General features: G+C 41.0%; 5 protein-coding genes across 9 annotated transcripts in view; 2 read left to right on the top strand and 3 right to left on the bottom strand.

The window, feature by feature from the left end:
- Positions 1–18,715, top strand: part of mapk1 (mitogen-activated protein kinase 1) — a 59,405-nt gene extending 40,690 nt beyond the window's left edge. The window contains exons 6-8 of one of the 2 annotated variants that reach the window (XM_062050617.1): positions 4,877–4,986; positions 5,052–5,183; positions 18,476–18,715. In XM_062050617.1, coding sequence (XP_061906601.1) covers positions 4,877–4,986; positions 5,052–5,168 — 227 coding nt within the window. In that variant the 3' untranslated portion in view covers positions 5,169–5,183; positions 18,476–18,715. The remainder of the gene's footprint in view (positions 1–4,876; positions 4,987–5,051; positions 5,184–18,475) is intronic. The other variant, XM_062050618.1, reaches the window with a different exon arrangement.
- A 3,539-nt stretch (positions 18,716–22,254) lies between these two features.
- Positions 22,255–39,356, top strand: ypel1 (yippee-like 1). The gene is made up of 5 exons (XM_062049492.1): positions 22,255–22,451; positions 28,513–28,764; positions 30,269–30,312; positions 30,695–30,803; positions 38,890–39,356. The coding sequence occupies exons 2-5, from the start codon at positions 28,648–28,650 to the stop codon at positions 38,977–38,979; spliced, it is 360 nt and encodes a 119-aa protein (XP_061905476.1). The 5' UTR covers positions 22,255–22,451; positions 28,513–28,647; the 3' UTR covers positions 38,980–39,356.
- Positions 39,357–57,895: 18,539 nt separating this feature from the next.
- On the bottom strand, positions 57,896–110,600 carry ppil2 (peptidylprolyl isomerase (cyclophilin)-like 2). The gene is made up of 20 exons (XM_062050616.1): positions 110,429–110,600; positions 110,149–110,198; positions 106,707–106,752; positions 103,258–103,320; positions 102,863–102,914; positions 102,744–102,795; positions 101,354–101,445; positions 101,081–101,170; positions 100,944–101,019; positions 100,725–100,885; positions 83,954–84,025; positions 78,776–78,886; positions 69,324–69,413; positions 69,168–69,201; positions 68,082–68,199; positions 65,175–65,231; positions 61,647–61,719; positions 61,256–61,318; positions 59,181–59,311; positions 57,896–58,025 (listed from the first exon to the last, which is right to left on the bottom strand). Exons 1-20 carry the CDS (start codon positions 110,458–110,460, stop codon positions 57,941–57,943), a joined length of 1,548 nt encoding a protein of 515 aa, XP_061906600.1. The 5' UTR covers positions 110,461–110,600; the 3' UTR covers positions 57,896–57,940.
- Positions 110,601–111,668: 1,068 nt separating this feature from the next.
- On the bottom strand, positions 111,669–115,062 carry LOC133651529 (uncharacterized). Of its 4 annotated transcripts, none has more exons than XR_009826429.1 (3): positions 114,455–115,062; positions 113,364–113,522; positions 111,669–113,186 (listed from the first exon to the last, which is right to left on the bottom strand). XR_009826429.1 is itself a non-coding variant. In XM_062049489.1 (3 exons), exons 1-3 carry the CDS (start codon positions 114,739–114,741, stop codon positions 112,947–112,949), a joined length of 606 nt encoding a protein of 201 aa, XP_061905473.1. In that variant the 5' UTR covers positions 114,742–115,062; the 3' UTR covers positions 111,669–112,946. The 4 variants fall into 4 exon arrangements, 2 of the variants coding, with proteins under 2 accessions (XP_061905473.1, XP_061905474.1); XR_009826430.1 differs by having other exon boundaries at positions 113,364–113,519; XM_062049489.1 differs by having other exon boundaries at positions 113,444–113,522.
- Positions 115,063–136,770: 21,708 nt separating this feature from the next.
- LOC133652170 (guanine nucleotide-binding protein subunit alpha-13-like) overlaps positions 136,771–144,179 on the bottom strand; it is a 20,142-nt gene continuing 12,733 nt past the window's right edge. The window contains exons 3-5 of the mRNA XM_062050612.1: positions 141,976–142,026; positions 140,574–140,774; positions 136,771–138,005 (exon numbers count right to left, since the gene is read on the bottom strand). Of these exons, the coding sequence (XP_061906596.1) occupies positions 137,634–138,005; positions 140,574–140,774; positions 141,976–142,026 (624 nt within the window). The 3' untranslated portion in view covers positions 136,771–137,633. The remainder of the gene's footprint in view (positions 138,006–140,573; positions 140,775–141,975; positions 142,027–144,179) is intronic.

Here is a 144,179-nt window from a genome sequence, read left to right as displayed (position 1 = left end):
ACTTTATTTTCCCTTCTTTTTTGGCTGCCTGATTTTTGAGGCATACTGCTGTCTCCTCCGCTTTGCCCGCTGTGGCGCTGTCTGTCTGTGACAAATCGTTGGTGCTCTACCTGCAGCTGATCCAGTCGGACTGAACCATTTTACGTAAATAGAGGGGGGGGAAGGGAGGGCCCTGCAGGTGTTGATGCTTCCAAAACAAATAAAGGTATTGTTACCAGGACATGGAAAATAAAACATGTGTGATTATATGTTAGTTAATAACTTAGTGTCATTATTTTTTCTGTATTATAATTTCATCATCATTAGGGGCCTCTCTGGGCCCCCCTCCATCATGGGCCCCTAGAATCCGTCTCCTTTACCCCCCCTTTTCGGCGCCCCTGCAAGTGAACATGAGTTTTACAGTACTCCAGCATTAGTGGCTGCAATGAGCCTGTTTTGCACTGCACAGCTTTTCAAATCAGGGTTGCAGGCTTGACACTGCCACTGTTAAAACCTCATTGAGTTCGGGGCTGAGCTGGCTTGACGCGAGTGCTTCCCGGTGAATGACACAGTGTGTCCAATGCGCATTTGGCGCAACCCTCTTTATTAGAGCCTGCAGCCCGTTTCTTTACCCTGCCATGGTCTGTGCGCCACCAGAGCAAAAGCCCACACAGTTTTCCCATTTAAGGTTGTGTTCTTTGAGGAAACTGTCCATTATCTCGAACAGCTCATCAGCAGTGGCTCTATTTTTTATGTATTTGCAAAACAGCAAATCCTCGCACAGTGACTCGCCATTCACAGAGCTTCCGCTTAGCCCCGCCCCCATTAGTTACTGTTGCTATGTCTGTCAAACTTGCGCTCCTACCTAGAAATTTAAAGTCTACAGGAAAAATAAGTAATTTACATTTATTTATATAGCGGATTCCACAGACAGAATCACAAAGTGATTTACAGTGTGTATAGAAAATGAAAGCATAGTAAAAAAAAAAATCTAAGAATATAATTTAAAAAAAAAAAAAAAGTAAAGTGAAATTTCCTCCCGTTCCTCGCGCCCCACCTGTCATGTCTCTATTCCCCACCAGTGGGGCGCGCCCCACACTTTGAGAAACGCTGGTGTAAGTGAACACATACAGTGCACTGTAAGTGAAATAGGGCTGCAACTAACGATTAATTTGATAATCGATTAATCTGTCGATTATTACTTCGATTAATAATCGGATAAAAGAGACAAACTACATTTCTATCCTTTCCAGTATTTTATTGAAAAAAAACCAGCATACTGGCACCATGTTGTGGACATTGGGGATGCAGCATACACCAACAATAACACAGAAATGTAACTCATCAGAACTGAATCAGATATTGTACACGTTTCTGTTGTGAATAATAAAGGATTAATTTCAGGCTGCCTCTGAATAATAGCATGAAATATTCCAGCACCTTCATAACGTTTAGTTATACTAAAGCGTCACTCAAATCTAAATATATTTATATAGCTTTATCGGCCCGGCTACATTGATCCATTATGAAACCAACCTGAGATATTTCTGTCCGTTACGTTTATTTCGAAATTGGTAACCGTGCGTTTTCTCTCTCAAAACGGAGTCAAATGTGCCGGAGACACATTATCAGCCCCGCGTTGCAACAAAGGCATAACTTTAAAGTTACTCACAAAAAAGCTGAACTCATGAATGCTTGTTGCCACTATGGACTTAAAAAGTTACGTACTGTGAGTTCCTCCCTTCATCCATGGCTCCAACATTTTTCTTCTTCAGGTGCTCCTGAAGCAATGTTGTACTTCCGTGCCATTTTGCAGGAAACGGTCTTCTTTGAAGTCTTTAAAGTGAAGTGTTCCCACACTTTTGACGACTTAGGTCGTACACTTTTCTCCATTGAAGCAATAACCTCAAGATGTTTCTCCGCTAAACTATCGGTAGTGTTTTCCTGCGCCATTTTTCGAATTTTTCCAGCAAAGGAGACGCCGTCGTCACGTGAGCTGCACATGACACATCATTGGCTAGCTTACGCCACCTCATGAGACGTAGCCTCAGCGCCGCCCTGGCGCTGTTTTGTACTGTTTTTGTACTTATTTTGATTATTGTTTCTCAGCTGTTTGTAAATGTTGCAGTTTATAAATAAAGGTTTATAAAACAAAAAAATAAAATAAAAAAATAACAAAAAAACAAAAAAAAAGCCTCCGCGCATGCGCATAGCATAGTTCCAACGAATCGATGACTAAATTAATCGCCAACTATTTTGGTAATCGATTTAAATCGATTTAATCGATTAGTTGTTGCAGCCCTAAAGTGAACACATACAGTGATACATACAGTGCACTGTAAGTGAATACATACAGTGATACATACAGTGCACTGTAAGTGGACACATAATGTACAGTGCACTGTAAGTGAACACATACAGTGATACATACAGTGAGCTGTAAGTGAATACATACAGTGATACATACAGTGCACTGTAAGTGAACACATAATGTACAGTGCACTGTAAGTGAACACATACAGTGATACATACAGTGAGCTGTAAGTGAACACATAAAGTGCACTGTAAGTGAACACATACAGTGCACTGTTAGTGAACACATACAGTGATACATATAGTGCCCTGTAAGTGAACAGGCACATACAGTTGATAGACAGTTGCAATAGCCAATCAGATCACTCGTTGTTGTCAGTAAGGCCTTCTAGATGGCCTAAGGCAGATATATAGTGATGTTATGAGCCAGGTAAAATAAGAACTCCATTACCCAGCATGCCACAGTAGTGCAGAGCATGTGCAGTAGCCACGTTTAGGTTGTTTATGTAGACATGCCGGCAGCGGGATGTTTTTGATGAGCAGGCTGTGGAGTAAACTTGAAGAAGTCAGCCAACACGCCTGGTCTGCATCTTTTATGGTAAGACAAGACAACACATATATTTGCAAGGCCATTGTCAAGAAGGATATTTAAAGAGAAATTACATCTTGTCAGAACATGTCGGCCAACCCCGGAAGCTAGCTCAGCTGTCCATGAAATGTGAGTTCAGATATTTTATTTCTTTATTTTTTCATATTTAAAATGTTTTTTGCAATTTTAATTTTGACAGTACCACGTAAGATATGTTTTAATTGCTGATGCAGGTTTAATGATTTTTAAATGCACCAGAAAATAACCTGTTTTGTACAATGGCCAGTAGTGCGTAAATGTGTTCCTCTATAGTATTTCTCCAGCAACATCTTGATGCTATTTTGAGAGGTCATCTTTGAAGTGGGACATTACTGAAGGCCTAGGTGGGAAACTTACAGCCCACCACTGCTGGCCTCTCACACCACTGGGAGCAGTAGGAAGAAACCAGCAGCTCACAGGGAGAGACTTTGTGATTGACAGCTGTCAACACCAATCATTGAAATGTTTTTAAAGGGGCAGTAAAACATTGAGTTAGATTTGCTGCAGTGTGTGAGATACTACATTGTTTTTACGCTGCGTTCACGGACCACCCAACAGAGTAGGATGCCACAACACAGCCGGTGAAGCATAAGAAAGACAAAAGAAAATAACAGTGTGTATTTATTTGAGGTACTTAGAATATTACACAATACACAATGTTAATATCGCTAATAATCACTTCTTAAGAGGCCAGCTGCTCTCTGGAAGTTTGTCATGGCGCCCTCTAGTGGACGCTCTGCTTGTGTACATCAAATACAAAGCCTTTGTTTACACATGACATCACACATATTGACAACAATGATGAAAGAGAGAGTTCATGTCAATATTTACACTAAAGACATGGAGTCAAAGTCATGGTCTGCAGAATGTAGCAGTTTGAAGTACATCTTTGTATGAACACTATATGTGTCATAATGTGTATATATGGATGTATTTGACAGGGACAGTACAATAAACATAAGTAAGCCATGTCAAAGTACAAACCCCAAAAGCAGTGAAGTTGTCACGTTGTGTAAATGATAAATAAAAACATAAATACGGTAAATAAAAACAATGATTTGCAAATACTTTTCAACTTATATTCCATTGAATAGACTGCAAAGACCAAAAACAATTTGAAATGTGGACTCATCAGACCACAGAACACTTTTCCACTTTGCATCAGTCCATCTTAGATGAGCTCGGGCCCAGCGAAGCGTTTCTGGGTGTTGTTGATAAATGACTTTAGCTTTGCCTAGTAGAGTTTTAACTTACAGATGTAGCGACCAACTGTAGTTACTGACAGTGGTTTTCTGAAGTGTTCCTGAGCCCATGTGGCGATATCCTTTACACACTGATGTGTTTTTGATGCAGTACCGCCTGAGGGATCCAAGGTACGTAATATCATGGCTTACGTGCAGTGATTTCTCCAGATTCTCTGAACCTTTTGATGATATTACGGAGCGTAGATGGTGAAATCCCTAAATTCCTTGCAATAGCTGCTTGAGAAATGTTGTTCTTAAACAATTTGCTCAGGCATTTGTTCACAAAGTGGTGACCCTCGCCCCGTCCTTGTTTGTGAAGGAGTGAGCATTTCATGGAAGCTGCTTGTATACCCAATCATGGCACCCACCTGTTCCCAATTAGCCTGTTCACCTGTGGGATGTTCCAAATAAGTCTTTGATGAGCATTCCTCAACTTTCTCACTCTTTTTGCCACTTGTGCCAGCTTTTTTGAAACATGTTGCAGGCATCAAATTCCAAATGAGCTAATATTTGCAAAAAAATAAAGTTTCTCAGTGTGAACATGAAATATCTTGTCTTTGCAGTCTACTCAATTGAATATAATTTGAAAACATATTGCAAATCATTGTATTCTTTTTTTATTTACCATTTATACAACGTGACAACTTCATTGCTTTTGGCTTTTGTATATTTGATATATAGTATGTTCAGTAATATTTCTGATGTTTGGCAGCTTTGGACCTACTGGACAAGATGTTGACCTTTAACCCGCACAAGAGAATCGAGGTGGAGGAGGCCCTGGCGCACCCTTACCTGGAGCAGTACTACGACCCCACTGACGAGGTGAGCACCTGGGCCAAGTGCGGCTCAGCCGGCCAACAAATAAGAGCGTGTGTTGTGTTTTGCAGCCCGTCGCTGAGGCGCCCTTCAAGTTCGACATGGAGCTGGACGACCTGCCCAAAGAGACCCTGAAGGAGCTCATCTTTGAAGAGACTGCACGCTTCCAGCAACGCTTCCCGTCCTAATGTCTGGCATAGGTGGTACGTCAAGCCCCACCCCCTCATGTCACAGCCACTCCTTGTGTTCAACAAGTCACGTTAGCATAGCATAGCTAACATTCACTTTTTATTTGGACTTTCTTAAAGCGGAACTGCACTCTTTTTCATTCACAATCCTTATGTAAGACAAGAACACTAAAGTATTCTAAGTGGTGAATAAATGTTAGCAAGAGTCAGCTAACAATGGAGCTAATGAGATTCGCTCTATTCCGCCTATAAAGTGCTCTAAAACATCCAAAAACCTCTATCAAGGTTTCATATACACGCTGTAATATATATGTAATGTAGTAACATTCATAATAACATATAATATATACATGATGTAAGTATATACAGTATGTCATGTAGTAACATTCATAACAACATGTAATATGTACATGATGTTAGTATATGTCATGTAGTAACATTCATAATAACGTAATATATACATGATGTAAGTATATATGTCATGTAGTAACATTCATAATAACATGTAATATATACATCATGTAATATATATGTAATGTAGTAACATTCATAATAACATGTAATATATACATGATGTAAGTATATATGTCATGTATTAACATTCATAATAACATGTAATATATACATGATGTAAGTATATATGTAATGTAGTAACATTCATAATAACATGTAATATATACATGATGTAATATATGTAATGTAGTAACATTCATAATAACATGTAATATATACATGATGTAAGTATATATGTCATGTAGTAACATTCATAATAACATGTAATATATACATGATGTAAGTATATATGTCATGTAGTAACATTCATAATAACATGTAATATATACACTACCAGTCAAAAGTTTGGGATCACATTGAAATGTCCTTATTTTTGAAGGAAAAGCACTGTACTTTTCAATGAAGATAACTTTAAACTAGTCTTAACTTTAAAGAAATACACTCTATACATTGCTAATGTGGTAAATGACTATTCTAGCTGCAAATGTCTGGTTTTTGGTGCAATATTTACATAGGTGTATAGAGGCCCATTTCCAGCAACTGTCACTCCAGTGTTCTAATGGTACAATGTTTGCTCATTAGCTCAGAAGGCTAATTGATGATTAGAAAACCCTTGTGCAATCATGTTCACACATCTGAAAACAGTTGAGCTTGTTACAGAAGCTACAAAACTGACCTTCCTCTGAGCAGATTGAGTTTCTGGAGCATCACATTTGTGGGGTCAATTAAACGCTCAAAATGGCCAGAAAAAGAGAACTTTCATCTGAAACTCCACAGTCTATTCTTGGTCTTAGAAATGAAGGCTATTCCACAAAATTGTTTGGGTGAGCCCAAACTAGTGTACATGATGTAAGTATATATGTAATGTAGTAATATTCATAATAACATGTAATATATACATGATGTAATTTGGACTTTCTTAAAGGGGAACTGCACTCTTTTTCATTCACAATCTGTATGTAAGACAAGAACACTACAGCATTCTAAATGATGAATAAATGTTAGCAAGACTCAGCTAACAATGGAGCTAATGAGAGTCGCTCTATTCTGCCTATAAAGTGCTCTAAAACATCCAAAAACCTCTATCAAGGTTTCATATACATGCTGTGATATATATGTGATGTAGTAACATTCATAATAACATGTAATATATACATGATGTAGGTATATATGCCATGTAACATTCATAATAACATTTAATATATACATGATGTAAGTATATATGTAATGTAGTAACATCCATAATAACATGTAATATATACATGATGTAAGTATGTAATGTAGTAACATTCATAACATGTAATATATACATGATGTAAGTATATATGTCATGTAGTAACATCCAGGAGTGAGTATGAAGGAGTGATGGTGAATGTGAAGGAGTGAGTGTGAAGCAGTGATGGCGAGTGTGAAGGAGTGATGGCGAGAGTGAAGGAGTGAGTGTGAAGGAGTGATGGCGAGTGTGAAGGAGTGAGTGTGAAGGAGTAATGGTGAGTGTGAAGGAGTGAGTGTGAAGGAGGGATGGCGAGTTTGAAGGGTTGATGGTGAGTGTGAAGGAGTGAGTGTGAAGGAGTGATAATGAGTGAAGGAGTGATGGTGAGTGTGAAGGAGTGATGGTGACTGTGAATGAGTGATTGTGAAGGAGTGATGGGGATTGTGAAAGAGTGAGTGTGAAGGAGTGATGGTGAGTGTGAAGGAGTGATGGCGAGTGTGAATGAGTGAGTGTGAAGGAGTGATGGTGAGTGTGAAAGAGTGAGTGTGAAGGAGTGATGGCGAGTGTAAAGGAGTGAGTGTGAAAGAGTGATGGTGAGTGTGAAAGAGTGATGGCGAGTGTGAAATAGTGAGGGTGAGTGTGAAGGAGTGATGTGAGCGTGAAGGAGTGAGAGTGAAGTTAGTGATGGTGAGTGTGAAGGAGTGAGTGTGAAGGAGTGATGGTGAGTGTGAAGGAGTGATGGTGACTGTGAATGAGTGATTGGGAAGGAGTGATGGTGAGTGTGAAGGAGTGAGTGTGAAGGAGAGATGGCGAGTGTGAAGGAGTGAGTCTGAAGTAGTGATGTCACGTGTGAAGGAGTGATGGTGAGTGTGAAGGAGTGAGTGTGAAAGAGTGATGGTGAGTGTGAAAGAGTGATGGCGAGTGTGAAATAGTGATGGTGAGTGTGAAGGAGTGATGGTGAGCGTGAAGGAGTGAGTGTGAAAGAGTGATGGTGAGTGTGAAGGAGTGATGGTGTGTGAAGGAGTGATGGCGAGTGTAAGGAGTGAGTGTGAAAGAGTGATGGTGAGTGTGAAGGAGTGATGGGGAGTGTGAAAGTGTGATGGGGAGTGTGAAGGAGTGATGGTGAGTGTGAAGGAGTGATGGTGAGTGTGGAGGAGTGATGGTGAGTGTGAAGGAGTGATGGTGAGTGTGGAGGAGTGATGGGGCGTGTGAAAGTGTGATGGGGAGTGTGAAAGTGTGATGGGGAGTGTGAAAGTGTGATGGTGAGTGTGAAGGAGTGATGGTGAGTGTGAAGGAGTGATGGTGAGTGTGGAGGAGTGATGGCGAGTGTGGAAGAGTGATGGCGAGTGTGAAGGACTGATGGTGAGTGTGAAAGAGTGCTGGTGAGTGTGAAGCAGTGATGGTGAGTGTGAAGGAGTGATGTGAGTGTGAAGGAGTGCTGGTGAGTGTGAAGGAGTGATGGTGAGGAGTGAATAAAGAGGAATAAAGAACAAGTATAAAGTGTAACATGTTGCTAACTTCTTCCTGCAGATGATTCTGTGGACTTTGCCTCCACGTTGCTGGCTCCGCCCCCTTGCCACGTTGCCACACTGTTGCTGTTAAGTTGTGGTGGTTGTTTCTCTCTCGTCACGCCCACTTTGTTAGACTGTCCTATTGTCTCTGTGGGCCGGGGTCCATCGCCAACATTGTTGTTCTTGTTGTCTTGTTGTGTGGCGCTCTTTCTGCTGGAAGACCAGCACACAAGTGTCCGCCATCTTGGAGCGTCACCTGCTCACTTCCTGTCAGCCATGACCACGTCCAGGAAGGTGAAGATTTCCCAGAAGGCAGCTGGGGTCCTTCAACGCTGCTTTTGTTTGACTTGAGTTAGTCTGGGAGAGGGCGGGGCTTACCTCAGTGGGTGGAGCCAATTTCCTGTCCTACTTAAACTGAGCCAACAGCTAACGGGCTAGCTTGCATTTTAACCATTGAGTGGGCGTGGTCAACTTTACCTTTTTGTCCTCAACAGTCGATTATTGATGAGATCAATTATCACACTGATGAGGTCTTTAGCTTAACACAAGCAATGTTGTTAGCACTTGTACAGAAGACCCTGCATTAAACCATCTGTGATGTCTTAATGTTGCAGTCAAGACACCAGCCAGCAGAGGGTGTTGTCTTAATGTTGCAGTCTCGACACCAGCCAGCAGAGGGTGATGTCTTAATGTTGCAGTCATGACACCAGCCAGCAGAAGGGGATGTCTTAATGTTGCAGTCATGACACCAGCCAGCAGAGGGTGATGTCTTAATGTTGCAGTCATGACACCAGCAAGCAGAGGGTGATGTTCCTGACAAGACAACCTGTACATTACTTGGTTTTAATTGTATAAATATGCAACATGAAGGTGGTAGATATTTAGTTGATGTGGTGTTGAAGGCAACATGAAGGTGGTAGATATTTAGTTGATGTGGTGTTGAAGGCAACATGAACGTGGTAGATATTTAGTTGATGTGATGTTGAAGGCAGCATGAAGATGGTAGATATTTAGTTGCTGTGATTTTTGAAGGCAACATGAAGGTTGTAGAAATGTAGTTGATTTTGAAGGCAACATGAAGGTGGTAGAAATTTAGTTGATGTGATGTTGAAGGCAACGTGAATATGGTAGATAATTAGTTGATGTGATGTTAGAAGCAACATGAAGGTGGTAGATATTTAGTTGATCTGATGTTGAAGGCAGCATGAAGGTAGTAGATATTTAGTTGTGATGTTGAAGGCAACATGAAAGTGGTAGCTATTTAGTTGATGTCATGTTGAAGGCAACATGAAGATGGTAGATATTTAGTTGATGTGGTGTTGAAGGCAACGTGAAGATGGTAGATATTTAGTTGATGTGATGTTGAAGGCAACGTGAAGATGGTATATATTTAGTTGATGTGATGTTGAAGGGAACATGAAGGTGGTAGATATTTAGTTGATGTGATGTTGAAGGCACTATGAAGGTGGTAGATATTTAGTTGATGTGGTGTTGAAGGCAACATGAAGGTGGTAGATATTTAGTTGATGTGGTGTTGAAGGCAACATGAAGATGGTAGTTATTTACTTGATGTGGTGTTGAAGGCAACATGAAAGTGGTAGAAATGTAGTTGATGTGAGGTTGAAGGCAACATAAAGGTGTTATATATTTAGTTGATGTGGCATTGAAGGCAACATGAAGGTGACAGATATTTAGTTGATGTGGTGTTGAAGGAAACATGAAGGTGGTAGATATTTAGTTGGTGGGGTCTTGAAGGCAACATGAAGATGGTAGATATTTAGTTGATGTTGTGTTGAAGGCAACATGAAGGTAGTAGATATTTAGTTGATGTGATGTTGAAAGGAACATGGTGGTAGATATTTAGTTGATGTGATGTTGAAGGCACCATGAAGGTGTTAGATATTTAGTTGATGTGATGTTGAAGGCACCATGAAGGTGGTAGATGTTTAGTTGATGTGCTGTTGAAGGCAATATGAAGGTGGTAGATATTTGGTTAATAAATGATAAATTGGTTATACTTGTATAGCGCTTTTCTACCTTCAAGGTACTCAAAGCGCTTTGACAGTATTACCACATTCACCCATTCACACACACATTCACACACTGATGGAGGGAGCTGCCATGCAAGGCGCTAACCAGCAGCCATCAGAGGCAAAGGGTGAAGTGTCTTGCCCAAGGACACAACGGACGTGACTAGGAAGGTAGAAGGTGGGGATTGAACCCCAGTAACCAGCAACACTCCGATTGCTGGCACAGCCACTCTACCAACTTCGCCACACCGTTGATGTGGTGTTGAAAGCAACATGAAGGTGATAGACATTTAGTTGATGTGGTGTTGAAGGCAACATGAAGATGGTAGTTATTTAATTGATGTGGTGTTGAAGGCAACATGAAAGTGGTAGATATTTAGTTGATGTGGTGTTGAAGGCAACATAAAGGTGTTAGATATTTAGTTGATGTGGCATTGAAGGCAACATGAAGGTGGTAGATATTTAGTTGATGTGGTGTTTAAGGAAACCTGATGGTAGTAGATGTTTAGTTGATGTGATGTTGAAGGGAATGTGATGGTGGTAGATATTTAGTTGATGTGGTGTTGAAGGCAACATGAAGGTGGTATATATTTAGTTGATGAGATGTTGAAGGCAACCTGAAGGTGGTAGATATTTAGTTGATGTGGTCTTGAAGGCAACATGAAGATGGTAGATATTTAGTTGATGTGGTGTTGAAGGCAACATGAAGGTAGTAGATATTTAGTTGATGTGATGTTGAAAGGAAAATGGTGGTAGATATTTAGTTGATGTGATGTTGAAGGCAACATGGTGGTAGATATTTAGTTGATGTGGTGTTGAAGGCAACATGAAGGTGGTAGATGTTTAGTTGATGTGAGGTTGAAGGCAACATGAAGGTGGTAGATATTTATTTGATGTGATGTTGAAGGCACCATGAAGGTGGTAGATATTTAGTTGATGTGACGTTGAAGGCAACATGAAGATTGTAAATATTTAGTTGATGTGATGTTGAAGGCAATGTGATGTGGTAGATGTTTAGTTGATGTGATGTTGAAGGCAATATGAAGGTGGTAGATATTTGGTTGATGTGGTGTTGAAAGCAACATGAAGGTGGTAGACATTTAGTTGATGTGGTGTTGAAGGCAACATGAAGATGGTAGTTATTTAGTTGATGTGGTGTTGAAGGCAACATGAAAGTGGTAGATGTTTAGTTGATGTGGTGTTGAAGGCAACATGAAGGTGGTAGATGTTTAGTTGATGTGAGGTTGAAGGCAACATGAAGGTGGTAGATATTTATTTGATGTGATGTTGAAGGCACCATGAAGGTGGTAGATATTTAGCTGATGTGGTGTTGAAGGAAACACGAAGGTAGTAGATATTTAGTTGATGTGATGTTGAACCCATGACCTGAGGTCATGAGGGCTCTAAAACAACTTAAACCTAGAAAGCCAGCTGGCTCAGATAAGTTGGAGCTGCTCTTCTTAAAGTTGGCAGCTGAAATTATAGCTGGACCACTGACTCACATTTTTAACCTTACTCTAATTTCAAATGAAATCCCCTTGTATTGGAAATATGCCCTTGTAATCCCCCTATTAAAAGGAGGTGACCCTAGTAATCTGAATAATTACAGACCGATCTCTAAACTCTCTGTTCTGGCAAAAGTGCTTGAATCCCTTATCAGTGAACAGATGAAAGACTTTTTGGACACCAACTTCATTCTGTCACCATTTCAGTCAAGTTTTCGCAAAAATCACAGTACTTTTACTGCTGCTATGAAGTTTATAAATGATGTAACTGAAGCTCTTGACAAGAAGCAGTGCTGTCTGTCCCTCTTTATTGACTTTTCAAAGGCATTTGATACTGTTGATCATGTAATTTTAATCAAACGTCTTTCAGCTATTGGTTTTTCTCAGCCAGCAGTTGGATGGTTTGCAAATTACCTCACAAGTAGAACTCAGGCTGTTCAAATAGAGGGTTCCTCCTCGGACGTACTGCAAGTGAAAAAGGGTGTCCCTCAAGGTTCTGTGTTGGGGCCCTTATTATTCACTATTTACATACATAATCTTGGAGAGAATATTCCGAACTCAAGTTTCCATTTCTATACTGATGATACTGTCATATACTGCACAGCACCCACTCCTGCTGAGGCCTTTAAATATTTACAACATGCATTTGACAGTGAAGGTGGTAGATATTTAGTTGATGTGATGTTGAAGGCAACAGGGAGGTGGTAGATATTTAGTTGATGTGATGTTGAAGGCAACGTGAAGGTGGTAGATATTTAGTTGATGTGATGTTGAAGGAAACATGAAGGTGGTAGATATTTAGTTGATGTGGTGTTGAAGGCAACATGAAGGTAGTAGATATTTAGTTGATGGGATGTTGAAGGCAACATGAAGATGGTAGGTATTTAGTTGATGTGATGTTGAAGGGAACATGAAGCTGTTATATATTTAGTTGATGTGGTGTTGAAGGCAACATGAAGGTGGTAGATATTTAGTTGATGTGATGTTGAAGGCAACATGAAGCTGGTAGATATTTAGTTGATATGGTGTTGAAGGCAACATGAAGGTGGTAGATATTTAGTTGGTGATGTTGAAGGCAACATGAAGATGGTAGATATTTAGTTAATGTGGTGTTGAAGGCAACATGAAGGTGGTAGATATTTAGTTAATGGGATGTTGAAGGCAACGTGAAGATGGTAGATATTTAGTTGATGTGGTGTTGAAGGCAACATGAAGGTGGTAGATATTTAGTTGATGTGATGTTGAAGGCAACAAGAAGGTGGTAGATATTTAGTTGATGTGATGTTGAAGGCAACATGAAGGTGGTAGATATTTAGTTGATGTGATGTTGAAGGCAACATGGAGGTGGTAGATATTTAGTTGATGTGGTGTTGAAGGCAACATGAAGGTGGTAGATATTTAGTTGATGTGATGTTGAAGGAAACATGAAGCTGGTAGATATTTAGTTGATGTGGTGTTGAAGGCAACATGAAGGTGGTATATATTTAGTTGATGTGATGTTAAAGGAAATATGAAGGTGGTAGATATTTAGTTGATGTGGTGTTGAAGGCAACATGAAGGTGGTAGATATTTAGTTGTGGTGTTGAAGGCAACACGAAGGTGGTAGATATTTAGTTGATGTGATGTTGAAAGCAACCTGAAGGTGGTAGATATTTAGTATATGTGATGTTGAAGGTAACATGAAGGTGGTAGTTATTTAGTTGATGTTATGTTGAAGGCAACATGAAGGTGGTAGATATTTATTTGATTTGGTGTTAAAGTTAAAGTACCAATGATTGTCACACACACACTAGGTGTGGTGAAATTTGTCCTCTGCATTTGACCCATCCCCTTGTTCACCCCCTGGGAGGTGAGGGGAGCAGTGGGCAGCAGCGGTAAGGAAACATGAAGGTGGTAGATATTTAGTTGATGTGATGTTGAAGGCAACATGAAGGTGGTAGATATTTAGTTGATGTGATGTTGTAAGCAACGTGTAGGTGGTAGATATTTAGTTGATGTGATGTTGAAGGTAACTTGAAGGTGGTAGATATTTATCCGGAAGGCGGCGGGATGGTAGCGTGTGCTGCGTGTGTTTGTGCCTCCTCTGACATTAAGTTGTTGTGATGGCAGTAGGGCCGTGTACTCGTGAACACAATAAGGGTGTGGTAGGGTGGCAGGGGGCCAGGAGTGATAGAAGGTTAGGGTGGTAGGATGGTTAGGTGATAAGCTGGTAGGTGTGGTAGGGAGTTAGGGTGGTAAGATAGTAGGGGGTTAGCAGTGGTATGGTGGTAGGGGGTTAGGGTGGTAGAATGGTAGGGGATTAGGGTGGCAGGATGGTATGGTGGTAGGGGGTTAGGGTGGTAGGGGTGGTATGGTGGTAGGATTGCAGGGTAGTAGGGGGATAGGGTGGTAAGAAGGTAGGGTGGCAGGGTTGTAGGGGGTTAGGGTGGTAGAGAGTTAAGGTGTAGCAGGGTGGTTGGATGGTAGGGTGGTAGGGGGTTAGGGTGGTATGGTGGCAGGGTGATAGGGGGTTAATGTGGTAGGATGGTAGGGTGGTAGGGGGTTAAGGTGGCGGGGTGGAAGGGGGTTAAGGTGGTAAGATGGTAGGGTGGAAGGGGGTTAAGGTGGTAGGATGGTAGGGGGTTAAGGTGGTAGGGGGTTAAAGTGGTAGGGTGGTAGGGGATTAAGGTGGAGGGTGGTAGGGGGTTAGGGTGGTATGGGGTTAAGGTGGTAGGATAGAAGGATGAAAGGGTGGTAGGGGGTTAAGGCGGAAGGGGGTTAAGGTGGTAGGATGGTAGGATAGGGTGGTAGGGGGTTAAGGTGGTAGGATGGTAGGGGGTTAAGGTGGTAGGGTGTTAAGGTGGTAGGATGGAAGGGTGGTAGGGGGTTAGGGTGGAAGGGTTGTAGGGGTTTAGGGTGGTAGGATGGAAGGAGGTTCGGGTGGAAGGGTTTTAAGGTGGAAGGGTGGTAGGGGGTTAAGGTGGTAGGATGGTAGGGGGTTGTTTGGAAGGGTGGTAGGGGGTTAAGGTGGTAGGATGGTAGAAGGGTTAGGGTGGTAGGATGGAAGGATGGTAGGGGGTTAAGGTGGTAGGATGGAAGGGTGGTAGAGGGTTAGGGTGGGAGGAGGGAAGGGGGTTAAGGTGGTAGGATGGTAGGGGGTTAAAGGCCTACTGAAATGAAATTGTTTTATTTAAACGGGGATAGCAGATCCATTCTATGCGTCATACTTGATCATTTCGCGATATTGCTATATTTTTGCTGAAAGGATTTAGTATAGAACGACGACGATAAAGTTCGCAACTTTTGGTCGCTGATTAAAAAAAGCCTTGCCTATACCGGAAGTAGCGTGACGTCACAGGAGGAAGGATTCCTCACAATTCCCCGTTGTTTACAATGGAACGAGAGAGATTCGGACCGAGAAAGCGACGATTACCCCTTTAATTTGAGCGAGGATGAAAGATTCGTGGATGAGGAACGTTAGAGTGAAGGACTAGAGAGGCAGTGCAGGGTGTATCTTTTTTCACTCTGACCGTAACTTAGGTAAGTACAAGGTCTCATTGGATTCCACACACTCTCCTTTTTCTATTGTGGATCACGGATTTGTATTTTAAACCACCTCGGATACTATATCCTCTTAAAAATGAGAGTCGAGAACGCGAAATGGACATTCACAGTGACTTTTATCTCCACGACAATACATCGTTGACGCACTTTAGCTACGGAGCTAACGTGATAGCATCGGGCTCAAATGCAGATAAAAACAAAATTTAAAAAAACCCTGACTGGAAGGATAGACAGAAGATCAACAATACTATTAAACCATGAACATGTAAATACACGGTTAATAATTTCCAGCTTGGCGAAGCTTAACAATTGAAGCTAACTTAGCTACGGAGCTAACGTGATAGCATCAGGCTCAAATGCAGATAGAAACAAAATTTTAAAAAAAGGTGGTAGGATGGAAGGGGGGTTAAGGTGGTAGGATGGTAGGGGGTTAAGGTGGTAGTGTGGTAGGGGGTTAAGGTGGCAGGGTGGTAGGGGTTTAGGGTAGTAGGATGGAAGTGTGGAAGGGGGATAGGGTGGTCGGGGGTTAAGGTGGTAGGATGGTAGGGGGTTAAGGTGGTAGGGTGTTAAGGTGGTAAGATGGAAGAGTGGTAGGGGGTTAGGGTGGAAGGGTTGTAGGGGTTTAGGGTGGTAGGATGGAAGGAGGTTCGGGTGGAGGGGTGTTAAGGTGGAAGGGTGGTAGGGGGTTAAGGTGGTAGGATGATAGGGGTTTAAGGTGGTAGGATGGTAGGGGGTTGTGTGGAAGGGTGGTAGGGTGGTAGGGGGTCAAGGTGGTAGGATGATAGAAGGGTTAAGGTGGTAGGGTGGTAGGGGGTTAAGGTGGTAGGATGGAAGGGTGGTAGAAGGTTAGGGTGGGAGGAGGGAAGGGGGTTAAGGTGGTAGGATGGTAGGGGGTTAAGGTGGTAGGGGTGTAGGGTGGTAGGGGGTTAAGGTGGTAGGATGGTAGGGGGTTAAGGTGTTAGGGTGTTAAGGTGGTAGGATGGAAGGGTGGTAGGGGGTTAGGGTGGTAGGATGAAAGGGGGTTCGGGTGGAAGGGTGTTAAGGTGGTAGGGGGTTAAGGTGGTAGGATGGTAGGGGGTTAAGGTGGAAGGGTGGTAGGGGGTTAAAGTGGTAGGATGGTAAGGGGTTAAGGTGGCAGGGTGGTAGGATGGAAGGGTGGTAGGGGGTTAGGGTGGTAGGATGGTAGGGGGTTAAGATGGTAGGATGGAAGGGTGGTAGAGGGTCAGGGTGGGAGGGTGGTGGGGGTTAAGGTGGTAGGATGGAAGTGGGTTAAAGACCTACTGAAATGATTTTTATTTATTTAAACGAGGATAGCAGATCCATTATATGTGTCATACTTGATCATTTCGCGATATTGCCATATTTTTGCTGAAAGGATTTAGTAGAGAACATAGACGATAAAGTTGCAACTTTTGCTCGCTGATAAAAAAAGCCTTGCCTGTACCGGAAGTAGCGTGACGTCATCGAAGGAAGGACTTCTCACAATTCCCCATTGTTTACAATGGAGCGAGAGAGATTCGGACCGAGAAAGCGACGATTACCCCATTAATTTGAGCGAGGATGAAAGATTTGTGGATGAGGACGTTAGAGTGAAAGACTAGAATGCAGTGCAAGACATATCTTTTTTCGCTCTGACCGTAACTTAGGTACAAGCTGGCTCATTGGATTCCACACTTTCTCCTTTTTCTATTGTGGATCACGGATTTGTATTTTAAACCACCTCGGATACTATATCCTCTTGAAAATGAGAGTCGAGAACGCGAAATGGACATTCACAGTGACTTTTATCTCCACGACAATACATCGGCGAAACACTTTAGCTACGAGCTAACGTGATAGCATCGTGCTTAACTGCATATAGAAACAAAATAAATAAATCCCTGACTGGAAGGATAGAAAGAAAATCAACAATACTATTAAACCATGGACAGGTAACTACACGGTTAATGCTTTCCAGGCTGGTGAAGGTTAACAATGCTGTTGCTAACGACGCCATTGAAGCTAACTTAGCAACCGGACCTCACAGAGCTATGCTAAAAACATTAGCTCTCCACCTACGCCAGCCAGCCCTCATCTGCTCATCAACACCCGTGCTCACCTGCGTTCCAGCGATCGACGGTGCGACGAAGGACTTTACCCGATCACAGATGCGGTTGGCGGCCCGGAGACGGAGGAAGTTAAGGTGAGTTCGGCAGCTAGCGCGTCTGCTATCCATCTCTCAGTCCTCCTGGTTGTTGCTGTAGTCCGCCGCTAATACACCGATCCCACGTACAACTTTCTTATTTGCAGTCTCCATTGTTCATTAAACAAATTGCAAAAGATTCACCAACACAGATGTCCAGAATACTGTGGAATTTTGAGATGAAAACAGAGTTTTTTGTATAGGATTCAATGGGTCCGTATACTTCCGTACCAACCCTTGACGTCACGAGCATACGTCAGCATAAAAAAACGTTTTCAACCGGAAGTGTGGCTGGAAATTTAAAATTGCACTTTATAAGTTAACCCGGCCGTATTGGCATGTGGTGCAATGTTAAGATTTCATCATTGATATATAAACTATCAGACTGCGTGGCCGGTAGTAGTGGGTTTCAGTAGGCCTTTAAGGTGGTAGGATGGTAGGGGGTTAAGGTGGTAGTGTGGAAGGGTGGTAGGGGGTTAAGGTGGCAGAGTGGTAGGGGGTTAGGGTGGTAGTGTGGAAGGGTGGTAGGGGGTTAAGGTGGCAGAGTGGTAGGGGGTTAAGGTGGTAGTGTGGAAGGGTGGTAGGGGGTTAATGTGGCAGAGTGGTAGGGGGTTAAGGTGGTAGTGTGGAAGGGTGGTAGGGGGTTAAGGTGGCAGAGTGGTAGGGGGTTAGGGTAGTAGGATGGAAGTGTGGTAGGGTGGAAGGGGGTTAGGGTGGAGTGGTAGGATGGTAGGGGGTGTGGCTGTGTAGATTTGTGTTTATTGAAGAAAATGTGAAATTCCAACTTTGTATTTTCCTTTTTGCTTATAGTGAGGATCTTGTGTGGCTGCCATGTTGTTGTCTTTGTGTGGACCTCAGTGCTCAACTTCCTGCCAGCAGAAGAAGAACAGGAAGTGGTGTTTGAAAGATTGTTGCAACTTTTGTGAAGAATTGGACTCTTATTGTGGAAGACTTTTCAAACATGCAAAATAAGTGGAAGACAAATCTTCTAATCAAGTGTACTTTGTCAATAAAAATGTTTTTCCCCAAAATCTGAGTCCAGTCAACAGGAACTTGTTCTTCTGCGCTGCTCCTACAAAACCTAATTTCTTTAAATTAAAAGCTCCAACACTAAACTAACTTTTGCTATTGTTCTCCTCGTGTTACCAGCAGAGGGCGCCATGTCCCATTAAATCCATTTTGAAATAGAAATATCTGACACTCATTTGATCAGTGTTGAAATGACCTCTTTTTAGGCAACTATCCTTTATTTTGAAGCAGAAGTAACGATGAATGACATGTTAATATATTGTATTGATAGTAATTAATACTTAATGTTCATGAAAAGATTATTAATATATTGTATTGATAGTAATTAATACTTCATGTTCATGAATAAATGATTAATATGTTGTATTGATAGTAATGAATACTTATTGTTCATTAATAGATTATTACTTGATAGTAATGATGTACATGAATAACCTCTATCAGTGATTAAAACGATGACGTCTGAGTTGTTTACCTGTGAGCCACCACGCATGCGCACTGGTCATCACTGACGTTTGGCACGTGTGTAGTCTCGGTCGCGCGCACAGTCAAAAACAAGATCCTCGCGGGCGCGCGGCCCTCTGTCTGATTGGCTGTCGCTGCCTAGCCCCGCCCCACGACGGGGCCTATTGGATGGACTAAAATTGGACTTGTCGCTGATTGGTCGCTATTTGTAGCAGCAGTTCAGTAGCTAGGCTCGTGCTGCCTTCAAGCTCACCGAGAAAAGCTCGGCGATCTTCCATTTGACCGCAAAGGAGCCCACTGGCGGGTCTTTTCTCACACAAAGTGAACACAAGACGACACTTTCACGCCAACTTCAGGCAAACAAATGTGCCGCAAACATCTGCAAGCTAGTCTGTTGGCCAATTAGCAGCGTTTGTTCAAAAGTGAGCCGGGTGCGTTTTCATGTCGTGATTCGCATCAGTGTCAAGTGTTTGTAGACAACAGGTCACGTGATCTTCAACCAGGAAGTCTGTGCGTCAGTGTGCGAGTGCACATTTCCCACGACACGCAAAGGCAGCAGCACTAAGAAGAAAAGCTGCTTTAGTTTGCAGCAGCACAACACCAATTATTGATCATTAATTATTGATCAACAACATGTTCCTCGCACCGATTATTTATCAACAACAAGTTCCTAGCACCGATTATTGATAATTAATTATTGATCAACAACATGTTGCTCGCACCGATTATTGATCATTATTTATTGATCAACAACATGTTCCTCGCACTGATTATTGATCATTAATTATTGATCAACATGTTCCTCGCACCGATTATTGATCAACAACAAGTTCCTCGCACCGATTATTGATCAACAACAACTTCCTCGCACCGATTATTGATCATTAATTATTGATCAACAACATGTTCCTCGCACCGATTATTGATCAACAACATGTTCCTCGCACCGATTATTGATCAACAACATGTTCCTCGCACTGATTATTGATCATTAATTATTGATCATAGCGGACAGAGAGGCACTCTTAATTGTCCCGCCTGACGAGGGCCTCATGCTCTGAGCGAACGTTCCCGAGGATCCACGCGGCTTAATTTCCTGCACTCTAACGCGGCGTGACGGCGTGACTGTCCCCTCCGGAGACTTTTTCATGGGCCTCCGCTCCACAGAGAGAAGCCGCTGGTGCCTTCATGGGCGCTGATCCCGCCTGTAGACACGTGTTGTTGGGGTGAGTGACCTGCCGCTGGTCCCTGAACGTCTCACCGCCACACTTGAAACACTTGAAACAATTCTTCATTACAACAAATTAAACATTTCTTCTTTTCAACACTTGAAACATTTCTTGTTTTGAACTTTATCAGGAAAGTCCCTTTGAGATTAGGAATCTCTTCTCATTTTTAGTCGTGTTTTTATCACATTTAGTTATCACATCTAGTCATGTTTTTATCACATTTTGTTGTTTTTATCACCTGTAGTCATGTTTTTATCCTATCGAGTCGTGTTTTTATCACATTTAGTTGTGTTTTCATCACATCTAGTCGTGTTTTTAATCACATTTAGTTGTGTTTTCATCACATCTAGTCGTGTTTTTATCACATTTAGTTGTGTTTCTATCACATTTAGTTGTTTTTATCACATTTAGTGGTGTTCTTATCATTGTTAGTGGTGTTTTTTAAATCACATTTAGTTGTTTTGATCACATCTGTAGTGTTTTATCACATGCATTTGTCTTTTATCACATTTAGTTGTTTTTATCACATCTAGTTGTGCTTTTATCACATGTAGTTGTTTTTATCACATTTAGTTGTGTTTGTATCACATTTAGTTGTTTTTATCACATTTAGTTGTGTTTCTATCACATTTAGTTGTTTTTATCACATCTAGTTGTGTTTTTATCGCATCTAGTAGTGTTTTATCACATTTAGTTGTTTTTATCACATCTAGTTGTGTTTTTATGACATCTAGTCGTGTTTGTATCACATTTAGTTATGTTTTATCACATTTAGTTGCGTTTTATTGAAATCTAGTCGTGTTTTTATCACATTTAGTTGTGTATTTTTTTCTTAGCTGGCTGGGTGAGTTAGTAGTTGATGTAGTGCAACATGACGTCACTGAAAGGACGTTTTCTAAATAATTGAAGATATTCGCGAGCTCTGCGGTGATGCGTTCAGGTGCCCTCGTCACACGATTGCTGCTGTTGTTTTCATTGAGGCTGCCATTGCGTTACTGACGTCATCGCGGTGAGAGAAGCTGTTTTGTCTAAATCGAATCAGTCGAACCGAGTCCGAACATCTTCGTCCCGTTGAGACTCTGACGATTATTGATGGTGTTCTAAAATGAGCTCATCTTCCTCTTTTAGCTTCCGTGTGTGCGTGCGTGTTGTGACTTTATGGCGGCTTGATTAAAAGGATCAATGTGGACAATGAAAAGCTTCAGTGAGGAAGGAAATCAAACACGACTGTATTTATTTACACATCCGGGGACTTGGCCGCTCTTGCTCGGCTAGTCTGGTGCGTTCAGGTCACATGGGAAATTATTATATTGTTAACTCAAGCGGGGGAAATATCAAACAATTTTTGCAAGTTAATTTTTAACGACTCTTTATTTGTGCAATTAAACACTCTGTAAAAGTTTTGACTGCGCATTTGGTCTGTTGATGGCACCGCGAGTTGATGACGTCATGTTCCTGTTGACGTGTGCGTATTATTATCGTGGGGTTTTGTTTTATCACTTCGGAATTGTTGACGTGGCTTTTCGTCCTACAAGTCGTGAGTTATGTTACTGTTCATATTAACTTGACGTGCATGAAGTCAAATATGTCTTTGTTCAGTGTGGGGTCATCAGGAAGTGATTGTTTTCAATCACTTCTAATGTTGACATGTGCAGCACAAAGGGCTTACAAGTGAAGTTAAAGGCACAAAAACAAGCCGCATCGACCGACGTGACACTTTATAGTCGTCCATGCACATCAAATCTCCCACAACTCGCCTTTTCCAGACACAAAAACAACAACCGCTCGCTCTTCCCAGCTTTCACGCGGGACATAAACGCAGCATCGTTCTGATTGGCCGACACGGCTGTCAATCACTCCCCCGCGTGTGACGTTTCCGTGCCAAAGCAGGCGGGCCAGTGCGAGACACAAAAGACACAACAAAAGCTCGCGTGGGGGAGAAAATGCCAGCCGACCGCGGCCAAACGCTTCGCCACCGACACGTGGAGCAGGGCCGGACTCGAACCTGCTGACGTGACTGTCGAGAAGAAAAGCTCGTCGTCCTTTAATCGCGAGACGTTCAGGTGCGTGAGAACACTTTAGTGTTGTTGTTGTGAGGCCTTCACGGCCAGCTCGGACGAAACAATAACATAACAACAACACGCGTGCATCTCACACGCACACACACACACGCACACACACAACGTCGACAAGCTGTGCCAGCTGCAACTTTGACGAAAACACACATTTTCATGTTCAAAGTCTTGCTTTGGGCCGTGAAGGCAACACGCAGCCTTTGTCTGCACTTCCTGTTGCTTCACGCGCACACGCGCGCGCCTTCTTTGTTGTCTCCTCACCTGTGCGATTGTCACTTGTCTCTCTTCCAAAACACTTATTTTGTTTTTAACTAGAAACTGACAAACGGTACAAAGTGTTATTTTGTTGTTAATTAGAATAAGACAAATGATACAAAGTGTTATTTTGTTTTTAATTAGAAACAGAAAAACAATTTATTTGTATAATAACACTTTATTATACAAAGTGTTATTGTGTTGTTAATTAGAATAAGACAAATGATACAATGTGTTATTTTGTTCTTAATTAGAAACAGACAAACAGTACAAAGTGTTATTTTGTTGTTAATTAGAATAAGACAAACAGTACAAAGTGTTATTTTGTTGTTAATTAGAAACAGACAAACGATACAAAGTGTTATTTTGTTGTTATTAAAATAAGACAAACAATACAAAGTGTTATTTTGTTGTTTATAAAAATCAGACAAACGATACAAAGTGTTATTTTGTTGTTAATTAAAATCAGAAAAACAATACAAAGTGTTAAGTTTGTTGATAATTAAAATAAGAAACAACATAAAGTGTTATTTCGTTGTTAATTGTTTTGCTAATTAAAATAGCACAAACTGTACAATGTGTTTTCGTTGAGACGCTAACGCTAGCAAGCACACTGCTACCTTTTGTTTGTTCCATGCGTTCATATTTATTATTATCCATGTGTTCATATTTATTATTATTATCCATATGTTCATATTTATTATCATTATCCATGCGTTCATATTTATTATTATTATTATCCATTTGTTCATATTTATTATTATTATCCATGTGTTCATATTTATTATTATCCATGCGTTCATATTTATTATTAGTATTATTATCTATATGTTCATATTATTATTATTTTTATTCATGCGTTCATATTTATTATTATTATTATCCATGCGTTCATATGTATTATTATCCATGCGTTCATATTTATTATTATTATTATCCATGCATTAATATTTATTATTATCCATGCATTCATATTTACTATTATTATTATCCATGCGTTCATATTTATTATTATTATTATTATTATCCATGTGTTCATATTATTATTATTCCTGCGTTCATATTTATTATTATTATCCATGCGTTCATATTTATTATTATCAATGCATTCATATTTATTATTATTATTATCCAGGTGTTCATATTATTACTATTATTCATGCGTTCATATTCATTATTATTCATGCGTTCATATTTATTATTATTATTCATGCGTTCATATGTATTATTATTGTTCATGCGTTCATATTTATAATTATTATTCATGTGTTCATATTTGTTATTATCCATGCGTTCATATTAATTATTGTTATCCATGCCTTCATAGTTATTATTATTATTATTCTTGCGTTCATATTTAGTATTATTACCCATGCATTCATATTTATTATTATTATTATCCATGTGTTCATATTTACTATTATCCATGCGTTCATATTTATTATTATTATCCATGCGTTCATATTTATTATTATTATCCATGTGTTCATATTATTATTATTCATGCGTTCATATTTATTATCATCATGCGTTGTTTTTTATTATTATTATTATCCATGCGTTCATATTTATTATTATCCGTGTGTTCATATTAATTATTATTATTATCATCCATGCGTTCATATTTACTATTCATGCGTTCATATTTATTATTATTCATGCATTCATATTTATTAATATTGTTCATGCATTCATATTTATTATTATTATTGATGTGTTCATATTTATTATTATCCATTCGTTCATATTTATTATTATCCATTCGTTCATATTTATTATTATTATCCATGCGTTCATATTTAGTATTATTATTATCCACGCGTTCATATCTATTATTCACACGTTCATATTTATTATTATTGTTCATGCAATTATATTTATTATTATTATTATCCATGCGTTCATATTTATTATTATTATTCATGCGTTCATATTTATTATTATTGTTCATGTGTTAATATTTATTATTATTATTATTAATGTGTTCATATTTATTATTATCCATGCTTTCATAATTATGTATATTGTTATCCAAGCGTTCATATTTATTACTACTATTATTATCTATGCGTTTATATTTAATATTATTATTCATTTGTTCATATTTAATATTATTATCCATGCGTTCATTTTTAATATTATTACTGTTATCCATGCATTCATATTTATTATTATTATTATTGATGCGTTCATATTTATTATTATTAATCATGCATTCATATGTATTATTATTATTATTATCCATGCGTTCATATGTATTATTATTATTATTATTATTCATGCGCTCATATTTATTATTATTATCCATGCATTCATATTTATTATTATTATCCACATGTTCATATTTATTATTATTACAGAGAACAATAACAGAAATGAAAAACAATAACGTATTTATTATTAACCAACTTATTCTGTCTCTAAGAGGGAACTGCACTTTTAAAAATCTTGTCTATCATTTACAATCCTTACGTAAGACAAAAACAATGTAAATAAATGTTAGCAAGAGTCAGCTAACAAAGGAGCGATTAAAACATCCAAACACCTCCTTTAAGGTTTCATATACACGCTGTAATATATATGTAATGTAACATTCATAATAACATGTAATATATACATGATGTTTGATTGATTGATTGAGACTTTTATTAGTAAGTTGCACAGTGAAGTACATATTCCGTACAATTGACCACTAAATGGTAACACCCGAATAAGTTTTTCAACTTGTTTAAGTCGATGATACAGATATATACTATCATATATACTATCATCATTATAGTAAATATGAACGCATGGATGATAATAATAATAATTAATATGAACACATGGATAATAATAAATATGAACGCATGTAAGTATACTGTATATGTCATGTAGTAACATTTATAATGACATGTAATATATACATGATGTAAGTATATATGTCATGTAGTAACATTCATAATATGTAATATATACATGATGTAAGTATATGTCATGTAGTAACATTCATAATAACATGTAATATATACATGATGTAATTATATATGTAATTAGTAACATTCATAATAACATGTAATATTTACATATTTGATATACACACTGTAAGTATATATGTAATGTAGTAACATTCATAATAACATGTAATATATACATGATGTAAGTATATATGTTATCTAGTAACATTTATAATAACATGAAATATATGATGTAAGTATAATTGTCATGTAGTAACATTCATAAAAACATGTAATATATACATGATGTAAGTATATGTCATGTAGTAACATTCATAAAAAACATGAAATATATACATGATGTAAGTATGTCATGTAGTAACATTCATAATAACATGTTATATATACATGATGTAAGTATATATGTAATGTAGTAACATTTATAACATGTAATATATACATGATGTAATATATATGTCATGTAGTAACATTCATAATAACATGTAATATATACATGATGTAAGTATATATGTAATGTAGTAACATTCATAATAACATGTAATATATACATGATGTAAGTATATATGTCATGTAGTAACATTCATAATAACATGTAATATATACATGATGTAAGTATATATGTAATTAGTAACATTCATAATATGTAATATATACATCATGTAAGTATATATGTCATGTAGTAACATTCATAATATGTAATATATACATCATGTAAGTATATATGTCATGTAGTAACATTCATAATATTCACATATTTATTATTAATGGAGAACAATAATATATATAAAAACAATAATAATATGTAATGTAGTAACATTTATAAAAGGTAACCATCCAGTCCCTGACATTTACCGCTTTGTAGTGATATCTCTTTTGCAGCAGTGACATGAGAGTGATGAGGATGACAAGTGATGAAGATGAGAAGTGATGAGGAAGTTGGATGAGAAGTGATGAGGATGACAAGTGATGAGGATGTTGGATGGCAAGTGATGAGGATGTTGGATGGCAAGTGATAATAGGCTCGAACTCGATAATTTCTTAACAAACATCATCCCTAATGACAAGTGATGAGAATGACAAGTGATGAGGATGAGAAGGGATGAGGATGTTGGATGAGAAGTGATGAGGATGTTGGACGAGAAGTGATGAGGATGAGAAGTGATGAGGATGTTGGATGACAAGTAATGAGGATGACAAGTGTTGAGAATAGATAGATAGTACTTCCTTCAGGAGAGTTCCCTCGAATGTTGGATGACAAGTGTTGAGGATAAGTGATAAGGATGACAAGTGATGAGGATGACACGTGATGAGGATGTTGGATGATAAGTGATGAGGATGTTGGATCTTAAGTGATGAGGATATTGGATCTTAAGTGATGAGGATGAGAAGTGATGAGGGTGTTGGATGACAAGTGATGAGGATGACAAGTGATGTTGGATGACAAGTGATGAGGATGAGAAGTGATAAGGATGAGAAGTGATGAGGATGTTGGATGAGAAGTGATGAGGATGAGAAGTTATGAGGATGTTGGATGAGAAGTGATGAGAATGTTGGATGACAAGTGATGAGGATGTTGGATGAGAAGTGAGGATGAGAAGTTATGAGGATGTTGGATGAGAAGTGATGAGAATGTTGGATGACAAGTGATGAGGATATTGGATGAGAAGTGATGAGGATGTTGGATGAAAAGTGATGAGAATGAGAAGTGATGTTGGATGAGAAGTGATGAGCATGAGAAGTAATGAGGATGACAAGGGATGTTGGATGACAAGGGATGTTTGATGAGAAGTGATGACAATGTTGGATGAGAAGTGATGAGGATGAGAAGTGATGACATTGTTGGATGAGAAGTGATGCAGATGTTGGATGAGAAGTGATGAGGATGAGAAGTGATGAGGATGACAACTGATGTTGGATGAGAAGTGATGAGGATGAGAAGTGATAAGGATGACAAGTGATGAGGATGTTGGATGACAAGTGATGAGGATGTTGGATCTTAAGTGATGAGGATGAGAAGTGATGAGGGTGTTGGATGACAAGTGATGAGGATGACAAGTGATGTTGGATGAGAAGTGATGAGGATGTTGGATGAGAAGTTATGAGGATGTTGGATGAGAAGTGATGATAATGTTGGATGACAAGTGATGAGGATGTTGGATGAGAAGTGATGAGGATGTTGGATGAAAAGTGATGAGGATGAGAAGTAATGAGGATGACAAGGGATGTTGGATGACAAGGGATGTTGGATGAGAAGTGATGACAATGTTGGATGAGAAGTGATGAGGATGAGAAGTGATGTTGGATGTGAAGTGATGAGGATGACAAGTGATGAGGATGACACGTGATGAGGATGTTGGATGACAAGTGATGAGGATGTTGGATCTTAAGTGATGAGGATGAGAAGTGATGAGGGTGTTGGATGACAAGTGATGAGGATGACAAGTGATGTTGGATGAGAAGTGATAAGGATGAGAAGTGATGAGGATGTTGGATGAGAAGTTATGAGGATGAGAAGTTATGAGGATTTTGGATGAGAAGTGATGAGAATGTTGGATGACAAGTGATGAGGATGTTGGATGAGAAGTGATGAGGATGTTGGATGAAAAGTGATGAGAATGAGAAGTGATGTTGGATGAGAAGTGATGATGATTAGAAGTGATGAGGATGAGAAGTGATGAGGATGTTGGATGAGAAGTGATGAGGATGACAAGGGATGTTGGATGAGAAGTGATGACAATGTTGGATGAGAAGTGACGACATTGTTGGATGAGAAGTGATGAGGATGTTGGATGAGAAGTGATGAGGATGACAAGTGATGTTGGATGTGTCCCCTGCAGGTGTGATTTCCCTGCGTGTCGTGGGTGTGGATCTGCCACACGAGACCCTCCACTACAACGACGGCTTTTGCGTGCATCTTCCAGTGTTTGCTGTGTCAGCAAGTCCCGCCCAGCCAGGAGCTCCGCCCCTCGGACATGGTGAAGATGACCAAGTCCAAGACCTTCCAGGCCTACCTGCCCAGCTGCCACCGCACCTACAGCTGCATCCACTGTCGCGCTCACCTGGCCAACCATGACGAGCTCATCTCCAAGGTGACACACACACACTTGTGCGCGAGCACACACACACACCCACACACACGCGCGCGCACACACACACACACACACACACGTACACACTCTGTTTCAAACATTGTATTTAAAAATGAAAGTAGGGAAATAAAGAAAATAGAAATAGTTCAGGGTCAAACAGGGTTTCCCCTACATTGCTAAGATACTTGTGGGGGCGTGGCCATCGTATGATTTGCATAATATGCTATAACTGTACTGGTGTTTACACTCGAGTTCTGTCCTATTCTGGTGTTACTATAGACCAGGGGTCTCCAACCTTTTTGAAACCAAGGGCTACTTCTTGGGTACTGATAAATGCGAAGGGCTACCAGTTTGATACACACTTAAATAAATTGCCAGAAATAGCCAACTTGCTCAATTTACCTTTAACTCTGTTATTATTAATAATTAATGATATTTATCTTTGTGGAAACACTGATCATCTAAATGATTTCTCACAATAAATATATATAGAAACAGATAAATATCAATATGCAACACTTTATTTTTATATTTTCTCTAAGTGGACATTTTTCAAATTGAACATTTTCAAATGATCACTTCTAAGACAGTCTTGTGAAATCACAATATCCCATTTTAACTAGCTAGCCACTAAAATGTTTTAACAATTCATGAATTACTTTGCACCATGTTTGTACAAATAATAACTCATGTAAAATACAAAAGTCAACTCTCAAATTTTTAAATAATTCATGTCACACTTTGAACTGGACACCAAATCTGTTATCTGTTTCTTTGTCAGTTAGTGAAGACCAAGTCTTCAAAATATTTTCTTGGATTTTCAAATTCTATTTGAGTTTTGTCTCTCTTAGAATTAAAAATGTCGAGCAAAGCGAGACCAGCTTGCTAGTAAATAAATACAATTTAAAAAATAGAGGCAGCTCACTGGTAAGTGCTGCTATTTGACCTATTTTTAGAACAGGCCAGCGGGCTACTCATCTGGTCCTTACGGGCTACCTGGTTCCCGCGGGCACCGCGTTGGTGACCCCTGCTATAGACTGTACTGGTGTTTACACTCAAGTTCTGTCCTTTTCTGGTGTTACTATAGACTGTACTGGTGTTTACACTTGACTTGTCCTTTTCTGTTGTTACTATAGACTGTACTGGTGTTAACACTTGACTTGTCCTTTACTGGTGTTACAATAGACTGTACTGGTGTTTAAACTCGAGTTCTGTCCTTTTCTGGTGTTACTATAGACTGTACTGGTGTTTACACTCGAGTTCTGTCCTTTTCTGGTGTTACTATAGACTGTACTGGTGTTAACACTTGACTTGTCCTTTTTTTGGTGTTACTATAGACTGTACTGGTGTTTAAACTCGACTTCTGTCCTTTTTTGGTGTTACTATAGACTGTACTGGTATAATGATAATAGTAATAATAATATTTCTATTAATAAACTTTCTTCCACCTGTGTTTATGACACACCTTCACCTGGTTAACATCCTTCACCTCTCTCTCTTTCAGTCTTTTCAAGGCAGCCAAGGCAGAGCTTACCTCTTTAATTCTGTGTAAGTAGGACACACACACACACACACACACACACACACACACACACACACACACACACACACACACACACACACACACACACACACACACACACACACACAGACACACACACTCATTAATCATTACAAACACTCATGGGCCACTTCATTAGGTACACAGCATTATGTTTCCTATTTACTCCTTTTATATAATAATATAAACCAAATGTACCTAACATAACCAGTTATTTACTCCATTAATAAACAATACCTAACATGATAACCAGTTATTTACTACATTTGTGATAACCAATGATTAAATAGTGTGATAATATGAGTGGATCTAACATGGATCCCTGTGGAACACCATGACTGATAGTGATCTGACCTGTGTGGCCTTCAGGGTGAATGTGGGCTGTGGGCCGGCGGAGGAGCGGGTTCTCCTCACGGGTTTACACGCCGTGGCCGACATCTACTGTGAAAACTGCAAAACCACGCTGGGCTGGAAATACGTGAGTACCTGAAGAAAATCTCTACAAATGTTGAGCAGTCAAGCTTCTCTTTTGAACAGTCTCTTATTGATATTCCACTGCTAATGTTTGCACACCTTTTGTAACCCACAACCATACCTACTCAGAGTGTCCGCCCTGAGCTCGGTAGGTTGTGAGTTCAAACCCCGGCAGAGTCATACCAAAGACTATAAAAATGGGACCCATTACCTCCCTGCTTAGCACTCAGCATCAAGGGTTGGAATTGGGGGTTAAATCACCAAAAATGATTCCCGGGCGCGGCACCGCTTCTGCCCACTGCTCCCCTCACCTCCCACGGGGTGATCAAGGGGATGGGTCAAATGCAGAGGACAAATTTCACCACACCTAGTGTGTGTGTGACAATCATTGGTACTTTAAATTTTAAATATTCATTATGTATAAATATTAGGGGTGTAACGGTACACAAACATTTCGGTTCGGTACGTACCTCGGTTTAGAGGTCACGGTTCGGTTCATTTTCGGTACAGTAAGAAAACAACAAAATATAAATTTTTTGGTTATTTATTTACCAAATTTGTAAACAATGGCTTTATCCTTTTAACATTGGGAACACTATAATAATTCTGCCCACGTTAATCAACATTAAACTGCCTCAAGTTGTTGCTCAGATTAAATACAATGACAAAACTTTTCTTCTACATATAAAAAGTGCAACATTAAACAGTTTCAAGTCAACTCATCATGCTTAATTTATTACAGCATTTGGGAAGCCTGTAGTTGATTTATTATGTAAATGTTATATTTTTATCAACATGCGATAGCAGGGACCCTGCCATTCAAAACTAAGCTGCTGCATTACTAATGATTAATGTAACTATAGCTGAAAAAAATGGTACAATAGCAATAGGAGAGACAATTCATCCCTGAACACCATGGAGTTCATGTAGGCTTGATGATGCAGTTACATTATTACATCAACTATCAGAGACAGAAACTCTTCATTTAACATAATGTCCTTTTTTGCTGCTTCAACACAGCTCAGTCAACACAGGAAAAAGGTAAAGTGAAATAACAGACAGACAGGGCTTTGCTGTCCATAACACACACACACCGCAAAATGAGCTAACGTTACGCTAAAAGCGAATTAGCCTTCACCTCAAGCCAGGACTGCGAGCGAGCTGAGCTGCCGTTTAGGTTTCTAGAAAGTCAACGGGCTCATAGTCATGTTACTAGTAGTTGACTGGGAGGTGTTTATTATAATTTGGGGAGAGTCCGCTGCCTGATGCTTACCTGCTAAACGCTAAGCACTGACTACATGCGCTCTGAATACGCACTGCTGATTGGTTACAAACAGAGCGGTAACAGCCAATCAGATGGTTGTGTGGGTGGGACAATGCTGGGTGCTGTGTAGAGTACTGACAGAGACAGAGGCAGAAGGAAGCGGAGACGGCTACTTAATATGTTCGTGTTGAAACTCGTTTGGTACACCACCGAACCGAAACCCCCGTACCGAAACGGTTCAATACAAATACACGTACCGTTATACCCCTAATAAATAGTCATGTAAGAACAATGATGCATAAATATTCATGTATAAATAGTTAGGTATGAATATTCATGTATACATAATTATGTATAACTATTCATGTATAAATAATTATGTATAAACATTCATGTGTAAATAATTATGTATAAATATATAAATAATTATGTATACATATTCATGTATTAATAATTGTGTGCATATTCATGTATAATTATGTTTAAATAATTATGCATACATATTCATGCATAACCAATTATGCATACATATTCATGTATAAATAATTATGTATAAATATTCGATTATAAAAATATGTATACATATTCATGTATAAATAACAAAGTATAAACATTCATTTATGAACAATTATGCATAAATATTCATGTATAATTATTCATGTATAAATAATTATGTATGCATATTCATGTATAAACAACTATGTATAAATATTCATGTATGGATAATTATGTATACATATTCATGTATAAATAATTATGTATGCATATTCATGTATAAACAATTATGTATCAATATTCATGTATGAATAATTATGTATACATATTCATGTATACATAATTATGTATAAATATGCACTCAAGATTTTGTGAGAAGAAATTAAATTAACAGTTCACCTCTGCCCAAAATTTAAACACACTTAACAAAAAAGGGTTAGGTTAGGGGTTAACTCTGAGCCCATTTTGTAAAGTTAAACATAAACAATGAATAATTTTGTCAAGTTAAACATGAACAATGAATCATTTTGTCAAGTTAAACATAAAAAATGAATAATTTTGTCAAGTTAAACATAAACAATGAATAATTTTGTCAAGTTAAACAAACAATGAATCATTTGGTCAAGTTAAACATAAACAATGAATCATTTTGTCAAGTTAAACAAACAATGAATCATTTTGTCAAGTAAACAAACAATGAATCATTTTGTCAAGTTAAACAATGAATCATTTTGTCAAGTTAAACATAAACAATGAATCATTTTGTCAAGTTAAACAAACAATGAGTCATTTTGTCAAGTTAAACAAACAATGAATCATTTTGTCAAGTAAAACATAAACAATGAATAATTTTGTCAAATTAAACAAACAATGAATCATTTTGTCAAGTTAAACATAAACAGTGAATCATTTTGTCAAGTTAAACATAAACAATGAATCATTTTGTCAAGTTAAACAAACAATGAATCATTCAGTCAAGTTAAACATAAACAATGAATCACTTTGTCAAGAAAACAAACAATCATTTTGTGAAGTTCAACATAAACAATGAATTTTGTCAAATGAAACAAACAATGAATCATTTTTGTCAAGTTAAACATAAACAATGAATCATTTTGTCAAGTTAAACATAAACAATTAATCACTTTGTCAAGTTAAACATAAACAATTAATCACTTTGTCAAGTTAAAAAACAATTAATAATGTTGTCAAGTTAAACATAAACAATGAATCATTGTGTTAAGTTAAACATAAACAATTAATCATTTTGTCAAATTAAACAAACAAAGAATCATTTTGTCAAGTTAAACAATGGATCATTTTGTCAAGTTAAACAAACAATGAATAATTTTGTCAAGTTAAACATGAACAATGAATCATTTTGTCAAGTTAAACATAAACAATGAATAATTTTGTGAAGTTAAACATAAACAATGAATAATTTTGTCAAGTTAAACATAAACAATGAATAATTTTGTCAAGTTAAACAAACAATGAATCATTTGGTCAAGTTAAACATAAACAATGAATCATTTTGTCAAGTTAAACAAACAATGAATCATTTTGTCAAGTAAACAAACAATGAATCATTTTGTCAAGTTAAACAATGAATCATTTTGTCAAGTTAAACATAAACAATGAATCATTTTGTCAAGTTAAACAAACAATGAGTCATTTTGTCAAGTTAAACAAACAATGAATCATTTTGTCAAGTAAAACATAAACAATGAATAATTTTGTCAAATTAAACAAACAATGAATCATTTTGTCAAGTTAAACATAAACAGTGAATCATTTTGTCAAGTTAAACATAAACAATGAATCATTTTGTCAAGTTAAACAAACAATGAATCATTCAGTCAAGTTAAACATAAACAATGAATCACTTTGTCAAGAAAACAAACAATCATTTTGTGAAGTTCAACATAAACAATGAATTTTGTCAAATTAAACAAACAATGAATCATTTTTGTCAAGTTAAACATAAACAATGAATCATTTTGTCAAGTTAAACATAAACAATTAATCACTTTGTCAAGTTAAATATAAACAATTAATCACTTTGTCAAGTTAAAAAAACAATTAATAATGTTGTCAAGTTAAACATAAACAATGAATCATTGTGTTAAGTTAAACATAAACAATTAATCATTTTGTCAAATTAAACAAACAAAGAATCATTTTGTCAAGTTAAACAATGAATCATTTTGTCAAGTTAAACAAACAATGAATCATTCAGTCAAGGTAAACATAAACAATGAATCATTTTGTCAAGTTAAACATAAACAATGAATCATTTTGTCAAGTTAAACATAAACAATGAATCATTTTGTCAAATTAAACAAACAAAGAATAATTTTGTCAAGTTAAACAAACAATGAATCATTCAGTCAAGTTAAACATAAACAATGAATCATTTTGTCAAGTTAAACATAAACAATGAATCATTTTGTCAAGTTAAACATAAACAATGAATCATTTTGTCAAGTTAAACATAAACAATGAATCATTTTGTCAAATTAAACAAACAAAGAATCATTTTGTCAAGTTAAACAAACAATGAATCATTCAGTCAAGTTAAACATAAACAATGAATCATTTTGTCAAGTTAAACATAAACAATGAATCATTTTGTCAAGTTAAACATAAACAATGAATCATTTTGTCAAGTTAAACATAAACAATGAATCATTTTGTCAAGTTAAACATAAACAATGAATAATTTTGTCAAGTTAAACAAACAATGAATCATTTGGTCAAGTTAAACATAAACAATGAATCATTTTGTCAAGTTAAACATAAACAATGAATCATTTTGTCAAGTTAAACATAAACAATGAATCATTTTGTCAAGTTAAACATAAACAATGAATCATTTTGTCAAGTTAAACATAAACAATTCATCATTTTGTCAAGTTAAACATAAACAATTAATCATTTTGTCAAGTTAAACAAACAATGAATCATTCAGTCAAGTTAAACAAACAATGAATCATTTTGTCAAGTTAAACATAAACAATGAATCATTTTGTCTAGTTAAACATAAACAATGAATCATTTTGTCAAATTAAACAAACAATGAATCATTTTGTCAAGTTAACCATAAACAATTAATAATTTTGTCAAGTTAAACAAACAATGAATCATGTTGTCAAGTTAAACATAAACAAATAATAATTTTGTCAAGTTAAACATAAACAATGAATCATTTTGTCAAGTTAAACATAAACAATGAATAATTTTGTCAAGTTATACAGAAATAATGAATCATTTTGTCAAGTTAAACAAACAATGAATCACTTTGTCAAGAAAACAAACAATTAATAATTTTGTCAAGTTAAACAATGAATCATTGTGTCAAGTTAAACATAAACAATTAATCATTTTGTCAAGTTAAAAAAACAATTAATCACTTTGTCAAGAAAACAAACAATTAATAATGTTGTCAAGTTAAACATAAACAATGAATCATTTTGTCAAATTAAACAAACAAAGAATCATTTTGTCAAGTTAAACAATGAATCATTTTGTCAAGTTAAACAAACAATGAATCATTCAGTCAAGTTAAACATAAACAATGAATCATTTTGTCAAGTTAAACATAAACAATGAATCATTTTGTCAAGTTAAACATAAACAATGAAGCATTCAGTCAAGTTAAACATAAACAATGAATCATTTTGTCAAGTTAAAAAAACAATTAATCACTTTGTCAAGAAAACAAACAATTAATAATGTTGTCAAGTTAAACATAAACAATGAATCATTTTGTCAAGTTAAACATAAACAATGAATCATTCAGTCAAGTCAAACATAAACAATTAATCATTTTGTCAAGTTAAACATAAACAATGAATCATTCAGTCAAGTTAAACATAAACAATGAATCATTTTGTCAAGTTAAACATAAACAATTAATCATTTTGTCAAGTTAAAAAAACAATTAATCACTTTGTCAAGAAAACAAACAATTAATAATGTTGTCAAGTTAAACATAAACAATGAATCATTGTGTCAAGTTAAACATAAACAATGAATCATTCAGTCAAGTTATACATAAACAATGAATCATTTTGTCAAGTTAAACATAAACAATTAATCATTTTGTCAAGTTAAAAAAACAATTAATCACTTTGTCAAGAAAACAAACAATTAATAATGTTGTCAAGTTAAACATAAACAATGAATCATTGTGTCAAGTTAAACATAAACAATGAATCATTTTGTCAAATTAAACAAACAAAGAATCATTTTGTCAAGTTAAACAATGAATCATTTTGTCAAGTTAAACAAACAATGAATCATTCAGTCAAGTTAAAAATAAACAATGAATCATTCAGTCAAGTTAAACATAAACAATTAATCATTTTGTCAAGTTCAACATAAACAATGAATAATTTTGTCAAGTTAAACATAAACAATGAATCATTTTGTCAAGTTAAACATAAACATTGAATCATTTTGTCAAGTTAAACATAAACAATGAATCATTTTGTCAAATTAAACAAACAATGAATCATTTTGTCAAGTTAAACATAAACAATGAATCATTTTGTCAAGTTCAATATAAACAATGAATCATTTTGTCAAGTTAAACATAAACAATGAATCATTTTGTCAAGTTAAACATAAACAATGAATCATTTTGTCAAGTTAAACATAAACAATGAATCATTTTGTCAAGTTAAACATAAACAATGAATCATTTTGTCAAGTTAAACATAAACAATGAATCATTTTGTCAAGTTAAACAAACAATGAATCATTTTGTCAAGTTAAACAATGAATCATTTTGTCAAGTTAACCATAAACAATTAATAATTTTGTCAAGTTAAACAAACAATGAATCATGTTGTCAAGTTAAACATAAACAATGAATCATTTTGTCAAGTTAAACATAAACAATGAATCATTTTGTCAAGTTAAACATAAACAATGAATCATTTTGTCAAGTTATACATAAATAATGAATCATTTTGTCAAGTTAAACATAAACAATGAATCATTTTGTCAAGTTAAACATAAACAATGAATAATTTTGTCAAGTTATACATAAATAATGAATCATTTTGTCAAGTTAAACAAACAATGAATCACTTTGTCAAGAAAACAAACAATTAATAATTTTGTCAAGTTAAACAATGAATCATTGTGTCAAGTCAAACATAAACAATGAATAATGTTGTCAAATTAAACAAACAATGAATCATTTTGTCAAGTTAAACATAAACAATGAATCATTTTTTCAAGTTAAACATAAACAATGAATAATTTTGTCAAGTTATACATAAATAATGAATCATTTTGTCAAGTTAAACAAACAATTAATAATTTTGTCAAGTTAAACAAACAATGAATCATTTTGTCAAGTTAAACAATGAATCATTTTGTCAAGTTAAACAAACAATGAATCATTTTGTCAAGTTAAACAAAAACAATGAATCATTGTGTCAAGTTAAACATAAAAAATGAATCATTTTGTCAAGTTAAACATAAACAATCATTTTGTCAAATTAAACAAACAATGGCCACCCGAATGCAGCTGAGATAGGCTCCAGCGACCCCGAAAGGGACAAGCGGTAGAAAATGGATGGATGGATGAATCAGTTTGTCAAATTCAACAAACAATGGCTGCATGAATGCAGCTGAGATAGGCTCCAGCACCACCCGCGACCCCGAAAGGGACAAGCGGGAGAAAATGGATGGATGGATAAATCATTTTGTCAAGTTAAACAATGAATAATTTTGTCAAGTTAAACATAAACAATGACTCATTTTGTCAAGTTAAACATAAACAATGAATCATTTTGTCAAGTTTAACATAAACAATGACTCATTTTGTCAAGTTTAACATAAACAATGAATCATTTTGTCATCAAGTTTTAAGGTCTTTTCTTTCAAACTGTTGCCTCTAAACGCGTGCTCATCAGTTGTTTGGCTGCTGCAGTCGCTGCTATTAACAACTTGGCAGCTTCCTTAAATCTTCACCTGAGTCCATTTTAAGATGGCCGATCAGATTTGAAGCTGCTCTTTTTGAAAGGTCTACTTCCGGCACGGTAGAGAAAGCCCACAGTGCTGCACACCACATATGATGACATCACAAATAAGCCACCGTTCTGCAGCAAAAAGCAAAAACTTAGATTATTGTTGCCGTGACAACCGTCCTATGTGTTCTAGGAGCACACCTTCGGGAGCATCCAGAAGTACAAGGACTTAGATTATTGTTGCTGTGACAACCGTCCTGTGTGTTCTAGGAGCACGCCTTTGAGAGCAGCCAGAAGTACAAGGACTTAGTTTATTGTTGCCGTGACAACCGTCCTATGTGTTCTAGGAGCACGCCTTCGAGAGCAGCCAGAAGTACAAGGAGGGCAAGTTCATCATCGAGCTGGCTCACATGATCAAAGACAACGGATGGGAGTGACCACGCCCCCTCAAGCCCCGCCCCTTCACATCACGCCCCCACAAACGGCACGAGTCGTCACGCCCTCCTCGGCGATGGAGCGTCTGGGTTTGACTCCGCCCCCTGGTCACCTGACCCCTCCCACTGGAGCGTGCCTAGAAGTGAGAGTGGCACCATGGCAACAAGGGGGAGGACCACGGCCTTCTGTGCCCGCCCCGCTAAACGGTTAGCATGGACTTCCTGTCGGCGTTTGTTTGTTTTTACATCTCCTAATGTGTCAATATTTTATTTTTATTTTGACTTTTCTCTGACACGTCAACATCCACATCTTGAATATGAAAATTATATATATATATACATATATATATACATATATATATACATATATATATACATATACACATATATATATATACATATATATATACATATGTATATGTATGTATACATATATATATATATATATATATATGTATATACACATATGTATATGTATGTATACATATATATATATACATATATATATATATATATATGTATATATACATATATATATACATATATATATATATATATACATATATATACATATACATATATATACATATATATATATACATATATATATACATATACACATATATATATATACATATACACATATATATATATATACATATATATATATACATATACACATATATATATATACATATATATACACATATATATATATATATACATATATATATATATATATACATATACACATATATATATATACATATATATACACATATATATATATATATATATATACATACATATATATATATATATATACATATATATATATATATATATACATACATGTGTATACACACACATATATATACACTTAAATATAAACGTGTATATATATGTTTGTGTTTGTATATATGTACGTATATATGTATATTCATGTATGTACTGTATATATATACACGTATATATATATATATATATATATGCACATATACGTATACATACATATGTATGTATGTACGTTTAGGGGATTTCCCCTGAAGAGCAGGGAAACCCGTGAAACAGGCTTGTAGGGATGAAATAGCCTCTGTGTTTTTTCCTGACCTAACGTATATATTCCGCTCTACCCCGGTATTGCGACGCCGAAAGGGACAAGCGGTAGAAAATGGATGGATATATATATACGTATATCTGTATATGTATATATACATATTTATATATGTATATTTATATATATGTATATATATATATATATATATACATATATATATATATTATATATATATATATAGTATATATATAGATATATATAAATATATATATATACAGTATATATATATATACACAGTATATATATGTATATGTATATATATATGTATACATATATATATATATATATTTATATATATATATACATATATATACGTATATATATACATATATATACGTATACATATATATACGTATACATATATATATATATATATATACATATATATATGTATACATATATATATATATATATACGTATACATATACTTATATATAAGTATATGTATATGTATACGTATATATATATATATATAGCAGTGTTGATGCGAGTGTGGCTGGTCCCATTTTGCAGCATCATGAGAGATAAAACTAGGATAGCAGATCCATAAAGTTATTATAAAGAGTTATTAATACGCACATAAATACCTGGAGTACACACACAGTATGTGTGAAATACGTGGAGTACACACACAGTATGTGTGAAGTACCTGGAGTACACACACAGTATGTGTGAAATACCTGGAGTACACACACAGTATGTGTGAAGTACCTGGAGTACACACACAGTATGTGTGAAGTACCTGGAGTACACACACAGTATGTGTGAAATGAGTACTAAGACATGAATTTGTGCCGACAAAAGACACACTTGACTCCCATTCAACACATTATGACGGGACTGTCTGTGAATGTCCTCCCACCAGTGGATGATGTCATAACTCATAAGGTTTGGAGGTCAAAGTTGACGCCCGCCTGTTGCACTTTATTATTATTAGCTGCTCACCTTTGTCCTCCCAAGCTGCACCAATCACGTGCCTCTTCAACAACCTCCTTGTTGTGCAGCGCATAACTCCGCCTCCTCCTTGAAACATAACTGTTGTGCAGCGCATAACTCCCCCCCATGAAACCCTGACTCCTCCCACTGTGTCTTGAGACCATGACTTCCTTTGGCGTGAAAAAGTGATCCTACTTGAAATCCAAACTCCTTTTTCTACGTCAACTTTGTCCTTTCCAGCTTTTCTACCTAGCGCCTTCTGTTACATTTCTACCTAGCTTCTGCACTTTTGTTCTCTGCGTGTTCACGTACAGGAAGTGAATGTTTGGCTTATGCCCCTCCCCCTGCTCTCTTCTTTGTTAGCGCAGCACGCTAGCTTGTTGGTTGAGCTGGAATCTCCCACTGCGTCGCAGGGGTGGGGCTTGGTAGGACCACGGTCTGTGTCTCCCCCCGCCAGCCACAGTGGAGGTCCTTGAGCTGTGGTTAGCACCGCTTGCCGCTCACTTGATTGTATTTCTGTCTGCTGGTTCTGACTGAAAGTTCATCTTTTAAAGCTGTTAATTTATTTTACAATCAGGCTCCTCCCCCTTTCTTAAGGGGACCTACTTTTTGTTCCCTCGTCAGCACGGACACAAGATGCGTTTGTTTTCTTCACCCTGGCGTCCCGTCACAGAAGTCACTTGACAGCACTTTGTCGTCATGGCAACAAAGAATCTTCTGTGACAAGTTGAGTGCATCTTGGTGGACTTCATGTGTCATGTGACCTTGTTTTCTTCTTCAGCTTTGTCTCAAAATCACGTCGCAAATAAAAGTCTAAGATCATCACTTTGCTGTCAAGATTATTCATTATTACCTCCTCCAAGTCATTATTACAACCTTATATACCTATTTATTAATACTACCTTAACATGTGACAACCAAACAATTCTACACTTATTTATTAATACCACCTTAACACTTGACCAAAAATCAATTACACGCCTTTTTAATAATACCACCTTAACATTTGACAACCAAACAATTACACACTTATTTAATATTACTACCTTAACATGTGACAACCAAACAATTATACACCTATTTAATAATACCACCTTAACATGTGACAATCAAACAATTATACACCTATTTAATAATACCACCTTAATATTTGACAACCAAACAATTGTACACCTATTTAATACCACCTTGACAGGTAACGACCAATTATACACTTATTTAATAATACCACCTTAACATGTGACAACCAAACAATTACACACCTATTTAATAATACCACCTTAACATTTGACAACCAAACAATTACACACCTATTTAATAATACCACCTTAACATGTGACAACCAAACAATTATACACCTATTTAATAATACCACCTTAACATTTGACAACCAAACAATTGTACACCTATTTAATACCACCTTGACAGGTAACGACCAATTATACACCTATTTAATAATACCACCTTAATATTTGACAACCAAACAATTACACACCTATTTAATAATACCACCTTAACATTTGACAACCAAACAATTATACACCTATTTAATAATACCACCTTAACATGTGACAACCAAACAATTATACACCTATTTAATAATACCACCTTAACATTTGACAACCAAACAATTGTACACCTATTGAATAATACCACCTTAACATTTGACAACCAAACAATTATACACTTATTTAATATTACTACCTTAACATGTAACGACCAAACAATTATACACCTATTTAAAAATAACACCTTAACATTTGACAACCAAACAATTATACACCTATTTAATAATACCACCTTAACATGTGACAACCAAACAATTATACACCTATTTAATATTACCACCTTAACATTTGACAACCAAACAATTTTACACCTATTTAATAATACCACCTTAACATGTAACGACCAATTATACACTTATTTAATAATACCACCTTAATATTTGACAACCAAACAATTACACACCTATTTAATACCACCTTAACATTTGACAACCAAACAATGACACACCTATTTAATAATACCACTTTAACATTTGACAACCAAACAATTATACAGTTATTTAATAATACCACCTTAACATTTGACAACCAAACAATTGTACACCTATTTAATAATACCACCTTAACATTTGACAGCCAAACAATTGTACACCTATCTAATAATACCACCTTAACATGTAACGACCAATTATACACTTATTTAATAATACCACCTTAACATTTGACAACCAAACAATTATACACTTATTTAATATTACTACCTTAACATGTGACAACCAAACAATTATACACCTATTTAAAAATAACACCTTAACATTTGACAACCAAACAATTATACACCTATTTAATAATACCACCTTAACATTTGACAACCAAACAATTATACACTTATTTAATATTACTACCTTAACATGTGACAACCAAACAATTATACACCTATTTAAAAATAACACCTTAACATGTGACAACCAAACAATTATACACCTATTTAATATTACCACCTTAACATTTGACACCTTAACATGTGACAACCAAACAATTATACACCTATTTAATATTACCACCTTAACATTTGACAACCTCCTCTCTGAGCTGCCACCTTACCGTGGTAGAGGAGTTTGCGTGTCCCAATGATCCTAGGAGCTATGTTGTCCGGGGGCTTTATGCCCCCTGGTAGGGTCTCCCAAGACAAACTGGTCCTAGGTGAGGGATCAGACAAAGAGCAGCTCGAAGACCTCAATGAAAAATAAAACCTATGGACCCAGATTTCCCTCGCCCGGACGCGGGTCACCGGGGCCCCCCTCTGGAGCCAGGCCCGGAGTTGGGGCACGATGGCGAGCGCCTGGTGGCCGGGCCTGTCCCCATGGGGCCCGGCCGGGCACAGCCCAAAGAGGCAACGTGGGTTCCCCCTCCAATGGGCTCACCACCCATAGCAGGGGTCATAGAGGTCGGGTGCGATGTGAGCTGGGCGGCAGCCGAAGGCAGGGCACTTGGCGGTCCGATCCTCGGCTACAGAAGCTAGCTCTTGGGACGTGGAACGTCACCTCGCTGGGGGGGAAGGAGCCTGAGCTAGTGCGCGAGGTGGAGAAGTTCCGACTAGACATAGTCGGACTCACTTCGACGCACAGCAAGGGCTCTGGAACCAGTTCTCTCGAGAGGGGCTGGACTCTCTTCTACTCTGGCGTTGCCGGCAGTGAGAGGCGACGGGCTGGGGTGGCAATTCTTGTTGCCCCCCCGGCTCGGAGCCTGCATGTTGGAGTACAACCCGGTGGACGAGAGGGTAGCTTCCCTCCGCCTTCGGGTGGGGGAACGGGTCCTGACTATGGTTTGCGCTTACGCGCCAAACCGCAGCTCAGAGTACCCACCCTTTTTGGATTCACTCGAGGGAGTACTTGAGAGTGCTCCCCCGGGTGATTCCCTCGTTCTACTGGGGGACTTCAACGCTCATGTTGGCAGCGACAGTGAAACCTGGAGAGGCGTGATTGGGAAGAATGGCTGCCCGGATCTGAACCCGAGCGGTGTTTTGTTATTGGACTTTTGTGCCCGTCACAGATTGTCCATAACAAACACCATGTTCAAACATAAGGGTGTCCATATGTGCACTTGGCACCAGGACACCCTAGGCCGCAGTTCCATGATCGACTTTGTAGTTGTGTCATCGGATTTGCAGCCTCATGTTTTGGACACTCGGGTGAAGAGGGGGCGGAGCTTTCTACCGATCACCACCTGGTGGTGAGTTGGCTGCGATGGTGGGGGAGGATGCCGGACAGACCTGGCAAGCCCAAACGCATTGTGAGGGTTTGCTGGGAACGTCTGGCAGAGTCTCCTGTCAGAGAGAGTTTCAATTCCCACCTCCGGAAGAACTTTGAACATGTCACGAGGGAGGTGCTGGACATTGAGTCCGAATGGACCATTAATGCGCACCTCTATTGTCGAGGCGGCTGATTGGAGCTGTGGCCGCAAGGTAGTTGGTGCCTGTCGTGGCGGTAATCCTAGAACCCGTTGGTGGACACCGGCGGTGAGGGATGCCGTCAAGCTGAAGAAGGAGTCCTATCGGGTTCTTTTGGCTCATAGGACTCCTGAGGCAGGGGACAGGTACCGACAGGCCAAGCGGTGTGCGGCTTCGGCGGTCGCGGAGGCAAAAACTCGGACATGGGAGGAGTTCGGGGAAGCCATGGAAAACGACTTCCGGACGGCTTCGAAGCGATTCTGGACCACCATCCGCCGCCTCAGGAAGGGGAAGCAGTGCACTATCAACACCGTGTATGGTGAGGATGGTGTTCTGCTGACCTCGACTGCGGATGTTGTGGATCGGTGGAGGGAATACTTCGAAGACCTCCTCAATCCCACCAACACGTCTTCCTATGAGGAAGTAGTGCCTGGGGAATCTGTGGTGGGCTCTCCTATTTCTGGGGCTGAGGTTGCTGAGGCAGTTAAAAAGCTCCTCGGTGGCAAGGCCCCGGGGGTGGATGAGATCCGCCCAGAGTTCCTTAAGGCTCTGGATGCTGTGGGGCTGTCTTGGTTGACAAGACTCTGCAGCATCGCGTGGACATCGGGGGCGGTACCTCTGGATTGGCAGACCGGGGTGGTGGTTCCTCTCTTTAAGAAGGGGAACCGGAGGGTGTGTTCTAACTATCGTGGGATCACACTCCTCAGCCTTCCCGGTAAGGTCTATTCAGGTGTGCTGGAGAGGAGGCTACGCTGGATAGTCGAACCTCGGATTCAGGAGGAACAGTGTGGTTTTCGTCCTGGTCGTGGAACTGTGGACCAGCTCTATACTCTCGGCAGGGTCCTTGAGGGTGCATGGGAGTTTGCCCAACCAGTCTACATGTGTTTTGTGGACTTGGAGAAGGCATTCGACCGTGTCCCTCGGGAAGTCCTGTGGGGAGTGCTCAGAGAGTATGGGGTATCGGACTGTCTGATTGTGGCGGTCCGCTCCCTGTATGATCAGTGCCAGAGTTTGGTCCGCATTGCCGGCAGTAAGTCGGACACGTTTCCAGTGAGAGTTGGACTCCGCCAAGGCTGCCCTTTGTCACCGATTCTGTTCATAACTTTTATGGACAGAATTTCTAGGCGCAGTCAAGGCGTTGAGGGGATCTGGTTTGGTGGCTGCAGGATTAGGTCTCTGCTTTTTGCAGATGATGTGGTCCTGATGGCTTCATCTGGCCAGGATCTTCAGCTCTCGCTGGATCAGTTCGCAGCTGAGTGTGAAGCGACTGGGATGAGAATCAGCACCTCCAAGTCCGAATCCATGGTTCTCGCCCGGAAAAGGGTGGAGTGCCATCTCCGGGTTGCGGAGGAGACCCTGCCCCAAGTGGAGGAGTTCAAGTACCTCGGAGTCTTGTTCACGAGTGAGGGAAGAGTGGATCGTGAGATCGACAGGCGGATCGGTGCGGCGTCTTCAGTAATGCGGACGCTGTATCGATCCGTTGTGGTGAAGAAGGAGCTGATTCGGAAGGCAAAGCTCCCAATTTACCGGTCGATCTACGTTCCCATCCTCACCTATGGTCATGAGCTTTGGGTTATGACCGAAAGGACAAGATCACGGGTACAAGCGGCCGAAATGAGTTTCCTCCGCCGGGTGGCGGGGCTCACCCTTAGAGATAGGGTGAGAAGCTCTGCCATCCAGGGGGAGCTCAAAGTAAAGCCGCTGCTCCTCCACATCGAGAGGAGCCAGATGAGGTGGTTCGGGCATCTGGTCAGGATGCCACCCGAACGCCTCCCTAGGGAGGTGTTTAGGGCACGTCCGACCGGTAGGAGGCCACGGGGAAGACCCAGGACACGTTGGGAAGACTATGTCTCCCGGCTGGCCTGGGAACGCCTCGGGATCCCCGAGAGGAGCTGGACGAAGTGGCTGGGGAGAGGGAAGTCTGGGCTTCCCTGCTTAAGCTGCTGCCCCCGCGACCCGACCTCGGATAAGCGGAAGAAGATGGATGGATGGATGGACATTTGACAACCAAACAATTTTACACCTATTTAATAATACCACCTTAACATGTAACGACCAATTATACACTTATTTAATAATACCACCTTAATATTTGACAACCAAACAATTACACACCTATTTAATAATACCACCTTAACATTTGACAACCAAAAAATGACACACCTATTTAATAATACCACTTTAACATTTGACAACCAAACAATTATACACTTATTTAATAATACCACCTTAACATGTGACAACCAAACAATTATACACCTATTTAATAATACCACCTTAACATGTGACAACCAAACAATTATACACCTATTTAATAATACCACCTTAACATTTGACAACCAAACAATTGTACACCTATCTAATAATACCACCTTAACATGTAACGACCAATTATACACTTATTTAATAATACCACCTTAACATTTGACAACCAAACAATTATACACTTATTTAATATTACTACCTTAACATGACAACCAAACAACTATACACCTATTTAAAAATAACACCTTAACATTTGACAACCAAACAATTATACACCAATTCAATAATACCACCTTAACATTTGACAACCAAACAATTATACACTTATTTAATATTACTACCTTAACATGGGACAACCAAACAATTATACACCTATTTAAAAATACCACCTTAACATTTGACAACCAAACAATTACACACCTATTTAATAATACCACCTTAACATTTGACAACCAAACAATTACACACCTATTTAATAATACCACCTTAACATGTGACAACCAAACAATTATACACCTATTTAATAATACCACCTTAACATGTGACAACCAAACAATTATACACCTATTTAATATTACCACCTTAACATTTGACAACCAAACAATTTTACACCTATTTAATAATACCACCTTAACATGTAACGACCAATTATACACTTATTTAATAATACCACCTTAATATTTGACAACCAAACAATTACACACCTATTTAATAATACCACATTAACATTTGACAACCAAACTATGACACACCTATTTAATAATACCACTTTAACATGTGACAACCAAACAATTATACACCTATTTAATAATACCACCTTAACATTTGACAACCAAACAATTACACACCTATTTAATAATACCACCTTAACATTTGACAACCAAACAATTACACACCTATTTAATAATACCACCTTAACATGTGACAACCAAACAGTTATACACCTATTTAATAATACCACCTTAATCTTAAGAAGAGGATGTACGCCGGCAGTTCTTGAAGCTGAATATGCGGAAGGCCCCCGGGCCGGATGGTGTCTCCCCCTCCACTCTCAGACACTGTGCGGACCAGCTGGCTCCTGTCTTCACCGACATTTTTAACACCTCTCTGGAGCTATGCCGCGTGCCGTCCTGCTTTAAGACCTCCACCATTGTCCCTGTACCCAAGAAAGCACGGATCACAGGACTAAATGACTACAGGCCGGTCGCGCTGACGTCTGTGGTCATGAAGTCCTTTGAGCGCTTGGTCCTGCCCCACCTCAAGGACATCACCGCCCCCCTCCTGGACCCACTGCAGTTCGCCTACAGAGCCAACAGGTCTGTGGATGATGCAGTGAACCTGGCCCTCCACTTCATCCTGGAGCATCTGGACTCCCCAGGAACCTACGCTAGGATCCTGTTTGTGGACTTCAGCTCTGCCTTCAACACCATCCTCCCTGGACTGCTACGAGACAAGCTCTACCAGCTCAGCGTGCCCGACTCCCTCTGCAGTTGGATTAATGACTTCCTGACAGACCGAAGACAGCACGTACGGCTGGGGAAGATTATCTCAGACAGTCGAACCTTAAACACTGGTACTCCTCAGGGCTGTGTACTCTCCCCCTGGCTCTTCTCCCTGTATACAAACTGCTGCACCTCCAGTCACCAATCCGCAAAACTGCTCAAGTTTGCGGATGACACCACCCTCATCGGGCTCATCTCGAATGGCGATGAGTCCGCCTACAGGAGAGAGGTGGACCGGCTGACGTCCTGGTGCAGCCTCAACAACCTGGAGCTGAACGCCCAGAAAACAGTGGAGATGATCATGGACTTCAGGAAAGTCACAGCCCCACCATCCCCCCTCACCCTGATTGACTCTCCCACCCCCGTCCCCATTGTGGACTCCTTCCGTTTCTTGGGCACCACCATCACCCAGGACCTCAAGTGGGAGCTGACCATCAGCTCCCTCATCAAGAAGGCCCAGCAGAGGATGTACTTCCTGCGGCAGCTGAGGAAACTTAAGGTGCCGACCGAGATGCTGGTGAAGTTTTACTCAGCCATGATAGAGTCCATCCTGACCTCCTCCATCACAGTGTGGTTCCCCGGCGCCACAGTCCAGGATAAGATTAGACTGCAGCGCATCGTACGTGCTGCTGAGAAGGTGATTGGCTGCAAGCTCCCATCCCTCCAGGACTTGTTCTCCTCCAGGACCAGGAGGCGTGTGGGTCGGATCACAGCTGACTCTTCTCACCCTGGAAACAAACTATTCTCCCCTCTCCCCTCAGGCAGGAGACTACGCTCCATCCAGACCCACACCTCCCGCCACCTGAACAGTTTTTTCCCCTCGGCCATCAGGCAAATGAACAATAACTCCTAACAGTAGCTCCTTGAATTCCTTGAATTCCTTCTAAGTCTATCTGATAGCTCAGTTACAGCTCTTTTTATTACCAAATATGTGTTATATGTGTTTTATGTCGCACGTTTGCACCAAGAAAAATTCCTAGTTTGTGAACCCGTTCTCAAACAATGGCAATAAAACTATTCTGATTCTGATTCTGAACATGTGACAACCAAACAATTATACACCTATTTAATAATACCACCTTAACATTTGACAACCAAACAATTATACACTTATTTAATATTACTACCTTAACATGTGACAACCAAACAATTATACACCTATTTAAAAATAACACCTTAACATTTGACAACCAAACAAATATACACCTATTTAATAATACCACCTTAACATGTGACAACCAAACAACTATACACTTATTTATTAATACCACCTTAACATTAAATCCTTTAAAATGTAATATCGGAAATGATCGGTATCGGTTTCAAAAAGTAAAATGTATGACTTTTAAAACGCTGCTGTACGGAGTGGTACACGGACATAGGGAGAAGTACAGAGCAGTTGTGTCTCCCAGTCATACTTGCCAACCCTCCCGATTTTCCCGGGAGACTCCCGAATTTCAGTGCCCCTCCCGAAATTCTCCAGAGGCAACCATTCTCCCGAATTTCTCCCGATTTCCACCCAGACAACAATATTGGGGACGTGCCTTAAAGGCACTGCCTTTGCATGCTGGCCCAATCACATAATATCTACAGCTTTTCACACACTCAAGTGAATGCAATGCATACTTGTTCAACAGCCATACAGATCATACTGAGGGTGTCCGTATAAACAACTTTAACACTGTTACAAATATGCGCCACACTGTGAACCCACACCAAACAAGAATGACAAACACATTTCGGGAGAACATCCGCACCATAACACAACATAAACACAACAGAACAAATACCCAGAACCCCTTGCAGCACTAACTCTTCCGGGACGCTATAATATACACCCCCCGCTACCCCCTACCCTCCCCCCAACTCAACCCCGCCCACCTTAACCTCCTCATGCTCTCTTAGGGAGAGCATGTCCCAAATTCCAAGCTGCTGTTTTGAGGCATGTTAAAAAAAATAATGCACTTTGTGACTTCAATGATAAATATGGCAGTGCCATGTTGGCACACTTGAGTTGTGTTATTTTGGAAAACCTTGTCTAATACATCCAGCGGGGCATCACAACAAAATTAGGCATAATAATGTGCTAATTCCACGACTGTACGGTAATTAAGAGTTGGACAATATCGGAATATCGGCAAAAAAGCCATTATCGGACATCTCTACAACTAAGTGTCCATTGAAGAGTCAAATAAAACTAAGTGAACATTGAAGTGTCATATACAACTAAGTGTACATTGAAGTGTCAAACACAACTAAGTCAGGGGTCGGCAACCCGCGGCTCCGGAACCGCGTGCGGCTCTTTGACCACTCTGATGCGGCTCAGCTGCATTCTTGCCGACCCTCCTGATCTACCCAGGAGACTTACTGATCTCAGTGCATCCCCTTGAAGTCTACCGGGGCAATTATTCTCAGATTTTCACCCTAACAAGTAACTTAAGGACGTGCCCTAATGGAACTGCATTTATTGACCTCTATAGCCTGTACAAGCAGCGTGCCAGCCCGGCCACTTGTTGTATGCGGCTTTTACTTGCACACGTAGGAGACAGCAAGGCATACTTGTTCAACAGCCACACAGCTTACACTGACGGTGCTGTGTAAGCAATAGAACGTTTTGTGTTGAAAAAGCTTATGCCAACAGTGCTTGACGTATGTAAAAATCAATATGCATATCTGCCTAAGCACAGTACTACAACTGCTCTAGTCAGGGCAATGCACACCTGGCTTACCGAAACCAATTCCAAACCAACGATGGTGAGAGTACTGTTGGCAGATATGTCGAGAGCTTTTGATGTAATTGACCATGGGATCCTGATGCAAAACATACTAGACCTAGGACTGTGCCCATATCTGACAGCCTGGCTACATAGTTACATCTCAGGAAGGACACAGAGTGGTGGCAAATGGAGCTCACAGCCCCTGGATTGAAGTTACATCTGGGGTGCCACAAGGGGGTGTTGTCTCCCCATATGTCTTCCTCCTTTACATGGCCACCTGGGATGCTGTTTTTGAGGACACCCTTGATGTCGAATATGCAGACGACATCGGGCTATCGAGAGCGATCCCCATATCCAACATCATGTCAGACACAACGATGTGCCAGGAGGCACAAAGGCTGGATGAATGGGCAGCAAATAAGAAAATGATACTCAACGGGAAAAAGTCGGTAGAACTCCGGATATGTTTTGCCCGAAATCCATCACAACCTCCTGCACTGATGTTGGGGGGACAAGAGGTCCCTGTCGTGGAAACAACAAAGTACCTGGGTTACCACCTCGATCAAAACCTGACTGGAGATGTGCACATGGAGAAGGCAATAAAAACCGCCTCCAAGCGGCTGCACTACCTCACAGTCATGGCGAGACATGGACTACCTGCAGACGACCTTGTTACCATCTACACCACTCTCATCAGGCCGTGTCTGGAATATAGCTCAGTGCTCTTAGTGGGCTGCTCCAAAAAACAACAGGCAGAGCTAGAGCGAGTCCAGACACGTGCCTGTAAAATCATTACGAGGAGAGCTGGAAACATCTCACAACCCCTACCATCACTCCAGACCAGGAGAGAGGAGGCTGCAGTGAAGCTGGTCAGGGATATGCATGATGAGCAACACCTTCTGCATGACCTGCTACCTCCAACACGAGGCAGCCGCACTGCCAGGACATTGAGGAACCAACATAAGCTGGTTGAACCCGAGCCCAAAGCCAAGACAAAGAGACTTAAAAACTCTACCCTGCATACTGCAATTAAACTGTATAATAATACTATCTAATTAAATAAGTAATACAGTCATATACCAGAATGCTAATAGTTTCCATGCTGCTGTTGCCCTGAAAATGAAAATGTTTTTTTATATAAAATACTGTCTGTTCTTTTAATTTTTTTTATCTTTGTTTGTTTAATATTTATTGTAAAGTTCAGCTGTTTTTTCAGTGGGGCCTTGGCTCCACTGCAAGCATGAATAAATAAAGTCAAGTCAAGTCAAGTCAAAGTTACGGTGCGGAGGTTCTCCAGAAATGTGTTTGTCATTCTTTTTTGGTGTGGGTTCACAGTGTGGCGCATATTTGTAACGTAACAGTGTTAAAGTTGTTTTATACGGTCACCGTCAGTGTAAGCTGTGTGGCTGTTGAGCAAGTATGCCTTGCTGTCTCCTGCGTGTGCAAGTAGAAGCTAGTGATGGGATCGGCAGTTCTTTTGACTGTACTGAATCACCAGAATCAGTTCCTTAAATTGATTCGTAGGGACTTTAAAGGCCTACTGAAACCCACTACTACCGACCACGCAGTCTGATAGTTTATATATCAATGATGAAATCTTAACATTATAACACATGCCAATACGGCCGGGTTAACTTATAAAGTGACATTTTAAATTTGCCGCTAAACTTCCGGTTCGAAACGCCTCTGAGGATGACGTATGCGCGTGACGTAGCCCGGCGAACACGGGTATGCCTTCCACATTGAAGCCAATACGAAAAAGCTCTGTTTTCATTTCATAATTCCACAGTATTCTGGACATCTGTGTTCGTGAATCTGTTGCAATCATGTTCATTGCATTATGGAGAAGGAAGCTGAGCAAGCAAAGAAGAAAGTTGTCGGTGCGAAATGGACGTATTTTTCGAACGCAGTCAGCAACAACAGTACACAGCCGGCGCTTCTTTGTTTACATTCCCGAAAGATACAGTCAAGATGGAAGAACTCGGATAACAGAGACTCTAACCAGGAGGACTTTTGACTTCGATACACAGACGCCTGTAGAGAACTGGGACAACACAGAATCTTACCAGGATTACTTTGATTTGGATGACAAAGACGCAGACGTGCTACTGTGAGTATGCAGCTTTGGCTTCTAAACATTTGATCGCTTGACCGTATGTGCGCAACTTTTTTTTGCGTATGTACGTAACTTTTTTTTAAATATATAAGCTTTATGAACCTTGGGTTAGGTGAACGGTCTTTTGGGCTGAGTGATTGTGTGTGTTGATCAGGTGTTTGAATTGTATTGGCGTGTTCTATGGAGCTAGGAGCTAGCAGAGGAGCTAGGAGCTAGCAGAGGAGCTAGGAGCTAGCGTAACAAACACGCAGGTGTTTTTATGCAGGATTAATTTGTGGCATATTAAATATAAGCCTGGTTGTGTTGTGGCTAATAGAGTATATATATGTCTTGTGTTTATTTACTGTTGTAGTCATTCCCAGCTGAATATCAGGTACCGTGAGTATGCAGCCTTGGCTGCTAAACATTTGATAGCTTGACCGTATGTGCGCGTCACGTACGTAACTTTTTAAAGATATATAAGCTTTATGAACCTTGGGTTAGGTGAACGGTCTTTTGGGCTGAGTGATTGTGTGTGTTGATCAGGTGTTTGAATTGTATTGGCGTGTTCTATGGAGCTAAGAGCTAGCAGAGGAGCTAGGAGCTAGCGTAACAAACACGCAGGTGTTTTTATGCAGGATTAATTTGTGGCATATTAAATATAAGCCTGGTTGTGTTGTGGCTAATAGAGTATATATATGTCTTGTGTTTATTTACTGTTGTAGTCATTCCCAGCTGAATATCAGGTCACCCCCGGCTCTCACAGCATCTTCCCTATCTGAATAGCTTCAACTCCCCACTAGTCCTTCACTTGCACTTTACTCATCCACAAATCTTTCATCCTCGCTCAAATTAATGGGGAAATTGTCGCTTTCTCGGTCCGAATCTCTCTCACTTCATGCGGCCATCATTGTAAACAATAGGGAACTTTGCGTATATGTTCAACTGACTACGTCATGCTACTTCCGGTAGGGGCAAGCCTTTTTTTTTATCAGATACCAAAAGTTGCAATCTTTATCGTCGTTGTTCTATACTAAATCCTTTCAGCAAAAATATGGCAATATCGCGAAATGATCAAGTATGACACATAGAATAGATCTGCTATCCCCGTTTAAATAAAAAAAAATTATTTCAGTAGGCCTTTAAATCGTCTCAAAACAGCCTGCCCTACACTTTACCCCCCGCCCCTCCCCCTTGCGTCGCTGCTGCTCAGCCTGCACTGAGTTTCTTTCTGTCTCCTCTAGTCTCATAACTTTATGGGATCGGCAGTTCTTTTGACTGTACTGAATCACTAGAATCAGTGACTGACACAGCGCCACAGTCAGCACAGTTCAGTACGTGAACCGAATCACTTCTGCAGCAGCAGTTCTGTGTGCAGTTCGGCGAATCATGAGTCAGTCAGTAACAGCTTCCCCAGCGCCAGATCTCGGTGTGTGTCAGTTCGCGAACGTGTGTGTGTGCGTTTCCGGCCTGTCCAATAAACAAAGTGTGACTAAATGTCTTGGTTGTTAAATATGTTTTATTGCACTGAAATGAAAATAAGAAATAAATAAAAGTGGGAAATAAAAAAAATAGTAATAGCCTACTGAAATGCTTGCAATCAACAGTTAAATAAATAGGTCTCGTTTGTTTAGTGCAAAAACAAATATTAAATTAAGAAACCCTTAACAAATGCCAACATAAAAACTAAATGTTCTGTAGCAAAGAAAATGTAAACTTAAATATGCAAACAAAAAGAAAATAAATACCTTCAAAATAAAACAAATAAATTAAGAGCCAGAAATGCCAACATAAAAACTAAATGTTCTGTAGCCTACGTTTAAAAATATAACAAAGAAAATATCAACTTAAATGTGCAAACAAAAAGAAAATAAATAGGCTACCTTAAATAAAACAAAACAAATATTAAACCAAGTGCCAGAAATGCCAACATTAAAACTAAAATTTCTGTAGCTTACATTTAAAAATATAAAAATGGAAATATCAACTTAAATATGCAATAAAAAATAAAATAAATAGCTTAAATAATATAAAAATCAACAACAGTTGCAGTAGAAGGGATAATAATAATAATAATAATAATAATATGAATCAGAATTGATCCCCAAGGAGAAATGTATTTTTGTTACAATAACTGTGTAAATAATAGCCTATGTATGTGTACATAGATTAGTTATTATTTCTATTTTAAATCTTCTCAAAACAGCCTGCCCTACACTTTACCCCCCGCCCCTCCCCCTCGCGTCGCTGCTGCTCAGCCTGCACTGAGTTTCTTTCTGTCTCCTCTACTCTCATAACTTTATGTGCTGAGAATGGGGACGGGGCGCGTGTGTGTGTTTGTTTTCATGTAGCTTGAGTCAACATTAGCCGTTAGCTTGGAGAATGAATGGAGAACGGATGCCAATGGCATGAAACATATCCCCGTGATTCATGTTGTTAATCCGCGGTGAACGAATCGTTCGCTCAGTCCCTACCCCCGCCCTCTCATTGGCTGCGTCGTTCGCCGACGTCGAGGGTTCAGTGAGTCACAGAATGCGCCAGTTCCACTCATAGCGGCATGGTCGCGGCGGAGCTCAACTGAACTGAGAAAGGAACGAATCAGTTCATGAAGTGATTCGGTTCAGTACGTTCACTCAAAAGATTCGTTCTTTCGAACGAATCGTTCGCGAACGACACAACACTAGTAGAAGCTGCATTCAACATGTGGCCGAGCAGGTACGCTGTTTGAGCTGTCTGTAGAGGGCGTTAAAATCAGGGTTATCACGCCCAGTTGTGATGGGATCGGCAGTTCTTTAGACTGTACTGAATCACTAGAATCAGTGACTGACACAGCGCCACAGTCAGCACAGCCTGCCCTACACTTTACCCCCCGCCCCTCCCCCTCGCGTCGCTGCTGCTCAGCCTTGCCCTGCCTGCACTGAGTTTCTTTCTGTCTCCTCTACTCTCATAACTTTATGTGTTGAGATAATGGGGACGGGGCGCGTGTGTGTGTTTGTCTTCATGTGGCTTGAGTCAACATTAGCCGTTAGCTTGGAGAATGAATGGAGAACGGATACCAATGGCATGAAACATATCCCCGCGACGGGAGGAGAATCACTCGCGGCATTGGGGCGAGCAGAGAGCGAGAGCGTTGTCGTTCACTGAGTGATTCATGTCGTTAATCCGCGGTGAACGAATCGTTCGCTCAGTCCCTCCCCCCGCCCTCTCATTGGCTGCGTCATTCGCCGACATCGAGGGTTCAGTGAGTCACAGAATGCGCCAGTTCCACTCATAGCGGCATGGTCGCGGCGGAGCTCAACTGAACTGAGAAAGGAACGAATCAGTTCATGAAGTGATTCGGTTCAGTACATTCACTCAAAAGATTCGTTCGTTCGAACGAATCGTTCGCGAACGACACAACACTAACACCCAGAAATTCGAGAGTCTCCCGGAAAAATTGGGAGGGTTGGCAAGTATGAGGAAGGTTGGCAAGTATGGCGCTATCAAGCGCCATTCGTTTAAAACTCGCGGGCCGCACTAACATTAAATTTTCATATTAAGGTGTGGGCTGGGGCGTGTGTCTGAGACCCCTGGTTAAAACATAGCACAAAGCAAAAAAAGCTTTGTATGCAGTGTTATTTCATTTTAAATTTTCAAGAGTTTTGTGGCTCCCATTGTTTTCTTTAAGTCAAAATGGCTCTTTAAATGGTAAAGGTTACCGACCCCTGAACCAAGTGTACATTGAAGTGTCAAATACAACTAAGTGTACAGTAAAGTGTCAAATACAACTAAGTGTACATGTATACTTTATTCATGGTGATTGCTTTTAATGCTTACAAAATATCAACAAAGATTGTTACTGGTTGCTAATTATTACTTCCTGTTAATAACTGCTTACTTCCTGTTAATACCTGCTTACTTCCTGTTACTACCCTTGGTACCATCTTACATGTGATGTACTGACACACCAACTGTTACTGTATATTATTATAAGTATTAATATACATGCTCATTTCCTGTTAATAACTGCTTACTTCCTGTTGTAACATAATTCCATCGACACGTCTTAAACTTTACCAATCACATTTCTTCTAACTATTAGCACGTCTGCTCCTGGCTTGTTTAACCTGGTCCTCCACTGATAATACTACTTCTAATACTGACAAATGTAGTTTATCTTCTGCAGTGTAGGTGATTATTTTCATGACCTTATGGGAGCGGCTCCACACTGTGGATGGAGACACATCCCTACCTTCAGACATGCTGTCATGGCAACAGAATGTACACTTCCTGTATATGTGTAGTGTACTATAAAGATGTTTTGGAAGTGAAGGAGGAGTGAAGGCGGAGCTAAAAGAAAGGTATATTTATTGATAAAAAGTGAAGATGGTTGTTTCTACCAGGAGCTGAAGTCTCCCAAGCTGCTCTTGCCTTTGGTCTTCTTGGAAGGTCCACTCTCTTCTTCTGCAGCCTCACCTTTCCTGCAAGACACACCCACACATTTTATTCTTCTTCTTCTTCTTGGTGAACATGTTCTAAGTCACTTCCTGACTCTACAAGACACACCCACACATTTTATTCTTCTTCTTCTTCTTGGTGAACATGTTCTAAGTCACTTCCTGACTCTACAAGACACACCCACACATTGTATTCTTCTTCTTCTAGGTGAACATCTTTCTAAGTCACTTCCTGACTCTACAAGACACACCCACACATTTTATTCTTATTCTTCTTGGTGAAAATGTTCCAAGTCACTTCCTGACTCAAACCAACGCAAACACACAACTTCACTATCTTCAATAATATCGATATCTTTCATAACATCGATAACTTCAATAAGTTCCTCAGTAACTTCATCTGTAACTTGAGTAATTCTAATAACTTCTGTAAATTTAAGTTGAGTAATTTCAATGATTTGGGAAAGTTGAGTTAGTTAAGTAACTTCAGTAAGTAACTGCAATAAGTTGAGTAACTTTAAAGTAAGTGCAATAAGTTGAGTAACTTCAAAGCAACTGCAATAATTTGAGTAACTTTAAAGTAAGTGCAATAAGTTGAGTAACTTTAGAGTAAGTGCAATTGAGTAACTTTAAAGTAACTGCAATAAGTTGAGTAACTTTAAAGTAAGTGCAATAAGTTGAGTAACTTTAGAGTAAGTGCAATAAGTTGAGTAACTTTAGAGTAAGTGCAATAAGTTGAGTAACTTTAGAGTAAGTGCAATAAGTTGATTAACTTTAAAGTAACTGCAATAAGTTGAGTAACTTTAAAGTAACTGCAATAAGTTGAGTAACTTTAAAGTAAGTGCAATAAGTTGAGTAACTTTAAAGTAACTGCAATAAGTTGAGTAACTTTAAAGTAAGTGCAATAAGTTGAGTAACTTTAAAGTAAGTGCAATAAGTTGAGTAACTTTAAAGTAAGTGCAATAAGTTGAGTAACTTTAGAGTAAGTGCAATAAGTTGAGTAACTTTAAAGTGCAATAAGTTGAGTAACTTTAAAGTAAGTGCAATAAGTTGAGTAACTTTAAAGTAAGTGCAATAAGTTGAGTAACTTTAAAGTAAGTGCAATAAGTTGAGTAACTTTAAAGTAACTGTAATAAGTTGAGTAACTTTAAAGTAACTGCAATAAGTTGAGAAACTTACGCTGCAGTGGGGTTAATGTATTTGCCAACTCCTTGCTTGAAGGTCTTTGGTGCCTCCTTGGTCTTCTTCAAGGAGACCTGCTGCTTCTCCTCATCCTCTTTCTGACGCTCCTTCACCCGCTCAGCAGCAATCTGACACACAACAAGTCATGTTCCATTGACACAACAAGTCATGTTCCATTGACACAACAAGTCATGTTCCATTGACACAACAGGTCATCTTCCATTGACACAACAAGTCATGTTCCATTGACACAACAAGTCATCTTCCATTGACACAACAAGTCATGTTCCATTGACACAAGTCATGTTCTATTGCCAAAGTTGACACAAGTCATGTTCCATTGACACAACAAGTCATGTTCCATTGACACAACAAGTCGTGTTCCATTTACACAACAAGTCGTGTTCCATTGACACAACAAGTCGTGTTCCATTGACACAACAAGTCGTGTTCCATTGACACAACAAGTCGTGTTCCATTGACACAACAAGTCGTGTTCCATTGACACAACAAGTCGTGTTCCATTACACAACAAGTCGTGTTCCATTGACACAACAAGTCGTGTTCCATTGACACAACAAGTCGTGTTCCATTGACACAACAAGTCGTGTTCCATTGACACAACAAGTCGTGTTCCATTGACACAACAAGTCATGTTCCATTGACAAAACAAGTCATGTTCCATTGCCAAAGTTGACACAAGTCATGTTCCATTGACACAACAAGTCATGTTCCATTGACACAACAAGTCATGTTCCATTGACACAACAAGTCATGTTCCATTGACACAACAAGTCATGTTCCATTGACACAACAAGTCATGTTCCATTGACAGAAGTCATCTTCCATTGCCAAAGTTGACACAAGTCATGTTCCGTTGACACAAGTCATGTTCCATTGCCACAACAAGTCATCTTTCATTGACACAACAAGTAATCTTCCATTGCCACAACAAGTCATCTTCCATTGACACAAGTTATCTTCCATTGACACAACAAGTCATGTTCCATTGACACAAGTCATGTTGCATTGCCAAAGTTGACACAGTCATGTTCCATTGCCAAAGTTGACACAAGTCATGTTCCATTGCCAAAGTTGACACAAGTCATGTTCCATTGTCACAAGTCATGTGCCATTGCCAAAGTTGACACAAGTCATTTTCCATTGCCAAAGTTGACACACGTCATGTTCCATTGACACAACAAGTCATGTTCCATTGCCAAAATTGACACAAGTCATGTTCCATTGACACTACAAGTCATGTTCCATTGACACAACAAGTCATCTTCCATTGACACAACAAGTCATGTTCCATTGACACAAGTCATGTTCCATTGACACAACAAGTCATGTTCCATTGACAGAAGTCATCTTCCATTGCCAAAGTTGACACAAGTCATGTTCCATTGCCACAACAAGTCATCTTCCATTGACACAAGTCATGTTCCATTGCCACAAGAAGTCATCTTCCATTGACACAAGTCATCTTCCATTGACACAACAAGTCATATTCCATTGACACAACAAGTTATCTTCCATTGACACAACAAGTTATCTTCCATTGACACAACAAGTCATGTTCCATTGTCACAAGTCATGTGCCATTGCCAAAGTTGACACAACAAGTCATTTTCCATTGCCAAAGTTGACACACGTCATGTTCCATTGACACAACAAGTCATGTTCCATTGCCAAAGTTGACACACGTCATGTTCCATTGACACAACAAGTCATGTTCCATTGCCAAAATTGACACAAGTCATGTTCCATTGACACAACAAGTCATGTTCCATTGCCAAAGTTAACACAAGTCATGTTCAATTGACACAACAAGTCATATTCCATTGCCAAAGTTGACACAAGTCATGTTCCATTGACACAAGTCATATTCCATTGCCAAAGTTGACAAGTCATGTTCCATTGCCAAAGTTGGCACAACAAGTCATGTTCCATTGCCAAAGTTGGCACAACTAGTCGTGTTCCATTGTCACAACAAGTCATGTTCCATTGCCAAAGTTGACACAACAAGCCATGTTCCATTGCCAAAGTTGACACAAGTCATGACCACCCACCTGGGCGTCAGCCTCTTCGTAGGGGTCCACAAAGACGCTGGCACTGATGATCTTGATCTCGGACTGTTGGACGACAAAGGTGCAGGTTTAGGTTGTTAGACCATGACACACCTCCACTCCAGCAAAATAAATCAAAGGTGCAGGTTTAGGTTGTTGGGACTAGTAGGGTTTCATGTAAACCACCATGACACAACTCCACTCTTTCAAAATAAGGGTGTTTTCCACATGAAAATACAAGGTAGAAGTTTAAAAAGTGGTTGTATGAATGATATCTACTATTCACATACTGGCAAAAAGTGGTAGAGCACCAAAGGAAAGGAAAGTAGAAACCCTGACTAACATCGGACTGCTGGCAGCTTGACTTGGTGACAGCAAAGATGATCAAAGTTACCTTTGGTTTGTCTGTTTTAGTGTCGCTCTCCACGTTCTCCATGGCTGTCAGTGCTTCAAAGCCCCCCACCACTCTGTCAACCAAAACACACATTCATTTACAACATTTTTCACATATTTACACTCATTTAAAACATATTTACACTCGATTTACAACATTTTACACATATTTACACTCATTTACAAAATTTTTACACATTTACATTTGTACACATATTTACAACATATTTACACAGATTTATAACATAAGAGAAGGTGTCTCCACTGCTCTAGAGTCCAGTGGCGACGTGCTTTACACCACTGCATCCCACACTTTGCATTGGACTTGGTGATGTATGGCTTAGATCAGGGTGTCCAAACTTTTTCCACTGAGGGCCGCACACAGAAAAATTTAAACATGTGGGGGCCGTTTTGATATTTTTCATTTTCAAACCATAAGAAAATATATGGATTTTTTTTTTTTTTACCTTTAGGGCTCCCGGGGACCATAAAGGGTCTCTGTCATTACCATGTTAAATATAAGTCAAATTATTATTTTTATTTTTTATGTAATGCTTACAGTAAATCTCTATATCAACTTCAGGTTGATATAAAGTAAAAAAAAAAAAAAAAAAAGGTTTTATGCCTATTCAGTCGAAGAAAACTTTGTTTTTTTTATAGTAAAACTGAAATATGCAGTATTTCCCCCATTGCCCAAAACATTCAGAAAGCAATGTTTGATCTGAAGTAATTAGAGCCTTAAAAAGATCAATAATGCAGGACACCATTGATTTAAATGTATTTTTATTTCTGAGTAATCACAGTTAAAAAAAAAAAAAAAAATCCCAATAAATATCTTTGGGATCCAAAAGGTCCCCCACTCATAAAGTGATACATTTTTATTATTTGTTTTACTTTCAACACTTAAGTTACGAGATCAACTTCTGATATATCTGTCGATTTTACGTTTGAACTATTATTTTGTTTGTTTTGTTTTATGCTCTTTTGTCAAATAAAACGTTTTTATATGGCAACCACACAATATATGTAATATTTTCCACATTAAACATTTTAAAGTGAAATATTTGAAGTAATTGGAGCCTTGAATAGGTCAAAAAAATGTTTAAACCTTTTTTTTTTTGAGCAATGGCAATAAAAGCAAAATAAAGAAAGACAAAAGAAAAACAAACAGTCTACATGGCAGCAATGTGTCAACATTGCAACTTTTCCTCATTAGATTTCACCTCATTCCACTTTTTTTAATGTTTTTTTTTAATTTTTGCAATAGAATTTCCAGAATGTGTGGCGGGCCGCTAAACAATTAGCTGTGGGCCGCAAATGGCCCCCGGGCCGCACTTTGAACACCCCTGGCTTAGATGCAGCTGCTCTGCCATGGAAACCCATTCCATGAAGCTCTCTGCGTACTGTACGTGGGCTAATTGGAAGGTGACATGAAGTTTGAAGCTCTGTAGCAACTGACTGTGCAGAAAGTCTTTGCACTATGTTGACCTCTCTGTCAGTTTACGTGGCCTACCACTTGGTGGCTGACTTGCTGTTGTTCCCAAACTCTTCACTTTTCTTATGATAAAAGTTGACTTTGGAATATTTAGGAGTAAGGACATTTCATGACTGGATTTGTTGCACAGGTGGCATCCTATGACAATTCCACGCTGGAAATCACTGAGTGCGGCCCATTTTTTCACAAATGTTTGTAGAAACAGTCTCCATGCCTAAGTGCTTGATTTGATACACCTGTGATTAGTGATTCTCATCATTTGGATGGCTGGACACCATACTTTTGGCAATATAGTGTATTTACAACATATTTACACCGTATTTACACATCTACTAGGGGTGTGGGAAAAAATCGATTCGAATTTGAATCGCGATTCTCACGTAGTGCGATTCAGAATCGATTCTCATTCTTAAAAAAATCTTTTTTTTTTGTTTTTTTTTTAAATTAATCAATCCAACAAAACAATACACAGCAATACCATAACAACACAATCCAATTCCAAAACCAAACCCAGCAACACTCAGAACTGCAATAAACAGAGCAATTGAGAGGAGACACAAACACGACACAGAACAATCCAAAAGTAGTGAAACAAAAATGAATATTATCAACAACAGTATCAATATTAGTTACAATTTCAACATAGCAGTGATTAAAAATCCCTCATTGACATTATCATTAGACATTTATAAAAAAAAATTAAAAAAAAGAACAATAGTGTCACAGTGGCTTACACTTGCATCGCATCTCATAAGCTTGACAACACACTGTGTCCAATATTTTCACAAAGATAAAATAAGTCATATTTTTGGTTCATTTAATAGTTAAAACAAATTTACATTATTGCAATCAGTTGATAAAACATTGTCCTTTACAATTATAAAAGCTTTTTACAAAAATGTACTACTCTGCTTCATGTCAGCAGACTGGGGTAGATCCTGCTGAAATCCTATGTATTGAATGAATAGATAATCGTTTTGAATCGGGAAAATATCGTTTTTGAATCGAGAATCGCGTTGACTCGAAAAAAAAATAGATTTTGAATCAAATCGTGACCCCAAGAATCGATACTGAATCGAATCGTGGGACACCCAAAGATTAGCAGCCCTAATATCTACACCGTATTTACACATACAGTATCTACACCGTATTTACAACATATTTACACATATCTACCCCATATTTACAATATATTTACACATATCTACACCGTATTTACAACATATTTACACATATCTACACCGTATTTACAACATATTTACACCGTTTTTACACATATCTACACCGTATTTACAACATATTTACACATATCTACAGTGTATTTACAACATATTTACACATATCTACACTGTATTTACAACATATTTACACATATCTACACCGTATTTAGAACATATTTATACATACCTACACCGTATTTACAACATATTTATACATATCTACACCGTATTTACAACATATTACACATATGTACACCGTATTTACAAATATCTACACCGTATTTACAACATATTTACACACATCTACACCGTATTTACAACATATCTACACCGTATTTACACATATCTACACCGTATTTACAGCATATTTACACATATCTACACCGTATTTACAACATATTTATACATACCTACACCGTATTTACAACATATTTATACATATCTACACCGTATTTACAACATATTTACACATATGTACACCGTATTTACAAATATCTACACCGTATTTACAACATATTTACACACATCTACACCGTATTTACAACATATCTACACCGTATTTACAACATATTTACACATATCTATACCGTATTTACAACATATTTACACATATCTACACCGTATTTACACCATATTTAAAACACACTTACACATATCTAATTATTTATTCAAGGTTTCCCAGGTGCAGAGCGTTTGAAGACGTTACGCTCAGTTGGAGCTGAAACCTGCTAACCCTTTCACCAGCTGCTCCTTTGGGGCCTCCCACTAGGAAAAGACTTGGTCGCTAGCTAGCTAGCACGCGACTTTGACTCACCTTCCAAACACGGTGTGCTTCCTGTCCAGGTAGGCGCATGAGCGGAATGTGATGAAGCTGGCAGAAACACAAGATGTCTGTCAGTCATCATGTTGTTCTACAAGTCAATGCAAATACAAACAAGTACATTTATGTAAGTATTATTGGAGCAAAATATCTTAATCTGTGTATCTGTACTCTGAGTTATGTGTTTGTGTACTAATGTGTGTTTGTGTACTAATGTGTGTTTGTGTACTAATGTGTGTGTCTGTTTCTCAATCTGTAAATCTGTACTCTGAATAATGTGTTTGTATACTACTGTGTGTTTCTGTATCTCAATCTGTGTCTGTAACCCAATTGTAGTGTTTGTGTACTAATGTGTGTGTCTGTATCTCAATCTGTGTGTCTGTACTCTGATTTACGTGTTTGTGTACTAATGCGTGTGTCCGCATCTCAATCGGTGTTTGTGTAATCTGATATATGTGTTTGTGTACTAACGTGTGTGTCTGTATCTCAATCTGTGTGTCTGTACTCTGATTTACGTGTTTGTGTAGTAATACGTGTGTCCGAATCTCAATCGGTGTTTGTGTAATCTAAAAATGTGTTAGTGCACTAATTTGTGTGTGTGTATCTCAATTTCTGTTTGTGTAATCTGTAATCTGTTTGTGTACTAATGTATGTGTCTGTATCTCAATCTGTGTTTGTGTAATCTGATATATGTGTTTGTGTACTAATTTGTGTGTGTACTCCAATTCAAGTGTTTGTGTACTAATCTGTGTCTGTATCTCAAACTGTGAGTGTGTGATCAGATTTGTGTGTCCGTATTACAATTTGTGTGTGTGAAAATAAATGTGCCAATATTTCCACCTGTGTGTGTGTAAAAAAATGTGAGTGTGTATTCTGTCGTTTTGCGAGGTTTCTGCAGTGTAACATTTTTGTGTCTGTCTGTTGAAACAACAACAATGACTTGCTGCAAGTACAAGTCATTTATTGAAGTACTTTGGTATTTTTCTAAGAAGTTATCTGTCAACAAGATAGTTTTTAAAGTGTGCGTTGCTGACAGTCTGATGTGGTGACTACAATACATGACTGGTGACTACAACACATGACTTTTTACACACACACACACACACACACACACACACACACACACACACACACACACACACACACACACACACACACACAGACAGACATATCAAAATACCGACACACTAAATAAAACACACAATTATTACACACACAGAGAGATTAAGATACACACACAGTTTTAGGTACAGACACACATTAGTATACAAACACTAGAATTGGATTACAGACACACACAGATTGAGATACAGACACACACACACACACACACACACACACACACATTAGTACAAAAACACACAATTGGGTTACAAAAACACAGATTGAGATACAGACACACACATTAGTACATAAACACTAAAATTGGATTAAATGATAAATGATAAATGGGTTATACTTGTATAGCGCTTTTCAACCTTCAAGGTACTCAAAGCGCTTTGACAGTATTTCCACATTCACCCATTCACACACTGATGGAGGGAGCTGCCATGCAAGGCGCTACCAGCACCCATCAGGAGCAAGGGTGAAGTGTCTTGCCCAAGGACACAACGGACGTGACTAGGATGGTAGAAAGTGGGGATTGAACCCCAGTAACCAGCAACCCTCCGATTGCTGGCATGGCCACTCTACCAACTATACAGACACACACAGATTGAGATAGACACACACATTAGTACACAAACACTAGAATTGGATTATAGACACACATATTGAAATAGACACACACACACACATTAGTACACAAACACTACAAATTGATTACAGACAGATTGAGATACAGACACACACATTAGTACACAAACACATTCATCTGATTACAGACACAGATTGAGATACAGACACAGACATAGTACACAAACACATAAATCTGACTATAGACACACAGATTGAGATACAGACACACACATATTAGTACACAAACACATAAATCAGAGTACAGACAAACAGATTGAGATACAGACACACACATTTGTAGACAAACATACATCTGATTACAGACACAGATTGTGATACAGACACACACGTATTAGTACACCAACACATAAATCTGATTAAAGACACACAGACTGAGATGCAGACACACACACATTAGTACACAAACACATACATCTGAATACAGACACACAAATTGAGATACAGACATTAGTACACAAACCCTAGAATTGGATTACAGACACACAGATTGAGATAGACACACACATTAGTACACAAACACTAGAATTGGATTATAGACACACATATTGAAATAGACACACACACACACATTAGTACACAAACACTACAAATAGATTACAGACAGATTGAGATACAGACACACACATTAGTACACAAACACTAGAATCGGATTACAAACACACAGATTGAGATACAGACACACACATTAGTACACAAACACACACATCTGATTACAGACACAGATTGAGATACAGACACATACATCAGTACACAAACACATAAATCTGATTACAGACACAGATTGAGATACACACATTAGTACACAAACACAAATCAGAATACAGACACACACAGGTTGAGATACAGACACACACATTAGTACACAAACATCTGATTACAGACACACAGGTTGAGATACAGACACACACACACACACACACACACACACACACACACACACACACACACACACACACACACACACACACACACACACACACACACACACACATTAGTACACAAACACAAATCTGATTACAGACACACACAGATTGAGATAGACAGACACAAACATACTAGTACACAAACACAAATCTGATTACAGACACAGATTAAGATACACATTTTCAAATAGTTTAGTATAAATCTGCAGTTCTTTCTTACAACTGAGACTTGTTGGTGTTGGGACCAGAGTTGGCCATGCTGAGAACCCCTCGACCTGTGTGGGACAGGTTGGGTCGAAACTCGTCCTGGAAAGGTTTTCCCCAGAAAGATTCTCCCCCTGGAACAGACACACACACATGTTCAAACATTAGATTCCAGTGTGCACTCCTTCCTGCGTGCTTCAAGAGCACTGACATTTCTCCTCCATGTCCCAGACCTCAGATGGTCCTCACTAGTCCATAAAGACCTGCTAGATGTCCATCTAGAATGTTTTTGTTCAATGTGAGGAGACAACATGTCCTGCACGTGGGAGACTAAGTGTGTCCCAGACCTCAGATGGTCCTCACTAGTCCATAAAGACCTGCTAGATGTCCACCTAGAATGTTCCTGATCAATGTGAGGAGACAACATGTCCTGCACGTGGGAGGCTAACTCACTAAGTGTGTCCCAGACCTCAGATGGTCCTCACCAGTCTTAAAGACCTGCTAGATGTCCACCTAGAATGTTCCTGACATATGGGAGAGAGAGAGGAAAGAGGGTTCCAGGTCTGACTCCACCCTCTGTCTTCCTAGTCGCTGCCCTTGAGCAAGACACGTCACCAGACTGATATCATCTGTCTCAACTAGAGAGTGCAGCAGATGTTCATCAGCACTCTGTAGGATCAAAGAAGTTTGCATAATTGGCCATGCAATCATTTTCATGGACGCATGGTTTTGGTTTGTTATCTGTTCCAAAAAGGTCTGATGAAAAACCAAATGAAGAGCAGACGATCAATACATGGGGGTCTGAATATAAGCACAAAGTCAACACTTGCAATGTCTTCTCATGCTCTGGCAGACCAGGAAGCAGAGTTACAGTACATCTACAGTCCCATTATAATGTGTTGACAAATAAATATGGAAGAGACTCTTCTTTGGCAGAAGTGTGATGGTAACCCTAGAGCAGCTCCTGTGTCCTGGCTGCTCAGTACAATGCAATGAGGGTGGAAGTCCCGCCTCCATCCAGCTGTTAGACATGCCTTGTGATGCCCTTCCTGCTAACTGCCTTTGAAGAAGCCCCGCCCACTAGGTGAGGTTCTGCTATTACCTGTGCCGGTGCCGGTGGGGTCCCCTCCTTGTATCTGCAGGGGCCAAAAGCAGATGTTAGAGGTGTGGATGCTGTGAAGAACCACTTCTTCTAAAAGCACCACCACAATCACAGATGTTCTTCTAGAGGCACCACCACCATCACAGGTGTTCTCACCATGAAGTTGCGGATGGATCTGTGGAAGAGTGTGCCATCGTAGTAGCCCCTCTTACACAGACCCAGGAAGTTCTCCCCCGCCTTGGGAACCTGAGGAGCAGTCCCACACAATTACTACACACAACTACAACACACAATTACTACACACAATGACAACACACTATTTCAACACAACTACAACACACAACTACAACACAATTACTACACACAACTACAACACACAATTTCAACACAACTACAACACACAATGATAACACAACTGCAACACACACCAACTACACACAATTACGACAACTACACACACAACTACAACACACAATTACTTCACAACTACAACACGCAATTACAACACAATTACAATACACAGTTACTACATACAATTACAACACACAACTACTTCACAAAATTACAACAGACAATTACAACACACAACTACTACACAAAATTACAACAGACAACTACTACACACAAGTACTCTACACAACTACAACACACAATTACAAACCCTATTTCCATATGAGTTGGGAAATTGTGTTAGATGTAAATATAAACGGAATACAATGATTTGCAAATCCTTTTCAACCCATATTCAATTGAAAACACTACAAAGACAAGATATTTGATGTTCAAACTCAAACTTAATTTTTTTTGGGCAAATAATAATTAACTTAGAATTTCATGGCTGCAACACGTGCCAAAGTAGTTGGGAAAGGGCATGTTCACCACTGTGTTACATGGCCTTTCCTTTTAACAACACTCAGTAAACGTTTGGCAACTGAGGAGACACATTTTTTAAGCTTCTCAGGTGGAATTCTTTCCCATTCTTGCTTGATGTACAGCTTAAGTTGTTCAACAGTCCGGGGGTCTCCGTTGTGGTATTTTAGGCTTCATAATGCGCCACACATTTTCAATGGGAGACAGGTCTGGACTACAGGCAGGCCAGTCTAGTACCCGCACTCTTTTACTATGAAGCCACGTTGATGTAACACGTGGCTTGGCATTGTCTTGCTGAAATAAGCAGGGGCGTCCATGGTAACGTTGCTTGGATGACAACATATGTTGCTCCAAAACCTGTATGTACCTTTCAGCATTAATGGCACCTTCACAGATGTGTAAGTTACCCATGTCTTGGGCACTAATACACCCCCATACCATCACAGATGCTGGCTTTTCAACTTTGCGCCTATAACAATCCGGATAGTTATTTTCCTCTTTGGTCAGGAGGACACGACCGCCACAGTTTCCAAAAACAATTTGAAATGTGGACTCGTCAGACCACAGAACACTTTTCCACTTTGTATCAGTCCATCTTAGATGAGCTCAGGCCCAGCGAAGCCGACTGCGTTTCTGGGTGTTGTTGATAAACGGTTTTCGCCTTGCATAGGAGAGTTTTAACTTGCACTTACAGATGTAGTGACCAACTGTAGTTACTGACAGTGTTTCTGAAGTGTTCCTGAGCCCATGTGGTGATATCCTTTACACACTGATGTCACTTGTTGATGCAGTACAGCCTGAGGGATTGAAGGTCACGGGCTTAGCTGCTTACATGCAGTGATTTCTCCAGATTCTCTGAACCCTTTGATGATATTACGGACCGTAGATGGTGAAATCCCTAAATTCCTTGCAATAGCTGGTTGACAGAGGTTTTTCTTAAACTGTTCAAAAATTTGCTCAGGCATTTGTTGACAAAGTGGTGACCCTCGCCCCATCCTTGTTTGTGAATGACTGAGCATTTCATGGAATCTACTTTTATACCCAATCATGGCACCCACCTGTTCCCAATTTGCCTGTTCACCTGTGGGATGTTCCAAATAAGTGTTTGATGAGCATTTCTCAACTTTATCAGTATTTATTGCCACCTTTCCCAACTTCTTTGTCACATGTTGCTGGCATCAAATTCTAAAGTTAATAATTATTTGCAAAAAAAAAAATGTTTATCAGTTTGAACATCAAATATGTTGTCTTTGTAGCATATTCAACTGAATATGGGTTGAAAATGATTAGCAAATCATTGTATTCCGTTTATATTTACATCTAACACAATTTCCCAACTCATATGGAAACAGGGTTTGTACTTTACTACTACAACACGCAATTACTACACACAATTACTACAAAGTTACTACACACAACTATAATAGACAATTACAACAAACAATTTCAACACAACTACAACACATAATGGCAACACAACTACAACACACAATGACAACAACTGCAACACACAACTACAACGCACAACTACTACACAAAATTACAACAGACAACTACTACACACAACTACTCTACACAACTACAACACACAATTATTTCACTACTACAACACGCAATTACTACACACAATTACAATACACAGTTACTACACACAATTACAACATACAACTACAACAGACAACTACTACACACAACTCAACTACTACACAAAATTACAACAGACAATTACAACACACAATTAAAACACTACTACAACACACAATTAAAACAATTACAACAACACAGCACAGGACACGCTTTTTTCAGGGACATTGATGGTAGTCAGGGACGCAGACGATTATTATTATTATTAAACATGAATATTATTAAACATGATTATCAAACATGAATAATATTATCAAACATGATTATTATTAAACATGTATATTATTATCAAACATGAATACTATTATCAAACATGAATATTATCAAATATAATTATTGTTAAACATGATTATTATCAAACAAATATTAAAGGCAAGGCAAGGCAACTTTATTTGTATAGCGCTTTTCATACACAAGGCAGACTCAAAGTGCTTCACAGACAACAAAGTGAAATGAAAGAAAATAAAAGCAAAATTAAAATGCAGACAATAAAAATAAGAACAGTGCAGACGTTAAAAGTTAAAAGATTAAAAGATTTAGCTGAAAGCTAAGGTGAACATAAAAGTCTTCAGTCTAGTTTTAAAAGTAGTGAGAGTTGGGGAGAGTCTGACATCTTCAGGAAGTTTATTCCAGCTATGTGTTGCATAGTGACTGAATGATGATCTCCCTTGATTTGAGTTTACTCTTGGAACCGCTAACAGATTGGTCTCAGAAGATCTTAGTGATCTAGAGGGCGTATATAGTGGGAGCATATCAGTGATATACTTGGGCCCTAGACCATGTAGTGATTTATATGTGAGCAGGAGGATTTTGAAATCTATTCTCTGATGTACAGGGAGCCAATGTAAGGATTTAAGAATTGGTGTAATGTGCTCACATTTTTTGGTCTTTGTTAGAACTCTAGCAGCAGCGTTCTGAACAAGCTGTAGCTGCCTGACAGTTTTTTTGGGAAGACCTGCAAGGAGACCATTACAATAGTCTAGCCTACTGGTAATAAAGGCATGTACAAGTTTTTCTAAGTCTTGAGCTGACATGAGCCCTCTAAGTCTTTTTACATTTTTGAGGTGATAGTAGGCTGATTTTGTTACTGATTTGATGTGACTGTCGAAATGTAAATCAGAATCTAAAATAACCCCAAGATTTCTGGCTTTATTTGAGGTTTTCAGGGACAGTGATTGAAGGTGTTGGATGACTTTAAACCTTTCTTTTTTAGCACCAAAAACAATTATCTCAGTTTTATCTTCATTTAGTTGTAGGAAATTTTGGCACATCCAGTGTTTGACTTGCTCAATGCACTGGCACAGAAGATCTATGGGGCGATAGTCATTTGGTGATAGCGCTACATAGATTTGGGTGTCATCGGCATAGCAATGATGGTCAATGTTATTATTTTGCATGATTTGTCCTAGTGGGAGCATATAGATGTTAAATAAAGTCGGCCCCAAGATTGAACCTTGGGGGACTCCACACGTTACGTTGGTTGGTTCTGATACAAAGTCACCAATGGAAACAAAATAGTTCCTATCTTGTAGATATGACTTGAACCAGCTTAAAACTGTGCCTGAGATCCCCACCCAGTTTTCCAACCTGTCCAAAAGTATTGAGTGGTCGACAGTGTCAAATGCAGCACTGAGGTCCAAAAGCATTAATACTGAAGTTTTGCCAGAGTCTGTGTTTAGACGGATGTCATTTATAACTTTAAGAAGGGCCGTCTCTGTGCTATGAAGAGGTCGAAATCCTGACTGGAAGTTGTTGTGGCAGCCAGTAGAAGCCAAGAAGTGATTTAGTTGTTGGAGGACAACTTTCTCAATTATTTTACTTATGAATGGTAGATTTGAAATTGGTCTGTAGTTGTTGATAACAGAGGCATCTAGGCTCTGCTTTTTTAGAAGAGGTTTAATGACTGCAGTTTTGAAAGCCTTCGGGAAATTGCCCGATTTAATAGAATTATTAACTATTTGCAAGATGTCTGTTGATAGGCAGTCAAAAACATTCTTAAAGAAGTTGGTAGGTAAAACATCAAGGCAGCAGGTGGATGACTTTAGAGCTGTCACCGTTTCCACTAGAGTTTTAGAGTCTATGGCATTAAAGCTTGCCATCATTGCTGTGTTACTTTTGCCTAAATGGGGTGGTGATCCAACTTTTTTACTTGAGATATTGATGGTGCGTCTGATGCCTTCAATTTTATCAGTATAAAAGAATGCAAAGTCATTGCATTTCTGCGTGGAATGGAGTTCGGCTGGTATTTGTGTTGGGGGTTTAGTCAGTCTGTCAACGATTGTGAATAGGGTTTTGGCCTTATTTGTGTTGCTGTTTATGATATTGGAGAAGAATGTTTCTCTAGCACTTTTTAAGACTAAATTGTAGGCCTGGAGGCTCTCTTTATAGATGTCATGGTGAATATGAAGTTTTGTATTCCGCCAGATTCGTTCAGCCTTCCTGCACTCTCTTCTCTGGGCTGTTACAGCAGCAGATTTTCTCCAGGGTGCCTTTTGCTTGCCAGAAATCGTTTTAACTGTAACAGGTGCAATGATATCTATGATATTCACAATTTTGGAATTAAAGTTGCTTACAAGATCATCAGCATGACATGGGTTTAGAGGTGGTAGTGAGGAGATGGCGTTTTTAAAGAGGACATTAGCATGTTCATTTATGTACCGCTTTTTGACATTCTTTGATTCTGTTTGTGTGTCCGGGATTACAGAAATATTAAAGAAAACACAGAAATGATCAGACAATGAAGGATCAATCACAAGAACATCAGAAACATTAAACATGAATATTATCAAATATGATTATTATCAAACACAAATATTAAACATGAATAGTATCAAATCTGATTATTATTAAACACAAATATTATTAAACATTATTACAATTATTATTATAAAACATGAATATTATTACTAAACATTAATATTATTTTAAAACATTAATACTATTATAAAACATCAATCCATCCAATTTCCTTCGCTTATACGAGGTCGGGTCGCGGGGGCAGCAGCCTAAGCAGAGAAGCCCAGACATCCCTCTCCCCAGCCACTTGGCCCAGCTTCTTCCGGGGGATCCAGAGGCGTTTCCAGGCCAGCCGGGAGACACAGTCTTCCCAACGTGTCCTGGGTCTTCCCCGTGGTCCTGTACGGGTTGGAGGTATTCGGGTGGCATCCTGAGCAGATGCCCGAACCACCTCATCTGGCTCCTCTCCATGTGGAGGAGTAGTGACTTTACTTTGAGCTCCTCCCAGATGACAGATCTTCTCACCCTATCTCTAAGGGAGAGCCCCGCCACCCGGCGGAGGAAACTCATTTGGGCCGCTTGTACCCGTGATCTTGTCCTTTCGGTCATAACCCAAAGCTCATGACCATAGGTGAGGATGGGAACGTAGATCGACCGGTAAATTGAGAGCTTTGCCTTCCGGCTCAGCTCCTTCTTCACCACAACAGATCGATACAGCGTCTGCATTACTGAAGACGCCGCACCGATCCGCCTGTTGATCTCACGATCCACTCTTCCCTCACTTGTGAACAAGACTCTGAGGTACTTGAACTCTTCCACATGGGGCAAGATTTCTTCCCCTACCCAGAGATGGCACTCCACCCTTTTCCGGGCGAGAACCACGGACTCTGACTTGGAGGTGCTGATTCTCATCCCAGTCGCTTCACACTCGGCTGCGAACCAATCTAGTGAGAGCTGACCAGATGAGGCCATCAGGACCACATCATCTGCAAAAAGCAGAGACCTAATCTTGCTGCCACCAAACTGGATCCCCTCAACGCCCTGAGTGCGCCTAGAAATTCTGTCCATAAAAGTTATGAACAGAATCAGTGACAAAGGGCAGCCTTGGCGGAGTCCAATCCTCACTGGAAACGGCTCTGACTTATTGCCGGCAATGCAGACCAAGCTCTGACACTGATCATACAAGGAGCGGACCGCCACAATCAGACAGTCCGATACCCCATACTTTCTGATCACTCCCCACATGACTTCCCGGGGGACACGGTCAAATGCCTTCTCCAAGTACACAATGCGCATGTAGACTGGTTGGGCAAACTCCCATGCACCCTGCCGAGAGTATGGAGCTGGTCCACCGTTCCACGACCAGGACGAAAACCACACTGTCCCTCCTGAATCCGAGGTTCGACTATTCGGCGTAGCCTCCTCTCCAGTACACATGAATAGACCTTACCGAGAAGGCTGAGGACTGTGATCCCACGATAGTTTGAACACACCCTCTGGTTCCCCTTCTTAAAGAGAGGAACCACCAACCCAGTCTGCCAATTCAGAGGTACCGCCCCCGATGTCCATGCAATATTGCAGAGTCTTGTCAACCAAGACAAACCCACAGCATCCAGAGCCTTAAGGAACTCTGGGCGAATCTCATTCACCACCGAGGAGTTTTTTTAACTACCTCAGCAACCTCAGCCCCAGAAATAGCAGAGCCCACCATATATTCCCCAGGCACTGCTTCCTCATAGGAAGACGTGTTGGTGGGATTGAGGTCTTCGAAGTATTCTCTCCACCGATCCACTACATCCGCAGTCGAGGTCAGCAGAACACCATCCCTACCATACACGGTGTTGACAGTGTACTGCTTCCCCTTCCTGAGGCGGCGGATGGTGGTCCAGAATCCCTTCGAAGCAGTCCGGAAGTCGTTTTCCATGGCGACCGCCGAAGCCGCACACCGCTTGGCCTGTCGGTACCTGTCAGCTGCCTCTGGAGTCCCATGAGCCAAAAAGACCCAATAGGACTCTCTCTTCAGCATGACGGCATCCCTCACCGCTGGGGTTCTAGGATTACCGCCCCGACAGGCACCAACCACCCTGCGGCCACAGCTCCAATCGGCCACTTCGACACAGAACATGGTCCACTCGGACTCAATATCCAGTGCCTCCCTTGTGACATGTTCAAAGTTCTTCTGGAGGTGGGAATTGAAACGCTCTCTGACAGTAGACTCTGCTAGACGTTCCCAGCAGACCCTCACAATGCGTTATGGCCTGCCAGATCTGTCCGGCATCCTCCCCCACCATCGGAGCCAACTCACCACCAGGTGGTGATCGGTAGGAAGCTCCGCCCCTCTCTTCACCCGAGTGTCCAAAACATAAGTCCGCAAATCCGATGACACAACTACAAAGTCGATCATGGAACTGCGGCCGAGGGTGTCCTGGTGCCAAGTGCACATATGGACACCCTTATGTTTGAACACGGTGTTTGCTATGGACAATCCGTGATGAGCACAAAAGTCCAATAACAAAACAGATCACTAGTCCATAAAGATCCGGGCGGCCATTCTTCCCAATCACGCCTCTCCAGGTTTCACTGTCGTTGCCAACATGAGTGATGAAGTCACCCAGCAGAACAAGGGAATTACCCGAGGGAGCACTGTACAGTACTCCCTCAAGGGTATCCAAAAAGAGTGGGTACTCTGAGCTGCTGTTTGGTGCGTAAGCACAAACAGCAGTCCGGACCCGTGCCCTCACCCTAAGGCGGAGGGAAGCTACCCTCTCGTCTACTGGGTTAAAGTCCAACGTGCAGGCTTTGAGCCGGGGGGCCAACAAGAATTTCCGCCCAGCCCGTCGCCTCTCATTGCTTGCAACGTCGGAGTGGAAGAGAGTCCAGCCCCTCTCGAGAGAACTGGTTCCTGAGCCCTTGCTGTGTGTCTAAGTGAGTCCGACTATATCTAGCCGGAAACTTCTCCACCTCGTGCACTAGCTCTGGCTCCTTCCCCCCAGCGAGGTGACGTTCCACGTCCCCAAGAGCTAGCTTGTGTAGCCGAGGATCGGACCGCCAAGTGCCCTGCCTTCGGCTTCCGCCTAGCTCACATTGCACCCGACCTCTATGGCCCCTCCTATGAGTGGTGAGCCCATTGGAGGGGGGACCCACGTTGCCTCTTTGGGCTGTGCCACCAGGCGCTCGCCATCATACCCTACCTCTGGGCCTGGCTCCAGAGGGGAGCGCCGGTGACCCACGACCGGGCAGGGGAAATCCAAGTCCTTGATCTTTATTCTTCATAAAAGGTCTTCGAGTTGCTCTTTGTCTGATCCCTCACCTAGGACCTGTTTGTCTTGGAAGACCCTACCAGGGGGCATAGAAACATAGCCCCTAGGATCATTGGGACATACAAACTCCTCTACCACCATAATGTGGCAGCTCAGAAAGGAGATGATAAAACATGAATATTATTATCAAACATGAATATTATTATTCCATCCATCCATCCATTTTCTACCGCTTATTCCCTTCGGGGTCGCGGGGGGCGCTGGAGCCTATCTCAGCTACAATCGGGCGGAAGGCGGGGTACACCCTGGACAAGTCGCCACCTCATCGCAGGGCCAACACAGATAGACAGACAACATTCACACTCACATTCACACACTAGGGCCAATTTAGTGTTGCCAATCAACCTATCCCCAGGTGCATGTCTTTGGAGTTGGGAGGAAGTTATTAAACATTAATATTATTATTTAACATGATTATTATTAAACATGAATATTATCCCCGTATAAAACATGAATATTACTATAAAACATAAATATTATTAAACATGAATATTTTTATTAAACATGAAGAATATTATAAAACATCCATCCATCCATTTTCAAACGCTTGTCCCTTACGGGGTGCTGAAGCCTATCTCAGCTGCACACGGGCGGAAGGCGGTGTACACCCTGGACAAGTCGCCACCTCATCACAGGGCAAACACAGATGTACAACATTCACACTCACATTCACACACTAGGGACCATTTAGTGTTGCCAATCATCTGTATTATTAAACATGAATATTATAATTAAGCATGAATATTATTGAACATGAATATTATTATTAAACATGAAGAATATTATAAAACATGAATATTTTTCATTAAACATTAATATTTTTATTAACCATGAATATTATTAAACATGAACCTTGTGCAGCCCTTTGAGACACTTGTGATTTAGGGCAACGTAAATAAACTTTGATTGATTGAATATTATTATTAAAGATGAATATTACTATTAAAGATGAATATTACTATTAAACATGTCACACTAACTCTAAAGATGGATGAAATAAAAATGGCTAAAAGAGAGCTAAGTATTTGATGACAGTACCTTGTCACAGTGTAGTTCCAGGTTCAGGTCGCCTTTGTTGGTGTGGAGGCGGACGTAGCCTTTTTTCTTCACGTAGCTGTAACGCACAGTGTCGTCTGCGATGGCGTCTGCCTTTCAAACATGCAAGGTTGGCCATGACACATATGTGCAGAAAACACCACAAGCCAAATGTTGAAGAATAAATCAACTCGTGTTGCTTCAAAGGTCACAAGCATGAAGCTGTTCCCCTTTCATGACAGACCATGTAAACATTCTGTTGAAGTAATTCCAAATATATTGTGATGATACCTACCTTCTATCTCCAAACTTCACCCAAACCTTGGTGCTGCCAAAAACATTAGTGCTAATACAAAACGAGTGAAGTTGTCACATTGTGTAAATGGTAGGGGTGTAACGGTACGTGTATTTGTATTGAACCGTTTCGGTACGGGGGGTTCAGTTCGGTTTGGAGGTGTACCGAACGAGTTTCCACACGAACATATAAAGTAGCCGCCTAAGCTAAAGTCTTAACAAGCTGCTCCGCTTCCTTCTGCCTGTCTCTGTCAGTACTCCGCAGCACCCAGTATTGTCCCACCTACACAACCATCTGATTGGTTACAAACAGAGCGGTAACAGCCAATCAGCAGTGCGTATTCAGAGCGGTAACAGCCAATCAGCAGTGCGTATTCAGAGCGCATGTAGTCAGTGCTTAGCGTTTAGCAGGTAAGCATCAGGCAGCGGACTCTCACCAAATTATAATGAACACCTTCCAGTCAACTACTAGTAACATCACTATGAGCCCGTTGACCTTCTAGAAATATAAACTGCAGCTCAGCTCGCTCGAAGTCCTGGCTTGAGGTGAAGGCTAATTGGCTTTTAGCGTAACGTTAACTCATTTTGCGGTGTGTGTGTGCGTGTGTGTTACGGACAGCAAAGCCCTGTCTGTCTGTTATTTCACTTTACCTTTTTCTGTGTTGATTGAGCTGTGTTGAAGCAGCAAAAAAGGACATTATGTTAAATGAAGAGTTTCTGTCTCTGATAGTTGATATAATAATGTAACTGCATCCTTAAGCCTACATGAACTCCATGGTGTTCAGGGATGAATAGTCTCTCCTATTGCTGTTGTACTATTTTTTCAGCTATAGTTACATTAATCATTAGTAATGTAGCAGCTTAGTTTTGAATGGCAGGGTCCCTGCTATCAAATGTTGATAAAAATATAACATTTACATAATAAAAATCAACTACAGGCTTTTCAAATGCTGTAATAAATTAAGCATGATGAGTTGACTTGAAACTGTTTAATGTTGAACTTTTTATATGTAGAAGAAAAGTTTTGTCATTTTATTTAATCTGAGCAACAACTTGAGGCAGTTTAATGTTGATTAACGTGGGCAGAATTATTATAGTGTTCCTAATGTTAAAAGGATAAAGCCATTGTTTACAAATTTGGTAAATACTGTAAATAACCAAAACATTTATATTTTGTTGTTTTCTTACTGTACCGAAAATGAACCGAACCGTGACCTCTAAACCGAGGTACGTACCGAACCAACATTTTTGTGTACTGTTACACCCCTAGTAAATGGTAAATAAAAAGAGAATACAATGATCTGTAAATCCTTTTCAACTTCTATTCAATTGAATAGACTGCAAAGACAACATATTTCATGTTCACACTGAGAAACTTTATTTTTTGAAAATAATCAAAAACTTAGAATTGAATGGCAGCAACACATTGCAAAAAAGGCATTTTTACCACTGTGTTACATGGCCTTCCCTTTTAACAACACTCAGTAAAGGTTTGGGAACTGAGGAGACATATTTGAAGTGGAATTATTTCCCATTCTTGCTTGATGTACAGCTTAAAGGCCACTACTACCGACCACACAGTCTGATAGTTTATATATCAATGATGAAATCTTAACATTGCAACACATGCCAATACGGCCGGGTTAACTTATAAAGTGCAATTTTAAATTTCCCGCGAAACTTCCGGTTGAAAACGTCTATGTATGATGACGTTTGCGCGTGACGTCAATGGTTGAAACGGAAGTATTCGGACACATTGTATCACAATACAAACAGCTCTGTTTTCGTCGCGAAATTCCGCAGTATTCTGGACATCTGTGTTGGTGAATCTTTTGCAATTTGTTTAATGAACAATGGAGACTGCAAAGAAGAAAGCTGTAGGTGGGATCGGTGTATTAGTGGCTGGCTACAGCAACACAACCAGGAGGACTTTGACTTGGATAGCAGACGCACTATCCGACGCTGGCCGCCGACCGCATCGATGATCGGGTGAAGTCCTTCGTCGCGCCGTCGATCGCTGGAACGCAGGTGAGCACGGGTGTTGATAAGCAGATGAGGGCTGGCGTAGGTGGAGAGATAATGTTTTTATTATAGCTCTGACGAGGTCCCGTAGCTAAGTTTGCTTCAATGGCATTGTTAGCAACAGCATTGCTAGGCTTCGACAGGCGGCACAGCATTAACCGTGTAGTTACAGGTCCAGTGTTTGGTTCGGTGTCTCCTGATAGTAGTATTGTTGATCTGCTGTCTATCCTTCCAGTCAGGGGCTTATTTCTTTTGTTTCTATCTGCATTTAAGCACAATGCTATCACGTTAGCTCCGTAGCTAAAGTGCTTCACCGATGTATTGTCGTGGAGATAAAAGCCACTGTGAATGTCCATTTCGCGTTCTCGACTCTCATTTTCAAGAGGATATAGTATCCGAGGTGGTTTAAAATACAAATCCATGATCCACAATAGAAAAAGGAGAGTGTGTAATCCAATGAGCCCTTGAACCTAAGTTACGGTCAGAGCGAAAAAAGATACGTCCTGCACTGCACTCTAGTCCTTCACTCTCACGTTCCTCATCCACAAATCTTTCATCCTCCCTCAAATTAATGGGGTAATCGTCGCTTTCTCGGTCCGAATCGCTCTCGCTGCTGGTGTAAACAATGGGGAAATGTGAGGAGCCTTTCAACCTGCGACGTCACGCTACTTCCGGTACAGGCAAAGCTTTTTTTATCAGCGACCAAAAGTTGCGAACTTTATCGTCGATGTTCTCTACTAAATCCTTTCAGCAAAAATATGGCAATATCGCGATATGATCAAGTATGACACATAGAATGGATCTGCTATCCCCGTTTAAATAAAAAAAATTAATTTTAGTAGGCCTTTAAGTTGTTCAACAGTCTCCCTTCTGATATTTTAGCCTTCATATTGCACCACACATTTTCAATGGGAGACAGGTCTGGACTACAGGCAGGCCAGTCTAGTACCCGCACTCTTTTACTATGAAGCCACGCTGTTGTAACACATGGCTTGGCATTGTCTTGCTGAAATAAGCAGGAACGTCCATGATAACGTTGCTTGGATGGCAACATACAGTATGTTGCTCCAAAACCTGTATGTACCTTTCAGCATTAATGGTGACTTCACAGATGTGTAAGTTACCCATGCCTTGGGCACTAATACACCTCCATACCATCACAGATGCTGCCTTTTACACTTTGCACCTAGAACAGTCCGGATGGTTCTTTTCCTCTTTTTTCCAGAGGACACAACGTCCACAGTTTCCAAAAACAATTTGAAATGTGGACTCGTCAGACCACAGAACACTTTTTATACTTTGCATCAGTCCATCTTAGATGAGCTCGGGCCCAGTGAAGTTTTTCTGGATGTTGTTGATAAATGGCTTTGCTTTGCATAGTAGAGTTTTAACTTGCACTTACAGATGTAGCGACCAACTGCAGTTACTGACAGTGGTTTTCTGAAGTGTTCTTGAGCCCATGTGGTGATATCCTTTACACACTGATGTCACTTTTTGATGCAGTACCGCCTGAGAGATCCAAGGTCACGGGCATTCAATGTTGGTTTTCGACCTTCCCGTGATTTCTCCAGATTCTCTGAACCTTTTGATGATATTACGGAGCGTAGATGGTGAAATCCCTAAATTCCTTGCAATAGCTGGTTGAGAAATGTTGTTCTTAAACAATTTGCTCAGGCATTTGTTGACAAAGTGGTGACCCTCGCCCCATCCTTGTTTGTGAATGACTGAGCATTTCATGGAAGCTGCTTTTATACCCAATCATGGCACTCGCATGTTCACCTGTGGGATGTTCCAAATAAGTCTTTGATGAGCATTCCTCAACTTTCTCAGTCTTTTTTCCACTTGTGCCAGCTTTTTTGAAACATGTTGCAGGCATCAAATTTCAAATGAGCTAATATTTGCAAAAAATAAAGTTTCTCAGTGTGAACATAAAATATCTTGTCTTTGCAGTCTAGTCAAGTGAATATAAGTTGAAAATGATTTGCAAATCATTGTATTCTTTTTTTATTTACCATTTACACAACGTGACAACTTCACTGCTTTTGGGGTTTGTATGTTGTTGACATGTTTGCGTCACAATTCATATGTGCCATAGCTCAAGTGTCTTCTTTGCCAGCACAAACCTTTGGTTATGACAAGGTGGGGGTGGGATAAAGACTGATGGTATGTTTAGATCTTCCCCTTTACATCAACTATTCATCACAAAAAACAGCATATTTTTGTGTCTTTCTCGCCATCTCTGGGTCTAAGTTGGATGTCAAAGTTAAAGATTAAAGTACCAATGATTGTCACACACACACTAGATGTGGTGAAATTTGTCCTCTGCATTTGACCCATCCCCTTGGGGAGCAGTGGGCAGCAGCGGCGCCGCGCCCGGGAATCATTTTGGTGATTTAACCCCCAACTCGACCAACTTGTCAGATTATGCTCACCTACCTTGTACTATCCAGGTGAGAGACATGATTTATCATATAGAATTCACTTTCACCAACTCAGAGGCCATGCAGCAGCTCCATATAGCAACATAAGCTAGTTAGCTGTCTAAAAGTAGTTCCTCTGTGTTAGCACTTATAATAACAATATCACTAATACTTGTTAATATTCAGCTCACCACATGTAAATGGAGTATTGTTTGTGTTTTATATGATTTAGAAGTACGATAGTGTCCTCCCTTTAGCTGCATTGTAAGCAGACTTAGATGTTTATTTAGCATGACAAAATACATCTGTCTTCATGATTGTCAACCATTCAAAAACGTGCAGTTCCCCTTTAAGTATGTGTCCTTATCCAATCAGGAGTCAGCTGGAACTAAGTCCATGATATCAATTATTATTGTTAACTTGATGAGAGTGTGCACTTGCCTGCTGAGTTTGTGGTGGCAGGTGTCATGGCCGTGGACGTGAAGGAGGCGGCCACCCTGCCTGTGGAGTAGTGCGCCTGGAGAGCAAGTTACAAGTTACTTCTGGAGGTGAAGTTAGAAGTTACTTTCTGGAGAGGAAGTTACAAGTTACTCTCTGGAGAGGAAGTTACAAGTTACTCTCTGGGGAGGAAGTTACAAGTTACTTTCTGGAGAGGAAGTTACAAGTTACTTTCTGGAGGTGAAGTTACAAGTTACTTTCTGGAGGTGAAGTTACAAGTTACTTTCTGGAGGTGAAGTTACAAGTTACTTTCTGGATGTGAAGTTACAAGTTACTTTCTGGAGGTCAAGTTACTTTCTGGAGAGGACGTTACAAGTTACTTTCTGGAGGTGAAGTTACAAGTTACTCTCTGGAGGTGACGTTACAAGTTACTTTCTGGAGATGACGTTACAAGTTACTTTCTGGAGATGAAGTTACAAGTTACTTTCGGGAGATTAAGTTACAAGTTACTTTCTGGAGATGAATTTACAAGTTACTTTCTGGAGATTAAGTTACAAGTTACTTTCTGGAGAGGAAGTTACAAAATACTTTTTTGAGAGGACGTTACAAGTTACTTTATGAAGAGGACGTTACAAGTTATTCTCTGGAGATGAAGTTTCAAGTTACTTTCTGGAGATGAAGTTACGAGTTACTTTCTGAAGATGAAGGTACAAGTTACTTTCTGGAGATTAAGTTACTTTCTGGAGATTAAGTTACAAATTACTTGCTGGAGATGAAGTTACAAGTTACACAGTTCCAACATGGAAACAACCACAACAAGATTATTGCCGCAACACTTCCCAAATAAGTTTTTTTTTTCTTTTTACATGAAACAATTAACATGAAAATAAATTTAAGTGACAAATTGTATGGATGGATATACCAGTATCTTAGTAGTTTATGTACAATATGAGTACTGTATCTTGGTAGTTTATGTTCAATGTGAATACTGTATCTTAGTAGTTTATGTACAAAGTGAATACTGTATCTTAGTAGTTTATGTTCAATGTGAATACTGTATCTTAATAGTTTATGTTCAATGTGAATACTGTATCTTAGTAGTTTATGTTCAATGTGAATACTGTATCTTAGTAGTTTATGTTCAATGAGAATACTGTATTTTAGTAGTTTGTGTACAATGTAAATACTGTATCTTAGTAGTTTGTTCAACGTGAATACTGTATCTTAGTAGTTTATGTTCAATGTGAATACTGTATCTTAGTAGTTTGTCCAATGTAAATACTGTATTTTAGTAGTTTGTTCAATGGGAATACTGTATCTTAGTAGTTTATGTCCATTGTGAATACTGTATCTTAGTAGTTTATGTTCAATGTGAACACTGTATCTTAGTAGTTTATGTTCAATTTGAATACTGCAGGGTTTCCCACACATCCATTTATTTGTGGCGGCCCGCCACGAAAGAATTACGTACGCCACAAATAAAAAATAAAAAATTTTTTTTTCCTCTCCTTCTTCTCAGGCAAATCATATAGTTGATGTAGATGCCCATATCGGCTGTTCAGATTTACTTTACAAAAGAGAAGTGTAGGATACTTCTCTTGTTGCCTTATTTGTATTTGACTTTATTAAATGTATTTATATTAGAAACACAACATGTGTATATAACAAAGGGTGCAAAGTCTGCAGGCAGTAGGAAACCCATGGTTAAGTGTAGGGAGTAAAACTGATGGCAGTCTAAAGTTCAAGATTTTTGGAGCTCTTTGTTTAGTGGATCAGATGTTTGATGAAGCTCTGTGTCTATCTACCACCACTACTGTTTTCTGTTTATTTGTGTTGTGTATTTATTTACTGTGGCAGGACACCTCTGCCTCTGTTTCACTTTATGTTGCTGGTAAATAATATGGTTGTAGTAGTAGGCTAAAGTTAAATTATTTAGTATGCACTAATTAAAGGGGCAGAGCTTTGAGACATTTTAGCTTTTATATTTTAAGATATATTTTTTTGTAAGAACCACAATTAATAAATATATTTCAGTGAATAACTTATTGTTCAAATCTGTATATAAATATGTACATAAAGTGTTGTAATTATATTGTAAAATGGATGGATGGACGTTTAAAACAAAACTGTTATTATTAATTAGTAAATATACATTTTTTGAGCCTTTTTAGAGAAAATCAAACCATTGTAGTAAATTATGCAAATTACTCGATGTTGCCATGGTGACCACGCCCATAGCCACGCCCCCACCGCCACAGGTATCTTGGCAGTTTATGGGAAACACTGTACTGTATCTTAGTAGTTTATGTTCAATATGAATACTGTATCTTAGTAGGTTATGTTCAATGTGAATACTGTATTTTAGTAGTTTATGTACAATGTGAATACTGTATCTTAGTAGTTTATGTACAATGTGAATACTGTATCTTAGTAGTTTATGTTCAATGTGAATACTGTATTTTAGTAGTTTGTTCAAAGGGAATAATCTCTTAGTAGTTTATGTTCAATGTGAGTACTATCTTAGTTTGTTTAAAGTGAATACTGTATCTTAGTAGTTTATGTTCAATGTGAATATTGTATCTCAGTAGTTTGTTCAATGTTAATACTGTCTCTTAGTAGTTTATGTACAATGTGAGTACTATCTTAGTTTGTTTAAAGTGAATACTGTATCTTACTAGTTTATGTTCAATGTTAATACTGTCTCTTAGTAGTTTATGTTCAATGTGAATATTGTGTCTTAGTAATTTATGTTCAATGTGAATACTGTTTCTTAGTATATGTTCAATGTGAATACTGTATCTTATTAGTTTATGTTCAATGTGAATACTATATCTTAGTAGTTTATGTTCAATGTGAATACTGTATCTTAGTTTATGTTCAATGTGAATATTGTATCTTAGTAGTTTATGTTCAATGTGAATACTGTATCTTAGTAGTTTATGTTCAATGTGAATACTGTATCTTAGTAGTTTATGTTCAATGTGAATACTGTATCTTAGTAGTTTATGTTCAATGTGAATACTGTATCTTAGTAGTTTATGTTCAATGTGAATACTGTATTTTTGTAGTTTATGTTCAATGTGAATACTGTATCTTAGTAGTTTATGTTCAATGTGAATACTGTATCTTAGTAGTGTATGTTCAATGTGAATACTGTATCTTAGTAGTTGATGTCCAATGTGAACACTGTATCTTAGTAGTTTATGTTCAATGTGAACACTGTATCTTAGTAGTTTGTTCAATGTGAATACTGTATCTTAGTAGTTTATGTTCAATGTGAATACTGTATCTTAGTAGTTTATGTTCAATGTGAATACTGTATCTTAGTAGTTTATGTTCAATGTGAATATTGAATCTTAATAGTTTATGTACAATGTGAAGACTGTATATTAGTAGTTTATGTTCAATGTGAATACTGTATCTTGGTAGTTTATGTTCAATGTGAATACTGTATCTTAGTAGTTTATGTTCAATGTGAATACTGTATCTTAGTAGTTTATGTCCAATATGAATACTGTATCTTAGTAGTTTGTTTAATGTGAATACTGTATCTTAGTAGTTTGTCCAATGTGAATACTGTATCTTAGTAGTTTATGTCCAATATGGATACTGTATCTTAGTAGTTTATGTTCAATGTGAATACTGTATCTTAGTAGTTTATGTTCAATGTGAATATTGTATCTCAGTAGTTTATGTTCAATGCGAATACTGCATCTTGGTAGTTTATGTTTAATGTGAATACTGTATCTTAGTAGTTTATGTTCAATGTGAATACTGTATCTTAGTAGTTTATGTTCAATGTAATACTGTATTTTAGTAGTTTGTTCAAAGGGAAGAATCTCTTAGTAGTTTATGTTCAATATGAATACTATACCTTAGTTTGTTTAAAGTGAATACTGTACCTCAGTAGTTTATGTTCAATGTTAATACTGTCTCTTAGTAGTTTATGTACAATGTGAATACTGTATCTTAGTAGTTTATGTTCAATGTGAATACTGTATCTTGGTAGTTTATGTTCAATGTGAATACTGTATCTTGGTAGTTTATGTTCAATGTGAATACTGTATCTTGGTAGTTTATGTTCAATGTGAACACTGTATTTTAGTAGTTTGTGTTCAATGTGAACACTGTATCTTAGTAGTTTATGTTCAATGTGAACACTGTATCTTAGTAGTTTGTGTTCAATGTGAATACTGTATCTTAGTAGTTTATGTTCGATGTGAATACTGTATCTTGGCAATATAAGGAAGAAACAGCCCGGCGGTCCACCGAGAGGCGGGATGAAAGATGGACCAATCAGGACGGATAACACGGAAACGACTGGCACGACAATGACGAACGAGCAGAGGATCCTCAGAGAATGTGGCTGTGGGTGGGCCAAGGAAACAACCTACCGGGGCCTGCGAATACACCAGGGAAAGGCAAAATGCGGCGGTGGCCGCAACCAGATGCAATCTTGCACTGCAGAAGCAGATCAGACAAGGAGGAATCTTAGCCAGGTTGAGCACCACAGTGCTATTGATCCCACCATTGCAACTGGTCAGAGAGAGGAGGACCAGCCTTCCCAGCAGGACGTGCAGCAACAACAGCACAGCCCGCAGCACAGTGAAACACCAAGTAGAGAACCCACAAGAGGAACATCAGAGAAGCTTATCCGGAAAGCCAAAGTGAAGTGGCCAAAAGCCAACGACAAAGACTCCTGGAGCAGCTTCGATTTTAACTTATGCACCACCCTCCAAAGTGCGCTAAGAGGCAGTGTAACTTCCAAACTAAACATTATGGGAGACATCATCTACGAAGAAGGGAAAGAGCGTTTTGGATTGATGCCACAGAGGAAGATCGTTCCCAAACAGAGCGGGAGACGGGAGAGGGAAATCCTCCAGCTCGTAAAGGAACGCCGCCTCTTACGCAAGCAGTGGAGGAAAGCCAATGACCAGGAGAAAGTCGGCCTGAAGAACCTGTGGGACCAGATCAAAGTAAGACTCACACAACTGAGGAGAGCTGAAAGGATCAGGAAACGCAGAAGCCGCAGGGAGAAAGCAAGGGCAAGCTTCTTCCGGGACCCCTTCAAGTATGCTCGAAGCCTGCTAGAGGAAAAGAAGAACGGGACACTCCAGACCAGTGAGCAGGAGTTGGAGGAACACATCACAGTCCAGCTCAGTGATAGCCAAAAGGACCTCCCCCTCGAATCACCAGGGCATGTACCTCGCCCACCTGAGCCTTCCTCGCAGTTTGACACCAACCCCCCGAGATGGGCTTAGGTTAAGCAAGTGGTTGAGCGTGCAAGAACTGCTTCAGCACCCGGACCGAACGGGGTACCTTACAAGGTTTTCAAAAACTGTCCTGGACTCCTGAAGCTGTTGTGGAAGCTGATGGGCGTTGCCAGGAAAACCCAGTCCATACCATCATCGTGGAGCAGAGCAATAACAACTTTTATCCCAAAAGAGAGTAACTCCTGTAACATCGACCAGTTCAGAGGCATTGCCCTACTGAATGTGGAAGGGAAGCTTTTCTTCACCGTGGTGGCGAAGCGGATGACCAACTACCTTCTGGCAAACAATTACATCGACACCAGTTGTCAGAAGGCGGGCGTTCCAGGCTTCCCTGGCTGCGTGGAGCACTCGGCCATGATCTGGGAGCAAATCCAGTCAGCCAAGCGCAACAAAGCGGACCTGCATGTGGTTTGGTTGGATCTGGCCAATGCCTATGGATCGGTTCCCCATCAACTCATCAGCTTTGCACTCAACTTCTTCCACATTCCATCATGCATCCAAAGCCTGGTAGTAAACTACTTTAACAACTTCAAAGTCTGCTACACGACTCAGGAGATCTTAACTGGTTGGCACCAGTTAGAGAAGGGAATAGCAATGGGTTGCTCTATCTCTCCAATACTGTTCATAACAGCCTTCGAGATCATCCTTATCGGTGGAAGACAGATGGTCCGAGGAGTGAGATCTGAGTCAGGCCAGCGACTCCCGGCGCTGCGGGGCTACATGGATGATGTTACCACCCTCCTCCAGACGGCTGCATGTACCTCCAGACTCCTGAAAAGACTTGGGGAACTCCTAGCATGGGCACGGATGAAAATAAAACCTGCCAAGTCCCGCAGCCTCTCCATCCGGAAAGGAGCCAGGAATGACAACGTCTCATTCTCAGTGGATGGTGAATTAATCCCACGTGTGGTCGACCAACCTGTGCGGAGCCTCGGAAGGTGTTACACTGCTGACATGTCTGATAAGCACATGGCTGCCTCTGTCACTTCTCAGCTGAAGGATGGCCTGAACAAAATTGACCAAAGCTATCTTCCAGGGAAATTCAAGGTCTGGTGTTACCAGTTCACCTTATACCATCGCCTGATGTGGCCCTTGAAGTTGTGCGACATCACCTCCACAACAGTCCTCAAGATGGACTCAAAAGCCAACAACTACATTCGCAAGTGGCTGGGCCTTCCCAGATGTCTTTCCAACACAGCGCTGTTTGGAAGAACCATTCTGAAGCTGCCACTGAAATCCATCAGCTTGGGCTACAAACAGGAGAAGGTGAGGCTCGTGTTCGATCTCAGAGACTCACCTGATCCGTCTGTCCGTAACACCAAGACCCAAGTCTGTACAGGGCGTAAGTGGAATGCGACGCAGACAGTAGACCAGGCCATCGTCCGACTAAAACACCAGGAGATGGTAGGACAGATACAGTCTGGCAGAGCCGGCTTCGGATGGGGAACAGCATCCAAGATGTGGTCGAAAGCCTCAAGGAAGGAAAGAAAAGATCTGGTGATCTCAGAAGTGATCAAGATGGAAGAGGAGAGCTATATGATCAAGGCTGTGGGCCAACAGCAGCAAGGGAGATGGACCAATTGGGAGGCCGTTGTCAACAGAGTTGTTACGTGGGCAGACATGTGGAAGATGCCCCAGGCGAGGTTAAGTTTCCTCATCAGGGCAACGTACGATACCCTCCCCAGTCCCGGGAACTTGCATGTGTGGTACGGGGCAGAGGTGACCTGCCAGCTCTGTGACTCCCAGAACCCAAGCTTGCATCACATTCTTTCTGGCTGCAAGGTGGCTTTGTCGCAGGGCCGGTATAGATGGCGGCACGACCGCGTCCTGCGGAAGCTAGCTGAAATCCTGGAGGCACGCAGAGTGGAAGCAAATGGGGCCAGTCCGGGAACAGTTCAGCGGTTGATTAAGTTTGTCAAGCAAGGTGGCCAGCCTCAGAGCAGCAGCAAGAGCATCCAGTCCCTCCTATCTGCTGGCGGAGAATGGAACATGAGGGCCGATCTAGATGGTCAGTTGAAGTTCCCTCAAGAGATCACAACAACCTTGTTACGCCCAGACATTGTCCTGTGGTCCACATCTACTAAAACTGTCATCATGGTAGAATTAACGGTACCATGGGAAGAGGGAATGGAGGCTGCCTTTGAAAGAAAGAGGGACAAGTACTCTGAGCTGGCAAGCGAGTGTGCACAAGCAGGATGGAGGCCCTTCACCTATCCAGTAGAAGTTGGCTGTAGAGGCTACACTGGAGCGTCCACCCAGCGGCTCCTAAAGTCCCTCGGGATCAAAGGCTCCAATCTAAAGAAGGCCCTCAAATCCCTGGCAGAGGAGGCAGAACAAGGGAGCTTCTGGTTGTGGCTCAGAAGAAATGACAAGGCGTGGGGAAAGCAAGGCGCGTAGACAGGGGGCAGTAGGGAGGCTTCCCTGCTGCCATGTTATGGTATGCGGTCAGGCTCACGCTTGACTCAGGGAGATGGACGTCCCTGCCATGCATAGTCCTTTGGGACTCATTCCATATACACAACAGCAATAACACCGGGGTTAGAATGTGGGTACAGAATGGATCCTCTAGCTGGCTGCAGGGGGCGGCAGGGAGACGTCCCCGTCGCTGCTCCACCACCCAGAGATGTTCCGGGATTAAAGGAGCGAAACATCCGTGAAGGGTGGCTCCCGGCTGATGACCCTGCAGCCAGCACCACATGGCACTGTCGGAAGTGCGTCAGGCAGTAATGCCCTGCAAGTGATAACTTGTGCTTACATCTATCTTGGTAGTTTACGTTCAATGTGAATACTGTATCTTGGTAGTTTATGTTCAATGTGAATACTGTATCTTGGTAGTTTATGTTCAATGTGAATACTGTATCTTAGTAGTTTGTTCAATGTGAATACTGTTTCTTACTAGTTTATGTTCAATGTGAATACTGTATCTTAGTTTATGTTCAATGCGAATTTTGTATCTTAGTAGTTTATGTTCAATGAGAATACTGTATCTTAGTAGTTTATGTTCAATGTGAATACTGTTTCTTCCTAGTTTATGTTCAATGTGAATACTGTATCTTAGTAGTTTATGTTCAATGTGAATACTGTATCTTAGTAGTTTATGTTCAATGTGAATACTGTATCTTCGTAGTTTATGTACAATGTGAATACTGTATCTTAGTAGTGTGTGTACAATGTGAACACTGTATCTTAATAGGTTTTGTACAATGTGAATACTGTATCTTAGTAGTTTGTGTTCAATGTGAATACTGTATCTTAGTAGTTTATGTTCAATGTGAATACTGTATCTTAGTAGTTATGTTCAATGTGAATACTGTATCTTAGTAGTTTACACAATAATGTTTATATGGGGTATGGCGTTTCTTAACAATGTCGCTTGTTGTCATGTTAGCATTTAAGCTAGCTAGCAATCTAATGCTAGTCTGTACATCAGTGTATTAAAGTGCATTATGTATCACAGTTTTCTGATGACTTTCATTGAATACGCTAACAGTAACAGTGGGGAGTATAGCATGATGGTGTGCATATCGTACACTGCTGAAAAACATGCAAAGACCTGTGACAACACATTAGATGTCCATTATGAACATTACTGACTACATTTGAATGTATCCTCCTAATTGACGTATGAACAGTGGATTTAAAGTTCACTAATAGAGGGGTTCTTAAATCCACTGTACTTGTTAAAGTTCACTAATAGAGGGGTTCTTAAATCCACTGTACTTGTTAAAGTTCACTAATAGAGGGGTTCAAAAATCCAGGTGTTCATAAATCCACTGTACTCATTAAATTTCACTAATAGAGGGGTTCTTAAATCCACTGTACTTGTTAAAGTTCACTAATAGAGGGGTTCATAAATCCACTGTACTTGTTAAAGTTCACTAATAGAGGGGTTCATAAATCCACTGTACTTGTTAAAGTTCACTAATAGAGGGGTTCATAAATCCAGGTGTTCATAAACCCACTGTACTCGTTAAAGTTCACTTATAGAGGGGTTCTTAAATCAACTGTACTTGTTAAAGTTCACTAATAGAGGTGTTCATAAATCCACTGTACTCATTAAAGTTCACTAATAGAGGGGCTCTTAAATTAACTGTACTTGTTAAAGTTCACTAATAGAGGGGTTCATAATTCCAGGTGTTCATAAATCCACTGTACTCATTAAAGTTCACTAATAGAGGGGCTCTTAAATTAACTGTACTTGTTAAAGTTCCCTAATAGAGGTTTATAAATCCACTGGACTCGTTAAAGTTCACTAATAGAGGGGTTCCTAAATCCACTGTACTTGTTAAAGTTCACTAATAGGTGTTCTTAAATCCACTGTACTTGTTAAAGTTCACTAATAGAGGGGTTCATAAATCCAATATACTTGTAGGGAGGCGTTCGGGTGGCATTCTGAACAGATGCCCGAACCACCTCATCTGGCTCCTCTCGATGTGGAGGAGCAGCGGCTTTACTCTGAGCTCCTCCCCAATGACAGAGCTTCTCACCCTATCTCTAAGGGAGAGACCCGCCACCCAGCGGAGGAAACTCATTTCGGCCGCTTGTACCCGTGATCTTGTCCTTTCGGTCATAACCCAAGGCTCATGACCATAGGTGAGGATGGGAACGTAGATCGACCGGTAAATTGAGATCTTTGCCTTCCGGCTCAGCTCCTTCTTCACCACAACGGATCGATACAGCGTCCGCATTACTGAAGACGCCGCACCGATCCGCCTGTCGATCTCACGATCCACTCTTCCCCCACTCGTGAGCAAGACTCCTAGGTACTTGAACTCCTCCACTTGGGGAAAGATCTCCTCCCCAACCTGGAGATGGCACTCCACCCTTTCCCGGGCGAGAACCATGGACTCGGACATGTAGGTGCTGATTCTCATCCCAGTCGCTTCACACTCAGCTGCAAACCGATCCAGTGAGAGCTGAAGATCCTGGCCAGTGGAAGTCAACAGGACCACATCATCTGCAAAAAGCAGAGACCTAATCCTGCAGCCACCAAACTGGATTCCCTCGACGCCCTGACTGCGCCTAGAAATTCTGTCCATAAACGTTATGAACAGAATCTGTGACAAAGGGCAGCCTTGGCAGAGTCCAACCCTCACTGGAAACGGGTCCGACTTACTGCCGGCAATGCGGACCAAGCTCTGACACTGATTATGCAGGGAGCGGACCGCCACAAACAGACAGTCTGATACCCCATACTCTCTGAGCACTCCCCACAGGACTTCTCGGGGGACACGGTCGATTGCCTTCTCCAAGTCCACAAAGCACATGTAGACTGGTTGGGCAAACTCCCATGCACCCTCAAGGACCCTGCTGAGAGTATAGAGCTGGTCTACCGTTCCACGACCAGGACGAAAACCACACTGTTCCTCCTGGATCCGAGGTTCGACTATCCGGCGTAGCCTCCTCTCCAGTACACATGAATAGACCTTACCGGGAAGGCTGAGGACTGTGCTCCCACGATAGTTGGAACACACCCTCCGGTTCCCCTTCTTAAAGAAAGGAACCACCACCCCGGTCTGCCAATCCAGAGGTACCGCCCCCGATGTCCACGCGCTGTTGCAGAGTCTTGTCAACCAAGACAGCCCCACAGCATCCAGAGCTTTAAGGAACTCCGGGCGGATCTCACCCACCCCCGGGGCCTTGCCACCGAGGAGCTTTTTAACTACCTCGGCAACCTCAGCCCCAGAAATAGGAGAGCCCACCACATATTCCACAGGCACTGCGTCCTCATAGTAAGATGTGTTGGTGGGATTGAGGAGGTCTTCAAAGTATTCCCTCCACCGATCCACAACAGCTGTAATAGAGGTCAGCAGCACACCATCCTTACCATACACGGTGTTGACAGTGCACTGCTTCCCCCCTGAGGCGGCGGATGGCGGACCAGAATTGCTTCGAAGTCGTTTTCCATGGCTTCCCCAAACTCCTACCATGTCCGAGTTTTTGCCTCAGCGACCGCTGAAGCCGCACTTTGCTTGGCCTGTCGGTACCTGTCCGCTGCCTCTGGAGTCCCATGAGCCAAAAAGACCCGATAGGACTCCTTCTTCAGCTTGACGGCATCCCTCACTGCCGGTGTCCACCAACGGGTTCTAGGATTAGCGCCACGACAGGCACCAACTACCTTGCGGCCACATCCGCCTCGACAATAGAGGTGCGGAACATGGTCCACTCAGACTCGATGTCCAGCACCTCTCTCGTGACATGTTCAAAGTTCTTCCGGAGGTGGGGATTGAAACTCTCTCTGACAGGAGACTCTGCTAGACGTTCCCAGGAGACCCTCACAATGCGTTTGGGCCTGCCAGGTCTGTCCGGCATCCTCCCCCACCATCGGAGCCAGCTCACCACCAGGTGGTGATCGGTAGAAAGCTCTTCCCCTCTCTTCACCCAAGTGTCCAAAACATGAGGCCGAAAATCCGATGACACAACTACAAAGTCAATCATGGAACTGCGGCCGAGGGTGTCCTGGTGCCCAGTGCACATATGGACACCCTTATGTTTGAACATTGTGTTTGTTATGGACAATCCGTGACGACCACAAAAGTCCAATAACACAGCACCACTTGGGTTCAGATCCGGGCGGCCATTCTTCCCAATCACGCCTCTCCAGGTTTCACTGTCGTTGCAAACATGAGCGTTGAAGTCACCCAGCAGAACAAGGGAATTACCCTAAGGAGCACTCTAATGTACTCCCTCAAGGGAATCCAAAAAGAGTGGGTACTCTGAACTGCTGTTTGGTGCGTAAGCACAAACAACAGTCAGGACCCGTCCCCCCACCCGAAGGCGGAGGGAAGCTACCCTCTTGTCTACTGGGTTAAAGTCCAACGTGCAGGCTTTGAGCCGGGGGGCAACAAGAATTGCCACTCCAGCCCGTCGCCTCTCATTGCTTGCAACACCAGAGTGGAAAATAGTCCAGCCCCTCTCAAGAGAACTGGTTCCAGAGCCCTTGCTGTGTGTCGAAGTGAGTCCGACTATATCTAGCCGGAACTTCTCCACCTCGTGCACCAGCTCAGGCTCCTTCCCTCCCAGCGAGGTGACATTCACGTCCCAAGAGCTAGCTTATGTAGCAGAGAATCGGACCGCCAAGTGCCCTGCCTTCGGCTTCTGCCCAGCTCACACTGCACCTGACCTCTATGACCCCTCCCATGAGTGGTGAGCCCTTTGGAGGGGGGACCCACGTTGCCTCTACGGGCTGAGCCCGGCCGGGCCCCATGGGGACAGGCCCGGCCACCAGGCGCTCGCCATTGGGCCTGGCACCAGAGGGGAGCCCCGGTGACCCGCGTCCGGGCGAGGGAAATCTAGGTCCTTGAGTTGTACTTCTGATAAATGTTTTTGGTGGCGAGGTGGAGTCCCCTGCTAATCAATATGGATGTTGAGGGTGGCGAGGTGGAGTCTGCTAATCAATAAGGATGTTGAGAGTAGCGAGGTGGAGTCCTCTGCTAATCAATATGGATGTTGAGTGGCGAGGGAAGGTCTTCTGCTAATCAATATGGATGTTGAGAGTGGCGAGGTGGAGTCCTCTGCTAATCAATATGGATGTTAAGAGTGGCGAGGTGGAGTCCTCTGCTAATCATTATGGATGTTGAGAGTGGCGAGGTGGAGTCTGCTAATCAATATGGATGTTGAGAGTGGCGAGGTGGAGTCCTCTGCTAATCAATATGGATGTTGAGAGTGGCGAGGTGGAGTCCTCTGCTAATCAATATGGATGTTGAGAGTGGCGAGGTGGAGTCCTCTGCTAATCATTATGGATGTTGAGAGTGGCGAGGTGGATTCTGCTAATCAATATGGATGTTGAGAGTGGCGAGGTGGAGTCCTCTGCTAATCAATATGGATGTTGAGAGTGGTGAGGTGGAGTCCTCTGCTAATCAATATGGATGTTGAGAGTGGCGAGGTGAAGTCCTCTGCTAATCAATATGGATGTTGAGAGTGGCGAAGTGGAGTCCTCTGCTAATCAAAATTGATGTTGAGAGTGGCGAGGTGGAGTCCTCTGCTAATCAATATGGATGTTGAGAGTGGTGAGGTGGAGTCCTCTGCTAATCAATATGGATGTTGAGAGTGGCGAGGTGGAGTCCTCCTCTGACAATCAATATGAATGTTGAGAGTGGTGAGGTGAAGTCCTCTGCTAATCAATATGGATGTTGAGAGTGGCGAGGTGGAGTCCTCTGCTAATCAAAATTGATGTTGAGAGTGGCGAGGTGGAGTCCTCTGCTAATCAAAATTGATGTTGAGAGTGGCGAGGTGGAGTCCTCTGTTAATCAATATGGATGTTCAGAGTGGCGAGGTGGAGTCCTCCTCTGCCAATCAATATGGATGATGAGAGTGGCGAGGTGGATTCTGCTAATCAATATGGATGTTGAGAGTGGCGAGGTGAAGTCCTCTGCTAATCAATATGGATGTTGAGAGTGGCGAGGTGGAGTCCTCCTCTGCCAATCAATATGGATGTTGAGAGTGGCGAGGTGGAGTCCTCTGCTAATCAATATGGATGTTGAGAGTGGCGAGGTGGAGTCCTCCTCTGCCAATCAATATGGATGTTGAGAGTGGCGAGGTGGAGTCCTCTGCTAATCAATATGGATGTTGAGCGTGGCAAGGCGGAGTCCTCTGCTAATCAATATGGATGTTGAGAGTGGCGAGGTGGAGTCCTCCTCTGGCAATCAATATGGATGTTGAGAGTGGCGAGGTGGATTCTGCTAATCAATATGGATGTTGAGAGTGGCGAGGTGGAGTCCTCTGCTTATTAACATGGATGTTGAGAGTGGCGAGGTGGAGTCCTCTGCTAATTAATATGGATGTTGAGAGTGGCGAGGTGGAGTCCTCTGCTAATTAATATGGATGTTGAGAGAGGCGAGGTGGAGTCCTCTGCTAATCAATATGGATGTTGAGAGTGGCGAGGTGGAGTCTGCTAATCAATATGGATGTTGAGAGTGGCGAGGTGGAGTCCTCTGCTAATCAATATGGATGTTGAGAGTGGCGAGGTGGAGTCCTCTGCTAATCAATATGGATGTTGAGAGTGGCGAGGTGGAGTCCTCTGCTAATCAATATGGATGTTGAGAGTGGCGAGGTGGAGTCTGCTAATCAATAAGGATGTTGAGGGTGGCAAGGTGGAGTCCTCTGCTAATCGATATGGATGTTGAGAGTGGCGAGGTGGAGTCTGCTAATCAATATGGATGTTGACGGTGGCGAGGTGGAGTCCTCTGCTAATCAATATGGATGTTGAGAGTGGCGAGGTGGAGTCCTCTGCTAATCATTATAGATGTTGAGAGTGGCGAGGTGGAGTCCTCCTCTGCCAATCAATATGGATGATGAGAGTGGCGAGGTGGAGTCCTCTGCTAATCAAAATGGATGTTGAGAGTGGTGAGGTGGAGTCTGCTAATCAATATGGATGTTGAGGGTGGCGAGGTGGAGTCCTCTGCTAATCAATATGGATGTTGAGCGTGGCGAGGTGGAGTCCTCTGCTAATCATTATAGATGTTGAGAGTGGCGAGGTGGAGTCCTCCTCTGCCAATCAATATGGATGATGAGAGTGGCGAGGTGGAGTCTGCTAATCAATATGGATGTTGAGGGTGGCGAGGTGGAGTCCTCTGCTAATCAATATGGATGTTGAGAGTGGCGAGGTGGAGTCCGCTAATCAATATGGATGTTGAGCGTGGCGAGGTGGAGTCCTCTGCTAATCATTATAGATGTTGAGAGTGGCGAGGTGGAGTCCTCCTCTGCCAATCAATATGGATGATGAGAGTGGCGAGGTGGAGTCCTCCTCTGGCAATCAATATGGATGTTGAGAGTGGCGAGGTGGAGTCCTCCTCTGCCAATCAATATGGATGTTGAGCGTGGCGAGGTGGAGTCCTCTGCTTATTAACATGGATGTTGAGAGTGGCGAGGTGGAGTCCTCTGCTAATCAATATGGATGTTGAGAGTGGCGAGGTGGAGTCCTCTGCTAATCAATATGAATGTTGAGAGTGGCGAGGTGCAGTCTGCTAATCAATATGAATGTTGAGAGTGGCGAGGTGGAGTCTGCTAATCAATATGGATGTTGAGAGGGGATCGGCCGCCGATATTTGCCAAAAAATGCGTATCGGCAAGGCATGGGAAAATGCCGATCCAGATTCAGTTTTAAAAAAACTCCGGTCCGTGTTTTCCAACGCACCGATTTAAATAATACATTCCACTTTTCTGCTGCTCCCAATTCCGTTCCGCATTTTCCAGCACACCTTCAACACATCCAGTCTGTGTCCTAACCGTTAAGACGGCCATGTGAATTAAAAGTTACCGGTAAAAATGTCAGCTGTCTCTGTGCGACATAGAAAATGACTATATGGTGATATTGGAGTATACGTTCTCACGCGGTTGCCTTTAGCTGCTGGCATTACACGACAGGCTCTTCTCACTCTTTCCTGTGTCTCCTTACAGACAGCAAGCGCACTTTCTTACACACGTCACATACTGTCACGTCATACGTCACATACGTATACGCCCTCTCCCAGCAGAGAGGTAGCAGCATGGCTAACGTTAGCTGTGATGCTAGCGCAGCTGTGCGAGTGGTAATACGAATGAAGGAAGAATTCATTAATTCCCCCAAAAAACAGCAGGGGGTCCATCGTCTGGCGGTGGTTTGGCTTCAAGGGGGAATATGTTGAACAGACAACAGTAATTTGTCAAGTGTGGGGCAAAAGCGTTGCTATAAAAAGTAGCATTACTGCTAATATGTAGTATCATTTGAAAAGTCCCCTGCTAGAGAATGAAGAGTGTTTGAAACTCCGCACGTCAACATCTCCATAAGGTGCCACACGCCCACACCATCAAAATGCCGAGGCAAACATTTCCAGATCAACACCGTATGAAAAAAATAGTGATTTTTTTAGTTGTGATTTCCTTCTCTGCATGAAAGTTTAAAAGTAGCATATATTAATGCAGTAAGAAGAATAATGTTTTAATGTAGACACATAGAATCATCATACTGCTGTGATTATCTGCATCAAGTGTTCATTCAAGGCTATGGCAAAATATCAAGATATATATCGTGTATCGCGATATGGCCTTAAAATATTGCGATATTAAAAAAAGGCCATATCGCCCAGCTCTAGTTCAATGATGCCATTTCTGTTTGTCATGTATAATTTTGTCTATTTTGTGTTTATCCTTGAATAAACAGGTCAGTTTCTTGTTACCAACCATTGTGTATTATTCAAACTCACCTAATTCAGCTGGCTAGTTGTTATCAAGAGTATTAAAACCCTTTTCAACATGAATCTGACAACTAAGTAGGCTAAATAACTTTAAACTTCAATACATGCTCGGATAGGCCAGTATCGGTATCGAATCGGAAGTGCAAAAACAACATCGGTATCGGATCGGAAGTGCAAAAGCCTGGATCGGGACATCCCTAGTTGAGAGTGGCGAGGTGGAGTCTGCTAATCAATATGGATGTTTAGAGTGGCGAGGTGGAGTCCTCTGCTTCACGGCACCAACCATGTTCAAGAAGACACTCAGCTGGAGGTTCCTAGAATTGTTCCTCACCATGTTGAGTTTGTCCGTCTTCTTGGCTTCTGGCTCCTTCATGGTGGAGGCCAGGAGCTGGTCCCCCTTGTAGTCCTTGTAGAGCTCTGCTAAGGTCTCTCTGGTCTCCAGGTTGGTGGTCTTAAGGTGGTAGGAAGGGTCCTGCTTGGCCTTCTCCTCGCCTGGATCAGCAAACACACCTTTGTTATTGTAGACCAGAAGGCAGGTCAACCATCTCACCTGGATCCACAACTTTCAGATCGTTCTTCACGTGGAAGAAGTTGGACACGTTGAACTTGTCCAGGTTGGTGGGATCCTTGAGGAACAAACACTGAAACATGAGGGAGCTCCAAGGAGAACCTCCAGCCAACAAGTACCTGAAGTGTGATCAGGTCTTTTCTGGTGAAAGGTTCATCTGTCAGCAGGTCTTTGAAGCTTTTGGTCTTGATGTTGAGTTGCTCTACAGCCTGAGGAACAACACACACCTGCTCAGACAACACATCTTCATCTCCTGTCATCGTCTCTGATAGTAATGTCTGCTTATAAAGGGGTGTTTGTGTGTGTGCGCGCGCGCGTGCGTGTGTGTGTCTGTGCAAGTGTGTGCGCGCGTGCGTGTGTGTCTGTGCATGCGTGTGTGTGTGTGTACCAACCTCATTACAGAAGACGTTGCCAGTGACCTTGTTGGCGATGATGTGAGAATTGTTGGTGAAAACAGAGTACAAAACGGGACAGTGATATTTTCCTGGGGACAAAGTAAATGTAAACAACAACAACAACTATCAGTGTGGTGTCTCAGCACAGTAGTACCTTCATGTTTTACAGTAAACAACAACTATCAGTGTGGTGTCTTAGCACAGTAGTACCTTCATGTTTTACAGTAAACAGCTATCAGTGTGGTGTCTTAGCACAGTAGTACCTTCATGTTTTACAGTAAACAACAACTATCAGTGTGGTGTCTTAGCACAGTAGTACCTTCATGTTTTACAGTAAACAACAACAACAACAACTATCAGTGTGGTGTCTCAGCACAGTAGTACCTTCATGCTTTACAGTAAACAACAACAACAACTATCAGTGTGGTGTCTCAGCACAGTAGTACCTCCGTGTTTTACAGTAAACAACAACAACTATCAGTGTGATGTCTCAGCACAGTAATACCTCCATGTTTTACAGTAAACAACAACAACTATCAGTGTGGTGTCTCAGCACAGTAGTACCTTCATGTTTTACAGTAAACAACAACTATCAGTGTGGTGTCTTAGCACAGTAGTACCTTCATGTTTTACAGTAAATAACTATCAGTGTGGTGTCTTAGCACAGTAGTGCCTTCATGTTTTACAGTAAACAACAACAACAACTATCAGTGTGGTGTCTCAGCACAGTAGTACCTTCATGTTTTACAGTAAACAACTATCAATGTGGTGTCTCAGCACAGTAGTACCTCCATGTTTTACAGTAAACAACAACAACTATCAGTGTGGTGTCTCAGCACAGTAGTACCTTCATGTTTTACAGTAAACAACAACTATCAGTGTGGTGTCTTAGCACAGTAGTACCTTCATGTTTTACAGTAAATAACTATCAGTGTGGTGTCTTAGCACAGTAGTGCCTTCATGTTTTACAGTAAACAACAACAGCAACTATCAGTGTGGTGTCTTAGCACAGTAGTACCTTCATGTTTTACAATAAACAACAACAACTATCAGTGTGGTGTCTCAGCACAGTAGTACATCCATGTTTTACAGTAAACAACAGCAACTATCAGTGTGGTGTCTCAGCACAGTAGTACCTTCATGTTTTACAGTAAACAACAACAACAACTATCAGTGTGGTGTCTCAGCACAGTAGTACCTTCATGTTTTACAGTAAACAACCACAACTGTCAGTTGCCACACACACACTAAGTGGGTGTGTCCAAACAGCCAGGTACGACTGTAGTCATCACACTAAAGAGGGTGTGTCCAAACAGCCAGGTACGACTGTACTGTACTCAGGTGTTCCAGACTTTAGGGACACACAAAAGTGAAACATTCATGTTACCTTCGTTGTTCTTGGCAAAGTTGAGCTTGATGAGCGACTTGGCCTCCAGTTTCTGTGTGGGAGAAAATAAAAGTCAAGAGGTGCAGATCATCAGCTAGAAAAGAGAACAAGCTTTTTACCTCTCCAGATATGGGATTAGTGCCGTACTTCTTGATCCATGGAACAATGCTCCTGAGAGAGATAGGAATATTAGGGCTGGGCAATACGGCTGAAGACTGGATCACGATATCAGTGTTTGATATCGATAACTATGCTAACTACTAATAAATACAAAAGTATGGGAACTAACATGATTGTAATCCTACAAATATGATTAATAACAACGTTGTGGCTCTGAGAAAGAAAGCAGGCGCTAACAAGTAAGCTAGCTAGACGGTTAGCTAACTACTAATAAATACAAAAGTTTGGGAACTAACATGAATGTTAATGAAATAGTTCATTTTATTTGCAGTAATATCTTAGTGAGATGTGCATGAAAACATTGGTAGAGTGTTGACCTTTGACATGTACTCACAGCAGGTCAAAGACCACACCTTCACAGGTGCAGACAGGATACAGGAAGGGCTGCAGTGACAAGCTGAACAGGTGTGGAGACAACAGTTAAGTCCTCACATCATATATTGTCTGTATATTGTATTATATTAACTGTATATATTGTCTGTATATTGTATTATATTGACTGTGTATGCCTGTATATTGTATTATATTGACTGTGTATATCAATCAATCAACCAATCAATGTTTATTTATATAGCCCTAAATCACAAGTGTCTCAAAGGGCTGTACAAGCCACAACGACATCCTCGGTACAGAGCCCACATACGGGCAAGGAAAACTCACCCCAGTGGGACGTCAATGTGAATGACTATGAGAAACCTTGGAGAGGACCGCATATGTGGGTAACCCCCCCCCCCTCTAGGGGAGACCGAAAGCAATGGATGTCGAGTGGGTCTGACATAATAATATAATGCCTGTATATTATACATACAATTATTGACAGTATATAATTATTGTATATTGTACATACAATTATTGACAGTATATAATTACTAGGGCTGTGAATCTTTGGGTGTCCCACGATTCGATATCGATTCTTGGGGTCACGATTCGATTTTTTTTTTCAATTCAACACGATTCTCGATTCAAAAACGATTTTTTTCCCGATTCAAAACGATTCTCTATTCATTCAATACATAGGATTTCAGCAGGATCTACCCCAGTCTGCTGACATGCAAGCAGAGTAGTAGATTTTTGTAAAAAGCTTTTATAATTGTAAAGGACAATGTTTTATCAACTGATTACAATAATGTAAATTTGTTTTAACTATTAAATGAACCAAAACTATGACTTATTTTATCTTTGTGAAAATATTGGACACAGTGTGTTTGTCAAGCTTATGAGAAGCGATGCAAGTGTAAGCCACTGTGACACTATTGTTCATTTATTTTTATTTTTATCAATGTCTAATGCAGTGGTTCTTAACCTGGGTTCGATCGAACCCTAGGGGTTCGGTGAGTCGGCCTCAGGGGTTCGGCGGAGCCTCCGCCACGGAGGTAAAGAGACATCCGACTTATCGTGTAAATAAAAACTTCTCCGTATCAGCGTATTATGGATACCCCCAAACAATGTTCCCTCTAATTTTCCATCTGATTTGCAGGTTTTTTCATTGATTGATTGAAACTTTTACTAGCAGATTGCAAAGGAAGAGAAAACTCTGTACAGTTTACACAGTACAGAACATATTCCGTACAATGGACCACTAAATGGTAACACCCGAATAAGTTTTTCAACTTGTTTAAGTCGGGGTCCACGTTAATCAATTCATGATAATGTGTGTAAGGTGTGTAATTTGTTGTGACTTCATGCACTGTGTTGGTTTTGTTCTTTGAACAAGGTGATGTCCATGCACGGTTCATTTTGTGCACCAGTAAAAAAACATATGACTTTTTCTTGAATTTGAAAATATATATATATATATATTTCTCACTAAAGAAGGGTTCGGTGAATGCGCATATGAAACTTGTGGGGTTCGGTACCTCCAACAAGGTTAAGAACCACTGGTCTAATGATAATGTCAATGAGGGATTTTAATCACTGCTATTAGACTTAAACTTCCTTTTTATTGTCATTCAAATTTGAACTTTACAGCACAGATAAGAACGAAATTTTGTTACATAAACTCATGGTAGTGCAGGATAAAAAAGCAATAAGGTGCATATATAGATAAATAAATATATATAAATAATATATAAATATATATATATATATAAACTAAATAAAAATATATAAATAGATTACTGTACAGATAAATATATTGCACTTTTCCACATGAGTCCACGTTTATGGATGTATGTTATATTGTCTTTTTTATTCCAGCGAGTTAATCCATTTTGGGGGGAGTTGAGGGGATGATTTAATTATGATGCGTTCAAGAGTCTTACGGCTTGAGGGAAGAAGCTGTTACAGAACCTGGAGGTTCTACTTCGGAGGCTGCGGAACCTCTTTCTAGAGTCCAGCAGTGAAAACAGTCCTTGGTGGGGGTGGGAGGAGTCTTTGCAGATTTTCTGAGCCCTGGTCAGGAAGCGGCTTTTTGCGATCTCCTGGATAGGAGGAAGAGGAGTCCTGATGATCTTTTCCGCCGTCCTCCCCACTCTCTGGAGAGACTTCCAGTCTGAGGCAATACAGGCTCCAGTCCAGACAGAGATGCTGTTGGTCAGCAGGCTCTCTATAGTGCCTCTGTAGAATGTGGTGAGAATGGGGGAGGGAGCTGTGCTCTTTTCATCCGACGCAAAAAGTGCATGCGCTGCTGAGCTCTTTTTACAAGAGCTCCGGTGTGTAGGGACCAGGTTATATTGTCAGTTATCTGCACCCCCAGGAACTTGGTGCTGCTTACTATCTCCACCGCTGTGCCGTTGATGTAGAGTGGAGCGTGGCTGGACTGGTGCTTCCTGAAGTCAACAATGATCTCCTTGGTCTTGTTGACATTCAGGACCAGGTTGTTGGTTCTGCACCAGTCAACCAGATGTTTCACCTCCTCCCTGTAGTCCATGTCGTTGTTGTCACGGATGAGGCCCACTACTGTCGTGTCGTTTGCATACTTCACAATGTGGTTAGTAGTGGACCTGGCGCAGCAGTCATGGGTCATCAACGTGAACAGCAGCGGACTCAGGACGCAGCCCTGGGGGGAGCCGGTGCTCAGGGAGATGGCACTGGAGGTGTTGTTGCCCACTCTCACAGATTGGGGTCTGTCTGTGAGGAAGTCAAGCAGCCAGTTGCAAAGGGGGGTACTGTTTGTACTGCTATGTTGAAATTGTAACTAATATTGATACTGTTGTTGATAATATTCATTTTTGTTTCACTACTTTTGGATTGTTCTGTGTCGTGTTTGTGTCTCCTCTCAATTGCTCGGTTTATTGCAGTTTTGAGTGTTGCTGGGTCGGGTTCGGTTTTGGAATTGGATTGCATTGTTATGCTATTGCTGTGTCTTGTTTTGTTGGATTGATTAATTAAAAAAATAAATAAATTAAAAATAACCGATTTTTAAAAAATGAGAATCGCGATTCAAATTCGAATCGATTTTTTCCCACACCCCTAATAATTACTGTATATCATACATACAATTATTGACTGTATATACTGTCTATATATTGTATTATATTGACTGTATAAACTGTCTGTATATTGTATTATATTGACTGTATATACTGCATGTATATTGTATTATATTGACTGTATATACTGTCTATATATTGACTGTATATACTGTCTATATATTGTTTTATATTGACTGTATATTGTATTATATTGACTGTATATAATTACTGTATATTGTATTATATTAACTGTATATACTGTATTATATTGACTGTATATTGTGTTATATTGACTGTATATTATACATACAATTATTGACAGTATATAATTACTGTATATTATACATATTGACAGTATATATATTCTTACCTGCAGTGATCAAACGGAAGTCGTCTAAAGTTAGATCGTGGAATTTCTGACAAGCAAAACAAAGCAAAGATTTAACAACACGTGTGTATGTAGTAGTAGATGTATTTAGTTGTGTACGTGTATGTACTTGTGTACGTGTATGTAGTTGTGTACACGTATGTGGTTGTGTACACGTATGTGGTTGTGTACACGTATGCGGTTGTGTACGTTTATTTAGTTGTGTACGTGTATTTAGTTGTGTACAAGTATTCAGCTGTGTACGAGTATTCAGCTGTGTACGAGTATTCAGTTGTGTTCGTGTATGTACAAACCCTGTTTCCATATGAGTTGGGAAATTGTGTTAAATGTAAATATGAACGGAATACAATGATTTGCAAATCCTTTTCAACCCATATTCAATTGAATGCACTACAAAGACAACATATTTGATGTTCAAACTCAAACTTTTTTTTTTTTTGCAAATAATAATTAACTTAGAATTTCATGGCTGCAACACGTGCCAAAGTAGTTGGGAAAGGGCATGTTCACCACTGTGTTACATGGCCTTTCCTTTTAACAACACTCAGTAAACGTTTGGGAACTGAGGAGACACATTTTTTAAGCTTCTCAGGTGGAATTCTTTCCCATTCTTGCTTGATGTACAGCTTAAAGGCCTACTGAAATGAATTTTTTTTATTTAAACGGGGATAGCAGATCCATTCTATGTGTCATACTTGATCATTTTGCGATATTGCCATATTTTTGCTGAAAGGATTTAGTATAGAACAACGACGATAAAGTTCACAACTTTTGGTCGCTGATAAAAAAAAAGCCTTGCCTATACCGGAAGTAGCGTGACGTCACAGGAGGTAAGATTCCTCACAATTCCCCGTTGTTTACAATTGAGCGAGAGAGATTCGGACCGAGAAAGCGACGATTACCCCATTAATTTGAGCGAGGATGAAAGATTCGTGGATGAGGAACGAGAGGCAGTGCAGGGTGTATCTTTTTTCGCTCTGACCGTAACTTAGGTACAAGGTCTCATTGGATTCCACACACTCTCCTTTTTCTATTGTGGATTACGGATTTGTATTTTAAACCACCTCTGTGACTTATCTCCACGACAATACATCAGCGAAGCTCTTTAGCTACTGAGCTAACGTGATAGCATCTGGCTCCAATGCAGATGGAAACAAAATAAATAAATCCCTGACTGGAAGGATAGACAGAAGATCAACAATACTATTAAACCATGGACATGTAACTACACGGTTAATAATTCTCAGCCTGGCAAAGCTTAACAATGCTGTTGCTAACGACGCTGAAGCTAACTTAGCAACTTAGCAACCGGACCTCACAGAGCTATGATAAAACATTAGCGCTCCACCTACGCCAGCCAGCCCTCATCTGCTCATCAACACCCGTGCTCACCTGCGTTCCAGCGATCGACGGCGCGACGAAGGACTTCACCCAATCACAGATGCGTTGGCGGCTAGCGCGTCTGCTATACAAATAAGTAGTCCTTGTTGTGTTGCTACAGCCAGCCGCTAATACACCGATCCCACCTACAACTTTCTTCTTTGCAATCTCCATTGTTCATTAAACAAATTGCAAAAGATACACCAACACAGATGTCCAGAATACTGTGGAATTGTTCGATGAAAACAGAGCAGTTTGTATGGTGACACATTGGGTACGAATACTTCCGTTGCCGTCGTGACGTCACGCGCATACGCATCATCCAAAGACGTTTCCAACCGGAAGTTTAGCGGGAAATTTAAAATTGCACTTTATAAGTTAACCCGGCCGTATTGGCATGTTTTGCAATGTTAAGATTTCATCATTGATATATAAACTATCAGACTGCGTGGTCGGTAGTAGTGGGTTTCAGTAGGCCTTTAAGTTGTTCAACAGTCCGGGTGTCTCTGTTGTGGTATTTTAGGCTTCATAATGCGCCACACATTTTCAATGGGAGACAGGTCTGGACTACAGGCAGGCCAGTCTAGTACCCGCACTCTTTTACTATGAAGCCACGTTGATGTAACACGTGGCTTGGCATTGTCTTGCTGAAATAAGCAGGGGCGTCCATGGTAACGTTGCTTGGATGGCAACATATGTTGCTCCAAAACCTGTATGTACCTTTTAACATTAATGGCACCTTCACAGATGTGTAAGTTATCCATGTCTTGGGCACTAATACACCCCCATACCATCACAGATGCTGGCTTTTCAACTTTGCGCCTATAACAATCCGGATGGTTCTTTTCCTCTTTGGTCCGGAGGACACCACGTCCACAGTTTCCAAAAACAATTTGAAATGTGGACTCGTCAGACCACAGAACACTTTTCCACTTTGTATCAGTCCATCTTAGATGAGCTCAGGCCCAGCGAAGCCGACAGCGTTTCTGGGTGTTGTTGATAAACGGTTTTCGCCTTGCACAGGAGAGTTTTAACTTGCACTTACAGATGTAGCAACCAACTGTTGTTACTGACAGTGGGTTTCTGAAGTATTCCTGAACCCATGTGGTGATATCCTTTACACACTGATGTCGCTTGTTGATGCAGTACACCCTGAGGGATCGAAGGTCACAGGCTTAGCTGCTAACGTGCAGTGATTTCTCCAGATTCTCTGAACCCATTGATGATATTACGGACCGTAGATGGTGAAATCCCTAAATTCCTTGCAATAGCTGTTTGAGAAAGGTTTTTCTTAAACTGTTCAACAATTTGCTCACGCATTTGTTGCCAAAGTGGTGACCCTCGCCCCATCCTTGTTTGTGAATGACTGAGCATTTCATGGAATCTACTTTTATACCCAATCATGGCACCCACCTGTTCCCAATTTGCCTGTTCACCTGTGGGATGTTCCAAATAAGTGTATGATGAGCATTCCTCAACTTTATCAGTATTTATTGCCACCTTTCCCAACTTCTTTGTCACGTGTTGCTGGCATCAAATTCTAAAGTTAATGATTATTTACACAAAAAAAATGTTTATCAGTTTGAACATCAAATATGTTGTCTTTGTAGCATATTCAACTGAATATGGGTTGAAAATGATTTGCAAATCATTGTATTCCGTTTATATTTTCATCTAACACAATTTCCCAACTCATATGGAAACGGGGTTTGTAGTTGTGTACGAGTATTCGGCTGTGTACAAGTATTCTGCTGTGTACGCGTATTCAGCTGTGTACGCGTATGTAGTTGTGTACGCGTATGTAGTTGTGTACGCGTATGTAGTTGTGTCGACGTATTTAGTTGTGTACACATATGTAGTTGTGTATGAAGTTGTGTACGTGTATTTAGTTGTGTACGTGTATCTAAGTGTGTAGATGTATTCAGTTGTGCACATGTATGTAGTTGTCTACATGTATGTAGTTGTCTACATGTATGTAGTTGTCTATTTGTTGCTCGATGTGAATGGTGAATGAGGTGATGACGTCACAATGTAGCGATCTTACCTGCCCGCTTGCCGCCATAGAAGTTGGTGTACTCCGTAGACGTGATGTACCTGCGCAGGTGAACAATGTGCTATAATGACATTACTTTAACTATTGATTTAACAATGTGCTAAAGGTCTTTTACGAGCACTAATTACATTACTTTAACTATTTATTTTAAATCAATGATTGAACAAGTCAGCCAGCCATACCGTTGAAGTTAGCATGCTAATATTAGCCGTCAAGAAAAGAACAACACAATGATTATTAGTCGCCGACTCGCCATTATAGTCAAACTCACATTTTGTCTTTCTGATGCTGACGCTTGCCCATATTTGCGTCTTCTTGGCGCTCAACTGGAAGACTTTCTGCTTCTTTACACTTGCGACACCCTGGCGTTCATCTGCTTCTTCTTCTTCTTCTTTGATTTAATGGCAGTTTCCAAGCAACCGTCTGGTGTGCATTGGCGCCACCTACTGACATGGAGGTGGAACCTACTCTATATTCTTTTATTTAACCCTGTCTTTTTTTAAATATGTAGATAATTAAATTAGCGCTACCTACTGACATGGAGGTGGAACCTACTCTATATTATTTTATTTGTTATGTTATACAAATTATGTGGGCTCTATTGATAACTTCACTAACAACTTTAATCTGACGCCCTGCGCAAAACCATTGATAGTATAGCACCGCTAAAGCTAAAAAGGGCCTCTAAAAGGCGTACCCCATGGTTTACAGAAGAAACTAGAGCTCTTAAATGATCATGTAGAAAGCTGGAACGCAAATGGCGCGCGAATAAACTTGAGGTTTTCCATCAAGCATGTAGTGATAGTTTAATAATTTATAAACACATGCTTACCTTAGCTAAAGCTAAATACTACTCAAATCCCCACATCTGTGGTCCCCTCCAAGGTTTCTCATTGTCCCACTGGGTTGAGTTTTTCCTTGCCCTGATGTGGTATCTGAGCCGAGGATGTCGTTGTGGCTTGTGCAGCCCTTTGAGACACTCGTGATTTAGGGCTGTATAAGCAAACATTGATTGATTAGCATTAGCGCCACCTACTGACATGGAGATGGAACCTACTCTATATTCTTTTATTTAACCCTGTTTTTTTTAAATATGTAAACTATATGCTAACTCATTGCCCACAACTGCTACATGAGAGCAATTAGGCCATAAGGTGAACCAGGAAAAAGTGGCTAGAAAGTGATTTTCGTTCCCACGTCAGGGCACTACTCTTTTTTTTGCATTTTTGCATAGACTATGCCATTGTGGACATTAGGTTAAAAGTTCTCCGCAAAATATCCTGCCGTTTTTTTTAGAGCCATAAATGTATAAAAATAGGAATTACAAAAAACGAAAATCTTATGCAGCGTTTTTTTCTTGTAAATGTATTTACATTCATTCTGGAAACAGAATCTCTCTCACAAATTGACATTAATACATATACCTAACATTTGAGAGAAGTATTTTAGCATTGGTATACTTTAATTTGAGTTTAAAACATGAAACATACAAAAAAAAATTAAAAAACGCTTCAAAATAAGTGAATAGCAACCTGTACATCTGAACATACACATGGTACATTTTGCTAAACAATGATGTTTTATACATTAAAAATTTCAGTAGATACTGTGTTATAAGAGGAAGTAAAAAATGTAATAAAATAAAGAACACTTTGGCCCAAAATGGCTGACATCAATCAAATTATCAAATAATGCCGAAAAATGGAAATACATAAAAAACTGCATTACAGTTTAGAATCTGTACACAATATGGTACAAAACAATATTTACATGAACAAAACAATGTGTTGATGTCACAGCAGGTCTTGAGTATTTCTTCAAATACATTTTTTATTATTTTGTCTTAACTTTGCACATTGTTAAAGCCATATCTGAAGAATTCTTTGAGATTTTCTAGATTTTCCTCAAATTTGGCACAAACAAACTATGATTATTATAAAAAATGTTAAGGTCAACTGCACTGTAACCTCTCATTCTATTTTTAAAGTATTTACCTGAAGTAACTTTAAAAAAAAGAAATAGTAAAATACTCTGAGGGATTTTTCTCAAATGGGGCAAAAAATAAATTTTTTATTAGAGAACTAACTGATTAACTGTGACTTTGCGTATTCTGAAGGAGGGAGACATTGTTCATCTCTTAGCTATTATTATCATCAGAGCCATCTTCCCATGTGCTTTTATCCTCTGTTTCCATGGAAATATTGGCACAATTTTGGCACCGACACAAATCAGTACAGGGCAGTCTTGCAGACATACAGGAACATCTTCCTGTCTCACATTTGCTCTGCTTGCAGCCGCAGTGGACTACCTTTAACACACTATCAGGGGCAGGATTTGTAGTCATCCATGTCACTTTTAACTCCCCACTCTCAATGTGCCATCCATTGCCATTGGGTGAAGGGGCAGACATTATACCTTTGAGAGAATGTCTCATGAAGCACAATGTCCTAGTCCACTCAGCAGTGACACAACTTGTGAGGAACCTGTTAAATGTCCAATACTTAGACCAAGACATAATGATTTGAGTGTCTGCCTCTGACCTTTAGATGCAAGATACATAATGTCTTGACAAACAGATATCACTTTTAGGTTAACATCTTCTGGAATATCAACATAACAGGCTAATGTTGGTTCCTCTGTTGCACCTACAATCCAAGCAATAACATTGTACAGTTCAAGTGGCACAACAGATTTTGCATCGGACACATTTAAAATCATCTGATGTGGGTGGCCAGGGGCACGTCATACCGGGAGAGTCACATAGTAGCTGCTTCAATATCAGTGCTGCATTAAAGTGTCCTCGAGTTCTCAGTAGTTTGCGGACCAGCTGTTGTTCTTGCCATGTGTTCAGTGTCACTTTCACCTTGGCTTACTGCAGTTGACTCAGTTGTGTCTGTACCTGATGGATGAGGTAGCCTGTCTATCAGCTTATCTGCAGACAATGTCTCAACAAAATCCAGTTCGCAGATGTTGCGCTTGAAACACCAGTTGGGGAAAGTCCAGTCAGCCTTCTCTTTAATTGATCCTGCCTGCAACATAAGAACACAGGGAAAGATGAGCACAAGGGTGTAAATAAAGATATATTCATAAGTATTAGTAGTTTAAATATACTATCAAAGCCTTTTTTTAAATTATTTATTATTCTTTTGATATTTTCCAGTATAAAAGTGTTTTACATAGCTGCCAAAAAAACCTTCTGTTGTTACCCGTAGTTTGAAGCATCACAATCTTCATGTTTTTGCACCATATTTAAAAACTTTTGTCATAGCTGTTTCATTCTCAGCACCTCCTGATTAACAATTATTCTTTGGCGGATGATCCTCTCGCAGAATATGTTGTAGCTGGCATCAAAGGTTGGTTCACTTCTGAAAAGAAACACACACACACACACACACACAAACACACACACACACACACACACACACACACACACACACACACACACACACACACACACACACACACACACACACACACACACACACACCCACACACACACACACACACACACACATTTAATATGTGCCAAAAGGTATGCAGTCAAGATTGTAGCTACATACAAACAGCCTTTACAAGTGCATCTAAAACAAATGTAATATCATGGAAAAGTCAATTAAAAAAGTGATTTATTCTATATTCATTTCATAATTATTGACACTGTATCTGTCATGCATCTATAATCCATCCATCCATTTTCTACGGCTTGTCCCTTTTTGGGGTGGCGGGGGGTCGCTGGAGCCTATCTCAGCTGCATTCGGGCGGATACACCCTACACAAGTCACCACCTCATCTCAGGGCCAACACAGATAGACAGACAACATTCACACACTAGGGCCATTTTAGTGTTGCTAATCAACCTATCCCCAGGTGCATGTCTTTGGAGGTGGGAGGAAGCCGGAGCACCCGGAGGGAACCCACGCAATGACGGGGAGAACATGCAAACTCCAGGACCTTCGTATTGTGAGGCAGATGCACTAACCCCTCTTTCACCGTGCTGCCCATATGAATTGTAATTTATAGTGTGTATATAATTGATAATGCAATTTAATGACTCACACTTCTTCTTTTGCGGTTCCAGTAAGTGTTACATCAGACTTTGTCATGAAGCTGGTGTACTGTCTGGAACAGGACTTGTGGTACCGCACTTCCATGGCCACACAGTCTGTCTTCAATATGCAAGAGAATGCTACTGTCTTGCTTTATCCTGGCACCTTACACATTGAATCATCCTAAAAGATGATTCAATGGTTTGTATGTGTGTAAATGCTACGTGTAGTGTGTGTGTGTGCGTGTTTACCTGTGAAAGATGGTCCCTCTGTCGTTTGCCTCCCACAGTAACTCTCTTGTACGTTTTCTTGCAAATGATCCAAATGGCAGGAAGCACAGGGCCAGCAGAACCGATAGGCAAGCCCGTCTTCGATCTAAGTTTTTTCTTTGGAATGTCCGATGCCACAAACTCATCTTGACCCACATCCAGCCGATTGGCCAGTTTTTCGGTAGAATCCAAACGCTTCTTATCAATGAACCGCCGGTAACAAGTCGGGTGAAGCCCAGCGTCATCAGGAATATCTTTAAATTCAACATCGATACAGGATTTGAATGACTCGGCTACTTTATGAGACTCGCCATCACAGCAAAGCCACCGTTTTAAACAATTCCTGTAAGTATCCCACCTTCTGATAGTGAAATCATTCACCTCTTCATTCCTAACAGACGTAACATGCTTGTAGCATATTTTGTTGTTCTTTTTTCAAACTTTTTTAAAGGTAATTTAGAGTATTTTCCTCTTCAGCGCTAGACGTTGTTGACATCGCCATCTTGGATTTGCGCGGCTACCCGATTGGTCGAACGTGAAGCACGTGACAAAAACGTCACCTCTTGGGACGAAAATACGCCTTGCAAGAAATAGTCCCGACTTTAAACACTAATTTAAAAAAATTGCCTGGATGTCCAGTGGAGAACTTTTTTATCTCATTGAAAACCAAAATATATTTTTTAAGAACCAAAAAATATTAAACGGCCATACATGTAAATGAGACTATGCGAAAGCGTGATCACATCTCGGTCTAACAGTACATATTCCCAAATTCTGACCACGAAATGTTAATAGCCAAATACGTTCTTCAACTTGTTTAAGTCAGGGTCCACGTAAATCAATTCATGGTATAGTGGTCAATAGTATGGAATATGTGCTGTACTGTGCAATATCATGGATTCTCTTACTTTGCAATCTTCTAATACAAGTTTTAATCACTCTTTTAGGAACAAATGAAGCGCCTTTTCGACATCAACTTCTTGCTTCCGCTCCTACAGGCTCTCGGGAAATGTAGTTCATTCATACGGCGTGTCACTAGGTGATGGGTCCACGCATGCGCCAAACGTCACTTCCTGGAGTTGCCTTTTTTTTTTACGACGGAGCTGTCACGCCAAAGTTCTTCCCCCTACAAAAACCTTCCCCCTCCCATTTACTTCCAGGGTCATTTCCTCTTACGTAATTTCCTTATACTTACGTCATTTCCTCTTACGTCATTGACAGCGATCGATAGCACTTCGGCTTTGACTGCCCGTCGCTGGAAGGATACTTGTTTTTTTTTTTTTTTAATAATATAGCGTTAACAAAACGTCTGTATTAATCGGACAAGTATTAATCGGACAAATTAACTAGAGGATATTCCTGACTGCACATTTGACTCGCGGACATATGCGGAAATGAATAACAGTGTACAATAAGTTAATTCATTATCAATCAACATTATCAAACTTTATTAAAACTTAATTTATTCGTTAAATTCAGTTTTTTTTAGTTCTCTGTGTAAGTGAACTAAATTAAAATGACATTTATGTGAACTTAATTTTTTTTTGTTTCATTCGTTGTTTTTACGTCAGCGCTCAAGTAAGAGGAAATGACGTAAGAGGAAATGACCCCGGAAGTAAATGGGGGGGGGGAAGGTTTTTGTAGGGTAAAGAAATTTGGCGTGACAGAGCCTTGCGACGTCATGTTGTGTGATATTTGAATGTTTAATGCATGTTTAGTGTAAAAATAACTTACCTGGGAGTGAAAGAGATCAATAATACAAGAGGTAGATCAGAAAGTATTATCGTTTGATTGATTGAGACTTTTATTAGTAGGTTGCACAGTGAAGTACATATTCCGTACAATTGACCACTAAATGGTAACACCCGAATACGTTTTTCAACTTGTTTAAGTCGGGGTCCACTTAAATTGATTCATGATACAGATATATACTATCATATATACTATCATCATAATACAGTCATCACATAAGATAATCACATTGAATTATTTACATTATTTACAATCAGGGGTGTGGAGAGGATATGGACATCAAGTAGTGGACATAGAGAGAGAGAGAGAGAGAGAGAGAGAGAGAGAGAGAGAGAGAGAGAGAGAGAGAGAGAGAGATCAGAAGGCATAAGAAAAAGAAAAAGTATCTGCATTTGATTGTTTACATTTGATTATTAGCATATTAGTTTAGGGTTGTAGCTGCCTGGGGGTGAACTTTTATTGCGGTTTTGAAGGAGGATAGAGATGCCCTTTCTCTTATACCTGTTGGGAGCGCATTCCACATTGATGTGGCATAGAAAGAGAATGAGTTAAGACCTTTGTTAGTTCGGAATCTGGGTTTAACGTGGTTAGTGGAGCACCCCCTGGTGTTGTGGTTATGGCGGTCATTTACGTTAAGGAAGTAGTTTGACATGTACTTCGGTATCAGGGAGGTGTAGCGGATTTTATAGACTAGGCTCAGTGCAAGTTGTTTAACTCTGTCCTCCACCATGAGCCAGCCCACTTTAGAGAAGTGGGTAGGAGTGAAGTGGGATCTGGGGTGGAGGTCTAGAAGTAACCTGACTAGCTTGTTCTGAGATGTTTGGAGTTTAGATTTGAGGAGATGGCGTCCTCTGTGGAGTGGTTAGGGCGATAAGCAAACTGGTATGGGTCGTCACATTTGAAACAGCGTTCACGCTTCTGTCATTGCAATGCAGGCCGCACGGGGGCGCCACTGATTAAGCTCGGTTTTCTAGGAATTTATTTTGGAAAATGTTTTTTTTTTTTAAAACAAGGCTTACTTAAGTACCTTAATTGTATATCTGCAGCCTGACAAAAGTAGACGTTTAATGATCAGTATTGTGATTTGATGTAAACAAAGTAGGAACAAAATAATAATATTGATTTATTTGCCATTTTAACCCTTGTGTGGTGTTCGGGTCTGTGGGACCCGTTTTCGATTTTTATTAAAAGAAAAATGATACAATTAATTAATTTTTCAAACCGAGACTCACTGGCTTTGGCTCATTTTCTGTGAAGAACATATATCAGAATACATATTTAATGAACACACACCATACACCCCCTACACATTTCTATTACATATAAGATGTCCGGGACCACTGGACCCGGGGCTAATAGAAGTGTGGACACACACACACACACACACACACACACACACACACACACACACACACACACACACACACACACACACACACACACACACACACACACACACACACACACACACACACACACACACACACACAAAACAAAAACACACACACACACACACAGCAGGCGTAAACGGGAGGAACAGAGTGTAGGTACACAGAACATCAGAGGGTCAAATGTGCGACAAAATGAGCGCGGACAGTGTTGACAAACAATGTTGCGACCTTGTGTGGGAACCGCAGGTGCAGAAACACAAAAGAAGAATCCCTGTGGGATGCAGAAACTGGCAGAGAAACTTCCATGCAACGTTCATATTGTTGTTACTCAGCCAGTGTTTGTGGGTCTTAGACTTAGACTTACTTTTTATTGTCGTTCAAATTTGAACTTTACAGTACAGATAAGAATGACATTTCGTTGCATTAGCTGGTTGGCAGTGCAGGATAAAAAAGCAATAAGGTGCAGATATAAATAAATAGATTACTGTAAAGATAAATATATTGCACTTTTGCATATGCATCTACGTTTATGGCTGTATGTTATATTGTCTTTATATTCCAGCGAGTTCATCCATTTTTGGGGGTAATTGAGGGGATTATTATGATGCGTTCAAGAGTCTTACGACCTGAGGGAAGAAGCTGTTACAGAACCTGGAGGTTCTGCTACGGAGGCTGCGGACCTCTTTCTAGAGTCCAGCAGTGAAAACAGTCCTTGGTGGGGGTGGGAGGTGTCTCTGCAGATTTTCTGAGCCCTGGTCAGGCAGCGGCTTTTTGCGATCTCCTGGATAGAAGGAAGAGGAGTCCTGATGATCTTTTCCGCCGTCCTCACCACTCTCTGCAGACTTCCAGTCTGAGGCACTGCAGGCTCCAGTCCAAACAGAGATGCAATTGGTCAGTAGGCTCTCTATAGTGCCTCTGTAGAATGTGGTGAGAATGTGGGGAGGGAGCTGTGCTCGTTTCATCCCACGCAAAAAGTGCATGCGCTGCTGAGCTCTTTTTACAAGAGCTCCAGGTCATATTGTCAGGTATCTGCACCCCCAGGAACTTGGTGCTGCTTACCATCTCCACCGCTGTGCCGTTGATAAAGAGTGGAGCGTGGCTGGACTGGTGCTTCCTGAAGTCGACAATGATCTCCTTGGTCTTGTCGACGTTCAGGTCCAGGTTGTTGGTTCTGCACCAGTCAACCAGATGTTTCACCTCCTCCCTGTAGTCCATGTCGTTGTTGTCATGGATGAGGCCCACTACTGTCGTGTCGTCCGCATACTTCACAATGTGGTTAGTAGTAGACCTGGCGCAGCAGTCATGGGTCATCAACGTGTACAGCAGCGGACTCAGGACGCAGCCCTGGGGGGAGCCGGTGCTCAGGGAGATGGCACTGGAGGTGTTGTTGCCCACTCTCACAGATTGGGGTCTGTCTGTGAGGAAGTCAAGCAGTCAGTTGCAAAGGGGGGTACTGAATCCAAGGGTGGCCAGTTTGCTCACCAAGTGCTGCGGGATGAAGTCCAGAAACAACATCCGCACGTGTGTGTCCTTTCCTTCCAGATGTGCTAAGCTCAGGTGGAGTGCAGAGGAGATGGCGTCCTCTGTGGAGTGGTTAGGGTGATAAGCAAACTGGTATGGGTCGAATGTGGGGGGAAGTCTGGAGACAATGTATTCCTTTACCAGCCTCTCGAAGCACTTCATTACAGATGTTTTTTGGGATAAGTCAGTATTTTAACATAAAAATGCAACGGGTCCATCAGACCCACAAACACTGGCTGAGTAACAACAATATGAACACCACACAAGGGTTAAGGCTGCTGAGCACATGGTTCAGATTTCTGTGCGGTTTTCAAAATAAATATTGTATTCTTAAGTAATGTTTGTTTAGTTTTGAGTATAATTTATTATCTGATATAGTTACTCAAAGAAAAGAAAAGAAAGCCATTCTAACATATCATGCATGATAACATGCATGACAACAACATATCATGCATAACAATAACATAACATGCTTGACAATAACATAATAAGTGCCGTCAAACACGTTTTGATTGATTGATTGATTGAGACTTTTATTAGTAGGTTGCACAGTGAAGTACATATTCCGTACAATTGACCACTAAATGGTAGCACCCGAATACGTTTTTCAACTTGTTTAAGTTGGGGTCCACTTAAATTGATTCATGATACAGATATATACTATCATCATAATACAGTCATCACACATCACACGTTGGCGGAAGTGACGTCATCTTCGCGCATGCAAGCACCGACTGTGTCTTCCGGTACCTATCGAGTAAACATGAATATGACTATGACATCGAGTAGTGACGTGCTGTCTGGTCCACATAAACATGACTATGACATCATCGAGTAGTGACACGCCGTCTAGTCCACATAAACATTAATATGACATTGAGTTGTGACGCGCCGTCTACTCCACATAAACATGAATATGACTATGACATCATCGAGACGTGCCATCTAGTCCACATAAACATGAATATGACATCATCGAGTAGTGCGTGCCGTCTAGTCCACATAAACATGAATATGACTATGACATCATCGAGTAGTGACGCGCCGTCTAGTCCACATAAACATGAATAGGACTATGAGGGGGGACGGCGTGGCGGAGTTGGGAGAGTGGCCGTGCCAGCAATCTGAGGGTTACTGGTTCAATCCCCACCTTCTACCATCCTAGTCACGTCCGTTGTGTCCTTGAGCAAGACACTTCACCCTTGCTCCTGATGGGCCTGGTTAGCGCCGTGCATGGCAGCTCCCGCCATCAGTGTGTGAATGTGTGTGTGTGAATGTGGAAATAGTGTCAAAGCGCTTTGAGTTCCTTAAAAGGGTAGAAAAGCGCTATACAAGTACAACCCATTTACCATTTACCATATGACATCATCGAGTAGTGACGTGCTGTCTGGTCCACATAAACATGAATATGACTATGACATCATCGAGTAGTGATGTGCCGTCTGGTCCACATAAACATGACTATGACATCATCGAGTAGTGACACGCCGTCTAGTCCACATAAACATGAATATGACATTGAGTAGTGACGCGCTGTCTAGTCTACATAAACATGAATATAACATTGAGTAGTGACGCGCCGTCTAGTCCACATAAACATGAATATGACTATGACATCATCGAGTAGTGACGCGCCGTCTAGTCCACATAAACATGAATATGACTATGACATCATCGAGTAGTGACGTGCCGTCTATTCAACATAAACATGAATATGAAATCATCGAGTAGTGCCGTGCCGTCTAGTCCACATAAACATGAATATGACATCATCGAATAGTGACGCGCCGTCTAGTCCACATAAACATGAATATGACTATGACATCATCGAGCAGTGACGTGCCGTCTGGTCCACATAAACATGAATATGACTATGACATGATCGAGTAGTGACGCGCTGTCTGGTCCACATAAACATGAATATGACTATGACATCATCGAGTAGTGCCGTGCCGTCTAGTCCACATAAACATGAATATGACTATGACATCATCGAGTAGTGACGCGCTGTCTGGTCCACATAAACATGACATCATTGAGTAGTGCAGTGCCGTCTAGTCCACATAAACATGAATATGACTATGACATCATCGAGTAGTGACGCGCCGTCTAATCCACATAAACATGAATATGCCTATGACATCGAGTAGTGACGCGCCGTCTCGTCCACATAAACATAAATATGACATCTAGTAGTGACGCGCCGTCTAGTCCACATAAACATGAATATGACATCGAGTCGTGCCGCGCCGTCTAGTAGACTCTACTACTTCCGTGTTGGTGTTAAGTTGTTGCACAGTGGTGTACATCCATATATATATATATATATATATATATATATATATATATATATATATATATATATATATACATACATACATATACATGTGTATTAGAGATGCACGGATAGGCAATTATTTCATTCGCAACCGCATCACAAAAGTCGTCATCCACCCGCCATCCACCCGAACTAACATTTTATCAAAACCACAACCGTTCGCCACCCGCCCGTTGCTATATATCTAATATAGACGATGCAAGCATTCCTGTTAAAGAAAGGAGACTGATCCAATGCAGCAGAGACATTCAATGCGTGCCATGCATTAAAGGCCTACTGAAACCCACTACTACCGACCACGCAGTCTGATAGTTTATATATCAATGATGAAATCTTAACATTGCAACACATGCCAATACGGCCGGGTTAACTTATAAAGTGACATTTAAAACTTCCCGGGAAATATCCGGCTGAAACGTCGCGGTATGATGATGTATGCGTGTGACGAAGTCAGAGTAACGGAAGTTATGGTACCCGTAGAATCCTATACAAAAAGCTCTATTTTCATTTCATAATTCCACAGTATTCTGGACATCTTTTGCAATTTGTTTAATGAACAATGAAGGCTGCAAAGAAGACAGTTGTAGGTGGGATCGGTGTATTAGCAGCGGACTACAGCAACACAACTAGGAGGACTTTGTTGGAGCGCTAGCCGCGCTAGCCGCCGACCTCACCTTGACTTCCTACGTCTCCGGGCCGCCAAACGCATCGGGTGAAGTCCTTCGTCCTTCTGCCGATCGCTGGAACGGAGGTGAGCACGGGTGTTGATGAGTAGATGAGGGCTGGCTGGCGTAGGTGGAGAGCTAATGTTTTTAGCATAGCTCTGTGAGGTCCCGTTGCTAAGTTAGCTTCAATGGCGTCGTTAGCACAGCATTGTTAACCTTCGCCAGCCTGGAAAGCATTAACCGTGTATTTACATGTCCACGGTTTAATAGTATTGTTGATTTTCTATCTATCCTTCCAGTCAGGGGTTTATTTTTTTGTTTCTATATGCAGTTAAAGCACGATGCTATCACGTTAGCTCGTAGCTAAAGCATTTCGCCGATGTATTGTCGTGGAGATAAAAGGCACTGAATGTCCATTTCGCGTTCTCGACTCTCATTTTCAAGAGGATATAGTATCCGAGGTGGTTTAAAATACAAATCCGTGATCCACAATAAAAAAGGAGAGTGTGGAATCCAATGTGCCAGCTTGTATCTAAGTTGCGGTCAGAGCGAAAAAAGATACACCCATCACTGTCTCTCAAGTCCTTCACTGTAACGTTCCTCATCTACGAATCTTTCATCCTCGCTCAAATTAATGGGGTAATCATCACTTTCTCGGTCCGAATCTCTCTCGCTCCATTGTAAACAATGGGGAATTGTGAGGAATACTAGCTCCTGTGACGTCACGCTACTTCCGGTACAGGCAAGGCATTTTTTTATCAGCGAGCAAAAGTTGCGAACTTTATCGTCAATTTTCTCTACTAAATCCTTTCAGCAAAAATATGGCAATATCGCGAAATGATCAAGTATGACACATAGAATGGATCTGCTATTCCCGTTTAAATAAAAAAAAAATCATTTCAGTAGGCCTTTAATATCTCTTGGCCACGCATTAGAGGCTAAGAGATATTAATGCGTGATAATATTATTTATCATTATTATAATATTATTGTCATTTCCATTAAGAAAGTGTTGACTATTATAATTTTTTCCCCTGGTCTTTAGTATTCCCTTTTTTAGTTTGTTGCGTACCACGTTTGCAGCCGGCCTTGCCATCTTTTTATTTTTTTCTTCTTCTTCTGTTGTGTTGTGGTGTGCTGTGTCACGCCAAATTTCTTCCCCCTACAAACCCCCCCCCCCCCCCCCCCCCCCCCCCCATTTACTTCCGTGGTCATGTTTCCTCTTACGTCATTGACAGAGATCGATAGCACTTCGGCTTTGACTGCCCTTCGCTGGAAGGATACTTCGTCTTTCACAGCTGCTGAAATCTGAACAAATCGATTATTGTTTTTTTTTGTACAGGTGCGAAACAGGACAGTCGCGTGCGGGTTAAGGACCCCCGGCAACTTTGTGACTTTATTGGACGCAGCCCCGGAAGTAAATGGGGGGAAGGCTTTTGTGTGTGTGTGTGTGTGTGTGTGGGGGGGGGGGGGGGGGGGGGGAATTTGGCGTGACAGCTGCAGCAGTGCCTGATGAATAATTGCCTGTTTCAAAGAGTGCTGCTCGTTTTTCGTATGTGGGTAACAACATTTAACTATGTATTTTTTTTTTCTGAATTGGTTCAACCGCCACCCGCCTGAATCTATTTAAAATCTATTTTTTTCGTCATGCATTCGCCCGACCCGCGGATTATCCGCGGTTGTGTCCGCAAACCGCGCATCTCTAGTATATATATATATATATCAGTGGAGGCTCCTCCATAGAGGTGGAGGAGGCCTGGCCTCCCCAATAATTTGAGAGAAGAGAGAGATTTAAAAAAAACAATAAATTTATTTATTTTAACAAAAACATATTTTTTATTTTTTATATTCATATTATTTTAGTTTTGTTCATAATCTAAATGTTCCCATGGCTAAAACCCAATATTGCAATTGTAAAGCAACAGGCCAGATTTCCCTATCAGTTTGTATTAAGGGAGGCCAGGCCTCCCCTAGGAAATTAGCTTCTCATAGAAGTCAATGTAATGCATGCTTTTCCATGCCAATATGTGATTGGCCAGATCACTGAAAATGGGTGGGCAACGGAGGCCTGGCCTCACCATGCATTGTGTCCAGGGCTGAAAGATTGACATTTTGTTCGTCCAATCACATGCTACTGGTTCATTTGGAATCAATCCTTTCCTTTCCTAATCAACACAGAAGCCATTTTGAGAATTCGCCAGCCACTTCAGTCAAACAAACACTCGCCATAGTGGCTACGAGTGTCCTATCAACTTGTGCTTTTCAGGAAATTTAGAGAACACCCCTGGCTATCATCCGTGAAGTTTATAGCTCATATAGCCAAATACTTTTGCTTAAAACGACCTCGGAAATCGGTGGAGTGGAGTCCAGGAGAGAGCATGCCGCCCCTCAGCTAAACCAGATGTGAGTTGAACTAATTAGATGTCTCTACCAGTGTTACACCACTAGTTCTCAGTAGTAATAACACTCCATTTTGTCTGTGTTTCTCAGCAGATAAAGCCAACTGGAACCATATTTTTACATATTTTATATTAAATATATTGAATAAAACTACATATGATAAAGAAAGTGTTATCTTATCTTTTTTATATGCTAAACTTGATTAAATTGGTGATTACATGTTGAAGCTGTAGAAGAATGAAAAATGTAAGCTAAACAAAATTGTTTTTAACTACATAATTAAAATTCCTGCCTTTTACACATGTTCACTTGGCGTTTATATAACATCCAAATGTCATTTCTCAGCTTAATTATCAGGCAGGCTCATAGACTTACAGCAATGTAATTTCTTCAGGAAGGCACAAGGCTAAGCTCTGCACAATGAATTGCATCAGCAAGAACTTTCTGACTGTAGCTTACACTCCAAATAGTATGCCTTTGGCCAGCACAAAGACAGATAAGAGAACAGGGAACATTCCATCGCGAGTGAAGTGAGCAAGCGGAAAAAAATGGCCTCCTCAATTCTGGAAGTCACCAGCCTCCACTGATATATATATATATATATATATATATATATATATATATATATATATATATATATATAAAAAGTTCCCATGCAGGCCTATAAGGGGCAGGAGTGCGCTGGGCGCGTGATTGGCAGTCGGGCACCAGCATACCGTCTTTGACCTCACCTGTCTGTAGACCTCCGCTTTATATAGGCTAACATTTATTTTGTTTCCCGAGTATTCTGTTACTTGATTATTGTAAATAAAACAATCTTCAATTGCGCTGCTGGATCAGTTTGAATTAGTGGATGGAAAGCGGGAAAAGGAAGAATACGTGACAAGGAAGGCTGTGTATGGTGTGAGTCAGACAAGATGCCCATGCCAAGTGGAACAAACATTTGAAACAAAGGGGTTATAGGAACAATCACTTTCAGTGTTTTATGCCACTTCAAGTTGTCAAAGACGCGCTGTGGAAGCACAGCCGACAGGATTGCGCACCAAACAGGAAGCAAGGCCAAAGCGCATGGTGCAGGAGAACAAAGGACTTCTTTCATTAAGGTTTGTGATAAACCATCAAACTCATTCGTTAAAAGGACTCTATAGTAATATAAAGTGAGTTTTTCTGGACATTATCATGCAAGACATGTTTATTTTTGGGACCGCGATCACCGCGTAATGATTTTTAAAGGTTGCATTACAAACATCTGGTGGCGGGCTTGCGCGCGCGCGCCCGACGGCCCGTTAATGGACATTTAATTCCCAAATAGGATAAAGACTATTTTTGGAACCTTTTATATTCACTTGGAAGTGTAAACATTTTTTGATGTACCAAGTGAAGGATTTTTGTTGATTAAAAGAGGAAAATGTCAACTAATAATTCAGACGAAAGAGGGGAAATGACGACGATCGCGCAGGAGGCTTCTCGTGTGCGCGCTGCCAGAATAGGCAAAATGTCACACATAACAAGGCGAATGAATATTGTGCGCAATTTGATGGTGGATGCAGAGGCTTTAAAAGAAGTGAAAATAAATATGAGCAAGTTTAATGAGTTCCTAATGGAGTTTAAATCTCTGCACAGATCATATTCTGAAGGTTTAGAGCCAGACGAGCGAAGAGCTGATGACCAAACATGGTATCAGCCTAAAATTGCTCTAATAGATGCCTTTGAAGCTGAGGTGTCCCGATGGATATCAGATCTTGAAACCCCTCAAGCCACACCTGTGCTCCTCCACCCGAGGACATTGTTATATTTAAAGACAGTGATTTATTAACTGGTCATTTTAAGGACAATTTAGAGGAGGCGGACAGCCTATATAGGCATGAACTAACTGGTCACCCAGGCATAGTGTCAAGCAGGGAGGGCATCAGTCAAGTCTTTCAGTTCAGGAGAGTCGTCCAATAATTCCTCTTCATCATTGCGGATTAGAGCGGAGGCGGAGAAGGCTGCTTTGACAGCCAGGGCAGCAAGGTTGCAGGAAAAGCACAATATCTTGGAGCAGGAGTTAATGTGCAGGGAAAAAGAGTTAATGTGCAGGAATAAAAGAGAGTCTTTGGAGCTAAAAACAGAAATAGAGGCGGCTAATGCTAAAATTGACTATTTGAGGGAAGTAGAAGGTTTAGAGGTGCATGGTGCAGATCAGAGAGCAGCGGTTACAGGGCATTTGATCCATCAAGGTGTGGTTCACCTGTGGGAGGCCCAGTGGTTAGGCCCAAGGAAGGAGTTCAGATGCAGTTCCCCACTACTCTGTTCGATGCATCTATACCCCAAGTTCCACCTGCCAGCTTCCAACCTCAACAGGCCCCAATTCAGCATGCCAGCCTCCAACTCCAACCCCACCTCAGCAGGCCCCAACTCAACTGCAGCATGTCCCAGTTCTACCTCTGCAGGCCCCAGGTCAGCCTGCCGGTGTCTATCCCCAGCATGCCCCCGTTCACCAAGCTGTGCCTGCCAGTTTCCAGTTCCAACCTCAACAAGCCACCCCCAGCTCAACACAGAACAATCAGCTGATCAAAATTCTGGAAGCCCAAAACGAACTGACAAAGATTCTTGTGAAACAGCAGCTTCTGTCCACTCTCCCACAAAGAAGTGTTCCCCTCTTTGATGGACAAATCTTGGAGTACAAGTCATTCATCCATTCCTTTGAACACATGGTTGAAAGTAAAACTGACAATGACAGGGACAGGTTGCAGTTTCTCATCCAGTACACAAAGGGCCATGCTCAAAAGCTAATCAAAAGTTGTGAATATATGTCACCAGACAGAGGCTACCAGAAAGCCAAACGGTTATTAAAAAAGAACTTTGGTCATGACTTTAAAATTGCCTGTGCTTACCTAGATAAGGTCCAGACCTGGCCTCAAATTAGGGCAGAGGATTCCAAATCCTTGCAGGAGTACGCCATGTTCCTCAGGAGCTGCTGTAATGCCATGGAGGAGACGGAGTACATGGATGAACTGGACACAGTGGCCAATATGAGAAACATTGCATTTAAGTTGCCCTTCAAGCTGAAGGAGAAATGGCGCAACAAAGCCTATGAGCAGCAGGAAGAGCACAACCGCAGGGTGAGGGTTTTAGACCTGGTTAGCTTTATAGAAAAGCAAGCTCGTGTGGCAGCCCATCCAGTCTTTGGAGAGCTAAGGGTACAGGAGGAGTCAGCCAACATAGGAAAGGCTAACGCTAGACCCTCTGTAAAGCCGCAACACTCAAAGTCAGCTGGTAGTAGTTTTGCCACGAGTATTACTATTAGCCCAATGGAATCCAAGCCAGAGTCTGACTCAGAGCCCATTTGTCCACTTTGTAAAAACAAACCCCCACTAGAGTTGTGTAGACGGTTCATTAAGAAGAAGCACAGAGACAAGCTTAGTTTCCTAAAGAGCCAGGGCATGTGCTTTGCCTGTCTTTTAATAGGGCACATGAGTTCTGTTTGTCCAAGTCGTCAGACATGTAGACTGTGTAAAAAATCTCACCCAAGTGTCTTACATTATGACAGGAAAGACAAGGTATCGAAAGAGGTAAAAAAGACTTCTAGAGATGTAAGCAGTGCAGGAGCAGAGCTATGTGGCCATATAGGGGCCGGGGACCATGAACCAGGAAAAGTCTGTCCCAACTCACATGGTAGCTGGGCTGGAAGTTTCTGCACTGGACAGCAATCATTTCCTACCCCTTCCTGTTGTATTCACACAGAAAGAAATGCCAGTCACCACAAGCAGCATCCCCAAACAGGAAGACATAGCACCATGGCCATATTTAGGCAACGTTATACTCCAGAGCATCAGCTCAAAGGTGGAGCTGTTGATAGGCACAAATGCTCCAAAACTGTTAGAGCCATGGGAGGTTATAAATAGCCATGGTGGGGGTCCACATGCAGTGAGAACGTTATTGGGATGGGTGGTTAATGGGCCATTTAGAGGTGGGAATAGTGAGGCAGTGAGTGCAACTGTGAACAGAATTTCAGTTGCAAATCTGGAGGAGCTTCTGATTTCCCAGTATAACCTGGAGTTCAGTGAGGTAGTGTCAGAGGAAAAGACTGAGCTGTCAGTAGAAGACAAACAGTTTTTAGAGATAGCCAAAGAGGCAGTCCTACAGGACGGACACTACAGCCTGACATTACCCTTCAGAAAGCCCACGTTCAACCTGCCCAACAATCGCCCAAGTGCCAAACAGCGCCTCCAAAGCCTGAAAAGAAAAATGGAAAGGAACCAGCAATTCAAACAGGAGTACATTGCATATCTCAATGACATCCTGGAAAACAACTATGATGAGGAGGTGCCAGAGGAGGAACTCAGCTAGACAAATGTTTGGTACATACCACACCACGGAGTGTACCACCCCAAAAAGAAGAAACTCAGGGTGGTCTTTGACTGTGCAGCCACCTACAAAGGTGTGCCCCTCAACACAGAGCTACTGCAGGGTCCTGACCTGACAAACTCTTTGATAGGTGTCCTTTTAAGATTCAGGAAGGAACCCATTGGGGTCATGGCGGACATCAAGTTGATGTTCTATCAAGTCAGAGTCGACAGGTCTCAGGTAGATTACTTGCGCTTCTTGTGGTGTCCACAAGGAGACACTAGTCTGAGCCCAAAGGAGTACCGTATGTTAGTGCACATATTGGGGGCAGTGTCCTCCCCAAGTCGTGCAAGTTATGCCTTAAGAAAGACTGCCAATGACCACCAAGATAGTTTTCCTCCTCAGATAGCTGACACCATCCGACACAACTTTTATGTAGATGACTGTGTAAAGTTAATGTCCACGGAACCAGAAGCTAAACAGCTGGTGAAAGATCTTACTGCATTATGCAGTAAGGGGGGGTTTCAGCTTACCCAATGGGTTAGCAATAGTAGAGCAGTCCTAGCTTCCATTCCCCAAGAGCAGAAGGCTAGGGAAGTTAGAACTCTAGACCTCGACAAGGATAGCCTCCCCCATAGAAAGGGCGTTGAGTTTACAGTGGTGTGTGAACTCTAACACCTTCCAGTTCAACATCAACATCATGGATAAGCCACACACCCGCAGAGGTATCCTTTCTGTTGTGAGCTCCATATTTGACCCACTCGGCTTTCTGGCCCCTCTAAGCCTCCCAGCCAAGCAGTTGCTACATGTGCTTTGGCAAAAGCGCTTTGGATGGGACGAGCCCTTACCCCAAGATCTGAGTGATAAGTGGGTGGATTGGACCAAAAGCCTGGAGGGCCTCAAATGTTTTAGCGTGACACGTTGCTTTAAGCCTATGGCTTGTGGAACACCTCTATCTGTTCAACTGCATCATTTCGCAGATGCCAGTGAAGGGGGCTATGGCACAGTGAGCTACATCAGGCAGGTCGGCCCTCAGAGAGCTGTGCATGTTGCATTTCTTCTAGGAAAGTCCAGAGTCCCCCCACTTAAACAAATCACAATCCCACGACTAGAGCTGGCTGCTGCTGTACTCTCTGTAAAGGTGGACAAAATGCTCAGGAAGGAATTACACCCAGGCCTGCAGCCATCCATCTTCTGGACAGACAGTCAAACTGTCCTCAAATACCTCCAAAATGACCAGGCACAGTTTAAGACCTACGTGGCCAACAGAGTCTCACTCATTCGTGACAACACAGACCTGTCTCAATGGAGGTATATGGGCAGTAAGGACAATCCAGCTGACGATGCCTCCAGAGGACTGAGTACTGGCCGATTCATGCAGCAAAGGAGATGGATACATGCTCCTGACTTCTTATGGAAAGCAGAGGAAAGTTGGCCTGCACAGGAAGCATGGGGCTCCAAGTCAGTGTTACAGGATGACCCAGAAGTCAGAAAGAACACTACTGTCTTCACTACAGTGGTAAACACTGAAACCCCCACAAACCAGCTGCTTTCCTCCTTTTCAAACTGGAAAAAGCTCCTTAGAGCAGTGGCATGGTATCTCAAGATGAAGAACACTCTAAGCTTGCTTGCTAAAAGGAAAAAGGAACTCCTCTCAGGTCAAACTGCCACCCGTTCACACAGCTACAACGTGAACAAGGAACTCAAATTTTTCAGGACCACACTTGGTGGACAGCGCCTCACAGTGGAAGATGTCTTTCAGGCCGAAAAGTCAGTGATCATTCATGTCCAAAGGCAATCATTCCCTGTGGAGATGGCAACACTCAAAACGACTTCATCTAGTGTTCGTTAGAGCAGCAACATCAGCAGGTTAGATCCCATGCTAGATGAAGGCATGTTAAGGGTAGGGGTACGTTGCATATATCTGCAATGCCTGAGCAAGCCAAGCACCCCTGTATCCTCCCCAAAGATGCTCATATCTCAACTCTCATCCTGAGACACATTCACGAACACACTGGACACAGAGGCAGGAACCACATGCTTTCTGAGCTCCGAAAGAAATACTGGGTGGTAAAGGGAAACTCCGCAGCCAGAAAGGTGATTTCAAAGTGTGTTGTGTGTCGACGTGTGAGAGGAAAAACAGGAGAGCAAAAAATGGCAAGTTTACTCCAAGAGAGAATCCTCCCTGACCTCCCTGCCTTTACTAATGTCGGGTTAGACTACTTTGGCCCAATCACAGTTAAAAGAGGGAGGAGCCTAGTCAAGAGGTATGGGGCCCTCTTTACTTTTATGAGCAGTAGAGCGGTGCATTTGGAGGTAGCCTACACACTAGATACTGACTCATGCATCCATGCTATGAGAGGGTTTGTCTGTAGGAGAGGACAAGTTAAGCACATTCGATCCGACAATGGCACTAACCTGGTGGGAGCTCAAGCCGAGCTCAAAAAGGCCCTGAGTTCACTAGATGACAGGAAAATCCAAGGCTCCCTTCTCTCTGAGGGAATTCAGTGGACATTCAATTCACCCGCAGCCTCCCACCACGGTAGAGTCTGGGAGGGGCTCATCAGGTCTGTCAGACAGGTACTCAACTCTACTCTCCACCAACAAGTCATTGATGATGAGGGCCTGCACACCATCTTTTGCGAGGCAGAGGCAATCCTCAACAGTCGTCCCCTCTCCACAGTCTCCCCAGATCCACAGGACTTCGAGCCGCTGACCCCAAACCACATTCTCCTTCTAAAAACTCAACCCATCATTCCCCCTGGCACCCTCGAGAAAAGGGATCTCTATGCCAGGCGCCGCTGGAAACAGGTCCAGTATATGGCTGACCTTTTCTGGCACAGATGGACAAGGGAGTACCTGGCGCTTCTGCAGGAAAGACAGAAATGGACTCAAGTGAGGAACAACCTGCAGCCAGGAGATGTGGTCCTGGTGGTCGACCCCACAGCCCCACGGGGCTCCTGGCCATTGGGCAGAGTACTGGAGACTCGGCCAGATGGAGGAGGCCTGGTCCGGTCAGTCAAGCTCCAAACAAAGACTTCAGTCATCAAAAGGCCTATCACCAAGCTGTGCCGCGTCCTGGAGGCTGAGGGCTGACTGGCCAGTCATGGAGACCAGACCACAAGACACACACAAGGGACGTAATGTATATACTTTTTTTCTCTCAAGGCTTTGCCTTTTGTTTGTTTATTATGGAATAGGCTCCTTTTTTTTGCATTAAATTAATGAATGTGATTGAGTCTGTAAAGATCAATCAGGGGCCGGTGTGTAGGAGCCAAGTAGAGAGCCATACTTGAATCTATGTTTATATTATTATTTTTAAGTGATTGATTTGTGTATGTCAGTGTGCACCCTTTGCAGGTGGTGAAAAGTTCCCACGCAGGCCTATAAGGGGCAGCAGTGCGCTGGGCGCGTGACTGGCAGTCGGGCACCAGCATACCGTCTTTGACCTCACCTGTCTGTAGACCTCAGCTTTATATAGGCTAACATTTATTTTGTTTCCCGAGTATTCTGTTACTTTATTATTGTAAATAAAACAATCTTCAATTGCGCTGCTGGATCAGTTTGAATTAGTGGATGGATAGCGGGAAAAGGAAGAATACGTGACAAGGAAGGCTGTGTATATGGTGTGAGTCAGACAAGATGCCCGCGCCAAGTGGAACAAACAGAGCGGTCTGAAATGTTCATCATAGATGTATTTCCACTGTTAGAGACATCACCTAAAAAGAAAAATCCGGAAATCACATTGTATGATTTTTTTGTATGTCACTGGGGTTTCATAAGTATTTGCACACATGAGAACATCGGTGTTAATATTTAGTGCAGAAGCCTTTGGTTGGAATTACAGAGGTCAAAGGTTTCCTATAGTTCTTCACCAGATTTGCACACACAGCAACAGGGATTTTGGCCCACTCCTCCACACAAATCTTCTCTAGGTCTGTCAGGTTTCGGGGCTGTAGCAGAGCGACACAAAGTTTCAGCTCCCTCCAAAGATTTTCTTTTGGATTTAGATCTGGAGACTGGCTAGGCTACTCCAGGACCTTAATATGCTTGGTATGGAGCCACTCCTTGGTTATCCTGGCTGTCATTGTCATGTTGGAAGACCCAGCCATGACCCATCTTCAATGCTCTGACTGAGGGAAGGAGGTTTTTGGCCAAAATCTCTCAGTACATGGCCCCGTTCATCCTCTCTTTAATAGAGTGCAGTCATCCTGTCCCCTTTGCTGAAAAGCACCCCCAAAGCATGATGTTTCCCCCCCATGCTTCACTGTAGGGATGGTGTTCTTGGGATGATACTCATCCTTCTTTTTCCTCCAAACCCAACGAGTGGAGTTTATACCAGAAAGTTCTGTTTTGGTCTCATCTGACCACATGACTTTCTCCCATGTGTCCTCTGGATCAGCCAGATGGCCATTGGCGAACTTCAGACGGGCCTGGACATGGGCTGACTTAAGCAGGGGAACCTTCCGTGCGATGCAGATTTTAAAGCACAACGCCGTAGTGTTCTACTGATAGTAGCCTTGGAAACAGTGGTCCAGCTCTCTTCAGGTCATTCACCAGCTCATGCCGCGTAGTTCTAGGCTGATTCCTCACTTCTTATCATGAGTGATGCCCCACGAGGAGAGAACTTACATGGAGCCCCAGTCCGAGGTAGATTAGCAGTCATGTTTAGCCTCTTCAATGTTCTAACAATTGCTGCAACAGTTAAACTATTCTCACCAAGCTGCTTCCCAATTGTCCCATAGCCTTTTCCAGCTTTGTGGAGCTCTACAATTTGTCTCTGGCCTCTTTTGACAGCTCTTTGGTCTTGCCATGGTAGCAGTTGGACTTGACTGACTGTGGGCTGCACAGGTGACTTTAATGAGATCAAAGGGGTGGTGGGTGGGTGATTAGTTGTGGGGTCAAGGTGGACTTTTTTTTTTTTAAGGTAGACTGACAGCTCTTTGAGAGTCATAATTCTTGCTGATTCTCATGTGTGCAAGTACTTATGAACCCCAGTAACATACAAATAAATCATTAAAAAATAATACAATGTGATTTCCGGATTTTTCTTTTAGATTATGTCTCTAACAGTGAAATACATCTATGATGAACATTCAGACATTTCCCTAATTTCTAAGTGGGAGAACTTGCAAAATTGCAGGTTGTGCAAATACTTGTGGACCTCACTGTATATATATATATATATATATATATATATATATATATATATATATATATATATATATATATATATATATATATATATATATATAATATATATATATGTATAAAAATATACACATATATATACATATATATATATATATACACATATATATATATATAAATATACACATATATATATAAATATACACACATATATATATACAGTATATATATATATAGTATATATATATATATGCATACACATATATATATATATACACACATATATATATACACATACATATATACATACATACATATATATATTACACATACATATATACATACATATATATATATATATACACATATATATGTATATATATATATGTGTATGTATGTATATATATACATATATATATACATACACATATATATATACACACACACACACACACACATACACATACACATACATATATATATATATATATATATATATATATATATATATATATATATATATATATATATATATAACATACATACATACATACATACATACACATATATATATATGTTCCCCCATTTCCATCAATATGTGAATTTTGCAACCAGAGGTGGAAGCAAGTTAGACATTGACTACAGCAACATCAAGCTGGCATTCAAAGCTGCACCCCACCCCCACCTCGGCTCCTCAGCCCATCTCTCTGTGATGCTAATTCCTGCAAACAAGCCTCTGCTGATCAGAAAGCAAGCTAAAGTGAAGCAGGTGAGGACCTGGCCAGAAGGAGCAATGGAAGCATTACAAGACTGCTTCGAAAGCACAGACTGGGACATGTTCAAGGCAGCTGCCACCGAAAATCATCACACAAGTGTGGAGGAGTATGCAGAGTCTGTGTCCACATACATTCAGAAGGCATGGAGGATGTTAGTGTGATCAAGAACATCCCTACACGGGCCAACGAGAAACCTGATGAACTGTGAGGTACGTGCAATGTTGAAGGCTCGGAACAACGCTTTTAAATCTGGCGACACGGTAGCACTTAAAACAACCAGAGCTAACCTGAACCGTGCCATTAGGGTTGCAAAGCGTGTTCACAGTCAGAAGTGCAGACTTCTTTGAGAACCCCACAAACACTAGACGAACGTGGCAGGGCATACATGTAATCACGGACTACGAAGCCACCCCCTGTCCCTGTGACAACAGCATCAGCTTTCAACTTCAGCTTGCAACCACTTTGCGAGGTTGAGGCAATTAACACTACTCTGGCGAGGAAATCCATCCCTCGTCCTGATGAGCAGTCCGCTCAACATCGACACAGCGGATGTCCGGAGACCCTGAGGAGAGTGAATCCCCGGAAAGCAGCGGGACCTGATGACATTTCGGCAGGGTGCTAAAGGGATGTGCAGACCAGCTGGCTGGGTTCTCACAGACATCTTCAACACCTCGCTGACCCAGGCTGTGGTACCATCATGTTTTATGACAGCCACAATCATCCCAGTACCTAAAAAAACCCACAATCTCCTCCCTCAATAATTATCGCCCCGTGACACTCACCCCCATCATAATGAAGTGCGTTGAGAGGCTGGTAAAGCAACACATTGTCTCCAGACTTCCCCCCACATTTGACCCATACCAGTTTGCTTATCGCCCTAACCTCTCCACAGAGGACGCCATCTCCTCTGCACTCCACCTGAGCTTAGAACATCTGGAAAGAAAGGACACACACGTGCGGATGTTGTTTCTGGACTTCAGCTCGGCGTTCAACACCATCATCCCGCAGCACTTTGTGAGCAAACTGGCCCCCCTTGGATTCAGTACCTCCCTATGCAACTGGTTGCTTGACTTCCTCACAGACAGACCCCAATCTGTGAGAGTGGGCAACAACACCTCCAGTGCCATCTCCCTGAGCACCGGCTCCCCCCAGGGCTGCGTCCTGAGTCCGTTGCTGTTCACGTTGATGACCCATGACTGCTGCGCCAGGTCCACTACTAACCACATTGTGAAGTATGCGGACGACACGACAGTAGTGGGCCTCATCCGTGACAACAACGACATGGACTACAGGGAGGAACATCTGGTTGACTGGTGCAGAACCAACAACCTGATCCTGAAAGTCGACCAAGGAGATCGTCGACTTCAGGAAGCACCAGTCCAGCCACGCTCCACTCTTCATCAACAACACAGCAGTGGAGATGGTAAGCAGCACCAAGTTCCTGGGGGTGCCGGTAACTGATATGACCTGGTCCCTACACACCGAAGCTCTTGTAAAAAGAGCTCAGCAGCGCATGCACTTTTTGCGTGGGATGAAAAGAGCACAGCTCCCTCCCCCCGTTCTCAGTACATTTTACAGAGGCACTATAGAGAGCAACTGCATCTCTGTCTGGACTGGAGCCTGCAGTGCCTCAGACTGGAAGTCTCTGCAGAGAGTGGTGAGGACAGCGGAAAAGATAATCAGGACTCCTTTTCCACCTATTCAGGAGATCGCAAAAAGCCGCTGCCTGACCACGGCTCAGAAAATCTGCAGATATTCCTCCCACCCCCACCAAGGACTGTTTTCACTGCTGGACTCTAGAAAGAGGTTCCGCAGCCTCCGTAGCAGAACCTCCAGGTTCTGTAACAGCTTCTTCCCTCAGGCCGTAAGACTCTTGAATGCATCATAATAATTACCTCAATTACCCCTAAAAATGGATTAAGTGGCTGGAATATAAAGACTATATAACATACGTCCATAAACGTGGATGCATATGCAAAAGTGCAATATATTTATCTGTACAGTAATCTGTTTATTTATATCTGCACCTTATTGCTCTTTTATCCTGCACTACAAGCAGCTAATGCAACCTTCTTATCTGTACTGTAAAGTTCACATTTGAATGACAATAAAAGGAAGTCTAAGTCCAAGTATGTGGTATACGTTGGTGTTAAGTAGTTGCACAGTGGTATATGCGGTATACGTTGGTAGTTGTGAAAAGGAAAAGAAGACAATATGTCTGCACAGTAGTAAAGAGTGAGAGTGCATCTTATTGACATGGAAATAAAAGATGGTTGTAAAAGTGGTGGGTGAAAGAATGAGTGAAGATGATGTTCTCTCTGAAGTGTGTCCATGAACACAACTGGTACACTTGTTACTAAAACATGCTAATACATACATTTGTAGAAAAGGAATCCATCATTAAAAAATGTCATTTACACTAAACACACATTGTGTGTGTTTGTGTGTATCCATGTGTGTATGTCTTTATGTATGTATGTGTGTGTGTATGAATGTGTGTGTGTGTGTGTGTGTAAGAAAGATGGATTTTATGCTCCTTAATATGCTAAGTAAGGCAAAGATCAGGAATGTTTGCTAGTAGTGGTGACTTCCTTTCATAGTCTACATGTCCATTTGGGACTAGAGGACATGGTGACCTCCTTTCATAGTCTACATGTCCACTTGGGACTAGAGGACATGGTGACCTCCTTTCATAGTCTACATGTCCATTAGGGACTAGAGAACATGGGCTGTTCCCCTGCAGGCTGGTGGACAAGAAGACATCAGCAACTTGCACCATCATGTTCCTGGTCATGTTCCTGGTCATATTCCTGGTCATGTCCCTGGTCATGTTCCTGTGTCACTGCAACATGAGCTGCTTGAGGTTGTCATGCAAGATGGTGTCTTTAACATCTCGGAACACCAGGCGGATGTTTTCAGTGTTGATGGCGGTGGTGAAATGGTGGTAAAGTGGTTTCTGCTGTTGCTCCCTGCGCTTCTTTCGAAAACACTCCACCAAGAAGACTTGGACGTCCGCCAGGCTTGTAGGTTCGCCTGAGAATTCTGGAAAATAGTCTCTGATGGACACCTGCCTCACCTTGTCCTCCAGCAGGTCCGTCTTGTTTAGGAACAAGATAATGGAAACGTTGGTGAACACTCGATTGTTGACGATGGTCTCAAAGATGTTGAGAGACTCGCTCAGTCGATTGGTATGTCGATCTTCCATTAACACCTGGAGATATGATACACACAAGATTACTGTCATGATTGGTATGTCAATCTTCCATTAACACCTGGAGATATGATACACACAAGATTATTGTCGTGATTTGTATGTCGATCTTCCATTAACACCTGGAGATACGATACACACAAGATTATTGTCATGATTGGTATGTCGATCTTCCATTAACACCTGGAGATATGATACACACAAGATTATTGTCATGATTGGTATGTCCATCTTCCATTAACACCTGGAGATATGATACACACAAGATTAATGTCATGATTGGTATGTCCATCTTCCATTAACACCTGGAGATATGATCCTCCTTGACATCCATCCTTCCCCGTGAGACGATGGATTATCTCTGTTTCAAGTCTCATCGGCACCTGCGAGAGTGGCTAAAGAGACCAAACAGTCTCTGGTGGACTTGGTACAGCTGGTGCTCCCTTCTCTTCAGTCTTGTCCTCCACTCCACAAGGGCCACATTTCTGACCTCTCCAGATGTCCGGACACCGCTCCTCAACGTTGAACGCCAGGATGCATGGTCAGCAGCAAGGCACTCCCAAGAAGCCAGGTCTTGCAGGTGTCTTTAAAACAAAGGTGTGGTTGCCTTCCTGTAGGTCCTTTAGGTTCCATCCTTCTGACACGACCAAGAGAGGCGCCCACGCTGTGTTTGGCACCTTAAGTAGAAACGGTTCTCTCCAGCCTGGCGTAGGTGGTCCAAGTCTCGCTGCTGTAGAGGAGTGGGCTGAGGACGCAGGCCTGGTAGACGTGCAGCTTGGTGTTCTCCGTAAGACAAGGGTTGTTTCAGGTTCTATGGTGTAGTTTCGCCATAACTGCCTTGGCAATCCTACTGCTCGCTGGAGCTGGAGACAGTGGACCCACCTTGTGCCCATCCATGTGGACGGTTGAGACGTGGTCCGTGGGAGGGGGGTTGTACCAGACAATATTTGAGAAGCACTGCTTTGGCTATAGGTGCAAAGTTTACTAGCCATATCAAGATTCAGTGTATGCCTAACAGAGATGTACTTTATAATTACTATTATGTACAGGGCTGAAATTTAACCACAGCAATTTCCGCCAACGCCCTTGTGACTTGCCGTAATGCCCTAAAAAATGGTCCTGCATCTACGACAAGAACATGCCGTGACCGCCCTTGATTTTGTACTTGTTAATAGACTAGGGACGTAACGATAAACGCTATAATGATCAAATTACAGACGGTTAGTAACACCGTTTAAATGTTTAATTACCGATAAAAGCCGTCATTTATTAATGCATTTTAGGCAACGGCTAACTTCTGGAATACTGAAGCGCCGCAGCGTCTGAGCATGCTCACTAGAGCCGTTCGACTGGGAAAACATGGACTGTGCTTTAAAAATGTTCCTCCCAGCTAACGGCTCGGTTTCAATGGCTTCTACTTCCGTGGAGTCTCGGTGTAAGGTGAAGAGCATAATATTTCATGTTGCAGTTTCATTGAAGCTAGCGTCCTTCCGTCAGCTGCTGGGACTGAGAGTTAGCATGCAGCAGGCGATGTGTCGGGAACATTGTCACAACTTCTTTATAAAGTCTGTACTTTCTTTACTGGGATGCTCACTCCTCCTTCAATTAACTCCAAACTTTATTAGTGTTCCAATAACATCAACACCAGATAAATGTTTAGTCGTCTCATCCAACTGAACGCAGGCTGAGTTGTCAGTGAGGCACAAAGATTGTGTGTTAGAAGTATCACTCCTCTTTATTCAACTAATGCCATCTCTTGTTCTTTCTTTACGTTTAGTTCTGCTCTCAAACACTACTAATATACTGGCATTCATTGCAGAAAGTTTCTCAAACATTTTACAAAGGGATCACTGCAGACACGCGCATGGTTCGATTGTATTCCACAAGATGATGGAAGTGATATTTTTAGGAGCCATTTAGTTTTTCCCCCTGACTTGAATGACCTTTATGAGCCACTTCTTTCCTATGTCTCTATTTGAACGAGAGGACATTTTCTGATCAAACTCTAAACTCCAGCTGCTGGACCATCATGTCAATCAAGCTGCTGGACCAGAAGAAAGACGGACATATGCAACGTTTCCTACCTATTGGTACCTCTTGTAGTGTATTTCAGAAATGTGAACTCCAACCATGAAGGCAAGGCGGACATATTTATAAAACAACCTTGCCTTCTTTCATATCCATATATGGTAGACATTTCACAAGGGGCTTTGCACCTTGCTGTGGGGTAGACTGGCTCGTACATGCACATGTCTACTGCCTACTCAGTGGCCTAGTGGTTAGTGTGTCCGCCCTGAGATCGGTAGGTTGTGAGTTCAAACCCCGGCCGAGTCATCCCAAAGACTATAAAAATGGGACCCATTACCTACCTGCTTGTCACTCAGCATCAAGGGTTGGAATTGGGGGTTAAATCACCAAAAAGGATTCCCGGTCAAATGCAGAGGACACATTTCACCACATCTAGTGTGTGTGTGACAATCGTTGGTACTTTAACTAAATTAATGTCTAACACAAAGTAGTTCAAACTACAACATGACACAGTCCAATAGTACAGTTGGAGCGACTCACCTGGTCATATTCAGAGGAGGAGACAAGGAAGAGGATGGACGTGACGGAGTCGAAGCATTCAAACCATCGTCGCCTCTCAGAACGCTGACCGCCCACGTCCACCATTTTAAAAGGCACATTCTTGATGTCAAAGTGGTATTCGTGGATGCCCTTGGTGGGCTTTCTGGCCAGGAGGATGTCCTGCTGGCTGGGGAGGTAGTCCTGCACAGAGAACTCAGACTTAGTCTGGAACACGTTGGAGCAATGTTTGTCTAAAGATTACTTTCCTCAACACAGCATATTATGTTTATCTTCTTCCAATGTCAACCTTTTAGATTGATTCATGCGTCTTTCACCTTCTGTTGATGTGACGTCAACAGGAGAGAAAGGCCATGTCTACACTAAGCCGGATAACTCCTTAAAGGAATAATTAGTTAGCCTAAGCCCCGTGTCAGCCACACTAAACCATCCTTTAAGGTTCCCCTACTTGGATCATTCTTTACACGGGTAAGTGCGCCATCTATTTCTTGAATGTCTGACTCTTAGCTTTGTGTGGAGTCATCCATCGTTTACAAACTGAGTTCGGAGAGGAAGTGACGCCAGAAAGACCGCGCCCCATACAGGAAGTGATATCAGAAAGAAGACGCCACAGCCAGCTTCATAACAACCCGTTCGGTAACTTGGAGGTAACCACTGGAAAGATGGAGGCGAGTCATCCAGACTTGCCGTGTTTCTCCTTCTTGTACATGTACAGACGCTTGCGGAAATCACACATGAATACCTTCAGAGAAGGAAACTATTTGGGATACAACACATCTCAGACGACAACATGTATGTCAAGCGATTACTCAACGTCTACTTTTGTACTCCATAACTATTGTGAAACCATGAAGTGGTTGCAGCCGCCAAGTACGACCGCCAATTTCAGCCAACAAGCACAGTGTCCTGACCAGATATCGAGATCCCTAGATTGATTGTTGTCAAATGTTCTTTATCACATTGTTTACTTTCACACGTCCATTAAAGATATGATTGATGTATGATGGCTCAGGTGTGATTCACTACAGTAGTCTAACAGCTGCTGATGGTGAGGCAAGCAAGGTTTACTGTTCAAAGAAAAGTGGAAATAGTCTACATTGAAACACAGGGTACGGATACACTTCCAGGTCAGAGGTGAGAATGACGCGCACATTTTTCCGCGCATGTGTACCAGGTCGCGTTGCGCCGGCGGACGGAGAGGGGAGGGAGTCTTATACGGTGGCATTGTTGTGTGGACAGGGATATGGTTAGGTGTGATTTACCCTGGATAACCTTATCCGGCTTGGTGTAGAAGGGGCCAAAAACTTCTGCAGGTCTGTTATCACACCAATATCATGTGGATGAATGCACCAATCATCTGCTAGACCAGCACCAGAAGACTTACCGACTGTCCAAGCTTTTCCAAATTGTCCAGGAAATATCTGACCGACTCCCCCTGAGGACGAGACGCAGACCAAATCATTTAATTTTGAACACAATCCTGCAGCTGTCTTTCCAAGTGTCAAATATTACAAGACTGTAAAAGACTAGTTTTTCATCAGAGGAAGTGGGAAACAGGAAGTTGTATCCTTGTTGTCCATCCTTTAGGAAATGCATGTTGATAAGAATCATTAGCAGTCTGCAATAACACATTTTACTGGACCATCCGGTTGTGGTCAAAAGTGTACATACACTTGTAAAGAACATCATGTCATGGCTGTCTTGAGTTTCCAATCATTTCTACAACTCTTATTTTTTGTGATAGAGTGATTGGAGCACATACTTGTTGGTCACAAAAAACATTCATGAAGTTTGCGTCTTTTATAAATTTATTATGGGTCTACTATGAGTCATACACTCCAGTTCTAGAGCGGTGCATGCGTCACACCACTCCGGTTCTAGAGCGGTACATGTCATACTCTCCGGTTCTAGAGCGGTGCATGCGTCATACACTCCAGTTCTAGAGCGGTGCATGTCATACACTCCAGTTCTAGAACGGTGCATGTGTCATACACTCCAGTTCTAGAGCGGTGCATGCGTCATACACTCCAGTTCTAGAGCGGTGCATGTGTCATACACTCCAGTTCTAGAGCGGTGCATGTGTCATACACTCCAGTTCTAGAGCGGTGCATGTGTCATACACTCCAGTTCTTAAGCGCTGCATGCGCCATACACTCCAGTTCTAGAGCAGTGCATGCGTGCTGACCCCGAAAGGGACAAGCGGTAGAAAATGGATGGATGGATGGATGCGTCATACCCTCCAGGGGTCTGCATCATCCAAGTGTGTTAGTCCCACTTTCAAAAAGCCAACAGGATGGATGGAGGCGTTTCCATGGGTACTAGGAGGGTTCTTAAGTGCCAAACTATTTGAGGAATCAGACTAAGACTACGTTTACACTCCAAATCAGATTTTTTTTTAGATCTGATTTTTTCCAGCTGACTGTTTACACTGCAAGTACAATATGTTATTTATCAGACTCCAGTGTAAACCTGACATGCCCCAATGTGGATCCAATGTGGTCCCAATGTGGATCCAGTGTGGCCCCAATGTTGTGAGGAAGTGGGAAACAGGAAGTTGTATCCTTGTTGTCCATCCTTTAGGAAATGCATGTTGATAAGAATCATTAGCAGACAAACCTGCAATAATACATTTTACTGGACCATCCGGTCGTGGTCAAAAGTGTACATACACTTGTAAAGAACATCATGTCATGGCTGTCTTGAGTTTCCAATCATTTCTACAACTCTTATTTTTTTGTGATAGAGTAATTGGAGCACATACAATATGTTATTTATCAGACTCCAGTGTAAACCTGACAGGCCCCAATGTGGATCCAATGTGGTCCCAATGTGGATCCAATGTGGTCCCATTGTGGATCCAATGCGGCCCCAATGATGATCCATTGTGGGCCCCAATGTTGATCCATTGTGGCCCCAATGTGGATCCATTGTGGCCCCAATGTGGATCCCTTGTGGCCACAATGTGGGCCCCAATGTGGATCCAATATGGTCCCAATGTGGATCTAATGTGGTCCCAATGTGGATCCAATGTGGGCCCAATGTGTCCTCCACGTCACTTGCAGGCACACTTCAATAAAGTGAAAACAAAGGAAGTTGACCGTGAGGAAGTCGCTACTACTAAAAAATAAAATAAAAGTGGCAACACCTTCAAAAGAGTGTTTTTAAGTGAAAGTAAAGTACTATAAAGTATGAATGAATGTATATACCGTAATTTCCGGACTATAAGCCGCTACTTTTTCCCCTCGTTCTGGTCCCTGCGGCTTATACAAGGGTGCGGCTTATTTACGGCCTGTTCTTCTCCGACACCGACGAAGAGGATTTCGGTGGTTTTAGTACGCAGGAGGAAGACGATGACACAATGATTAAAGACTGACTTTTCATATACCGGTAGGCTGGTTATTTTGATAACGTACAGGTGAGCACTTTGTATTACTTTGCACCGTTGTATTATTTGTACTCTGCACGAATGCTGTTCGCCATGTCAAAGATGTGAAAGTTTGATTGAATGATTGAAAGATTTATTGTTAATAAATGGGACGCTTTGCGTTCCCAAACAGTCATCTCTGTCCCGACAATCCCCTCCGTGGT

The sequence above is a fragment of the Entelurus aequoreus genome, linkage group LG06 (assembly GCF_033978785.1).
Source record: "Entelurus aequoreus isolate RoL-2023_Sb linkage group LG06, RoL_Eaeq_v1.1, whole genome shotgun sequence".
Classification (NCBI taxonomy): domain Eukaryota; kingdom Metazoa; phylum Chordata; class Actinopteri; order Syngnathiformes; family Syngnathidae; genus Entelurus; species Entelurus aequoreus.
This window is presented reverse-complemented; position numbering and strand designations above follow the sequence as displayed.

What these genes read in the sequence shown, in the direction of transcription:
- ypel1 (XM_062049492.1), top strand. Translation starts at nt 28,648, where the DNA reads ATGGTGAAGATGACCAAGTCCAAGACCTTCCAGGCCTACCTGCCCAGC. An exon ending in GCTTACCTCTTTAATTCTGT is followed by an intron (nt 30,313 to 30,694) that starts GTAAGTAGGACA and finishes TGTGGCCTTCAG; the next exon opens with GGTGAATGTGGGCTGTGGGC. An exon ending in CCACGCTGGGCTGGAAATAC is followed by an intron (nt 30,804 to 38,889) that starts GTGAGTACCTGA and finishes TATGTGTTCTAG; the next exon opens with GAGCACGCCTTCGAGAGCAG.
- ppil2 (XM_062050616.1), bottom strand. Translation starts at nt 110,460, where the DNA reads ATGGGCAAGCGTCAGCATCAGAAAGACAAAAT. An exon ending in CTATGGCGGCAAGCGGGCAG is followed by an intron (nt 106,753 to 110,148) that starts GTAAGATCGCTA and finishes TTTGCTTGTCAG; the next exon opens with AAATTCCACGATCTAACTTT. An exon ending in TGGAACTACACTGTGACAAG is followed by an intron (nt 69,414 to 78,775) that starts GTACTGTCATCA and finishes ACTGCTCCTCAG; the next exon opens with GTTCCCAAGGCGGGGGAGAA.
- LOC133651529 (XM_062049489.1), bottom strand. Translation starts at nt 114,741, where the DNA reads ATGTTGAATTTAAAGATATTCCTGATGACGCTGGGCTTCACCCGACTT. An exon ending in AGAGGGACCATCTTTCACAG is followed by an intron (nt 113,523 to 114,454) that starts GTAAACACGCAC and finishes GTTTCTTTTCAG; the next exon opens with AAGTGAACCAACCTTTGATG. An exon ending in GAATAATTGTTAATCAGGAG is followed by an intron (nt 113,187 to 113,443) that starts GTGCTGAGAATG and finishes CTTATGTTGCAG; the next exon opens with GCAGGATCAATTAAAGAGAA.